The sequence below is a fragment of the Pinus tabuliformis genome, chromosome 8 (genome assembly GCF_031772625.1).
Source record: "Pinus tabuliformis cultivar Carrire ecotype Pingquan chromosome 8, CPIR1, whole genome shotgun sequence".
In the NCBI taxonomy this organism is placed as follows: domain Eukaryota; kingdom Viridiplantae; phylum Streptophyta; class Pinopsida; order Pinales; family Pinaceae; genus Pinus; species Pinus tabuliformis.
The window spans coordinates 472,576,131-472,720,309 of NC_142294.1; the positions used below are offsets into that span (position 1 = coordinate 472,576,131).

At 40.2% G+C, this 144,179-nt stretch overlaps 1 protein-coding gene across 1 annotated transcript in view; it reads left to right on the top strand.

Moving 5' to 3' along the window:
- LOC149236110 (uncharacterized) overlaps window positions 1–270 on the top strand; it is a 2,705-nt gene extending 2,435 nt beyond the window's left edge. Inside the window, exon 2 of the mRNA XM_089461508.1 lies at window positions 1–270. This exon is cut by the window's left edge and continues 399 nt beyond it. The gene's annotated coding sequence lies outside the window, so the exon portion shown is untranslated.
- The last annotated feature ends 143,909 nt before the right edge of the window (window positions 271–144,179 follow it).

Genomic DNA, 144,179 nt, shown 5'->3' on the forward strand with positions numbered 1-144,179 from the left:
ACTGCCATTTCCACCACCACAGGCACCAGCTTCTACATCTAGAGGGAAAGAGAAAGTTGTGCCATTTTCTCGCAAGAGGGGCAGAGGAAATCAATAGGATTAGACTTTCATTTTATTGTATATGACATTATGACATGATGAGATACATTATCATATTTTTTGTTGATATTTTGAGGCTGAGTTGGACTTGGGACTCAGGACTTACTATTCAGGACATGATTCAATGTTATGTGTGATTTTAGCGCTAGAAATGATATTGAACATCTTATATATTAGTTTTTTTATCATATTTATGTGTCAATGTATTTATTTTATGTTGTAGATGGTTTAGATATTAAAAAAATTGAAAAAAATTGAAAAAAAATGAATATTTTTGTGCTAAACGATTTTTTCCCGCTTTTTTCCGATTTTTTCCCGATTTTAACGATTTTTTCCGCTTTTTTCCCGGCGCCGATTAAATCCCGATCGCGATGTGTGCAACATTGGTATTTCCACATCTTTCTTTCCTTTTTCTCCATCCCGGGTTATCTCCTTTTATTGTGTAATAGATTCCTTGGAAACAAGAGAATATGATACCTGTGATAGATATTCCAATCCTTTGAAGGGTTTCCCTCCATTTGATTATTTTCTCATCATTTTGATCATGGTTTTCATTTTCCTATTTTTCATTCTAAGCAATTTATTTTATCGAATGAGTGATGCATATATAGGTAAAGAGTGAAAATGTATTAAGTCTTTAGACTTCCTAGGAGCAACAAAAATTGTTTCTATAGTGTTAGTAGCACTGGTCTCCATAGGGGTGGAAACCCATGTGTCCACATGAGTGGCATCCTCATTTTCAGAATATACCTTAAATAGGGTAACAAGTCATTCTATAAGAGTGCTCCTTACTGGTTCATATGGAGGAGAAGGGTCATCCATTCCCAAATTTTTAAATCCCAGGTCACCTTCCCCCATTGGTCCTTGTGTATTAGCAGTGGTGGCATCTTCCTTTTGCTTTGTAATTTTTCTACCCCTGTTGGTTCTTGTGGAGCAGGAGGGGCTTGAGTTGTGGAAAGATTGTACCAAGTTCTTTTCTTTGGAACATGGGGTGGTCTTTTTGAAAACCATCTTACTCTTTTGGTAGCTAGCTTACTGCTGATTATTTCTACATTAGGGCCACTTTTTTTATGGAGTTGTAGTGCTCGACCCTTCTCCTTTGTCAGGTACTAGTGGTTATTTTGTGGCCAAGGGAGTCACTACAATGTAACCTTCCCTACAGTTGTACTATCATCACTAATAAGTGTAATTGCAGCAACTACGAGTTCATGTGGCACAATTACAATCACTAGAATTGTAATGATTTCTACCCACATTCTTCCTTCCTTTTCCAAGTCTCGTTCCAAAATTAATCTAATAATGCCATGATATGAAATGACATCTTGCAGTCTATTCAACTTATGTGCATGGACTGCAAGATTTTGAGCAAGAAATACAATAGATCAATAGTGTGACCATGCCTTAGTTGGTCAAGAAGGTGAATATGTTGGAAGTGCAAGTTTCCATAGTGCCATTCACATTTAATATAAATTTGTATGAGTGAGACTACATCTTGCCAAGGATGCGACAAGGATTGTCAATCAAACCCTGTTCCTTCTTTCACTAAATCCCCTCTAGGTTCTAGGAATTGTAGGAGGATTTCAGGGTTTGACATTTTATTGCAATACCATTGCTCCCCTTCCTACGGAAGTCTTGTTACTTCTGCCAAAAATTTACTTTGTCACCTCCACAACTATCCCAACAACCTAGACCTATTGGCCTTGAAATTCAGGGAAAATTCCAGTGCTACTTCATCATTGTCGCCCTTCAACCTCTACACACATTCCATCCGTCGTGCTTCCTGAAAAATAGCTTGAAAATATTTGTAAGTCTCCAAAATTATGGTTTAATTGGCTTTTTGGTGGATAATTTAGCCTCCATGGTACTTGTAACTCTCCATCTTCAATTATTACAATTACAAAAGGAAAATGGCACCTTTGACAATTTCTAGGGGGTATTTTCCAAATTTGATATGAGGTGAGAATATCATGTAAGGAGTGTTAATTTTAACAGTTTCCAGTGGGTGGTTTCCATTTTTGGGAGTATGATACAATGGAATTGTGGTAGTAGGTAATAGTAAACAAGCATTCTTACCACTTAAGACCTATTTATTATGCAAAACATTACAAAACACACCTATCATATCTTACCTTAGTGGCTTTTACCATTGTACAAACATTTGGTACCACAGATCGTGCATTTTCATTGAAGTTGCAAAAACAAACCTAGAGTTGCAACAATAGGAGTCGCAACAACAAAAGTTGTGGAAAAATTAGTTGCAACAACAAAAGCAAGAATTGTGGTTGGAGGAGTTGTCACAATGGGAATTGTGGTAAGAGGAATTGCATCAATGGGAATTACAACAATGAGACTTTTGGCAAGAGGAGTTGGAATAATGGGAGTTGAAACAATAAGAATTGCAACATTTATTGATGAACATAAGTTCTTTTCCCTTCATATTTGACAATCATTTTTATTGGAGAAGGATACTGACATAACCATCGCAAAAATACGATGTTCCCTTCTCTTTCTTTTATTTTTATTTTTTGCATGTCATGTGCTAGTCGAAGTTTTTTTTTCTCATGACAACTTCCCATGTATTCCCCTTGGGGTTTTAATACATTGGTTTCTTTTATTTTTTATTATTAATAATTGTTGGAACAAAAATGAATTACCTAGAAGGAATCTTTTGTTTTTTAACTAGATCTAGATCACTATTGGGCTGCCCACTTATGATTTTCCATAGGAAGGCTTTCTTATATAAGGGTTGATGATATAAGTGGAGCTTGTGTCCATTGGCCATAAGGGGAGTAATGGTATCATTCGTAGTTCATAGTTTTATGGCGCCATTGTCATGGAAAATATCAATTTCATAAGGCTTGACCCATCTAGTTTGAAAATTTCCTCTAAAGTATCTAAACCTAGAGTCAAATAACAAAGCCTAGTCTCTAGCCTTGGACTCCTTCTTAATGAATTTTTCATGCCACTGTGCCCTTTTATTTTTTTAATTTTTTATTTTGGTGCAAGGAAGCTTGCCGAAGTTCATCCAACTCATTAATATGGAGGGGTCTCTTCTTCTGAGATTTTTCTAGGTCCATTCCAAGTTGGATAGTTGTTCTAAGTGTTTAGATATCTATCTCAATTGGAATTAGTACTCTCTTTTCATACACTATCTCACAAGGAGTGCAACCATTAGTATTTATCTCTGCTGTTTGATAGGCCCAAAAATCCTCAAGAAGTGTGTTAGCCTAATCCTTGAGATGTAATTGAATTGTTTTGGTGATGATGGTCTCAAGAATCTTATTTGTTCCTTCCACTTGTCTATTTGCCTGTGGATGATATGGTGCGGTAACCCTGTGCTTGATCTTATATTTCTCCATTAAGTCTTCGATGAGCCTTGATGTAAATTGGGTTTATCCATCCATAAGTATCTCCCATAATATCCCAAATTTGGTGAAGATTCCTTCATGACAAAAAATTTCTACTGCTCATTTAGTTGCGCCTAGAAGTGCCTTAGCTTCCATCAACTTTGCGACATAATCTATGTATACTAGGATATAGGAGTTACAGTGAGGAGGATTGATTGAATCAATGAAGGCGATGGCCCATCTGTCAAAAGGCTCCAATACTAGCTATGGATGTAACAACATCTCATTATATTTCATAGGTATACCCATGCACTGACAAATGTCATTCCTTTTTACACACTCCTTGATGTCTTTGAAGCTAGTGGGCCAATAGTACCCCTGAAGGAGTACCATGCACCCTATTATTTTATCAAAAAAGTGGCCCCCACATGAACCATCATGGCCAACTTTTGAGGATCTCATATATTTAATATTCTCTTACACATCTCCGAATAATGAGATTAGGGCCTGTGTAAAAGAGACACTCATCAATCCATGAGAACCGTCCACATTGTCTCACAATCTTTTGATTTTCCTTTGGTGAGAGATTGTGTGGAAGCCTACCTGCAACAAACTAGTTAGAGATATGTGAAAACCATGGGGAGTTAGTAGAAACTGCAAACATGTGCCGCATTAGGAAAATAACTTATATAGGAGGATAATTTTCATTAGATGTAATTCTAGAGAGGAACTCAACTATAGCATTATAGTTTCTTGGTTTGTCTAGAATGGTAATATCATATTTAGCAATAACCATTTAGTAACTTTTCCATAGGTAATTGGTTTATTCATTACATAATCAATAACAACATGGTCAATATGTAATACTTATGGATAACCTGTAATGTAATTTTAGAATTTATTGAATGCTTATATGACTGCAAGGAACTCTTTTTTAGTCACTATATAGTTTAGTTCTACTAGTGAGAGATTCTTACTAACATAGTAGATTGCATATGAGTTTCTTTCTTGAAGCTATCATAATACGACACCTATGGAAATATTTGAGGAATACATTGTGTTGGTGTATTTGTTGCTATGGGGTACCAAAAGACACCTTCTTAGTAGTTGGTTGTTCCTTGCAAAGAAATCGTGATTGTTGTTAGTGGAAAAACGTGAGCAAACATAGCACTGTAAATGGTTAAGACGATGCATACACAACAAAAACTAGAAACTAAAAAAAAACACATAAATAATGATTGATGAAGCAAACAAGTCAACAAAGTAATGGAAAAGGCCTCCCTTTATTGACTGCTAAAATTAGAAGATGAATACAATAGATGAATGCTAAACACTTGGAGAGAATTATTTGAGAAATGGTGCTCAAAATCCTCAACAAGGAGGTTCCTTTCCTCACTCTCTTTGCAAGCTTCTCCTCTCTCTCAAAGAAGTATCAAGGATCTCTCAATGGTGAAATCCTCTCCACACTAGAATGCTAGATTGTTGAGAAACAATTTGGCTAGCATAACAATGCTCTACTTCTTCTTCAACATTGGAATGTAGGATTTCTTGGGAGCAATTTTTATATCATAACATTGACTTGTTTTTGGTCTTCTAATGGCCTGTTTATATAGAATTTGGCATCCCTCTTCTTTCTCTTGGTCTATTAATCAGAAAACGATTTTTGAGTAGGACAAGAGGATCCCTTGGGGGCTGTATATCTCTAGGGCGACTCAAAATCATCTGTCCTTTACTGGAACATGTCAGGGAATCCCATCTTCCAAGTGTGTGGAGTGGTCCCAGATTGCTGAGTCAGAATTTCTCTTAACCATGCAACCATCGAAGAAAAATCCTTGTGATCATTAATTCCAGCCTTTGGATAGGTTGCGTAGGCAAAATTTATACTTGAGACCTTTTGAAAACCTTGATTTTATTTTTTTATGATGTCTTCAGCTGGAAAGTATTCACTTGTACACTCTGCTGGATGAATATGGGTGCCATATGGATTGTACAAATGTGTGTACGATTTTTCCATATTAAAATCCATAGAAATGATGAATGAGAAGGAAAAATTAGGTCCTCTTGAGACATGAGCCTCAAAAAATTTGGACTTTAGCTCCTCAAAAGCATGTTTGCATTTTTCTGTCCATACAAGCTCATAATTTTTATTTAGTAAAGTAAATAATGGATAAGCAATTTGTGAATTTTTTTCAATGAAACGTCGGTAATAACCAACATGTATAAGGAAAATATGTACCTATTTTTGTAAATGAGGAGTGGGACAGTTTATTATTAGCTTAATCTTTTTCAGATCCACTTGAATACCTTTTGTAGAGATATGATGGCCTAACACAATGCCGTGAATTAACATCATTTTACATTTTAAATGACTAATGGTCACATTGGATTCCTTACACCTTATCATAATGTTTTCTCTAAATTAGATTGTTCCTCATCAAAATCATCAACATAAGTTATGAAATCCTCCATACATATCTCTCTAGGAACTCATGTATTAGATTGGATAATATACCAATTACAACTATTTGAAAGGTCGAAGGGGCATTACACAATTTTAATGGTAAGACTCGATAGGGAAATGTCCCCCATGGAAAAGTAAACATTGTCTTGTCTTTGCCTTTAGGAAAGATTTGGATCTAGTTATGATCTAAAATTAAACAAGAATGAAAAAATTATAGATATAACCATAAATACAGAGATGCAACAAAAATAACACTTCATTTCATTAATATCCAAATACTGAAATATGCTTACAAACAAAATGGAAATAAACTAGCTCGGGGGATGGTAGCTTATCTCTGACAAGAGATGTGGCAGCTACATTCCTCTAAATTGTGTTACAATGAGGCTCAAGGGCCTATTTATTATTTAACAACAAGATAAAACCCTAAACAACCAAAACCCTAACCCTAGGAGATGTAACACCAAAATTTTGTGGGCCCCGTTGGGGTTAGTTAAGCGGCCAACTTCCCGGGGTCATAACTTGGTCATATTATATCCGTTTGGCGTGTATGATACCTTGTTGGAAATGTCTCTCCAAGTACTACAAGATTTTTAGGAGGTCACTTCCTATGGCTAAGGGCCTACAACGGACCTAAAAAAATGTTGTTTAGGGGGTCAAAATTGCTCCGAAAGTTCAGGCCCCGAAAAACTGCTAAAGATAGTAAATGCTGAAATAAACAAGGAAACAAATGAACCGACTAGAGGTCTAGGTGGAATAGGTGGGTGTCTACCAATATCCAATTGTATCATTCCTCCCCCCTTAGTTAGCAATGGTCCCCATTGCGTGCACAACCTCCATGAGGTAAGGAAATTTTTGTTGAACCTAGTCCCTGGTGAACCACTTGGCTTGCTTTGACAACTCGATATGCTGGATCCTCTATTGGTGAGTGTTATCGATCTGTGTGTCCATGATTTGATTATTTGTAGCTTGTTCCATGCAGTCCCGGTTGAGCTCTGTTGGTGTGAGTTGTTCGCCAATGTTAGATGTGTCCAATAATGGTGGAAAGTATGGTCGAAAGTAGTCTACATTGAACACTAGGTGTAGACCAAGAAATGGTGGGATGCTAAGCTCGAAGGAATTGTTACTGAAAACCTTGGTGATGATGTATGGCCCATATCAAAGCGGGAAAAGATTGCGGTGGGGTCCAACGAAGTGCTCCTTCTTCAAATGTAACCAAACTTTGTCGCCCACCTGTAACTTGTGCAACACTCGATGTTGATCATGGCGCTGCTTGTAATTAGCATTAGATCTATCCAATATATCATGGACCTACTGGCGAATGTGTTGAATGTGATCAATGAAGTTGTTAGCCCTGTCAGCTTCAGATTGGACATGAGTCGAATCTTCCTGAGTGGCTGAAAATGGTATGGCCACATCAATAGGACATAATGGATGGAATCCTAGCCCTACCTGAAAGGGGTCATGGCCTGTTGAGCCGTGGAGAGCTCTGTTGTAGTTGTGTTGGACATAGGGGATACTTTCATCCCATGTGTGTGAATTCTTCGAGTTTTACATGTGCAGAATGTGTACGATCATCCAGTTGTTGGGAACGGGCTCCCCTAAGATCCATTTTTTGGCTAAAAGCCTATGTTTTGGGGCAAAAAGCCCAAATTTTGTATAAAGAATGTAAATTCTCCGCATTTAGTGGTTGCGGAGTGTGAATATGTAATGAGTCACTAAGGGTTTTTCGCCCTTCTTTTTTAAAAGTCATGTCGGCTGTAGAGGATCTACCCATGGTCCGCAGACCATGGGATTGTATAAAAAGAAGTGTTAGAAGAATCTTTAAGGAGGAAGGAGTAAGTTAGAGTCATTGAGGAATCTGTGACAAGCTAAGAGCAAGAGTCTTAGCATAGGAAGAGGCTCTGCAGCTGAGTGCACAGAGGCCTAGGGTAGAAGTCCGCAACTGAGTGCGCGGACCCCTGCAGTTGTGTGCGCAGGGCAGATAGAGTCTGTATTGGAAACCTGAATCATCAATAAAGAGGAGTATTATGAAATTACTGTGTATTTTACCTCTGGTTATTGCATGCAATTATATTATGTTAAGTTCTGGGTTTACATTATAATGCTAATTTGATGTGTGAATATATCTGTTTCTATCTATTATTTGAACACAAGTAAGAATATATGTTTACGTGAAGACAATTTTAATTGTATGATAAAGTTGGTGAACACTTAAGATAATTCGGGAACTTATATAGTAACATATTTACGTAAGTGCCTGAATTATTGTTTAGGGTTGCGTGAAGGAAAGTCAGGTATCTTCGCGAAGGCACTGAAAGATGGGAGAGAAATTACAGCGATAAGCCCTAATGGATTATTGATCTATGTGAAGTAAGGGAATAAGGTATAAAGTCAACATCACTACCATATCAGGGTGTGGAAAATTGGTTCCTGCATCCCTTGATACTGCTTCGGGTGAGAATTCAGTCTGCACTTTGCGGACTGATTTCGAAAGGGCCCGTAGTGTAGGGATTTTCTTGGCTGACTAACGCTGAATTTGGGTTAGGGCCCATCTAGCCAACAATTGGTTTCGTTGTTGAGTTATGCTATGGTATATGTGCTCTAGAAGTTCAAGAACTATTTGTTGGGCAGACACTTTAAGATGTATACAAATCATTTCACATTGAAGTACTTGGTCAACAAGCTTGTGTTGGGGGGAAAATATGTAGATGGTTGCTGTTGTTCTAGGAGGACGACTTCAAAGTTATTGTGAAGCCATACACTAGTGATCTAGCTAGGTGACTATATGAGGGAAGCACAGTCTTAGAGTTCGCAACTAAAAGGAGCCGTGGGACTATAAACTACATTGCCCAACTTGGGGATTTGTGCAAGGGGAGAATTGCACATAACAAAGGAATGTCACAGGGTCCACCATAGTGGGCAAAGAACTATGATACCAAGGGAGAAACTACACAGGGAAGCGAAAAAGTGATCATTAAAGTCACCATTCATAATTTGACGATGAAAAAACATCCAAATGGAGTGGGGGGTGGCATTTAAGTTGGAAGTTATGGGAAATATCTTTGACAATATGCCGCCATATTGCATTAATGAACTGATTTTGAGGGGAACTGTCAGATTTGAATTCAAAAGTGCCTATAAATTACAGGTGGCTGCCCAGCGAAAAACACTTGGCATTTTGAGAATTGAATTGTTGATCTCTCAGGCATGTATGGACCATGAGAACTTTGAGGATTTGAGAGCAAGTTCAACATTTGAGAGATTGCCGAAGGAGATGCAAGACTTTCTGACAAGCATCATGTCGATGCTCACAGAAGCTATGAGCGCTGAAGCAGTGACAACCGAGGGAGCTGTTCCAAAGGTAGCTATGGTAGCAAAGGGAGCTTCCCCAAAAGTTGTGAATGTGGAAGTACCGACAGAAGTGCCTAAATCCCCTAGGACACCTAGGCCAAGGCCTATGCCAACATAGGAGGGTCCAAAATCGAAGAAGGACAAGAAAAAAATGTAGCCGCCAGTGCGTGCATCACCTAGGAAGCACCTATAGCCGGGAAAACCCACCACACAAGGAAAGGCCAAAATGGTTGACCTAGAGCCGAAAGAAGAGGACAAAGAAATCCCCATGGATGATGAAGATACTGCGGTGGAAACAGATGATTTTAAAATTGAGGGGTCGAACCCCATATCTAAGCTACCTAAATACATTCCTTTGCATAAGGGAAAGATGAAGGTGCCCAAATATATTGATGAGAGTAAGGTCACCCTGCACACACCCCTCCTGCTGGACCAAATTGTCTTTGAGGGACTGCACTTGGGGCATGTCCCCATTTTGAAGTTGGAGGACTGGGACTTAGCTGACACGAAGCACTTCCCTCATTTAGCGATAAACCAACTTATGCACCGTGTCTTCCACAAAAATACTAGAGTGACCACTTTGGATTTGAGGAAGTGGCTGAAAGGCATGGACAAGGCAGGCCTACTAAACCTACTATGGGTGCCGCATTACAACCATGCACCTATCACGATGGTAGTGATCAAGCAGCTGATGTGCTTGGTGCACGATGGGTGTCTGTGGCTGGAGGAGCCGATACCCATCACTGACATGCTGATCCATAGGATCATGCGGCTGCCATACACAGGAGAAAATCTAGCCATGGTGTTTGGTAGAAAGGCCGGTGAGCATGTGCTTGCTGAGGTGATGAAGGAAAAATTCAAGCTCGTAAAGAAGCCACGTGGCTACACCATTTCGAGTATCTCTGACCTTGTGGTCAAAGTGGTGATGCAAATATTGGTAGGGAAGGTCATGCGAAGTGTCGCGCAAATGAAGTGCCGGCACCAGTGATAGCTTTTGTAGCCCAGTGCACAAAGGAAGTTTAGTTTAACTGGGCGTGCTACCTCTATGGTGAGTTCCTTGCGAACTGCCACGAGGCACAGGATCACAATAAGACTTTCCACTATGCATGGCTATTGCTGTCCATAGTGCTGGTTGCATGGGAGCTACCTAAAGATAAACAGTTTCCTTCTGTCGTGCCGAATCTACCAGAGGCAGCAAATTTCACTTCGCTGTGGGTGACGAAGGATCCTCAACAGATAAAGGAAAACAAGATCTTCTGGATCTTGACGGAGATGAGCATCGATATGGCCATCAACTGCAAACTGTGGCTGACACTTACAAATTTTTAGAAGTTGCAGAAGTATGTGATATTGAAGGTTGACTTCCACCATGTCTCAATATGGGCGTGGAAGCACCCTGAGCAGAAGTGGCATGATCTGCCATACTTGGCCACAAACGATGCAATTGCAGCAGTCCTCGACCACTGGCCGACAGATTGGTGCAATGCCATAGACTTGACAACGAGATATAACAAGTCCACCGTGCAATGGAAGAAGGAAGAAGCCAAGTTGAAGATGGAACAACTGGTTGCAAAGAGGAGAAAAGAGGCTGACGACAAGGCCAAAGTAGAGTGTGCTACCATGCAACAGTCGGGTGGAGAGGCAGGAAAAGAGGAGTATGGATCTGACCAGAGTCAGAAGTCACCTTTCCCGAAGACTGAGGAAGAATATGATCAGAGAGAGCAGAGAGGAGCGGACCCGAAGATGACTCCATTACGCATCAAGTGCATCAGAGACCCAAAGAAAGTAGGGCCATGGAAGAAGTCCAAGGCTAGCAAGACATCTCTGGACCTGATCACCCTAACAGAGGGGGACTTAAATGACATAGGTGATACAGTGTGGGATGCCACCGTGGAACTTCTGCAGCAGTTCAAGCAGCAATAGAAACAGGCTTTGGGTGCTATACATATGGGTTTGCACAAGATGCAGATCCACACATCACAAATATAGACTAGCGCGACGTTAACCATTTTGACACCTGGCACCTCAGAAGCTGCAAGGATGTTACGAGCAATAGTTCTGCTGGATGGAGCACTGACAATAGGGACTGAAGTTGACAGACCCCCTGTCAGCGCCCTCAAGAGAGTTGGACTCAACATGGCCATTCTTCCTAATGAGGCGCTTCACCTTTTGTAGGATGGTGCGATCGTGAAACTTTGGGCCCGTGAATAGTACACGTTGTAGGTGATCAGTGAACAGAAGGTCAACAACGCCTAGATAACTATCTAGAGAGACTCCGCCCTTGACCTTGTAAAAGACATTACAGACAAGAATCAATGCAATGCCACAGTCATAGTTGAGGTGTGCTGGACTTTCCCAGAGCTGGGCATTCCCGAGGCTGAGACGGTAGATGTGAGGGTTCAGAAGCTCACTGCTGGAGTGCGCGACACACAAACTGAATTGGCAAAGGTTCAGCTGGAGCTGAACCTCAAAATTGCAGAGTTGTAGTTGAAGGCCCAGCCTTCGACTCTGCTAGAGATTAGAGAGTAGCATGAGACCACTGTGAAAGACGTGGTAGCAGCAGTAGAGAGCGCAGTGAAGGACTATACCATGCTCTTCGAGCAGTCACTTGAGGTAGTCACTTACCTACAAGAATATCCTACTGTACAACGGCTAGAAACAAAAGCACGGGAGCTACATCAGCACTACGACAAAGTCAAAGCAACAACGCGCATTGTTGCCATCACGCAGAGGTTAGCTAAGTTGTAGGAGGCCAAGGCATTGAAAGAGCAGGTAGATGCAGCTTAGCACAAGGAAGCCGTGCTGAAGGCTCGCTTGAAGCCTTGGTTGGACGAGGCCTACTTGATCATGGCCACTATTGAAGGCAAGCTGGCTAGTCTGCAGGAGACTCAGCAGAAGATTCAGTCAGATAGCACAAGGCCAATGACAGAGCAGTTGGTCGAGGAGATGAAGTAGGCAGAAACACAATGCACCGTCGAGGTAGTAGTTGTCCAAGTCGAGCTGGGAGGTCTTCGCGACAAGATATCCATGCCAACAGAATGACTTGAGGGCAAGTCACCATGTTTGTGTTGGGGGCCTGTTGGGAACGAGTTCCCCTAAGAGCCATTTTTGGGCTAAAAGCCTAAGTTTTGGGGCAAAAAGCCCAAATTTTGTATAAAGAATGTAAAGTCTCTACATTTTGTGGTCGCAGAGTGTGAAGATGTAAAGAGTCACTAAGGGTTTTTTTCCCTTCTTTTGTAAAAGTCATGTCGGCTGTAGAGGATCTACCCATGGTTTGCGGACCATGGGATTGTATAAAAATAAGTGTTAGAAGAGTCTTTTAGGAGTAAGAAGTAAGTTGGAGTCATTGAGGAATCTGTGACAAGCTAAGAGCGAGAGTCTTAGCATAGGAAGAGGCTCTGTAGCTGAGTGCACAGAGGCCTAGGGTAGAAGTCCGCAGTTGAGTGCGCAGACCCCTGCAGCTGCAGGGCGAATAGAGTCTGTATTGGAAACTTGAATCATCAATAAAGAGGAGTATTCTGAAATTAATGTGTATTTTACCTCTGGTTATTGCATGCAATTATATTATGTTAAGTTCTGGGTTTACATTATAATGCTAATTTGATGCGCGAATATATCTGTTTCTATCTGTTATTTGAACGCAAGTAAGAATATATGTTTACGTGAAGACAATCTTAATTGTATGATAAAGTTGGTGAAAACTTAAGATAATTTGAGAACTTATACAGTAACATATTTACAAAGGTGCATAAGTGCCTAAATCATCATTTAGGGTTGCACGAAGGATAGTCGGGTATCTTCGTGAAGGCCCTGAAAGACGGGAGAGAAATTACATCGATAAGCCCTAACGACTTATCGATCTGCGTGAAGTAAGGGAATAAGGTATAAAGTCGACATCACAACCATCTCAAGGTGCAAAAACTTGGTTCCTGCATCCCCCCATACTGCTTCGGGTGAGACTTCGGTCCATGCTTCATGGACTGATTCCGAAAGGGCCAGTAGTGTAGGGATTTTCTTGGTTGACTAACGTTGAACCTAGGTCAGGGCCCATCAAACCAACTCTTGTTGACAACCTCTATTTGACCATCAGTTTTGGGATGGAAAGCTGTGGAATTAGTAAGTTTTGTATCCAACATTGACTAGAGACTTGACCAAAATGCACTAAGGAATCTGTTATCCTGATATGAGACAATTGGTTGTGAGATACCAAAGTGTACCTACACTCTCTCAAAGAAGAGCTTGGTAGTGGACTTTGCTGTGGTACTCTTCTTGCAGGCCACCATGATGGCCATCTTACAGGATCTATCGATGACCACGAAAATGCAGTCATTTCCATGCTTAGTAGAAGGGAGGCCTGACATGTAATCCATGGAGATATATTACGAAGGTCGAATAGGAGTAGATAGAGGAGTATATAGGCCTTGCTTCTTGATGGTTGATTTGGCAATGGCGTAGACAGTGCAAGATATAATGTACTTCTAAACATACTGACGAAGTTTTGGTCAATAAAAATACTTCTGCAATACCGCCATTGTTTTCTCTACTCTGAAATGTCTAGCAACCTGACTATAGTGCACCTCCCAAATCATCTTGGCACACTCGCTTGAAGGAACACATATGTGTCCCAGGTGGCATAACAGTGCATCCTGAAGGTGAAAATTTGGAACTTTCTTCCCTTCCACGAGTTTCTGGTATGTGTTGTCGAATTATGGATCGCTCTGGTAAAGGTGCGGCCACCTCAAATTTTTTTGCCAATAGGAGTCAAGCACAATGATCAATGCCATGATTGGTGGCCAGTTGAGGTAGTCTACAACATTATTGGTGTTACCCTTCTTGTACTTACTGTTAAAATGGAATTGTTGCAGGTAGGTGGACCATTTATGATGGCAATGATTCTGCAACTTCCCTTGTGTTTGTATGAACTACAGGGGTTGATGGTTTGTGTGGATGACTATTTCCTTCCCTAGAATGTAGTGCTTCCATTAAAAGCAAGCTTGCACAATGGAAACCATTTCTTTGTCATAAGTGGGATACTTCCAGAATGTGTCTGAAAGTGTCTCACTATGGTAAGCCACTGGATGCCCCTCCTGAGTAAGAACTGCACCAATAACATAGTCGACGTAACAATCCTGGTGAAAATTCTATGTAATAATGTAAATAAAGGAAAAAAATAAGACCATGGGTAACGGACATGTATTCCAAGCTGAACGTTGGGAAAATATATCCTAGTGGGAATTACTGGATGCATGTTTTGGCTAAGGAGTTGGAAAAGGCTTTGGCAAAGGAATTAAAAGGAAAAAATGCATTTTTGGCACATTTATTTATGAAAATAAAGGAAATTAGGAGAAAAGGAAGGTAAAAGGTCACAGATTGCATGTGAGGAGGAAAATGAAGGAAAATAATGGAAAATGAAGAAATTAGAGGCCTCATTGATAAAAAGGATTATGAGGATCAGTTGCTAGGTTGCTCAGTGTTTGTCTTGATAGTGTAAGCTTGGTCAGTGCAAGTTTGAAGCTCTCTCATTATTCTCTCTTTCTATCACTCTTGGTCACTTAAAGTTTTCTTGGAGAACTCTATTTGGGAGAAAAGTAAAGGGAAATGAAGGAAAAGGAAGGAAAGGAAATGAAAGGAAAAGAAAGCAAGGACCAAAGAAGAAGAGTAGGATCAAGCAACTTCAATAGGAATACTTGTAGGTAACCTTTTGCATGTGTGATTTCCTAGTTGGTTTGGACATGCATGGATTTGCATGTTGGTGTATGGTTCTCTTGCTGTTGGTGGCATGGTTTTACTAGGTTATTACAGTGGATTTCAACCTAACCTAGACTTTTTCTGGATGCCATGGTATGTTGGGATGTTATTTCAGTTTTTGAGCTTTGGAATTACTGGATGCATTTCAGAATTCAGGGGGGAGGTGATCTCAAGGTTCATTCCCAAAGGCCTAGGAATCCCTTGACCATTTTGGAGGGATACATGGTAAAGCTTGAGGGAGCAGTCTCAGTTTACGGCCTAGTGATCAAGGTTTGGATTGAGGTAAATATTGAGAGACAAGGAGACGAAATTTTTGTCAAGGATAGTGATGGATTCCGGATGGCATTCTAAGTTCAGTTCAGTTTTGATTGGAGCACCAGTTTTTTGTGATCACGGTTTGATGAAGGTGGAGGTGGTTTAACCTCTGGATTCCCTTGGTTGTTCTTGAATTGGTTTTTCTATGAGATCCCACATTCATGCTTGGAATATGGCATGGGGGTGACTGGCTAAAAGAGAGATTTGGTTCAACCATGTCTATGGTCGAGTGGTATGTGGAAGTCCTGAAAGTAGTTGGATTTGCCTATGATTAATAAAATCTAAGTTCTCTTACTTTTGCACTGATTGATATGTGGATTTCATGGCTATCATATCTATGATATTTATATGGTTTTATGCTGGTTATAAGAATGGTTGAATGATTGGTTTATGTTATGGTTATTTCATATATTTACTTGTAACTGTTAAATGGATGGATGCAAGACCTAATTGATGATGTAGTAGTTTAATGGAGAAGGAGGTGATCCTTATGGTTATGTTTCATAAGTTGTTTCAGTTGTTTATGCTCTGTCTTGTATCCTAGACCTGTAGGTTGCATTGATTCCAAGTCTTTGACAAAATGTTAATCTCGGTTGGGGATGCTTAGGCCTAGTCCTAAGGGTGATTTTTGATTGATTAACATTGTTATCATGTTTGGAAGTTACAATAAGTTTTGGGCATAGGACAAGATTCTGGGCTAGAAACGTGGCTTAAATCTCAGGGTCACTGGCACATAAATAGAAATTTTCGTCCACAGTCGCTGGCAGGCAGGAATGTGAGGGCGGATTTAGGTTTCTGGTCACTCCCTTGCCCATAGCATGAGAGAAACTATGGCCTAAGAGCTGCAGAATAGCAGTGTGACCCAGGAATAGGCTATCTGAGTGGCTGACTTGTCTCTTGAGGGTTTTTTTAATGATGTTGGATGATTGTATGTGATGTTCCATCAATTCCACTTCCTTAAGGTGACATAGGAGGTCGAATTTGATTATAGTAGCATCTCTCCTCATGTTTACCCTAGTTGGCATGGTTACTTTGGGTAGACCTTGGAGGGTGTGTTACAGATTGGTATGTGAGCATAGTGCTATAGATATGGGTGAATGTGTTGTTCATTCATGCATGTCAGTTGCGTGTGTGGCTCCTGCACTTGTGTTCCATGTGCTTGTTGCACTACATCATATTGTTCATGGCAATAGTAAGGTTATCATGAGGAAGTTGATGTCGGTTTTATGGAATGCATCGTTAGGAGTATATGACTGGTTATATGTAGCTTGATTACATCCTTGTATGGTGGGTTTCATTTTTGGTTATTTGATTACATGCATCGGTCTTGTAGGTTGATTACAAGAAGTAATTGCTTATGCTTGACTGCATGCGGTTATGCGTATGTGTAGTTGATTAAGCATTGCTTATGCAGGTTGATAGTTGCACGAGGCAATGTGGGCAATGGAGTAATGGTTGTGGTCATGCATGTATGGTATTGGTTATATTTATGCATGAATAGTAGGTCAAACATGCCTTCTGAAGTCATGGTATGAAATTTAGATCATTAGGGTGATATTGGTATGTGATGATGCTAATGTGCTGGCTTAGATAGAGTAGGAGATGCAGAGCATCATAATGAGGTTACAGCATTGGACTTTGGGGTAAGAACATATCATCATGTATTGTATGTTTGGCATGTAGATATGTAAGTCAATGATTGTTATATGTATTAGGTTTATATACATTAGGGTTATGTACATGTCTTTTGATGTTATGGTTACATTCATGATAGATGTTAGTTGATTAGTGTAGTTATGCACATGTGTCGTATAGTCAAGAATGATAATAACCTATATTTGTATGCATTTCTATTGTTCTTTTATATTAGATAACTTGATGATTATGTTATATGTTGCTGATGAGTATGTTATAGGTTAACTTGTTGTTGTTATATGACAGTTAGCATAACGATTAGGTTATATGCTGTTGATGAAAATGATAGTTAGCTTGATGATTAGCGTTATAGAATTTATACCTTGATGTTATATGGATCACGCTAAATTGGATTGGACTATGCAAATGGTTATGGTTATGATATTCAGGTATGAGCCGACATATTTGTGATATGGTGTTGTACTAATATATATTGAATTTGCATATGTGTGAATGATAATTGTGTATGAGTTATGATGTAAATATGTTAGATAATGAATATTCTAGATATCATGATCTTATTTATGTTTGAGTTGATATGTTGTGAAGTTATATCGTGCTAACTAGATTGATTGTGCAAACAAGATAGCCTCCCTTGAGATACAGTAAGGTACGAGTTTTCTTATGTTGTATATTTGGTGCTTGACTGTTTGATTATGTCGTCTAGTTGATTTATTTAACATGGTATGTTGCACGTTGGTTGAATGTTTGATGAATTGCATAATATGAGTATGTGTCCAAATGATCTTGTTTTAAGAAGATTGTGCTAATACATATGAGTTGAGATATCTGACATGTACTTGAGTATGATAGGTGATAGCTGTAGCATTATGTATTATGACTGATGACTATGATTTGACTATGGATTATGACATGATTGTTAGTCTTGGTAAAGGTTGGTTTCAAATTGTTAGATATGATTGTTTTGATCTTTAGAATGTGAGACTGACATGTGTGAGCAAGTTGTAGGAAAACTTCTTGGTATTAGCATGACAAGGTAATAGTTGATGTGTTTATATAACTAACAGTTGGGTGATGCGATAACGCATAGTAAGCCTCAATTGCAACAAGGAAAAAGGTAAAATAAAGGAATTGGGAAAGAATTTATTTGGCTAGGTTTGGAAACCCTAATTCCAAACAAATGAGTGCTTTGCATACAGGGAGTCTTCTTAACCTTGATTTTGTTGACATTATGTGGATATGTGCTAGATTCATGAACATGTACTTGACATGTATATTAGCTAGTCTCTAGTTACAGGTGGATCTGTCAAGATAATTGGAGTCCCTTGAGAGATGGTGTGGATGTGTTCAGTTGCAAGGAAACAAGCTTGGCATGACAAGATAAGGTAACTAATGTATTGTTATGTTTATTTATGCATTGACATTATGTGTTTATGGCAGTATAATGTAGGGAGTTGCATGGCAAGAGAGATTGCCATGAATCTTGAAGAAGGCTCAGGTTGAGCTTTCCTTTGGAAGCACTGGGAACCATGGGGATTGAGTGATGGTGTCTGTTGTTAGTCTTGTGCTTTTGGTATTTTGTGATTTTTGTGCTTGATTTGTGATTTTGCGTGTGTCTGGTGCATAGCTATGCCACTTTGCTGCGGTGCCGTATTGTTGTTATGGGTTTTCATGATCTTCTTCTTGTTTGTTTCTTGGGTTTCCTTTTATGTTTTGAGTCTTGGGAATTGGTTGGGAAAGAGGAAATTTAGTGGAGCTCGGGGAGATTTGTGTGGTACCCAATAGGAAAGGTAAGAATTAGATGAAGCTCTGTGCATGAGTAAGCACAATGGAAGGTAAGACTATGATAGTCGATTGGACTGGTTGGTCCATAGTGGTAAATGGATGGTGGTAGTACAAACATGTGAAAGGTAACTAGAAAAGGTAAATTAAATGGATCTGAGGTGTCAGATGCCTTGGCTATGTTGGGAATGATTGTTCTCAATGTTGTACATGTTGTACACGGATAAAGGAAGTTATCTTAACCTAGACCTTATGTTATCTGGTAATTATGTCATGATCATGATTATGCTGATGTTTATATATGTATGCATGTATGTATGTATGTCGTTGTCTAATAGGATGATGATTGTTTTATGCTAATGATTATATATGTATGTATGTATGTTGTCACTGTTTGACAGGGTTGTCAGGGATCGTTCTTGTGGAGGAATGATTTCTTATGCAGGTGAATGGCATGAAGAGATTCTTGGTTCATGAGGAATCAAGTGGGAAGAGTAGTCATGACAAATATACGAGGTCAATATCATGTGGATATGAATTGATATTGTATACTTGTATTATGCCTATGTTTATGACAGGTAATGTGGAAGGATACATCAGTGAAATGAAAGCAGTGTGGTTTGCGACATGTTGGGACAAGCATATATAAGACAATGGGAGCAAGGTTTCTTGGTAGAGACAATGTGCTTTTGGATGTGAGGTACTATTGTTGTGCATATGTTGTATATGTTGTACATGTTGCATCTATGATGTTGTGCGCATGCAGTGTTGTGTATACATAGCGTGTGTACATGTTGTTTATGAAATGTTATGTACAAGATGGTACAAATAGTGTTGTAAGAATATTTCATATGCAATGTTGGGTATAGATGGTGCTATGTACATGATGGATATGCAGTGTTGTGTGTATATGGTGCTGTGCACATGTTGGATATGTAGTGTTGTGTATAAATGATGGTATGCACATGTTGGATATGAAGTTTTGTGTACGGATGATGCTATGTACATGTTGGATATGCAGTTCTATGTACATATGGTGTTCTATGCATGTTGTACATATGGTGTTGTGTGCATGATTGTACAAGTGGTGCTGTGAGCATGTGGTGCCGTGTATATGTTGTACATGTGGTGTTGTGTGCATGTGGTGCTATGTACATGTTGTGCATGTGATGCTATGTACATTTGGTATTGTGTACACGTTGTACAATGGTGCAGTGTACATGTGGCATTGTGTACATGTTGTCCAAGTGGCGCCAATGTGTACATGTGATGGTATGCACACATTGTGCAGGTGGTTGCAGTGTACAAGTGGTACTGTGTACATGTGGTACATATGGAACTAGTGTAGATGCATGTACTGCATGGTGTTGTATGACATGTGTAGTTGTATGTGTGTGATGCACACTACGTGTATGTGCACATGGGTAAGGAGAATGCACTGGGTGTTTGTCTGGTGTGGCAACCGATCTAGATTGCGTACATAATAAAGACAAAGGCGGAAGATAAGGATTGATTACGCATGTGATTTATGATTATGGTATATGATGATTACATGTGATCTATGATTGTGTTTATGATGGTTACATGTGATTTATGATTTGGATGGTTATGTTTTGAGCTAACCAGATGTGATATTTTTATATGTGTTGATTTGGTCAAATATGCTAGTTTCACTTGTTGTGATAGGAAGAAAAAAGGATTGCAAATGTACCTTATTTACGAACTACCAATGAGGAATGATTTGTGGCTATTTCAATTTATTTGAATCTAATGGAAATTATGTTCTTGGAATAGGAGTGCATGAACATGCCTGGTTGGGTGGTTGAAATCGACTGCAAGAATCGGAAACAACAATGAAAGAAATTGGAACATTCAACAGTATGCTGGCATAGTACTTTAGGAGCAGGGCCATTGTGGGACACTGGTACCCAATAGTGTCCATTGATTTCAATGAGCATGCTATGACCAGTATGATGGTTTTGAGGCATGTATATGTCTTGGGTGTTTGATCTTCCGATGCGAGGAATCCTTGCCAAGGGATGGATCGTCCGTGATAGGGGATTCCAGGGAACTTGGAAGGTGAGTGACTGCACAGATGGGGGTGACCGAATTTCCTGAGGGATTGTGTAGTAGAGAAGGGAAGGTCGCAGATATATTTGTTTTGGCCATTGATAGATGAACCCGATGCACATTGGGAGTGCACCCTAGAACAATGAGTCAGTAACTATTCACTGAGGGGACAAGTCACGTAGGATTTTAGCATTGGACATTGGATGAAACTTTGACTATGATAGTGGATTCTAGACTTCCTGGGAAGGTGGTGAATCCTGGTATTACTTTGAGGGTGGAGGTGTGATCCTATGGATTCCTTTTTTGATTGATACAAGCATTATATCCTTTTATTTAATGGATTAGTAAATGTGCATATGTGGTTATTGTAAATACCGTAATGAGATGTGTTATAAAGCTCCAGTATGCAGTATAGTTGTTATCTGGTCATGTTGTGATGATTTTTTACTTTTGAGCGGGTCATTCATTGTAAATACCGCAACAAACTAAGTTAAAAGGCTCCATATGCAGTATGTTCATTTTTTAGCAGTTTTACTAAGGTCATGGTGTGGTTTAACACTAAGGACAGTGTTCCCCAAGGGGGAGGTTTTTGTAACAACCCTGGTGAAAATTTTATGTAATAATGTAAATAAAGGCAAAAATAAGACCATGGGTAAGGGACACGTAATCCAAGCTGATCATTGGGCAAAGATATCCTAGTGGGCATCACTAGATGTGTGTTTTGGCTAAGGAAATTGGCAAAGGCTAAGGAAAAGGTATTAAAAGGCAAAAAGGCACTTTTGACACATTTATTTATGAAAATAAAGGGAATTAGGAGAAAAGGAAGGTAAAAGGTCACAAGTTGCATGTGAGGAGGAAAATGAAGGAAAATAATGGAAAATGAAGAAATTAGAGGCCTCATTGATAAACAGGCTTCTAAGGATCAGTTGGCGAGTTGCTCAATGTTAGTCTTAACAATGTAAGCTTGGTCAGTGCAAGTTTAAAGCTCTCTCATTACTCTCTCTCTCTCTCAATCTTGGGCACTTAAAGTTTTCTTGGAGCACTCTAGTTGGGAGCAAAGGAAAGGGAAAGGAAGGAAAAGAAAGGAAAGGAAAAGAAAGGAAAGGAAAGGAAAGAAAGTGTCAAGGAAGAAGAGCAGGATCAAGCAAATTCAATAGGAATACTTGCAGGTAACCTTTGCATGTGTGATTTCCTAGATGGTTTCGACATGCATGGCTTTGCATGTTGGTGTATGGTTCTCTTGCTATCGGTGGCATGGTTTTGCTGGGTTATGACAGTGGATTTCAGCCTAGCCTAGCCTTTTTCTAGATGCCATGGTATGTTGGGATGTTATTTCAGTTTTTGAGCTTTGGATTTGCCGAATGGATTTCAGAATCCAGGGCAGAGGTGGTCTCAAGGTTCATTTCCAAAGGCCTAGGAATCCCTTGACCGATTTTGGTGGGATACACTATAAATATTGAAGGAGAAACCTTGGCTTAGGGCCTAGTGATCTGAGTTTGGATTGTGATAAAGCTTGAGAGACAAGGAGATAGAAAATTCCTCAAGGATAGTGATGGATTCCAGATGGAATTCTAGATGGAATTCCAAGTTTGGTTCAGTTGTGATTAGAGCATCGGTTTTCGTGTGATCACAATTTGACAAGGTTGGAGGTGGTTTAACCTCTAGATTCCATTGGTTGTTCTATGAGATCCCACATTCATGCTTGGAATATGGCATGGGGGTGACTAGCTAAAAGTGAGATTTGGTTTAGCCATGTCTATGGTCGGGTGGTACGTGGAAGTCCCGAACCTGGTCATATTTGCCTATGATTAATAAAAGCTAAGTTCTCTTACTTTTGCACTGATTTATATGTGGATTTAATGGCTGTCATATCTATGATATTTATATGGTTTTATGCTGGTTATAAGAATGGTTGAATGACTGGTTTATGTCATGGTTATTTCATATATTTACTTGTAACTATTAAATGGATGGATGCAAGACATAATTGATGTTTTACTAGTTTAATGGAGAAGGAGGTGATCCTTCTGGTTATGTTTCATAAGTTGTTTCAATCGTTTATGACCTGTCTTGTATCCTAGATTTGTAGGTTGCATTGATGACAAGTGTTTGAAAGAATGTTAGTCCCGGATGGGGATGCTCATGCCTAGTCCTAATGGTGATTTTTGATTGATCAACATTGTTATCATGTATTTGATGAATTTTGGAAGTTACAACAAGTTCTGGACAAAGGCCATGATTATGGGATAGAAAAATGTCTTAAATATTGGGGTCATTGGCATAGAACTAGCAATTTTGGTCCACAGTCACTGGTAGGCAAGCCTGTGAGAGCGACTATGAGTTTCTGGTCACTCGCTTACCCATATCATGAGAGTGACTATGGCCTAAGAGCTACAAAATAGTAGTGGGACCCAGGGACATGCTGTCTGAGTGGATGACTTGTTTCCTGAGGGTTTTGTTGATGATGTTGGATGACTGTAAGTGATGTTCCATTGATTCCACTTCCTTAAGGTGACATAGGAGGTCAAATTTAATCATAGTAGAATCTCTCCTCATGTTTACCCCAGTTGGCATGGTTACTTTAGGTATACTTGGGAGGGGGTGTTACAGTCGGAGGCATTTGTCTCAATCTCAAATGGTTGTTGCAGGTCTGGCAATGTGAGCACTAGTGCAGAGTGGAGGTGATGCTTCAACTCAGAAAACACCTTCTATTGGGTTTCAGACCAAAAAACCTTTTCTTTCACTCTGCCCTTGGTGACTTGACTTAAAGGCCAAGTGATATGAGAGAACCCCAACACGAACCTGCGGTAGAAATTGGTAAGACCCAAAAAGATGTGGAACACTGTTATGTTAGAGTGGTTGGGGCTGGAAAATACAGAATGGCTTGTATCTTGGCTGGGTCCACATGCACACCCTTCTCATCAATGATGTACCCCAGATATTGAACCTGGGTCATGCCAAAAGTGAATTTATCCAAATTGGCACACAACTTGTGTTGTCACGGGGATTGAAGGACCTATCAAATATGGTGGAGATGCTCTTCCCAACTTGGGATGAAGATTAAGATGTCATCTAAATACACCACTATGAATTCATTAGTGAAGGGTCGCAATATGTCGTCCATCAATCCCATAAAGGTTGCGGGAGAATTCGTCAACCCATAAGGCATGACCAACCATTCGAAAGGGCCCTCCTTTGATTTCAAGGCAGTCTTCCAAACATCAGATGGTTCGATAGGCACCTGGTGATAACTTGACTTCAAGTCAATCTTGTTGAAATATTTTCCCCCTTGAACTGGTCTAGAAGGTCAACAATCTGTGGGATTGGTTACCTATTCTAGACGGTGATCTTGTTTAGCACTCAATAGTCAATATAGAGTCTCCAGGTCCCATCCTTCTTTTGAACCAATACAATCGAGCTCCCCCAGGGTGATGTGATTGGCATGATGTGCCCTTTCTGCAACAACTCCTGAATCTGCCTCTTGATATCATCATTCTCCAGAACAAAGTTTCTATAGATCAGTCCATTGGGTAGTGGTGTGCCCAGGGTCAGATCAATGGAGTGCTTGACCTGATAGTGCAGAGGTACCCCTGCAGGTGAGGCGAAAATGTCCTTGTACTCCTCAAGACCTTGTCCATCTGTTGCTGCTGTGTAGAGGAGCCCTATCTAGAATCCGTGGCCATAACCTTCTTCTTTCCTTGAGGGTGAATCATAAGGAAAACAAATTTCCTAGTATGGGAAATGATCTTACTGCATTTCTTTGCAGTGATCAAAGAGATTGTGATAGGCAGGGCTACCTTTGGTATCCTATACAACTTATTACCCAAAGTAATAATCATAGAGCGAGGTCTAGACTCATATAAAACATGTCACTTCCAAAAGTATGGTTTTCCTAATAATACATCACAAACTTGAAGAGGAGAAACATCACACAGTACCTCATCCATGAAGGGCTTGATGCTGTAGGGAAGGTGACACTGCTAGCTGACACGAAGATCTTGTCCTTGGTGAAGCCACCCGATGGTGTACGACTATGGATTTGCTATCATCGGTAGGCCTAATAGCTTCATGACATCTTCTGAAATGAGATTCTTTTGGCTCCCACTGTCAATAATGAACTGCAGTGGAGAACCCTTCACCCACATCTATGAGTGGAAGAGGTGTTCCCCCTCCTCTGGATCTTCAGGCTCATTCTTCTAGTTCTTGGTGGTGGCCACGGTTGCAACGGGCTCCACATTAATGATATTCTTCTCTTTTTCATTCTTCTTGTTAGGTTCTGACTCAAAGTCAGAACATGCATCTGAATCAGAATCCTTCAGCTCGACCACCAGTAACTACTTGGCCTGACACTCACTTGAGTTGTGAGTGGAGCTCTTATGGAACTCACACCATTTTCCTGCGTGCCTCTTTGTCTTCATGGTGTTTCTATTTTCTTGCGGCTTCGGTGGGTTGTCCTAGGTTGCCCCACCTTGGATTTGAACTTTTCCCTGTCGTTTAGGGGAGCCTTTTCCTTGCTTCAGATTTTCAGATCCAAAGTATTGCTTCTTTTTATTTAAAATTCTTCTCAATATGAATAGCATATTGGTATGCCTTGCTGAGCGAGGAGATGTCCAGGAAATCCATCTTGTCCTCGATGTACTTGTGTAGAAAACCACAGTACTTGAGTACCAAATTCTTCTCATAATCCTTGATACTCATCTTTGTGTAGAGGGTATGGAAAACATTTGTGAACTCTAAAACATCTTGGTCCCTTCCCTGTTGTAGCACAGTCCACTTTATGTATTTACCTTCATAGCTCATTAAAGGGTAATAATGTTCCTTGATGGAATCTAAAAAAGAATCTCAAGTGAGTGTGGCTGAAAATAATGAGGATTCCCTCTCATCCTTTTGTTCATAGTAGGTTTCCTACCAGTCCTTGACATGTGGGGTGGATTTGAGAAGTGAAAAAGTAATCTTTTCCTGATTGGAAAAGTCATGAACTGAAAAATATCCTTCCAAAAGATTAAACCATTTATCTAGGATGTCTGCATCTACCTGGACCTCAAATATGTGAATATCAAAGTTAACTTGTACCTTAAAAGGAGTGGCACCTCCAAATTGGGTGCTGAATGAATATGTGTCGCCTGTGGGTAGCCGTTGGAGGATCTGGGAAAAGTTATCCATCATCACGTTCCTTTTTCGCTCAAGAGATTCCTCAATAAATATTTTGAAAGGATATCCTACCCCGTCATCTTTATTTTCTTCTGCCATTGGAGGCCGTCGGGGTTTGTGAAGCTGGTCTTGCAAAGGTTCAACCAGTTTGAGCCCTAACTCCTTATACCCCGACCTCATTGGGGACATGCAAAGAAAAACAGAGAAAGAGCAGATTGCTCTGATACCATTGATTTGAAATTAATCATGAATGCAAAAAATAAAAGATATATCCATAAATACAAAGATGCAACATAAATAACACTTCATTTCAAAAATATCCAAATACTGAAATATGCTTACAAACAGAATGGAAATAAATTAGCTTGAGCGATGGTAGCTTATATCTAAGAAGTTATGTGATAGATACATGCCTCTGAACTGCTTTACAATGAGCCTAAAAGGCCTATTTATTATTTAACAATAAAATAAAACCCTAAACAACCAAAACCCTAACCCCAAGACATGTAACACCAAGAGTTTCTGGGCCCCATTGGGGTTAGTTGGGTAGCCAACTTCCCAGGGTCGTAACTTGGTCATATTATATCCGTTTGGTGTGTAAGATACCTTGTTAGAAATATCTCTTCGAGTACTACATGATTTGTGTTAGGCTTGTGCCATAGGCATGGCATGGGCCTATAGTTTACCTAAACAAACTCCGTTTAGGGGGGTCAAAACTGCTCTGTAAGTTTAGGACCCGAAAAACAGCTAAAAATAGTAAATGCTAAAATAAACAACGAAATAGATGAAACCAAGTGGAGGTATAGGTGGAACAGGAAAGTAGCCACCAATATCCACTTGGATTAAGTTATAATCACTGAACCCATCAAGGAAATAAAAAATTTCTTTCCTGCTAAGGTGTCCAGGACCTAGTCGATGAAAGGAAATGGGAAATGGTCTTTGTGGGTTTCTTTATTAAGTTCTTGATAATATACAAAAATCATCCATTTCCCATTTTTCTTGGGTACAATGATAAGGGGAGAGACATATTGGATAACATAAATTGGGTAGATAAAATTGGGTGCGAGAATTTTTTATAGTTCCTCCTTTAATATGTCTCTCAATGTTGGATTCATCTAGTGCTGGGGTTGGTGAATGGGCCCAGATCCTTCCTTAATATATATATATGATGTGTGCACAAGTTGGGATGGATCCCCTTCATGTATGATAAATCCCAAGTGAAGGGATCATTGTGCTTATGTAGCACCTTGATTATTTGCTTCTTTTGTTGTTCATTCAATACCATATTGATATTCAATATTCAACCATGACAAACTTCTATGGTTTCCATAATGGAATCCTGATTTTCTTTAGCTAAAGTTTCATACTCTATAGGTGAAGTGCTTGTTGAGGTAAGATAAGCTTGTGTCTTGGGTTGCAAAATATGATCAAGAGTGTGTGCATGAATAGAGGAAGAAGAGGAAGCTATGAATCATTGATTTCATCATCCTTATTTTCTCACGAATAGATAAGTATTGGTCTATAAAGAGGACTTGAAAAGATTCTCCCTCTTCATCACTATCCTCCTCTTTAGTCAGACTTGGTGAGGGGATAGAGGGTCAACTGCTTTGTAGAGATCCCATGTGAGATGGTCATGTTTCCTGACCTACAACCAATGTAAGCATCAATAATGTCCAACCAAGGTATAACCATAATCAAAAGGTGTCGATCTAAAGAGGTTTTGGATTGAAAAATCATGAAATCTGTAGTTTATTCCAATTAATTTACTGAAACTACTATGTCCTCTAATATCCCTTCTGGTTTAATGGTGGATTTGTCAACGAATTGCAACACACTAGAGGTCTGCCTAAGAATAGAGATTCCTAAGGCTCCCATAGTTTCATGTGTCATGACATAATGTCGACATCCAAATTGATCAGTGAGTTATGAATAATATTGTTGTTAATATACACATTAACCATTGGGTTGCCAAGGTCAGAATACTTGGTTTCCATGACCCTTCCCACCATTACTCCTGGCAATTTTCCCATAACATATACATTTTTAGGGTCTCTTTTCTTTCTCCAAGGTTTCCTCAAATAGAGTTCCCTAATCAATTTAGAATAAATGGGTCACCATATTTGATGGCTTGAAGTAGCGGTATTTTTAAACACATGTTAATGAGTTCCCCCAAGAGATCAAGTTTGGGTTGAGTAATAGGATTTTGCTGGCTTAATTTTTTAGGGTAAGGTAGACTATGGGTTTTAGGATGTGGAGGTTTAGGGGTTGATTCATGTCCTAATTCTTTATTCTAAACCTCTTTATTTATGTCTTCAATATATACTTGAGGTCAATTTTTGGTTAAGGTCCTCCCGAATTGCATATAAATATCATTGCAATCTATGGAGGAGATAAAGTAGGTAGAATAGGTGGCTGTAGCCTGTGAAAAGTGAGATATATTCCCATTGATTGGGTTAGGGATCAAATAGTGCAGGAAATTTAGGTCTAGGAGGGTTAGGTGTGGGTACCTGCAATTGTGGGGAGCAAGGAGTTGCGTGGGTGGTTGTCTGAAAAATTGTTGAGGTGCCCCATAAGTGGGATTCCTCCACCCTGGTTTCTAAAGATGGTTTAGGGGAGGAGGATCCCATGATTATGTTGGAAAATTTTGTGGTTTTGAAGTGTACTTTATAATAGAGTTAGTCCAATAATAATTATTATAAAATTGATATTGATCTTAGACTATCTATTTAGGATTGGGTTGCCATGGTTTCTTTAGAGAAATGTAAAACTAATCTTGTTCTTCTTATTTTTCACATACAACCTTTATATTGAGCAGAGATGAGAAACTATCAATGTTATGGTCCTTCCCACACATGATACTAGTATCCACTTGATTCACATGACATTCATTGAGTGAATATATTTTTCTACATTTTGAACAAAAATATATAGAGTTGCTTCTATTTCCTCCTTTTTATCCTTCAATAAATCCAATAGAGAACCTAAGGAACTAAGCAAGTTAATTTTTATGTTTTCCAATAAGTTCCCGAGCTCCGCTCTCGTGACCTCATTTAAAATAATATTATTATTTCTTTCCTTCATTTCCTCAAATTATTTTCCTACTTTAAACTCGAGTATATCTATGGTAGAGCTCTAATATGTCATCATATTCTAGCTGAGAAACATCTCCTCCACCCATAATATTGAGGAGATCCTATTGACGGTGGTGAAAATATGTCAACCAAGGGGTTCTCCCTGATGTGAAGTCCCAATTAGACCTCACACCATTTGGATAGGAGCCCCATCCAGAGTATCAAACTAGTTGCCATATATTCTTATAGATTTACCTTGGATTTAGTTGTCAGCAAGAGAGAATCACATATGTGCCTTTGAGAAGCAAGTGAGTGTGTTTAGTGAGTGTTTGACTGTAGGCATGTCAAGGTTCTTATACTGCGAAGGGAAAAAGAGGTGAGCCCCTAAGAGTGAGGTAATAGTACCACCCTAGTAGATACACACATGAACAAGAAATATCCATCTAACATCCAGTGGAATAATCCACAAAGATGCGACAGTCATGCAACCAATATAAGAAGAAAGATTCATCTAGCATCTAATGGAATAGTCCACAAAGATGCGACAATCATAATAACTAGTACAACACACCCTCAATACGATCAACACTAAAATAATTGAAATAGTTCAACTGCTTTAGTATAGGTGAAAAAAAAAACATGAATCATAAACATTCATAGAAAAATATTATAAACATTCATATTTCATGCATGAAGAACATGCTGGCCATCAAGCTTCATATATTAAGTAAAATTTCTAGGACACATGTATAGAACAAACGCCACTAGCTCCAATAGTGGAGCATTAGAGCCACGACTTACTCCCCAAAAGTGCTAACTCTATCTCTCTAATGCCTTATGGGAGAAGCCAAGGTGAAAATTCCTTTTCTCATACAATGAGTGTTGGGATGGGGTCCCTAGGGGCACAATGGAGTTAATTAGTCATTTTTTGTAACCAATTTTGTAAAAGATGTAAAGTCTCCGCAATTTGTGGATGCGGAGCGCGTAGATGAATAAGAGTCAAAGGGGCTTAGCCCCTTGTTTTAAGTAAAGTTTTGAGTCAGTTTTGAGATTCACCCATGGTCCGCGGACCATGGCATTGTATGAAAAAGTCTATAAATAGTTGAATCTTAGAAAAAGGAAGAGGTAAGTAGATGGAACTAAGATAGAGATTGGGTTCATAGAAGAGACTTGAGTAGGATCTAAGGCAGGAAGGCTCTGCTTCTTGCGCTTAGGTAGAGCAAGGAAGGATCTGCAACTGAGTGCGCGGAGGCCTAGGTAGAGTCCACAGATGAATGCGCAGAGGCCTAGGTAGAGTCCACAGATGAGTGCGCAGAGGCCTAGGTAGAGTCCACATATGAGTGCGCGGAGGCATAGGTAGAGTCCATAGATGAGTGCGTGGACCCTTGCAGTTGTGTGTACAGGGTAGTTTGAGTATGTAATCCGTGAATTGAAGATCAATAAAGATAGTTTTCCGAAGAATTACTGAGTATTTCTATTTATATCTGTTAATGTTATATGTTGCTGATGAATGACATGTTTTATGAAATACTGATTGAATGCTACATGATTATCTTGAATCTATCTTAATAATGTACGCAATGAATGTTTAAACACTTCCACAGAGTTTCTGGTAATTTCTCTTATGTTTTCTGACGACTTAAGTAGATCTGTGTAAATGCCAATTTAGGATCGCTTTCTTATGCATGTAAGTAGGTAAATTGACTGTTAAAGGTCCACAAGGACTGATCGTGGATTGCGAAGGTCTAAAGGCCATTTAAATGGAGTTACAGTAATGAGCCCCATAAGTCTATCAATCTGCGTGGAGGGAGGTCTAAGGCACTGGAAGACATCACACTAGTCTTTGGATGCAAAAACTTGGTTCTTGCATCCCCCCATACTGCTTTGGGTGAGACTGTAGCTTGCGCTATGCGGGTTTTTGCCGAAAGGGCCAGTAGTGTAGGGTTTTGTTGGTTGGTGCAACTAACTCTGAACCTGGGTTAGGACCCCCTAAGCCAACAAATGGTTCTATTGCCGGGACCAGGATCTACTTGAAAGAGATGTGTGATGTCGCATCATTGGAATCCGACTAAGAAATAAATTGAAAAGTGGTTAGATCGGAAGATTCACGAGTTCGTAACACAAGAAAAAAGGAATCCGTGCCTATCAAAGGAAGAGTGGTTAAATAGGTATCTATATACAAAGATACACGAGATCTTCTTCTACACCTTCACAATTGAACTATACAAGTGGTTAACTAAATTGACAGACAATCAAGGAAGGTGGAAGCTCGATAGTCCTATAGTGTGGACTCCATAATTAGTGCGACGACTAGAAAAATATGAAGACACGATAGCGTGGGTTGCCGATCATTGGCTCGATCGAATTTTAGGAGGATTTGTTAGAGATTTTGCAGTTGATACCTCAGTCAACTATAGCGAAGCAGAGAGAAGATTTTTTAAAGGATGTGAGGTAAGTATTTAAGATCATTGAAAACTTGGATTAAAATACTGTTATGTGAAAAATGAGTTATTACATTACCTTGATGTTCAAAGCTACACGAAGTGGATGATTCTTTAGAAATAGTGAAGGACGAGGACCAGAGTATAATCCATTGATTGGACCTCCTTCAAGCGACAATGAAGGGGTGGGGTAGACTATGCTGCAAAGCACTGTTTAGCTAATCACTCAGGTGATTCCTAGAAAAAATCATCCATCCAACCCACCTCCACCTCCATCTCCACCGCAAACGCCTTAACCCACAGCGTCACTTCCACCACCACCATTCAAATGGAAAATGAAATAAATATGCAGATTTTCAAGGGCATAGGAAGTGAAAATCCAAAGCAGTTATGGTTTGTTGTGAATGCTGTATGGACAACGCAACAGATCACTGATGATAATATAAAGAAAGAACACTTGGTTACCACTTTGCAGGATCGTGTGCTAACCTGGTACATTAAGAATTGCACTAATAATCCTCTTGCAACGCTAGTAGAAACTAATACGGATTTGAACAAAGAGTTTAGTAAGCCTAAATCTAACTCACAGTCAGTAATTGGATTTAAAGAGATCATGATGAAGGTCGAGGAGATGCCTTGGGAATTTGATCAGAGGTTGAAGTGTCAGATCAAACAGGTTAACATGCAGATCACAAATAGCCAACATCATGAAGCCTTGGATATCGTGATAAGGATGAACGAATCACCTATCTAGGACACGAACCTAGGGGTACAACAAATCCACTCACAAATAGCAAACCTACACCTAGAATTACATAGTTTGAAGAACGATAAGAAAAATTAAGCTTGAAATGCACACAGAAGCTTGGTGTTTGAAGTGTAAGGGCCATGGGCATGATAAGGATCATTGTCCCATGTTAGAGAATTATATTATAGGGGGAGGGGAAATTCCCCTAAAGCTAGAAGCCCAAGCAGGGCCAAGCTTGAGGGCCATGCTATGGTGTGCCATTTGTCAAGTTACTAGGCAACATGCGACAGATAATTTCTATTTACTTCAAAAGTTCGTTCAAACACCCCAACAATTGTTTTGTAACTTCTGCAAATTTGTAGGCCATGATGAGCGCCACTGTTGAATCTATGAGATGATGATGGAAAGAACTCCTACGTACTGTATGCAATAAGAAACTCAGCCCCAAAATAAAGGCACCAGAGGAGGGTGCAGAGGTTATCAGGGTCGAGGACGGGGCCGAGGAGGAGGATGTTGGGTCCCTATAATACTAGTGATTACCCCATTACTATTGTAGTTGTATCCCTTATTAATATTGTTGTGCCCCTATTTCCCCCATATTTTTATTACTGTGCCCCATAGAATCCCTCTATTGTTATTTTTGTGGCTTTATATTATTATTGTTAGGTTGGCTGGGTTATATTGTGACTCCTTAGACTCCTATATATAGAAAGGAGGTTTTGTCATTTGAATCATCCAAGAATTGCTCATTTATGTAATTTAAAGGAGGTTGCCCCCTCGAAGAGGCTGAATTCCAAGGTGTGGATTTCTCTTTTCTATCTTTTTGTGAGCTAGTTTCATAACATTTGGTATCAGAGCTTTGGATTCTAGGGTTTTGCTGCTCCAAACAGGTCATTGTGGAATTTTCAATATAACTTTTTTTCTGCGACGTTTCAAAAGCTAAAAAAAAACCCATTTGAGAAGAAATCATGTTGAATCTCGAGTCCAAATTTCCTAGCTTTTCGCGCTATATTTGCGGAGATATGATCTAAGGAAGTTGGTCTTTTTGAAGACTCCTGAATTACATTCCAAACAGGTGACCTGGGGAAAATCGTCATAACTTTCTCTCTGAGCATTGAATTGAAATTTCGTAAGAAGGTAAAGAAAGAGGACGGACTATAGTTTCTTTTATATATTTTTCAGATCCAAAGGTCGAAACAGTGACTCGTGGCACGTCGTACAAGTTCACTCTACTGAACTAGTCTATAATCAGGTCATCTTGGGAGATTGTGCATAACTCTTCCTTGGAGAATCCAACTTGGATCAGACTGGTGGCATTGGAAAGAGGACACAGAGGGCTACTACAGGTTGTAATTTTAGAACTAGATGATCTGAAATTGCAGAGATACATCAGATTCAATATCAAGCTTCTACAAAGTGAAAAAAGGTGTGTAGTTTTTTTTAAATTTTTGCATAAGCTTGGTTTGAAAAATTAGTTTGAATCGGTAATTAATGCCTCGAGGAAAGAAAATGAAAACACCTAGTAAGCAACCTGAAAGCTCTAGCATGACTTATGAATAAGAGGAAGAAATGCAACATGATATATCAAAATTACGAGACCAAGTGCAACAAGTGTCACTTGCACAAAAGGCAACAAAATCTAAGATGGATGGTTTAAGGAAAGATGTAGAAGCTAAGATGGATGGTTTAAAGAAAGGTGTAGAAGCTAAGATGGATTGTTTAAAGAAAGGTGTAGAAGCTAAGATGGATGGCATGGAAGCTAAGATGAATCGCATGGACGCTAAAATTGATGGCATGGATGATAAGATGGAAGAATTGAAGATAAATATGAATAAGTTGCTACAAGAAATGGTCACTAATGGTGAAAGGGTAATAAAGGAAACTCATGATGAGAACAAAAGAAATGTTAATCATGATTCCATAGACTCTAATGTTGGATCGAAGACCCACCATATTCCAAAAATCGATATGAGGAAGTTGATGGCAAGGATCCCGCAACATGGATATTACGGATGGAGCAATTTTTCAATCTCAATAATGTGCAAAACACACAAAAGGTACGTATTGCAACTTTATATTTGGAACCAAATCAATTTGTATGGTATCAATGGCTTTTCTCTCGTAAACAAATTATCACTTGGGCAATTTTTACGGAAGAATTGACAACACATTATGAGGATACAAAAAGCAACACTTTTTTTAGCCAATTGATAAGTCTCAAACAAAAGGGTTCAATAATGGAGCACATTGAGGAGTTCCAAAAATTGAACATAAGGGTAAAAAATATTCCAGAGGAGCATAGGATTGATGTGTTCATAAGGACTTTAAAGGATAATATCCAACATGATGTTCGCCTTTGGAAACCTGATTCATTAGAGAAGGCATTCAAGTTAGCAAGAAATATGGAAAGCAAAATTATGGCAACCAGGAAGCATACCACTCACAACTATAAAGATGGAAGTGTTGTTGCCCCTAGTCTTCCACAACCTATAAGGTTGACACCACAACAATTGGAAGAAAAAAGAGAAAAAGGGTTTTGTTACAGTTGTGATAGCAAATACACTAAAGGTCATAAGTGTGCTGAGAAGAAATTATTCTACATAGATTGTGAAGAGGAAGAAGAAAAGGAGCAAGAAAGGTCGAAAGAAGAGGATATACTCCAGGAAAAAAGCCTAGATAAAGAAGAAATGAATCCAACCATATCTTGTAATGCATTGGTAGGAATTACCACTCCTCAAACCATCAAGATAGAAGGACAAATCAAGAAGAAAAAGGTAATAGTGTTGATTGATTCAGGAAGTACCCACAATTTTATTCATTGTAAGGTAGCAAAAGAATTGAATTGCTTCTTATATCCAGCACTAGAGTGTCAAGTGATGGTTGCAAATGGAGGAACAATAAATTGCTCTAGAAAGTGCCATAATATCAAGCTATCCATGGGAGAATATGTATTGACTAGCCCAATGCTTTCCATTCCAATGGGAGGTGTTGATGTTGTACTAGGAGTCCAATGGCTACAATCCTTGGGTACAATAGCTTTTAATTTTCAAGAACTTTTCATGAAATTTTCTGTGGAAGTAAAGGAAGTTGAATTAAGGGGTATTACAGGGAAACCAGAAAATATAATTAGCTCTAACAGTATGACAAAGCTTCTAAAAAAGGAACAAAGAGGTGTAATTGCACAATTATGTTTGCTAGATGTTTCCACATTGGAATCATCTATTTTTCCAGATCTCCAAAAAGTCTTGAACAATCATTCCAAGGTATTTGAGACTCCCAAAGGTCTCCCACCTATTCATGATCATGATCATGCTATTCATCTGATTCCAGGAACTGTTCCTCCAAACATCAGGTCGTACAGATATCCCTATGCCCAAAAGAGTGAAATTGAATGTATGGTTGCAGAAATGCTAGAGGCTGGTATAATTCAACCGAGTCAAAGTTCTTTATCTGCTCTAGTAGTATTGGTGCATAAGAAGGAAGGATCATGGTGCATGTGTTCGGATTATAGGGAGCTCAACAAGCTCACTATTAAAGATAAGTTTCCCATTCCAGTCATTGATGAATTACTGGATGAATTGCATGGATCAATTTACTTCACCAAGTTGGATCTTTGTTCAGGATATCATCAAATCAGAATGAAGACTGAAGACATTCCGAAAACAACATTTAGAACTCATGAGGGTCATTATGAATTTTTGGTCATGCCTTTTGGCCTTACCAATGCACCTTCAACATTTCAAGGTTTGATGAATTCCATTTTCAAACCATTCCTTAGAAAATTTGTGTTAGTATTTTTTGATGATATACTAATCTATAGCAAGTCTTGGAAGGATCATGTTGAACATGTTGACAGGGTGCTACAATTATTGGAGGAGAAACAATTATATGCAAAAAGTTCCAAATGTTTCTTTGGAGTACAAGAGGTGGAATATTTGGGTCATATTGTATCTCATGAAGGAGTTAAGGTAGACCCTAGCAAAATTAAAGCCATTAAGGAATGGAAAATCCCCACATCCATAAAGCATCTGTGAGGATTTCTCGGGTTGACAGGGTATTATCGCAAGTTTGTTAAGAATTATGGGAGAATAACAACGCCTCTAACAACATTATTGAAGAAAGATGCATTTTCATGGACTCTAGAAGCAACAAAGGCCTTCGAGCATCTTAAAGAGGCAATGTGCCAAGCACCGGTCTTAGCTACACCAGACTTCACAAAAACGTTATTGTGGAATGTGATGCTTCAAGAAATAGAATTGGTGCTGTTTTAATGCAAGATGAAAGACCCATTACTTTCGAAAGTCGTCCAATCAAGGGAAAGTTTTTACACAAAGCTATTTATGAGAAGGAAATGTTGGAAATACTCCATGCACTTAAGAAATGGTGACCCTACCTAATGGGAAGACACTTCAAGGAAAAAACAGATCATGATAGCCTTAAATACTTTTTAGAACAAAGATTATCCTCTGAAGAGCAACAAAAGTGGGTCACAAAGATGTTGGGTTATGACTTTGAAATCATCTACAAAAAAGGGAAGCAAAATGTGGTGGCAGATGCACTCTCAATAAAGGATGAGGATGTGGAAGCATTGTTGTGCGCCATTTCTATTATCCAACCAGATTGGATAAACGAAGCAAGGGAGGAATGGAAGAATGACGAAGAAGTGTGGGCACTTATTCAAAAGTTACAACAAGACTCCAATATGTCTGATACATTTAGCTGGAAAAATGATTCGTTATGGTACAAAGATCGCTTATACCTCTGTAAGAATTCCCAGCTAAAAAAAAAGATTCTTATGGAATTGCACACTTCTCCCTTAGGAGGGCACTCAGGATTTTTAAAAACTTACCACAGGTTTAAGAAGGAATTTTTTTGGGAGGGCCTTAAATTAGATATTCAAAAGTTTGTGGTGGAATTTTTGGTTTTCCAACAAAATAAAGTTGAAACAATTAAGACACCGGGTCTATTACAACCTTTATCCATTCCAAGCCAACGTTGGGAGGAGGTTTTAATGGATTTTATCACAGGTTTACCCAAGTCTGAGGGAAAGAGTGTCATCGTGGTGGTAGTTGAAAGACTTACCAAGTATGCACACTTTTGTGCATTATCACATCCATTTAAAGCCAGTACAGTTTCTACTGCATTTATGGAAACAATTCAAAAGCTACATGGAAACCCAAAGATTATTGTAAGTGACAGAGATCCCATTTTCACTGGAAATTTTTGGACATAATTATTTTCTTGTCTTGGTACTTAGTTAGCTCATAGCTCATCTTATCATCCTCAATCTGATGGGAAAACTGAGATAGTAAACAAATGTTTGGAAGGATATCTTCGTTGCTTTGTATCTGATAGATAGACACAATGGGTCAAATGGTTGCTTCTGGCTGAATGGTGGTATAACACTTCCTTCCATACAGCAAAAAAAATGACCCCATTTATGGCACTTTAAGGATATCAACCACCATCCATCACATCATATTTAAGAGAAAATTCTAAGGTTCAAGCAGTGGAACATCACATCGAACATCAACAACATGTCCTCCAACTCTTAAAGGATAACCTTGTGTTGGCACAAAATAGAATGAAACAACAGGTAGATCAACATCGTAGCGAAAGAAGTTTTGATGTAGGTGATTAGGTATTCCTACGGCTACAACCATATAAGCAAATGTCCCTCAAGCAAGCTAAGAAGGATAATAAATTATCACCAAAGTATTATGGTCCGTACAAGGTGTTGCAAAAGATTGGTACTATGGCATACAAATTGGAGCTTCCTGCAGCTTCTCGATTGCACCCAGTTTTCCATGTTTCATGTTTAAAGAAGGTTATAGGTGACAAGCTCCCAGTTCAAACAATATTGCTAGAACTTGACGAGGAAGGAAAAATTATATTGGAACCAGAAGCAGTCATAGAAAGAAGAACTCGACAGTTACGAAATCGATCAATTTCAAAGTATCTTATCAAGTGGAAGAACTTATCCGCTAAAGATTCCACATGGAAGGATGAGAATTTTATACAGAAGCATCCAAAACTACTAAAGCGTTGAGGACAACACTTTTTTGAAGGAGAGGGGCATGTTGGGTCCCTATAATACTAGTGATTACCCCATTACTATTGTAGTTGTATCCCTTATTAATATTGTTGTGCCCCTATTGCCCCCATATTGTTATTACTATGCCCCATAGAATCCCTCTATTGTTATTTTTGTGGCTTTATATTATTATTGTTAGGTCGGCTGGGTTATATTGTGACTCCTTAGACTCCTATATATAGAAAGGAGGTTTTGTCATTTCAATCATCCAAGAATTGCTCATTTATGTAATGTAAAGGAGGTTTCCCCCTCAAAGAGGCTGAATTCTAAGGCGTGGATTTCTCTTTTCTATCTTTTTGTGAGCTGGTTTCATAACATTTAACTTCTGCAAATCTGTGGGCCACGATGAGCGCCACTGTTGAAGCTATGAGAGGATGATGGAAAGAACCCCTACATACTGTATGCAATAAGAAACTCAGCCCCAAAATCAAGGCACTAGAGGAGGGTGCAGAGGTTATCAGGGTCGAGGATGGGGCCGAGGAGGAGGAGGACCTGGTAGAGGTCACAGTCATATTATCTGCTACAACTATGGATAGTCGAGGAACTATGCGCGAGAGTTTAAGAACCCTACACACCCATTATGTCAATTTAGAAGTTTGTTCAAACACCCCAACGATTTTTCTATAACTTCTGCAAATCTGTGGGCCACGATGAGCGCCACTGTTGAAGCTATGAGATGATGATGGAAAGAACCCCTACGTACTGTATGCAATAAGAAACTCAGCCCCAAAATCAAGGCACCAAAGGAGGGCGCAGAGGTTATCAGGGTCGAGGATGGGGCCGAGGAGGAGGAGGAGGAGCTAGTAGAGGTCACAGTCATATTATCTGCTACAACTGTGGACAGTTGGGTAACTATGCGCGAGAGTTTCAGAACCGTACACACCCGTTATGTCAATACTACCGATAGTTCGATCATATTATAGAAGGATTCCCAGTGTTAATAGCCAAGATGCAAAATAATAAAACACAACCTCAGTAACTTATGCAAAATTTACAAATGATGAGGGCTGAGCCCCGTGAAGAAGATCAAAGCGTTAATATTGTGTTGAGAAGTGGAATGACGATTGGCACTGATAAAGGTAAACAACCTGAAGAAGATGGATGGGTCTACAAAGCTCCAGAGAAAGAAGCTGGATTTGATCTGAATCGCGCTAAGGAAACATTTATGGAAGCCAAGAAGAGCTTCGCTGAGGTCTCCACCTTAGGAGATCAGGACAAGATGCGAGAAATCATTGCGCCTACAGAGGTTGATCCTTCTGTACTCACTACTTTTTTGGAGACCTGCATGAAGTTGCTACATGATAGCAAGGCTGTGGAAGGCCTGCAAGAATTAATAAATAATTGCACCAACAAAGAAAAGGCCCCTTGTGAATGCCACACAGTTAGAAATATTGGCAAGCATAAGGCATGAACAGGGTGAGAGATGAGGCTAACAATGCAAATAGGTGATTATGAGATGGACCAAGTCATCTTGGATCTGGGGTCTGATGTGAATGTTTTACCAAAATAGACATGGGAAAGGATGGGGAGACCTGTGCTGCAATGGTCTCCGATTCATCTCAGGATGGCGAACCAACAGAAAATCATCCCCATGGGACGATTATATGGAGTAACAGTGGATATTGAAGGTGCGAGTGCAGTAGTAGACTTTGAAGTTATAGAAATTGTCGATGACAGTAATCCCTACCCTGCACTCCTGGGAATCGACTGGGCTATTGATATGAATGGGGTCATTAATTTGAAGAAAAGAACGATGTTGTTTGAAAGAAATTTGCTTCGAGTTATAGTGCCACTGGATGCTGCAGAAGGGGCGTGCTATACTGAAATAGTCCGCGATTATGAAGAAAGTGATGATGACCTGGATCAAATTTACATGATAACATCGCGAGATCAGGACTGGATCAATCCAACAACATATGGATGGATTGCATGGGGCTGGAGAGTCCCTGCACCTCTGATTAAGACAAGGAATTAGAGCTTTGGCAGAACCACTTACATGAAGTTTCTACATTGCGGTACAATATGATGACAAAGTCGCTACGCTGTGTTTTGTTGAAGGTAATAAAGTTACCTTATTATGATGGTTTAACTGATGTAGATGTGTTTTTAGATGAATTTAAGAGTGAAGTCCTTGAAGACCGCCGCTTCCAAGCATTAGAATTGGCGATGCATGCTACGCCTGCATGATGGTGGGGTACACATAAGGATGGTTTTGCTGGATGGTGAGATTACAAAAGAATTATGAAGCTACGGTTTGGGAATGCTAATACTAGAATGATTGAGAAGTATATTGGGAAGGATGATCCATGCAATCACCTAGCAAAATGGACTAAGGCATGGGGGACAAAACCGTAGCCAGAATGGGTACACATATTTTGTCATACCTTGGATACAATTCCCATGAACTGGTATCTGGAAATGGAGCTCTACCATGGCACTATAGAGTGGGATGTATTGAAGGAAGGGTTCTTGTTGAATTTCAGTTTTGAAGATGGATTTGCAAGCATAGATGAAGCGCTGCAAGAGATTAAGGTGGTTATCTTCAGAACACCAAAGGAACCTATGGAATGGACCTAACTAGACTAGAGCACCCAGTTGTGCCACGCATTGGAATGCTATAATGTGACCACTGAAGAGGAAGAAGAAGACATGAGGAAAAACAATATTCCAGAGGCAGAAGGGCATCACAAATCGAGGGCCCACAAATAGAAAACCCGGACATCTCTGCACCTTTTAAAACAAAGAAAGTAAACATTAGCACCAAAGAAGAACCAAAGTTTGCGAAAATTAGAGATCATTGGGATGAGCCCACAATAGATAAATTTGTTGAACTACTTTGCGAATAAAAGGATCTCTTCCCCACTAAGTTTGCGTATTTAAAGGGCATAATCGAAGATTTGGGCGTTATGAAGATCACATTGAAGCCGAACGCGAAGCTTGTTAAATAGAGGCCTTATCACCTTAATCGTAAGTATAAGGAAAAGGTTTGCCAAGAGATGGATAAGATGATGGAGGCAGGAATCATGGAACCCATTGAAGAATCTGATTGGGTGAGCCCAATGGTGGTCCAAGAGAAGAAACAAAAAGGCAAAATAAGGATTTTCATAGATCTGCGGAAGCTTGATGATGCATGTATTCACAATCCATTTCCAACACAATTTACAGATGAATTGTTAGAAAATGTGGGAGGGAAGGAGGCATATTCCTTTACTGACGGGTTTTCAGGGTATCATCAAATCAAGATCGCGCTAGAGGATAGAAGCAAAATGACCTTCGCGATGGAGTGGGGTTGTTTTCAGTACACTATGATGCCATTTGGACTAAAGAATGCGCCTGTGATATTTTCCCGCGTAGTCATAGTGGCATTCAAGGAGTTCATTCATAAGTTTATGGAAGTATACTTTGATGATTGGACAATGTTTGGATTAGTGAAGTGCCATCTAGCAAGTCTACGCCTAATGTTGGATACATGTCACAGATACCAGATCACGCTGAATTTTAAAAAATGCATATTTTGTGTTCCTTTTGGAATCTTGCTGGGTCATGTTGTGTACAAGCAAGGATTGATGGTGGACCCTACAAAGATTGTGGTAATTGTGAACTTGGAGGCTCCTAGGAACATCAAATAACTGCACGTGACGCTAGGAGATACATGATACTATAGAAAATTTATCAAATCTTATGCTCAAATTACCACGCCCATGGAGAAATTCCTAAAGAAGGATTCGACATTCTGTTTGGATGAAAAATATCAGCACAACTTAGATGTGTTGAAAGTGAAGATGGTCACTACGCCAATCTTGGTATTCCTCGATTGGAAAAATGAATTTCATGTACATGTGGATGCTTCTTGCATTGCACTGGGTGCAGTTTTAACACAGGTCAGTGATGGAGAAATGGACCATCATATAGCCTTAGCAAGTAGGAAGTTATCGAAGGCCAAGAAAAATTATTTATACACTAAGCGCAAAGGGCTGACCATGGTCTACACATTGCAAAAATTCAGACATTATCTGTTAGGAGGGAATTTCAAGATGTATACAGATCATTCTGCCTTAAAGTACCTGGTCAACAAACTTGTTGGAGGGGAAGATCTACAAATGGTTGCTATTATTTCAGGAGTATGACTTTGAAGTCATTGTGAAGTTGGGGAGGTTAAATGCTGGACCTGACCATTTGTTACAAATCGAAACAAGAGAAGCACCTAATAATTTGGAGGAAGGGTTGCTAGATGCATATGTCTTTGCGGTGCACGTAGAGGATGACCATTTTGTAGACATCATTCACTTCTTAACCATAGGGATGGCACCAAAAGGATATACAAGTCAGCAGAAGAAGGAATTAGTAGTGCACGTAGTCGACTTTTCAGTCATTGCGGGACATTTGTATAAAATGGGTGCAGATGAAATATTGCGAAGATATGTGTCAGACTTTGAGCATGATAGCATTCTCACCGAAGCTCATGGGGGAGCTACGGGAGGCCATTATGCAGGCAAAGAAACTAGACAGAAGATTTTGCGCGTAGGTCTATGGTGCACAACATTATACAAGGATTCTAAGGCATATTGTAAGGCATGCGATGCATGTCAAAGAATTGGCCAACTGTTGCGAAGGGATAAGTTACCACTACATCCTCAGGTGTCTTGTGGGCATTTGAGAAGTGGGTGATTGATTTTATTGGGCTAATTCAGCCCCCAGGAAAGAAAACAGGCATGCTATATTATCACTGTGACGAAATATCTAACTAGATGGGTGGAAGCACAATCGGTTAAGGATTGTACAGGGGCTGCGACAGAAAAATTCTTGTTTGAGTATGTCTTAACCAGATTTGGATGCTCGAAAGTTCTGATGAGTGATAGGTGTACACACTTTTTGAACGAAACGTTCAATGTGTTGACTGAGGAATTCCAGGACTACCATCAGAAGAGTACACCTTATCACCCACATGCAAATGGAACTGTTGAAGCCTTTATCAAGATTTTGGAGAACACATTGATGAAGATATGCAATGCACAATGGAATATCTGGGATGTATGCATACCTTTAGTGCTATGAGCTTATAAGAATACTTGTAAGAATCTGACACGACAAACACCATTCAGATTGTTCTATGGGGTCGAAGCCGTAATGCCGATGGAATACATTGTGCCTAGTCTACTCATAGCAGCTTTGACGGACATGGCAGATTGCAAGGCCTTAGAAGAACAACTCACGTAGATGATGGAGCTCGAAGAAGATCAATTTTTGGTAGGATTCCATCAACAAGTACAAAAGGAACATGAAAAAGCATGGCATGATCACCATATCAAGCTTCACACATTCAAGGTAAACGATCTTGTCCTATTATATGATAGTAAATTCACTAAATTTTCGGGTAAATTCCAGATGCATTGGTTGGGACCATATATTGTCAAATAATTATAGATCGTGGCATAGTTCACCTCGTGAAGCTGAATGGGGAACCCTTCCTAGGAAGAGTTAATGGGAGCAAGTTGAAATTGCATACAGGGTATCCTACACAATGACTATATGGCAGCAGGATATTCTTAGTGCTCCAGGAAGTTGCAAGGGAGCGCAGGACTATAAACTACACTGCCTGGCTTGGCGGACGAGGCATCGAGAAGGCTGCATGGAGAGTGATGAAAATGTGCCAAATAAATCTGCGCTCAAGAAGCTGTGCCATGGGGAAAGGTACAACGCATTCCAATAGGAAAATGATCGTTGGAGTTACTATTCATGGCATGACAACTAGAAAATGGTTAAGAGGAGCAGGGTGGTGGAAATTAAGGAAAAAATATTTGAAGATTTGCTGCCAAAACAACATTTATTATTAGAATTTGGGGGGAAATGGTCGGATTTGAATTCAAAAACCCTATAAATTACACGTGCCAGTCCAACATAGAACACTTTGAGCTCTAAGACTTGTTGGTGTATTTTGCTATCTGTCGCATATGAGCCGAGCATTCTAGGAGGAATTTTTGTTGTGCCCACCATTTGTGAGCTATTATGCAGAAGATCGAGAGTTATTCATTGAGAAAATGACTTTCACTAACCCTGCTGAAGACCTTAGTTTAGAAGCAGTCATCTCTAATGCGCCAAGACCAAAAATATCAATTATGGAGGTTACTCCTGTTGTGCCTACAACGCCTAGGTCACCTAGGTTGGAACAGTTTGCGGCGAAAGAAAAACAACCTGTAATGAAAGAAAAACCAACCATAAAAGAAAAGTCGAAAAATTCAGTGTTGGTGCACGCTTCCCCGCGGAAGCATATCGATACACAGGCGAAGCAGAAAAAGGATAAGGAGCCAGAAAAATAGTGGACCTAGAGGAGGAAGATTTCCAAGGAATTAAGGATATTGATACTGAAGGAGGGGAGCCTATGACGAGACTACCTGAGTATATCCCTCTACAGAAGGGAAAAGCTAAGGTCACAAAGGACCTTGATACGGGGAAATTTATAGTGTCAACACCTTTGCTGCTTGAGCAAGTGGTGTTCGAGGGTCCTAGGCTGGCGCACATTCCATTACTTAAAATGGAATATTGGGACCTCATGGACCACACAAAGTTTTCACACTTGGAAACTCACAAATACATGCAGAAAACCTACTTTGATGACACGGGGGTCACAATTTTGGAGCCCATGAAGTGGGTGCGCAATGTTGAGCAATCAGGGTTGCTCAATCTGCTGTTGGTGCTGCATTATCACTGCACCCCCATTAATATGGTATGTGTGCGCCAACTCCTCGTGCTGGTGCATGATGGGTGCCTATGGCTAGGAAATCCTATCCCTATCACCGACATGTTGATCCACAAGATCAATAGGTTACCTTACAAAGGTGCGAACCCTGCCAAAGAGTTTGGGGGAAAACAAGAGAGAAAAAGTTGGTGGATAAAATGAATAAGGAGTTTGGTCTGATTAAAAATTCATGAGGGTATTCTATCACATCCATATCAAACCCGACTATACATTTGGCTGCCCAGATCCTAGCAGGAAAAGTCATGAGGAAATGCCGTGTGGATGAAGCTTCGATGCCAGTTATATCACTTGCATCTCAGTGTGCGAAGGGGGTTCAGTACAACTGGGCTAAGTATCTGTGTTAAGAGATCAAGACATTTCATTATGGCTGACTATTATTATCAATTGTTTTGGTTGTTTGGAGGTTGCTAGAGGATAGCCAATTTCCTTCGCACAAAGAGGAATTGCCTGAGGCAGCGCGGTTTGCCTCGTTATGGGCCTCAAAAGATCCAGAACGGGTTAAGGAGACAAATATCTTTTGGGTGTTCATGGAGATGGACATGCACATGGTGATTAGCCAATGACCAAGGTTGTCCCCCACCTTATACATGCAGCTATCAGCTTATGCAGAATTCAAAGCCAATTTTCACAGGGTCTCGATCAAAGCGTGAAAAGACACTGAGCATAAATGGCATGCGTTGCCTTATATGGTGACATATACATATATTCAGGAAGTCATGGGGCTTTGGCCATGGGAATAGTGCATGCCTACGGAGTTAGATGCAAGAAAAAGCACAGGCGTAGAGGGCTCAGTTTTGCAGAAGCAGAAGGACACCGCTTAGCAAGATGTGCGCACCTTAGCTGTGCAATAGAAGAAGGAGGCTGCTATGACAGCTACAAAGAAGGACTGTCTGGAAAAGGAGCACATTGCCAAGGACGAGTAGAAGGATGTAGAGGAAAAAGAACAATCTACTTCCCACCACACTAATGAGAAAGAACTGTCTGAGTAAGGAGGAGGTGGCGGTGAAGAGCAAACAACTCCTTTAATCCTTAAGAAGCACATATAGGAGCAACAGAGTGGGAAGCAAAAGAAATAGAAGTCTAACAAGCAGACACATGTGGATCCCATGGTGCTGATAGAGGGCGATCTTGATGAGATCGGGGACAAAATTCGGGACACCACAATAGAGGTGATGTAGAAATTCGAGCAACAATATATGTAGATGCTTGGGGTCGTCCAGAAGGATCTACGTGAGCTACAGATCCATGAAAACATAATTTAGGTAGATGTACGGAAGGCGAGTGGTGCACAAGCCAGCCTAACACAGGAAGGAGTGCAATATCAGAGATTGAATAGCCTCATGATGTCAAAGTCTTTCCTTTTACTGAAGGGTCAGTCTACATGGAGACAGAGGAGCAGCATGTGGTGCTTCATATAGTCAAAGACATGGGGCTGAACCTTGTCGTGCTACCGCTTGAGTCTCTACATGTGCTACATCAAGGGGTTGTGGAAGAGCTCAAGAACAAAGAACAACGTGCACTCACTGTCGTCAGTGAGTTCAAAGTCAACAATCAACAACTGTTCATAGAAAAGACTCAGGCCCTGAAGGAGCAAGAGGAGTTGTGCAAACAATGTCAGAATCTGGTCACATCAATTGAACAACCTGCATATCTGTGCCTAAGTTGGGTATACCTGATGACGCAGAGGCCTCAGCCAAGGTAAGGAAATTGGATGCTACAGTGCACGCTTCGAAGGAGAAGATCGATAAGGTGACTTTTGACCTCAACATGCAGATAACTGAGAGACAATTGAAGTTGTTGCCGACCACACCGCCAGAGGTGCAAGAACAAAGGAACACGATGATTAAAGAATCCATGGATCAACTAGATGTCACCATCCAAGGGTGCGATAAGATCTTCAATGAGGCATTGGGCCTCTGGGAGACATTGCAGGAGGAACCTACACTACAACAATTAAGAACAAAACTTAGGGAAGCACAACAATAGTATGATGAAATTAGCACGGAAAAGTGAACGTTGGTACCAGTCCAATGTCTTGCACACCTATAAGAAGGTAAAGAAAAATTGTTGTAGATACAAGAATTGCAAAAGAAGAATTTTGTGCTCAATGCACAACTTGAGCCTTGGATAGAGGAAGCTAGCTAGTTCTCACAAACCATTCTTGAGAAGCTGAAGGCTATGCAACATATGCAAAGGACTGTGCAGCTGGCAGTAGAGGGGCCAACCACAGAGAAATTGGTCTAGCAGGTGCAACAAGAAGTAGAACAGGGTACGATGGAGGTGTAAGAATTGGCAAAGGAATTCAATGAACTCTTCCAGAAAGTCGAACAACTAGCTGAGTGACTCAAGGGCGAGTCACGATCTTTGTGTTGGGGGCTTGTTGGGATGGGGTCCCCAAGGGCAAAATGGAATTAATTAGTCATTTTTTGTAACCAATTTTGTAAAAGATGTAAAGTCTCTATGATTTGTGGATGCAGAGCATGTAGATGAATAAGAGTCAAAGGGGCTTAGCCCCTTGTTTTAAGTAAAGTTTTGAGTTGGTTTTGAGATTCACCCATGGTCCGTGGACCATGGAATTGTATGAAAAAGTCTATAAATAGTTGAGTCTTAGCGAAAGGAAGAGGTAACTAGATGGAACTAAGATAGAGAATTGGGTTCATAGAAGAGTCTTGAGCAGGAGCTAAGGTAGGAAGGCTTTGCTTCCTGCGCTTAGGTAGAGGAAGGAAGGCTCCGCAGCTGAGTGCGCAGAGGCCTAGGTAGATTCCGCAGCTGAGTGTGCAGACTCCTGCAACTGTGTGCGCAGGGTAGTTTGAGTCTATAATCCATGAATTGAAGATCAATAAAGACAACTTTCTGAGGAATTACTAAGTATTTCTTTTTATATCTGTTAATGTTATATGTTGTTGATAAATGACATTCTTTATGAAATACTAATTGAATTCTATGCTATTATCTTGAATGTATCTGAATAATGTACACAATGAATGTTTAAACACTTCTGCGGAGTCTCGTAATTTCTCTTATGTTTTCTGTCGACTTAAGTAGATTTGCATAAACTCGAATTCAAGATCACTTTCTGATGCGCATAAGTAGGTAAATTGACTGTTAAAGGTCTGCAAGGACTGAACGTGGACCTTTGCGAAGGTCTGAAGGCCATTTTAACAGAGTTAGAGTAACGAGCCCTAGAAGTCTATCAATCTGCGCAGAGGGAGGTCTAAAGCACTGGAAGACATCACACTAGTCTTTGGATGCAAAAACTTGGTTCTTGCATCCCCCCATACTAATTCGGGTGAGAGTGCAACCTGCACTACACGGGTTGTTTCTGAAAGGGCCAGTAGTGTAGGGTTTTGTTGGTTGACTCAACTAATTTTGAACCTGGGTCAGGACCCCCTAAGCCAACAATTATCATGGTATGGTGTGTCTACATTGGTTAAAGAAGCTCAATGTAGTGGAGATACCAATCTTACACAAATCAAAATTGATTTAACATATGGTTTAAAAGATTATCAGGCAAGCATATGCACCCATACTACTTTTTGGTTTTTATAATTATATTGAAGCATATGGCGTGTTTTTTCTTAATTTGAAAATTTTGCAAGAATAAATATGCTTATCAATTGAAAATGCATTTTTATGTGTTTGACATTATTATTGCAGTCAAAACACCACAACAAAATGTGGTGCGATGGCTACAAATTGCACATCAAAAGGTTGGAAGAAAAGATGAAAACTTATGATAGTGGGATAGCTATAATATTTCAAGTTATCAATGTTGCCTCTGGAGGTGACAAACATCAAGAAGTATCTGACAATCGATATTATGGGTATCTACATGATATGCTTGAATGTGATTTTAAATCCTTCAAAATAGTTGTATTCGCTGTCAAATGTTTTAGGCTATGAATCCATGAACGAGACCCTGATAGAAAAATTATTGAGCATGATAATGAATTTACCATGGTTGATACAAGGAATCTTGAGCCAGGATCATAGTCATATATTCTTCCAAGCCAACGTGAACAACTATTTTATGTAGACATTCCAGGGAACGCAGGTTGGTCATATGTTGTTAGATGTTATCCTGGAGGAAGGCCCATAAAGTATAATGTAGAGGAAGAAGATGAAATTGAAGAAGAAGATGATGTAGAGGAGAAGGGGGTTCATGCAATGTCAGACGAAGACATCAAAGAAGTTCAAGGAATATATGTTAATCAGATAATGTTAATTTGGATGAACTAGATGATATTGAGGTTGTGTCAGACAAAGAAATTGAAGAAGTTGAACCAAATGTAGAAGAGCATGTTCTAGATGATGATATAGACAATGATGATGATGTTGATATGGTGAATCCTTTGAACATGAATTATGAAATGGATGATACAAATGATGAGTTGGATGAGGAATAATATTAATGATATAAAATTGTTGAAAAGTGTGAGGTATGTATTTATATGTTTTCAGTTGGTTTGTTCTTGTTAAGTCCCTATACTACTAGTGTAAACCCTTATTGTTATTAGTGCAGCTCCATTATTGTATTATTGTGCCCATATAGTCCCCATTGTTATTATTGTGTCCCATAGAAGCCCACTATTGTTATTGTCATGCCCCTACAATATTATTATTTTGTAGGCTCTATTGTATTGGGACCCCTTAGACTCTTATATATAAAAAGGACATCTTGTCATTTGTATCATCCAAGAATTGTTCATTCATAATGTAAAAGAGGCTTCCCCCCTTGAAAAGGCTGATTTTTAAGTCGTTGATCTATATTTTATATCTTTTTGTGAGCTGGTTTCATAACATTTGGTATTAGAGCTTTGGATTCTAGGGTTTCGCTGCTTCAAATAGGCCATCGTGGAATTTTCACTCTAACTTTTTCTCTACAAAGTTTCAAAAGCTAAAACAAACAACCCATTTAAGCTGAAATCGTTCTGAACGTCGGGTCCGAATTTTAGATCTTGTATCACTATATTTTCGGAGATATGATCTGAGGAAGTTAGGGTTTTTGCAAGCTCTATAATTCCATCTCAAACAGGTCATCGTGGAAGTTTCGCTATAATTTTTTCCTATGAAGGTTTAGACTCTAAAGTTAGAACCCATTTGAGCTGAAATCATGGTAAAGCTCGGGCCCGAATTTTAGATCCTGTTTCACTATATTTTCAGTGATACGATCCAAGAAATTTAGGGTTTCTGCCGGCTCTCAAATTACATCCCAAACAGGTGACCTTGGAAAAGTCTTCATAACTTTCTCTCTGTGCATCAGATTTAAATTTCGTAAGAAGTTACAAAAAGAGGACAAAATGTAACTTTTTTGGATTGTTTTCAGGTCCGAAGGCCGAAACAGTGACACATGGCACTTTGTACAAGTTCACTCTATTGAAAAAGAATATAATTAGGTCATCCTGGGAGATTGGACATAACTCTTTCTTGGAGAATCCAATTTAGATCATACTGGTGGAATTGGAAAGAGGACAAAAAGGGCTACTACAAATCACAATTTCAGACCTTGGAGATCTGAAATTTCAAAGATACAACAAATTCAATATTGAGCTTCTAAAGGTAAGAAAACAAATGACTCGAATCAAGAAAATAGAAACACCTAGTAGGAAAAATTGGATGGATGATTTGAAGAATGTGATTGAAGCTAAGATACATAGTTTTATATGTGCCATGGAAGCTAATATCGATGGTAGGGAAGCAGATTGGAAGAAAGGCATGGAATATTTGAAGAAAGCCATGGAAGGTTTGAAGGAAGGTAGGACAAAGCTGCTACAAGAAAGGCCTCCTAATGACGAAAAGGTATTAGAGGAAACTCATGATGAGAAAAAATTAAATGTTAAACATGATTTCATAGAATCTAACATTAGATTGAAGACCCACCATATTCCAAAGATTGATATGAGGAAGTTTGATGGTAAGGATCCCATAACATGGATACTACAGATGGATAAATATTTGGATCTACATGATGTGCAACTATTACAAAAGGTACGTATTGCATATTTTTATTTAGAACCGAATCAATTTTTATGGTATAAAGGGATTTGTTCTCATAAACCACTTTTCACCTGCTCAATTTTCACAGAGGAAATGATAGCACATTATGAGGATACAAAGAGCAACACCTTCTTTAGCCAATTGATAAATCTCAAACAAAAGGGTTCAATGGCAAAGCACATTGAGGACTTCAAAAATTGAATATAAGGGTAAATGATATTTCGGAGAAGCAGAGGGTTGATGTCTTCATAGGGAATTTAAAGCATAAAATTCAACATGAGGTTCGTCTTTGGGAACCTAATTCATTGGAGAAGGAATTGAGGTTGGAAAGAAAACTGGAAAGAAAAATTATGGCAACAAGGAAGCCTACCACTCACAACCATAAAGATGGAAGTGTTGTTGCCCCTAGCCTTCCACAACCTAGAAGTTTGACACCAAAAAAAATGGAAGAAAAAGGAGAAAATGACCTTTGTTATAGTTGTGATAGAAAATACACTAAAGGTCATAGGTGTGCTAAGAAGAAATTATTTTACATTGATTGTGAAGAGAAGGAAGAAAAAGATCAAGAAACGTCAAAATAAGAGGATATACACCAGGAGCCAACCCTAGAGAAAGAATAAATGAATCCGACCATATCTTGTAATGCATTGTCAAGAATTACCACTCCTCGAACTCTCAAGATAGAAGGACATATCAAGAAGAAAAAGCATAACCTCACTTTCGCACAGAATCAAATGAAACAAAGCGCAAATCAACATCGCAGTGAAATAAGTTTTGATAGAGGTGATGTTGGGCACCAAATCAGGCTATCTTTCTGTTGCATTTCCATCCCTCTTTTTGTCCTTTTTGCACTTATTCATCTGTATTTACTATGCTAAATCCACAAGGTAATTACCCCTTTTCTGTCTATTGGAATATTTTATTAATGAAGTAAAGTCACGGGGTTTTTCCTATTCACAGCACTAAAACACATGTTTGACCGCAACTTCTGGAGAACATGTACCGATCTTTTAGCGTCCCGTAGTAGATCTGCAATTCACAGCAACGACCAGCCATAAGGAAGCCATGTAGCTGGAGTCGCAGATGTCCCTGAACCATTCTTGGACCATTCTCTAATCTTGTTCATCCGGTGTTGGTGCCGTTCTGAACTGATGTATATTTCTGGGTATACGGTTACCAGGTTTTGGGGAAGGATGTTGTTCTCCTTCGCTTTGTATAAAAGACAGGTTATTCCTGTAAAAGGGGGACTCCCCATCGATATTGTAATAGTTCTCTTCCAGTTAATAATATACCACTTCTTTTGTTGCTCCACTCTTCGCTGTGATTAACGCAGCCCTGATCAGAGAGCTGGGCCCGCTCTTCTGATCAGGTGCTGTGTAGTTCCTGTTGTGTGTCATTTATCATTTCATGGTTGCTGTTGCAGATTGTTATTTCTTGTAATTGCTTTTCTTGAGTACTGCAGTTAGTTTCAGTTTTACAACAATGCTTTGAGTATTAATCACGAACCCTTGGTCGGTGACAGATGGTAACCTTGCCCCTGCATATACTTTGCGTGTTGCCTTGAAAAGGATACACACCCGGATTGATAAATTAATGTAGGAAAAAGGGTGAATAGATTGTTCATACCTAGACACCAACATTTTGGCGCCATTGTCGGGGAGGCTAACAAGGTGCAAGACATGATCCAGACCAACCAGAGGGTCAATCTCTCGTCCTAGGGAGAGAACGAGTTTTCTCACTCTGCTCTAGGTCCTGAGCATAGGTGTTTCTTTTTGCTTGTTTTTATTTGCTTTCCTGTTTTCATAGGGCCGACCTCTTGTCCTGGGGAGGGAGGAGTCTTTTGACGCCCTGCTCTAGGCCTTGAGTTAGATTTATTTTTCAAACCCTTTTGTGTTTTGATTTCGGGGAAACCCTAGCTTTTACCCTGGGGAGGGAGGAGTCTTTTGACGCCCTACTTTAGATCTGGAAGTATTAGGTCTTCTCGGAGGTGTGTTTTTGTTTCCGTTTCTTGTCTTGGGGAGGGAGGAGTCCTTTGATGCCCTGCTCCAGGCCCTGAACCTTAGATTCCTATTCTTTTCTGTTAGTTGTCTCTCTTTTCGTAAGCTCTTTTGTCTTGGGGAAGGAAGGGTCTTTTGACACCTTGCTTCAAGACTAGAGCATTGTAAGTCGACACCAAGACCTTCTGTCATATCATTATTTGTATGAACAAAGAATCAAATAAGAGGGGTAGAGGAAGAGCCCCAAAGAGGGGACGACCAAACTTGGGAAGAAAGATTTAAATCCAGCGAATTATAGCAAAATCTGAATCAGAAGCATCCTCTCACGCAGCCGTGAGACTGGGTGCATGGAGAGTAAAGTCCGAGGGACAATCGGTAGATCAACCAGTGTTGTCTACAACATTCTTGGGCGATTCGACTCAGTAACCCCTTCCAGCAGTTGAGGAGACATCCAACAGTATACCTGACTAGGGGAACCCTACGCTAGTAATAGAAGGGGAAGAGGTTGCAAGCAGAACATCGATAGGGTCAGGCCACTCCAACAAAGGAAAGGAGGACACATGAGAAGGAAACGTAGGGGCACTTGCATCACCAAGGGACCGAGGAAGTGTTGTCAAAGCAACTCAAACCTGAGTGGTAAGGAACCCTCGGCCATCTTCCATAGAGCCTGTTGAAATACCCAGTGGTTATTGGAGGATATTTATGGCTCCTACAACCTCCACTATCGATTTTCCGATTGGGATCTGGGAGCTGGCACGCCCACGAAGCCTATTCCATTAGCAACCTTACCAAGCTTTCATGGGCTTATTTTAGAAGACCCCGACACATTTTTATTTGAGTTTGACATAGTGTGCCGGGGGTATGACTACATGACGGACGCCCAAAAGTTAAAAATTTTCCCTGCCACACTAAAAGGGACAACTCTGCGATGGTTTATGGGCCTTGGAGGAAGTTTTATTTCCACATGGGATGATATGCAGACAACTTTTCTGGAAAAATACTAGGATTACTGCAAATCCTAGAACATCAAAGAGGAACTTTTTAAGTTCACACAAAAAGAAGACGAGAGCTTGGAAGACTGTGTGGAATGATTTAAGTACACATTACAGAGGTCAGGTCACTCCGACCTAGATAAGGATATTTTGAAAATTATCCTCCTCCGGGCTTTTCATGAGGACTCTTTGGAATTGTTGAACATCGTAGGAAAGGGAGATATATCGAAGGAAAGCTTCGAGGTTATCTATGAACTATGCATCCAATGCTTGAGGGGACTCGCAAGAAACAAACAAGGGATTTGCTCAACAAGGGTATCTGGCGGGGGTGTTATGAAGGCAGAAATCGGAAACCTGCTGGACAACTTGAGAATGGATATCCTGAGTACTCTGTCGGCACAGATGGATACGTTACAAGTGAAACAGAAGCAGCTGGAATTGGACAAGACCATGGCTATATTTTGCCCAAAGTGTAGAAAGAAGCATCCAGAGAGGGAATGTCCATTGAACTCCATAGAGGAATGCAAAATCTGTGAACTAAATCATGCAACAAGCTCATAACCCTCCTTGCCAAGCCTGAAAGCAGCGTTTCAAGGGACAGAAGAAGACATGGAGTAGTTGTACCTCATCGGGTCTAAAAAGCCATGGAAGCTTCGACCACCAATGGGAAATCAAGGTATGTACTCGGACCCATCTCAATATTTCAGTAATTTCAATATGAATCCTCAGTCCATGCCCTATCCACCCATGTGGCCATAATACCAGTTTCCACCTTGGCAGCCGTGGAGCCCTCAAGCCGGTTCGAGCTCCCCATGGGCTCCAACTTGGCGAGGATCTTCTCCTGGGAAGTTTCCTCAGTTGATGCCACAACGGCAACTCCAACTACCATCTAATGTACCTCCCAGTAGTCAACCTGTTCGTCCCTAGTTTCCCATCCAACCTAACCTGAATCCTAATAATAAAGGAGTTCATTAAACTGACACTCTCAACCTACCTTCGTATAGCATTTCCACCACAAATTTTATGAAATGAATTGAACAACTTGATAGTGAGGGTAAAGAATTATAATTAATAAAGAACCAAAAAAAATTGGTAGAAATCAAGCGCCTCCTGCAAAACAACATCAAACTGAACCATCCTATCTAGAAAGACTAACTTTGAGTAAACCAAATCCTCAGGCTAAATTCGACTTATTAGGTGAATTACAGAACTTATTTGTCAAAATTCCCCTGTTACAAGCTATGAAGGATGTATTGATATATGCAAAGACTCTTAGGGAATATTGTTTTAAGAAGCCTACAAATAAATCCAAAGACCCCCTTACTATTCACGTCATGGGAAAATTATTAGATTTTATGATGGGAAAGTCAATGCCTGTAAAATATGGAGATCCAGGGAAACCAATTCTGACAGTGCAAATTAATGGGATAGAAATTCTGAATGTGCTAGTAGATCTAGGTGCTTCCATCAACATTATCACCACTGAAACCATGCATACATTAGGTCTTTGTAACTTGAAGCACACACCTACAGTGTTAGAACTGGAAGATCAATCTACAGTAAAACCAGTAGGGAAGTTAGAATATGTAACAATTTCGGTGGATTCATGGCACTTTCCCATAGATTTCCTTGTATTACACACAGTCTTTGGTTGGCGGCCATCCACTGATTTTAGGTAGGCCATGGTTGGCTACTGCAGATGCTTACATTCGGTGTTGTTTAGGGCACATGGTTATTTCAAATTGGCACAACACTAAGAATTTAGTGTTATACCCACCTGCAAAACCAAACCCATCCACAAAACCAGCAGGTAGCAAGAAAATTCTATCTAAGAAGGAACCTGAATCGGAAAATGAGAAATTAAGACCAGTCCTTACTATTGGACAAGTCCTCCAGTTAAAAATGGAATCGAAGGATGATGTAATCACCTCCTTTATGGATGATCCTTGCTCCATTTCAGAACCAAATCAACAAATCCTAGAATCCATCTTAAGTTGTGAAACACAGGAAACTATTGAAACAACAGAGGGATCTAAGGAGCTACCCATAGTTGCACCCCATGGAAGTATCCCTGTGGAATTAGAACTAGGAAAGACCCTGAACATTAACCTTGATCTGTCAGAATCACAGAAGAAACAACTTTTAGATGTCCTTCAGAAACATAAATAAGCCTTTTCCTGGGATTACTCAAACATGAAGGGGATTCCTACTAATTTATGTACCCACCATATATATATATATATATATATATATATATATATATATATATATATATATATATATATATATATATATTAAGGAAGATTGCTGTCCTGTGAGACAGCCTCAGAGAAGGATGAACCCTGCATTGAAAAATGTTGTGAAAGAAGAACTTCAGAAATTACTGGATGTAGGTTTTATTTACCCCATTTTAGATAGCCAATGGGTTTATCCATTAGTAATGGTCCCTAATAAAAATGGTAAATGGCAGATATGCATGGATTATAGAGAATTAAATAAGGTAATGCAGAAAGATCATTTTCCTTTACCATTTATTGACCAAGTTCTAGACACATTGGCTGGCAAAAAGTTCTTCTCCTTCCTAGACGGATTCAGTGGGTATAATCAGATCTAGATAACTCCTAAAGATCAGGACAAAACTACTTTCAGATGCCCCTGGGGAACATTCGCATACCGGGTCCTTCCTTTTGGCCTATGTAATGCACCTGCAACATTCCAGAGGGCAATTTTGGGATCTTCTCTGATTTGGTGGATGATAGTGTTGAAATTTACATGGACTACTTTACTTCATACGAGGATTCATTTGTAGAAGGGTTGAGAAATTTAGAGAAAGTTCTTGAAAGGTGCATACAGGCACGTGTCTCATTAAGTATGGTAAAATTCCATATGATGATGGAGGAAGGAATTGTTTTGGGACATTTGCTCTCGGTTGAAGGAATCCAGATGGACCCAGCTAAAATAAAGGTAATTCTGCACTTTCTTATACCCAAAACACCCACGCAAGTACGCAACTTTATTAGTTGTGCTAGTTATTACAGACGCTTTATAGAAAAATTTTCAAAAGTAGCACATCCACTTTTTCAATTGTTGACAAAAGATGCAGATTTTGTGTGGACAGATGATTGTGATGTAGTCTTCATGAAAATCAAGGAATTAGTCTGTAGCGCTCTGATTCTAAGAGGGCTAGAATGGGAATTACCTTTCCATATTCACACGAATGCTTCTCAAATAGCAGTTGGTGCAGTATTGGGACAACAAGAGGACATGGTACCATATGCAGTTTACTATGTTAGTAAGAATTTGGCCCTTGCTGAATTAAATTACACAATGACTGAAAAAGAGTTCCTTGCTATCATCTACGCCATCAACAAATTCTGTCATTGCATTACTGGGTATCCGACCTTTGTACATACTGATCATGCAGCTGTCAGGTATTTAATGAATAAACTTGTTACCCCTGGTTTCATTACAAGATGGATTTTGCTACTACAAGAATTTGACATTACTATAGTAGATAAATCAGGGAAGGACAATGTGGTTTCAGATTTCCTGTCTAGGATAGAAAATTATGGTAAGAATACACCAATTGTAGATAATTTTCTAGATGAACATCTTTTTGCAGTTTCTGCTAACACTCCACGGTATGCAGATATTGCTAACTATCTTGCTATAGGTAAAGTGCCTCATCATTTGTCATATAAGGATCAGAGGAAGATTATTCATCATAGTACCCGATATTCATGGATGGCAGGGTATCTCTTTCATACAGGGGTTGATCAATAGATTCGGCGTTGTGTGGCAGAGGATGACATCTATGAGATATTAAAGGCCGCCCATGATGGACCATGTGGAGGAAATTTTGCAGATAAGAGAACAGGCCACAAAGTACTGCAGATGGGATACCACTGGCCTTCCATCTTTCAAGCTGCTCAGGATTATGTCTGTAGATGTGATAGTTGCCAACGGATGAGACAACCAGGGAAAGTAGATGAAATGCCTCTACAACCCCAGATAGTCCTCGAACCTTTCGAGAAATGGGCCATCGATTTCGTTGGACCTTTTAATCCACCTTCTCATTAGAAAGCTCACATCTTGGTCTGCACTGATTATGTGACTAAATGGGTGGAAGCCAGAGCGGTCGCAAGAGCAACAAAGCAAGTAGTGGCAAACTTTCTTTTTGAAGAAATCTTTGCTCGATATGGTACTCCAAGGGAAATTGTGTCAGATGGAGGAGCGCAGTTCACATCTCACATGATAGGGAAGCTGATGCAGAAATACAGGGTTAAACACAGAGTGACAACCCCTTATCATCCCCAGGTGAATGGACAGGTAGAAAGCACAAACAAGATATTGGAAAATATCTTGACAAAAACAGTAGCAAGTCATCACCGAGACTGGGCACAGAAACTTCCAAAAGCTTTATGGGCGTATAGAACAACATGGCAGAACACAACTGGGTTTTCTCCATTTGAGTTAGTCTATGGGAAATCCCCCTTGTTTCCGGTAGAATTTGAGATCAACACGCTCAGAACAGCTTTAGAAGTAGGCCTAGACTTATCAGAAGCATAGAAACACCGACTGGAATAGCTCAATGAGTTGGACGAGATTCGATCAGTAGTTGTCCAGAAAACTACTGTTGTTCAATAGCAGAGAATGAAATGGCATGATAAATTTATCAAGAGCAAGGTGTTTCACGAAGGGGATTGGGCATTACTTTACGACTCCTAGTTTAAAGATTTCAAAGGCAAGCTTCGCACTTGTTGGATGGGACCGTATGAAGTGGACACAGTATTTGACAATGGAACAGTTAGACTAATTACAATAGATGGGAATCATACTTCGTTCTTAGTAAATGGACACCGTCTAAAGCTATACCACCGTCCAGCCTCTAGAGATGCCTTCATCAAACATCTTTCTGATTCATCTGGTTTAATGGTTGTTGGTATAAAGGACACTCTCACTCTGCTCTAAAATATATATATATATATATATATATATATATATATATATATATATATAGATATATATATATATATATATATATATAGATATAGATATATATATATATATATATATATATATATATATATATATATATATAAAACATTGTTATTACTTAATTGTTTGTATTTTGCAGGAATAACAAAGGAATATCACCAGGAGAAATGTAACACTTGGTGCTACTACTCAACTGCTGTTGTTACTCCACCGATGCTGTTACTCAGCTGTTGCTATTACTTCGCCATTGGTATTACTCCGCCGCTGCTGTTACTCAGTCGTTGCTGTTACTCAGCTATTGTTGTTACTCCGCCATTGCTGTTACTCCACCGCTGTTGTTACTCCGCCGTTGCTGTTACTCCACTGTTGCTGTTACTCCGCTGCTATTGTTACTCCGCCGCTGCTATTACTCCGCTGTTGTTGTTACTCCGCCACAGCTGTTACTCTGCCAGTGCTGTTACTCTGTCGGTGCTGTTACTCTGCCATTACTGTTACTCCGCTAATGCCATTACTCCGCCGCTGCTGTCACTCCGCCAATTATTTTGTTGTTACTCCACCACAAGGTAGGTCCCCAGGTACGTCTCCGCTGACTTTTATGGATTTAATTAAAATATTCCAAAAGACGTCAATACGTGCCATGGACGACCATAATTAAGTTGGGGGGGTCCCGTCATAATAAACGACGGTGTACCAACAAAAATGCATTTATATCACACGATTCACACCAAACTAAATCTAATGATTATGGTGATTTCGTAATCATGACCCTGATGCATTGGAATGTGTATTCGTACGCAAAAAGTCATAACCGGTCACTTCCCCAACACACTGGTTATTGAATCCAACCGTACTACCATAACTCACCATCATTCTCTGAGATTTCTTCAGACATACCAGTACTTGATCAGGAGCTCAGGACCAAGTGTCGTAAAATGGTCAAAAATGAAAGTGCTCAGAACTGGTTTGAACCTGAATGACCAGATAGAGCTTGTATTCTTGATTCCGGCGCCGCAAATGGTTCGAAAAATGGTCTCCGTATGCAGAAGTTATGCCAAAAACAAAATCGCCCAATGACTCTTAAATTTTGAATTTTTTCAAAAAATTAAAAAAAAAAAAAAAGAATATTCCACAGAATATTCCTTGGAATATTCCAGGGAATATTCCTTTTTGGCATTGAATCAAAAAACATGCTCCGAGACCACCACGTGGCTCATGGTGACGTCAGCAGATGGGTGGATGTCATACATTAAAATTTTGGTGGCAATGAGGTTCGATCCCATGACCTCCCGTTTAACACCCAAACGCTTAACCGTTGAGCCACAACCACAGGTTTTATTATGTGAGTGGAAAAATATTTATTTGAAGTTTACAATGCTTTTTGGCGGGACCCGAAGGGGGCAAGCCCCCATGTAAGACGACCACCACCCGGATCCAAGGGCCTAACCCTTAACCGTCGGCACAAAATCCAAGATAAACTGTTGTTCAATTAAATCTCGTTCACATGCACAGTTATGAAAAATAGATAAATTGGCGGTCAGTTAGCAGCGGAATTGGCAGAGCGCCAAAATTGGCGGGCCCGCCATATTTGGCGGGCCTATCTGGACTCTAACTAAAGTTAGCTGGAGTCTTTTTAGGACCAATTGGCAGTTGGGAGTAAATGGCCATAACTTTGGCTAGGAAAGTCCATTTTGGACGAATTTATTTATTTATTTTGGGTCTCTTCGACCTTCTGAAGCCATTGGCATAGGTTCCACAGCCATTTTAGGTTGGTTGCAGGTGTTTTAGCTTCGTGGAAGTTCCAGGAGCCACCAGGGCCAAATCCGTTTGGGAGCTGCATTGGGAATTGTGCAGCCAGTGAATGTGGAACGAAGGTCGTTCCTGAAGGTTTTCAGCATTATAAATCCATTTCTACAGCTCGTTTTTCCTCTTGTGGCATTCTTCTCACTATTTAGCTTCAGGGAATCTTTCAGGGCCACCAGGGCCATTTCAGTGCTTGAGCTGTTTGGGGGCTATGTTCATCCATTTTTGGTGATTCAAAAGCCTATGTCTGCTATTTTCGACCTTCTGAGTCTAATGGCAAAGGTTTTAGAACCAATTGAGGTCATCTTCACCTCAAAATTCTCCATGCAAGTCTAAAGGGCCACTAGGGCCAATTGGGGAAAGTACTGTATAAGGTACAATTTCACTGTTTAGTGCTTGGGAAAGAGCATGTTTAGCTAATTCCTATCTTCTGATTCTGTATTTACAGTCAAATCTGTCTTTCGAGACACTCATATTCTTGTATTAGCCTTTGTAGCATTTTTAATACAAGAGGACAAGCCTAGTTTGAGAGGCTTGGTCCAGCAGATGTAGCTCAGAAGGGGTGAACTGCTTTATCATTTTGATGTCTTTATTTGCTAAAGATGATATGCTAAACAAAGCTGATATAAAGTATTAAATAGCAAATATACATAACTTGCATATACACAGAATCACCTATTCAGCTGCAGAAAGTTATTTGTCTTATTCCACAAGACATCAAACTTCAAGTATGTGTATGTCAAAGACTTCTAAGTGTTGACTTCGTTATTTCTTTAGGCAGAGCTTGTAGAGGGCTAGGTAGCCTCTGGAACTCATCCTCTCTTTAGAGGTGACATGTCCGGTGAATTCCCCTACAGTCTATCTCTTTATAAGAAATAAGAAGTTTTCACATTTTCAGAGGTCACTTGGAGTGTATAGCTCACATTTGCAATTATGGGAAATGGATACCTTGCACCCTTAAACAAATACATTCCATTTTCAGATCAGATGGTATCAGAGCACTAGGTTTGCTTGACTGACATCACTAGCCTTATTGTGTAGCTTGAAAGGTGTCTTAAGCAGTGTTGAAGATTGACTGCTTTATTATTCTGCAAACTACTTGTTGTTTGAGTTTATTGAAGCTCTTTTGTTCATTTTTATAATGACAACTTCCATAAGTGAGTTCTCGAAATCGTCCTCCTTCACAAGATTTTTTGATGAAGGCTTGAAGCAAGAATTTTTCATCATGATGAATATGGTGAGAGAAATGTATGAGGATGAAAGGCAGAGCTCTAGACTTCAAGAGCAATTTAATTCCATGAGGGAAGAGAAGTAGTTGCTTTCTGACCAATTGCAGGAAATGGAAGACCAACTTCATATTGAAAACATGAATCTGGAGAGGATGCATGAGTTGGAGACACAACTCCTTGTTGCCAAAGAAGCCTTAGCCAAGTATCAGCTTGAGGAAGAGGTAAACAATTCTAGTTTGTCTTCAAATTCTTATAAGAATGTTTATGTTGGTTCTTTTGAGAAACATACCAGAGGCATAGGGTCCAAGTTGATGTCCAAAATGGGATATGAAGGAAAAGGATTGGGCAAACATGCACAGGGTATAGTTGAGCCAATAATGGTTGAGGTAAGGCCTAATAATTTGGGTCTTGGCTATGGACAATCTTATGGAGAAAGTTCCAAAGCAGCCATGAAGGCAATTGAAACAGTTCCTAGAAGGAGTTTTATTTCAGGTTCTCTATCTCAAGGTTGTAAAGGTTATATCCTTGAGGAATGCAATAGTTTAAAACATGATTTGCAGGAAGAAGGTGTGCATAAGCATGCACTTGAACAAGAGAATTGTGAAAGCTCTAAAACCATTGAAGGGATTGATGGTGTTCCAAAAGGAGCTTCTTCTTCATTTGATTCACCTCCTCATGAAGGTAATGAAGGTGAAAGAGAAAGGTATAAATCTGATTTCAATCATATTTCCTTTGATCATGTAAAGCATGGAAAATTTCCACATAAGCATTGGAAAAGAATTGCATGTTCTTTTTGTGGTTTGGTTAACCATAGTGTTTCTAGATGTTGGAAAAGAATGTCAACATACAGGAAACTTTTGAAGGAAAGGAGGCAAGAAGCCAAAGTTCCAATGAACAATGCAAATCATGTTGTCAAGAAGATGAACATGTGTTGCACTTATTGCCATAAGCAAGGACATACTGCTGAAAGGTGTTGGACTCTGAATCCAACAATGCTTCCACGAAAGTTGAAGAAATTGGAGAAAGAGTATGGCAAGAATGGGAAGGAAGTTTCCATCATTGATATGTGTCAGGATGATACACATGTTGATATCGATGTGCAGTTAAAGGAAGCGCCTTTGAAATGGATTGGTAAGAAATGGTTAGAATTCTTATCCAATTAAAGTTGCATGTCTTTTGATTGAATGCATTTCTTTGTTAAGGGAATGCAAGTTGTAGCATGGAAAAGCTGAGTATGAGACTCACTTTATCGCAGTGAAAGTTATATTCATTTCAGCTTTGAAAGTACATGTACATGTGATCGAGGATATTTTACTTATGATTGTACTTAAAATAAAGTTGAAGGATAAACTGCATGCATGAGAATGATATGCATGAGCACAGGGATCAGGATGATTTCCTTGTATTTTAAACATGTATGTGTGATTAACTTGAAGGGTTGATTACTTTGTTTTTAACCATGCATGTAATGTAATATTGACTTGGAAAAAGTAAATTTGATCTCCAAGATTGTAAAGACAAGAAATGATGAAGTGTTTCATCTTTGTAAAAGCCTTCTCATTTGGGAGGCAACTCTTCTTCTGGAGCGGAGATGCCATGGATGGGCATTGTGACAGTTGGCAAGCCCACATGTTCAGAGGAATATTTCAGCTCATATATCAGCAAGTTTCATTGTTGGTTCCTACAATTTCAAATTTTTCTGGCGAAAGAACTTGGTCGGGATTCGACAAGTACTTGGCTTATGCAACGAAAAGTTGCCATGACGACAGTTGGCAAGGCAGGACATTTTGGTCATCAGTATGCTCTTTTGGCTGATTAGAAGAGGATATTTTTGTTCCTCAAGTGTTGTACAGTTCAGTTCAGAGATTCAGTAAGCTTTTGGGGACCAAAAGCCTTCTCATTTGGGAGGTGTGATCAGGAGCTCAGGACCAAGTGTCGTAAAATGGTCAAAAATGAAAGTGCTCAAAACTGTTACAAACCTAAATGACTAGATAGAGATCGTCTTCCTGATTTCGACGCCGCAAACGGTTTGAAAAATGGTCTCCGTATGCAGAAGTTATGCCAAAAACAAAATCGCCCAATGACTCTTAAATTTTGAATTTTTTCAGAAAATTAAAAAAAAGAATATTCCACAGAATATTCCTTGGAATATTCCAGGGAATATTCCTTTTTGGCAGCGAATCAAAAACTGCCACGTGGCATGCTCCGAGACCACCACGTGGCTCATGGTGACGTCAGCAGATGGGTGGATGTCATACGTTAAAATTTTGGTGGCAGTGAGGTTCAATCCCATGACCTCCCGTTTAACACCCAAACGCTTAACCGTTGAGCCACAACCACAAGTTTTATTATGCGAGCGAAAAAATATTTATTTGAAGTTTACAATGCTTTTTGGCAGGACCCGAAGGGGGCCAGCCCTTAAGGGCCAGCCCCCATGTAATACGACCACCACCCAGATCCAAGGGCCTAACCCTTAACCGTCGGCACAAAATCCGAGATAAACTGTTGTTCAATTAAATCCCGTTCACATGCACAGTTATGAAAAATGGATAACCGGCGGTCAGTTAGTGGTGGAATTGGTGGAGCGCCAAAATTGGTGGGCCCGCCATATTTGGCGGGCCTATCTGGACTCTAACTAAAGTTAGCTGGAGTCTTTTTAGGACCAATTGGTAGTTGGGAGTAAATGGCCATAACTTTGGCTAGGAAAGTCCGTTTTGGACGAATTTTTTTTTGATTTTGGGTCTCTTCAACCTTCTAAAGCCATTGGCATAGGTTTCACAGCCATCTGAGGTCGGTTTTAGGTGTTTTAGCTTCGTGGAAGTTCCAAGAGCCACTAGGGCCAATTCAGTTTGGGAGCTGCATTGGGAATTGTGCAGCGAGTGAATGTGGAACGAAGGTCATTCCTAAAGGTTTTCAGCATTCTAAATCCATTTCTACAACTCATTTTTCCTGTTGAGGCATTCTTCTCACTATTTAGCTTCAGGGAAGCTTTCAGGGCCACCAGGGCCATTTCAGTGCTTGAGCTATTTGGGGGCTATGTTCATCCATTTTTGGTGATTCAAAAGCTTATGTCTGCTATTTTTGACCTTTTGAGTCTAATGGCAGAGGTTTCAGAACCAATTGAGGTCATCTTCACCTCAAAATTCTCCATGCAAGTCTAAAGGGCCACTAGGGCCAATTGGGGAAAGTACTGTATAAGGTACAATTTCATTGTTTAGTGCTTGGGAAAGAGCATGTTTAGCTAATTCCTATCTTATGATTCTGTATTTACAGTCAGATCTATCTTTCGAGACACTCATATTCTTGTATTAGCCTTTGTAGCATTTTTAATACAAGAGGACAAGCCTAGTTTGAGAGGCTTGTTCCAACAGATGTAGCCCAGAAGGGGTGAACTACTTTATTATTTTGATTTCTTTATTTGCTGAAGATGATATGCTAAAAGAAACTGATATAAAGTATTAAATAGCAAATATACATAACTTGCATACACACATAATCACCTATTCAGCTGCATAAAGTTATTTGTCTTATTCTGCAAGACATCAAACTTCGAGTATGTGTATGTCAAAGACTTCTAAGTGTTGACTTCGTTATTTCTTTAGGCAGAGCCTGTAGAGGGCCAGGTAGCCTCTGGAACTCATCCTCTCTTTAGAGGTGACATGTCCGGTGAATGCCCCTATAGTCTATCTCTTTATAAGAAATAAGAAGTTTTCACATTTTCAGAGGTCAGTTGGAGTGTATAGCTCACATTTGCAATTATGGGAAATGGATACCTTGCACCCTTAAACAAGTACATTCCCTTTTCAGATCAGTACTGTTACCATCCTTTTTCCTGAGGTGACCATGAACTTATTACTGTTGGCAACGGTTTGGGTCCTTGTCATTTTCCCCTACCAGCTAATTGTATTCGTCATGCTGATCCTGCCTCTACAGCGATGGGTGGACTGTCTGTGCGACATGAGCCAGAAGACACAACAAGAGTTTGAAACAGTCGAGAAGTATGGCAGGTCTTTGAAAATGCAGGTTGGGATGTCTACTTTGACAGGTTGAGGGGGTCCAACGAGGCAATTGCGGTGGATTTCGCACTCAATCTGGAGGAAGAGAGTTCCTTGGCCCGCAGGATAGAAGTCTTTGTTATGGAGGAAGCCATTATAGAAGTTAGCGAGCTCCCTTAAAATGGACAGAGATGGTTTTCAAGGAGGACTTCCCTCCTGGAGTTTCTTGAAGCCTTTTTGTAGGTAGGAGAAAGCATTGCTTAGAAGGGTCGAGGATACGACCAAAACTCGTTACCACATCCATGGGGAGAGGTAGCAGAGTTTGTAATAAAATATATAACTTGTGAGGGGAGATACTCCACTGTGTTTAAATATCATCTCCAGATATTAGCTCACCTTTGATTCCCCCAAGCAGAGGCCTTCTCATTAAATGTGCCCTATTTCCTACTAAGGAGTCTTCAGCTGATGGCACATTCTACTCAATGGTCGCGACAGGTGATGGCAGTCATTACCCACCATAGGCTGGTCCAGCTACTGGTGATGAATGAAATTAGATGGATTCCAATTCCGTGGGAGCTATTTTGGGATTCCACAGAGGAAGAGATAGCAGCTGCTGTGGCTGCCAAGGAAGATGAACTAGAAGCAATGGAGGAAGAATATGGAGAAGGAGATTACTACATTGACCAAGAGGAGCCAGAGGAGATGGAAATGGAAGTCGAAGAACTTGAAGAAGAGGCTACTCCTCAAGAGCAAGCTGTAAATGCGTAACCAATGGGAGATGGAGGAGTTGACATAGAAAAAGACCCACTAGTACCATGGCCGAGGCTGTTCCACAAGAACCAACCTCGACTGTGGAGCTAACAGAGCAAGTCAACAACATGACAACAACAAAAGAGGTACCACAGTAGGTAAGGATGGGAGAATTGGTTGATATTGTGGCCGAAGCTACCCCACAAGAACCTTCCTCCACCGTGGAAGTTATGGAGGAAGACAACCCGCATGAAGAAGAGGTCGTGGTCACTCTGACCATAGAACCAATGGAGGAGGACGAACCAGGAATAGAAGATCTCGGAGTTGGGAGAACCATGGAAACTATGGAGGAAGTTCTGGGAGAACTAGGGCATGAGGTTGGCGCTGCTCCATAAGAACCAGCGTCAACCTCGGGACCAAACATTATACAAGCAAGGAACGCGACCTAGGACAGAATTGTCGAAGGCTAGAATGAAGATCCTTGCCAATTTTCATTTTTCTCTTCTATCCCTAGAGGAGCGAGGGTATCTCGTTCCCTCGAGCGCACAGAAGAAGATATCGCCATTCCTCCTGCCTTGAAATTATCACAAAGACCACAACTGGGTGGGATAGATGCTGCCCAGGCGACAAGCATCTTGGAGCCTAAAAGGGAAGAAGAGGTAGATATCCCTGAGGCAGGGGAACCTGGAGGGATTCCAGTAGAAATATTAACGGGTGATCACCTCACAAGGGCACCACCGGTTGTGGTGATCACACAACAAAAGGAAGCAGCTGTTGGCGAAGAGGAGGGACCAAGCGAAGTGGTCTTGACGAATGAGCCAGTGGTAAGGCTGGGCAAGAAGGCCATAAAACAAGAAATAATTGAGGAAGAATGGGCAATGGAAGGAAACTCGGCAGTCAGCGTAGCAGAAGCTGTCCCGGGGGATTTACCTCCAGCTAAACCAGTTGCAAAAGTTGAAGAGGTCTTGGTTAAGCAAGAATGGGTGGAGTTGTGTGAACAACAAAGATTACCTATCAAACAAAAATACTAGATGCAATTTAGAGAAACAATGCGGCTCAAGATAGAGGTTAGGAAGTTGAGAAAACAGGTACATAAATTGCAGAAGCAGGTGAAGAAATACAAGCAGCAGGCCAAAAAGTCCAAAGCCACAGTAGTGGAAGTAGGGACTCAGGTGGATCAGATAGCCACAACTTCTGCTACCACTCAAACAGACCTGGTTGAGCAACTATTTGAAGACCGTGAATATGCCCTAACAGCCGAAGTGCAGACTTGGAAATCCACTGCAGCTTGGTATCAAAGCGAGGTCAAAAGAACTCAGGAACGAGCCTCCACAACCATTTTTGAATATGTGGAGCGTATAGATGTCATGAGGTTGAGGCATGCGAAGCAACAACTCAAGATGGAGCAGCTAGAAAGGCAAGTGGCAGAATTGAAAACTGATAAGGAGCAGATGTTTAACTTAGCACAAGAGGTGATGGCATGTCGTTCCCCTGCTTCTTGTTATTCTTTATTCTTGCATGAACGTTTTCTTTTCTTCTACATGGAGAGAATCAAGAACGAGATCAGTTATGAAATAGAGGACGGTGTACAATTCCTCCACATATTGAGGAGCCATGACTTGCCAACTCAGCATTTGATGTGTGAGTTTTACATGCATGGGTATCTACTGCGCATGGACAGAGGATTCAACCTGGTCCCATATGTGGGAGACATTCATTTAAGGGCTCTCACCTCTTACACTTTTAATCAGATCAGTTGGTAGAAGGCTTTTAATACATTTGAGTCCAATCAGGTTACAAAGCCATTTATAGTAAGAGGAGAACATGAAAGGTCAATAACCATGTTCACTAAACACAACACCTTTTTGGGAATTGAGGGAAACAAGGAAAGAATGCTAAGGACACAAAAATGGTGCCTTGATCTTTGTGTCAAACAATTAGTCACATTTCAAGATGAAGCCCTTGATTGCTGTCAGAAAATATGGACGGTGTCACCTACAACTGTTCGAAATTGGGAACCATTTGGAGCACCGAATTTTCACAAGCGCTTGTTATACAACAAAATGACCTCCTCATCAACTCAAAGGTGAAAGACATCATGACTGAAGTAAAAACCATAATTGCAGGCATTGACTCTATAGTAACGTTGGTTACACGCTGTAAACCTGCTTTATAAAGCTTGTTACCAAGCCTAAGGGTGTGTTAGTGACCCTGCTAACTCAAGTTGTTAGACCAGGGGCAACATTATTGAAACTAAGGGAAGTTCAATTGGTCAAACCAATGAATTTGCTCACAAATATCTAGATATTTATCCCTAAATTTACTCAAGAAAAGCAAGGAAATTCCCAAAAATCAAATTATTTGGGGAAATTCCAATCTAAAAAAGAAGGCAAATGGGAAAGAGCTAGAAAACAAGGCAGGTTCATTGCTTTTTCCCTAATGAACTCTATGAAGAGCTTGGCAACGCTAACTTGATTGCTATATAAGCAGTGAGAGGGCCATCCTGAAAGAGGTTAGAGCATTTGAAAGGATAGCCTACTAAGTAGTTTTGAACTGTCATATACTTGAATAAGTGAATTGAAAGAGAGAGAGAGAGAAAAGAAGAAGGGGTAAGGGAAGACTGATACAATGGATGGTTGTAATCACTCTTCCGTTATTAATACAGAACTGCAGTTGTGTTCCCTACTCCATAGTGTCGGTAACATTGTTCATTTCGATAATTGTTAAGATGAGTAGTTAAGCTATATACAAATATATGTTCATTGTGCATTCTCATATTATTTTTCAAGATTGTATGGTTTTATTATGTTTTCCTTTCCTTTGTGCAGGAATTGTCTTGGATCCAGCTTTGAAGGAGTTCTTCTTGGCTGCATTGAGATCTCCAAACAAATCTAGAAGGAGACTTGAGGTGATCCTCTTTCCATACCTTGTCAATTGATGTTTGGTAGATGAACATATGTATAACCTGGTAGCTTCTGCAGATAATATTACAGTCTGTCAAAGGTCCCAGGAAGGCCTTTGAGGGTAGTTTTCATTCTCCATACACCATGCATTTTACCCCATAAAAGAATTGGTGACTCGGCTGGGGACTATACATCTAGTTCCCAGTTCACCCAGACTCTTATCTGTTCTCTCTTCCTTCCAAGAGCTCCCTATTCTTCAACAATCCTTTTTATGATCCACCAAATATCTTGCTGCATCCTACTAGTATACATTCGCCTCATAAACTAATCTTGGAAACCCTTTCCGTGAAATGTTTTCCACACTAATGCAGGTTACCAGGCTACACAGAGCTTTATAAAGCATTGTGCCTGTGTACAGGGAGCGTTAGTGACCCTACTAACTCTCTGTAACCATTGTTACAGAGCATTAGTCTCCCTTTGTCTTGATTTCCAGTAGTATCTATGGACCAAAAGGGATGGAAAATCTTCTCATGGGCTGAAATAAGATCTGTAACTGTATTATGTCAGCAAAATTGGTGTCCTAGAATTTTTTTTTTAGGAAAAAGTTTTGGTTTTTCTCTCTTAAAAAACATCTTTTCTAAAAGAAAGACTGATCATTTGTGTTCATCCTTCTGTTTAAATAGTTGTGAGTTGATTCATTTTGGTTTTCAGTAGTTTTTAGGAAATATTGGAAAAGAATCTTTTGGTTATGCATGTGTTGAAAGACTATAGATGCACAGACGAATCTGAGAATATGCGAAAAAGATGAATATGTAGAATAAAGCTTGTTTGCATCAAATTGAAAAAAAAATTCAAAGCATTGTTTTGCGTGATTTATTGAGTCAAGAGTCTCACCATATTTCACACGTTAACACCCCTACTGAAGACAATAATCAAGTACACATAAAATTTACATTAAAATAAATCAGTTAATCTTTTGAGCAAACCAACATTAGCTAAGCTAGGATCTTGGGATAAGCATGTGAGTGAACTGCCCAAGGTTGAAAACCAAAACTAGTGTTGTTAACGAGCAAAAAATTCCTACTGCACTCATAATACCGGGACCACTCCACTAAAAATGGAGTGAAATACGAGACAACATCGGACTATAATTGAAGTTAGCCCGCCTTCTCTTACAAATCCTTTGGGCATTCTGTGTATTGGGGGTCCCTTCGGGGATTTCGGAATTGAGTCGGGGACTCAGGTATCCTGCTCACACAGCTCATACAGCATGTTGTCTACGACTATGCCCCCCCTGGTGATGTCTGTGATTTGAGGTATCTTTAGTGGCCAAACTTCTAGGTACTTACACAAGGTGATTGGGACAGGTTGTTCTAGTACCTAACATGGACAGATCTACTCTGTCTTCAGTTTTTGGGAGGGTGCTTGTCTTCACGAGAGTACTTGGCCCCTCAATCTGAGGTTCGGGTGAAGCTCTAGAGTAACCATAGCCATACATTTGGTCATCCTTCTCTGTTATTCATTGAGAGACTGGGTTTCATCTCCAGTGATCGGTGCTTATCAGACGAGGTAATTTCCCTCTGTTTGCTGATTGATATATTTAGTGTATTTTTTATATTTTTAGGTACCTGAGTGCTATCATTTGAGACTTTAAAGAATATCATGATAAAAATTTATTGATAAAATTAACAGTCACTGTGGCTACATCTGGCCCTCGTCGTCACTCTAGACGATTGTTAGGACTTCCTCCACTCATTGTGGAAGATCCACCGAGTTCCACTGAACTAGATTCCTCATCTTCGAGGGATCAATCTCCTAGATCTCACACGGGATCTGTTTGGACAACCGACGATTCAAGTTTGCCGGAGGATTTCTTCACCGAGGGATTTCTTCCCCCCTTTAACCCTCTACTCACGGATCCATTGGAACCTGTCTTGGCTCCTATGGTACCTGTACTTCCTGCTTCAGTAGGTGGAACATTCCCATCTATCCAGTTGATGCCTCATGGGTTATGGAACTTTAGGGACACTTTTGGTCCTTTACCACTCCCCCATTCGACAGTCATCACAACACCGGTAATGTGAAATCCTGCTACTTCGTTTGTCCTAGGTACAAACACTCACACGACACCCTCTATGAGTGGAGCCCAACAGATGCCAGGTTCCACCCCTATTGTGCCAAATTGCATACCTTTGACAAGTGCAACATGTAATGCTCCTTATAACACTCAATGCGGCACTATGGGCACGATTCCCGTTTACCAACAACATGGTCGACCGCCAATGTAGAGTTCAAACCCCCAGATTCATATACCTAGGGGGTTCCCAATATGCACATGCCAGTAGGGAACGTAACAGTTCCCCCTCCATTCTCAAGCATGCATGGTCAGTTGCTAATTGACATGAGTGTTCCCTCTGTCAATCAAGGCCAAATGGTCAGTTCTGTGTTAGGCAGGAATCCACAAGGGGTTCCCAACCAGTCCATGGGGGCACCCTACTCACATAATCAAATGAGTCAAGGAGGCACCGCTTATACTGGGGGCAGTTCCATACCCCAATATCAAAATCCTCATGGAAATCCACTCTACAACACCATACCTCAAAGCAACTGCTACACCATGCAACCCATGTAAACTATGGGGAACCAAACGATGGGAGGAGCGCAAAGCTCCTCAAGTCATCCGTCATCACCATGGTCCAAGTCGGAGGAACCTAAATCTCTGTTGTTATTGGAAACATTGGATATCCCTGACTTATACAAGTTGAAAAACAACCCCATCTATTACAAATTACAATGGTCGCCAATCCCGCATAAAATACCAACAAACATCCCAAAGTTCGATGGAAAACAAGGGGAGGATCCACGCACCCATATCACCACCTACCATCTTTAGTGTGTTTCAAACTCTATGGTGGATGATAGTGTTCGGTTACGTCTTTTTCTCCGCACCCTCACTAGCAATGCAATGAAATGATATATTGAGTTACCACGCGCGTCAGTAAACACCTTTTTTGCTTTAGTGATGGAATTCCTAAAGCACTTCCAACTACCCATCCCCTATGATACTAGGATAGAGCTCCTCACTTCATTTCATCAAGATACCATCACCCACATCTCTGATCATATTCATGAATGGATACGTAGGCAAAGGTTAGTCAAAGCTCCCCTCACAGACTTTCTCTTAACAGACTGGTTCTGCAGGTCCTTACTTTCGCAAATCGCTAGAGATGTCGCTCTAAGTGGTGCGGTCATAGAAGACCAATCCATACGTCGTGCCTAGCACTTAGATTTGATATATTCACAGTCTGGCACTCTTTACAGCATCATCCCTAATTCTCCTGGTAACCCCAATGCTTCCACCACTCAGTACCCCAGAGTGCACGCCGACGAGAATTTCGACGCAACCTCTGGGGCCGCTGTAAAACAACTCAGTGGTTCCATTGCCAAGTTGGTAGTGGACCCATCTACCAATATGACTACTCTTCCTGCCACTGCGATAAACTTTGTGCAGTATACACAAAAATCTAGTGGCAAGAACAAGAAGAATAAGAAAAAGACTGCTCCTTTTGAAGAGCAGTCACCAAAGTAGCCCAACCCAAAACAGAAGGTCGTTGCACCTACTGACGAGGAAAAGGATAAAACCACCAGATATCCATGCAAACTCTGTGTTGAAGACCACACGACTTGGTGATGTCCACAGCTTCAGGAACTCACAGAATACCTTGCAAAGATGGATTCTGGTAAGGGCCCCGCTGTCCTTCGAAATCCTTTTCCCAATCAACAACAGCAAAATCTTATTGCGAACCACCCACAACCCTCACAAGAGGGAAACGATAGTTTGCAACATCCTTTGGCTAGTGAACGATTTGCATGTCGAAAGGCCAGTTGAGGACCTTTTAATTTGACCCCCAACAGGGGCACTTCGACGCACAACGCACAATACATCTGCACATGCCACCCAACACTACAACATCGTAGAGGATTTGGCGCAAGCACCGTCAGCTATGTAGGTGCTCAAAGTATTACAAACATGCCCAAAGAAACGGAAAGCTTTGATTTCGGCTATTAGAGGTATTGACCCAATGGATTCCATGCTTGCTATTTTCAACATGGATAAGTGTAAACCTCCCCTTTCCCACCAGCTTGCATTCCAGGTGCATATCATTTCGAAAGGTAAAGGTATATTGATCTGGATCTTGGGGGGAGGCCCCCAAGATCTAAGAGATTGAAATGGATCTTGGGGAGGAGAGACCCCCAAGATCTAAAAACTTGAAATGCCAGAAGAAAAAGAGGAGAATGCCCAAAAGAAACACCACAAAGAAACTTTTTATTAAAACCAACTGATCTGGATTTAAACAGGAACGCCACAAAATACCGAGATAACCATATACAAAAAGATGTAGCAGAAATAATGCTTCATTTCATTAATGGAAAATACTGAAATATGCTTACAACTAGAAATGGAAATAAACCAGCTAGGGCGATGGTAGCTTATCTCTGAGAAGAGATGTGTGGCTACATGCCTCTGAACTGTAAAGGCTACATTGTGGCGGACAATCTGTCCTTTTACAAAATGTGATTTTTTACTTATAGTATTTTTCTATTACAATACCACGGGTCAATTCCATGGGTGAAAGAATACCATGGGTGGATTTCACAATACCACGGGCCAATTCCATGGGTGAATGAATACCATGGGTGGATGTCACAATACCATGGGCACTTACCATGGGTGAATGAATACCATGGGTGGATATCACTTACAATACCATGGGTGGATATCACTTACAATACCATGGGTGGATGCCATTTACAATACCATGGGTCGATGAATAATATGGGTGGATGAGTACCATGGGTTGATGCCATTTTCCATTCAGATCATTCCTCCCTCCTTAAGAAGCAATGGTCCCCATTGTGTAATGTTCCCTCCTGCAAAGCCTTTGTTGAATATGAAGAGCCACTGAAGATAAGGGTTTTATGTGGTTAACCCAAACCCCTGATAAATGAAGATTCGAGGATAGAGATACCCTGTAATGCTTGTGACCAATTGTGATTCTGACAGTGTGCGGCCTAGCAAATGGACTTCGATGACAAGGATTTTATGTAGTTGACCCATAACCATGATGTTGGTTGTTGATGAAGTAGCAGGTGCCTACATAGCCTGGGGTGGGAGGGCACATCTCCAAATAACCCAAGCCGAATGCTGCTCCAGAATTAAAATGGACATAACTCGGCCAATATAACTTAGAATATTTATTATAACCTGTTTTTGGAAGCAGAAAGATCATTTTGCATCTTCCCATGAGTTGGAAATCCTTATCTGGGCACTCTAAGATCTCAGATTCCCGCTGCAACAGTTCCGCCGTCACAAAAATTCTGATAAAATAGCTGATTTTAAATCAGCGATATCTCCCACATCCGAACTCTGATTCGACCCTTTTTTTTTTTAATTGGGTGATTTTTCGAGAGGAATCTAGATCTGGTATTTGTTTTTGTAAATTTTGTACCAAATTTTTCAGATCTTATCTGCAAAGTCGCCACCCAAAAAATTTCTGCAAAAAAAATTGAGACTGAAATATGCATGAAACCCTCATTCCCATGGAATCGTAACATGCTCTAATACCACTCATCCAGATCTTGGGAGGAGGCCCCCAAGATCTAAAATATTGAAATGGATCTTGGGAGGAGAGACCCCCAAGATCTGAAAACTTGCATGGTTAGAAGAAAAATAGGAGAATGCCCCATAAACAAAACCACAAAGAAACTTTTTATTAAAAACTGATAATAACTATAAAGCTTACAAACAGTAATGGAAATAAACTAACTAGGGCGATGGTAGCTTATCTCTGAGAAGAGATGTGTGGCTACATGCCTCTGAACTGTAAAGGCTACATTGTGGCGGACAACCTGTCCTTTTACAAAATGTGATTTGTTACTTATAGTAGTTTTCAGTTACAATACGACGGGTCAATTCCATGGGTGAAAGAATACCATGGGTGGATTTCACAATACCACGGGCCAATTCCATGGGTGAATGAATACCATGGGTGGATGTCACAATACCATGGGCACTTACCATGGGTGAATGAATACCATGGGTGGATATCACTTACAATACCATGGGTGGATTCCATTTACAATACCATGGGTCGATGAATAATATGGGTGGATGAGTACCATGGGTTGATGCCATTTTCCATTCGGATCAGGTATTGACCCAATGGATTCCATGCTTGCTATTTTCAACATGGATAAGTGTAAACCTCCCCTTTCCCACCAGCTTGCATTCCAGGTGCATATCATTTCGAAAGGTAAAGGTATACACAGAACTGTCATCAATGAAGGTGCTTCTACCTGTGTCATGTCAGCTTCATGTTGGCTCACCCTGGGTTCTCCAACACTATCCCCACTGTCAAACTCTCTAAAAGCTTTCAACAGCCACACCTTTATCCCAAAAGGATACTTAGCCAGTTTCCCCATCGCTTTGTATGGGAAAACCGTAACGGTGGACATAGAAGTTGTGGACAAGAAACTCGACTATAATCTCTTGCTAGGTCGCAGTTGGACATATGCCATGATGGCCATAGTATCTACTATCTTTCGCATCATCCAATTCCCATTGGATTGAAAGGTAGTTACAGTAGATCAATTGTCTTTCTACACCCCAGATTATTCACCATTACCAAGCATCTCCGTACCCCTAGTAGGTGGTGTGCCTAACACTTATGTCAGTATCGGTACTGGTTTATTGAAGGCTTCTTTCCTCATGGGTTGTTTCCCTCTTCAGCCGCCAATGGCTTCACATATGGTCAATATGCTTTCATCTATTCCTCATGAACTGATTGTTCCATGGATCTTGCTGACTCCTTCCGACGTTGACATAGTCGGAGACCAGATGTCGTTGTCACCAGCTGAATTGGCCTACCAAGCCATTCAATCCGCATCCACATCTCTGGTCATGTTGGTTACTACCGACGGTACCTTTGGCCATCCCATAATCGCTACTCCTTTAGATCCATTCAATCAACTCCTCCCTACAGACGAAGTTGTTCAGGAAATCATGAGTTTTGGAGAGCAACATTGGGAGGATTGGCACCATCATGTTTCGATATCTGATTCAGACATGATGCCTCTTCAAATCTTGTCCCCTAACATACCAAAAATCGTTTCCTCTCCATATGTGAACATTCACACTTTGGATGCAGAAGGAAACATGGGTGACACTTCCAGGTCATTGCCCAACTATATTTTTGTCAATACAGGCATCGTTGAAAACACCCAGATGAGAGCGGATTGCAATCCCAAGGAAATTGCGAGCTCCCCCTGCCTATTTCAGGAATTTCGTGATGTATTCAATGGGTCTCACGAGGAAATGCCCGACATTAATACGTCTACTGTCACGCATGAGATCCAGTTTTACGACGATGACAAACCCATTGAGTGTTAGATCCCTTCCCTGGAAATAGTCATTGAACCCATGGCCGACACTACCATCGAAGAAGAACGCTTACTATACCTTAAACAGATGGATAAAACCCGTCAAGATGCTAACTTGGCACTCGAGGCTCATAAGCGCCAGGTACAATCCCGATTTGCAAAAGAGCTTAAGTTTCCTCCTTACCAAGAGGGCGACCTTGTGTTGCTCTATCATCCAAAAGATGACCTCTTGGAGGCATGCACACTTCAACCCAAAAGGCTAGGTCCCTATGTCGTAACGAAAGTCCTCCCCATGGGGGCATATGAATTGCAGGACCGGGAAGGAGTCCCACTCAAGGAGCCCACATACGGGCTCTATCTGAAAAAGTATTATGCCTAGTATTGCACTAGGCATATGCTGTGTAATTTTATGCAATTCTAATTAGAGCACTTTTTGAGATATTTTATTGCTCTTTAAAAAATATAAACACGAGTTTTCATCATTAAGCTTGTTAAAATCTTTGCAACGATGGTGAGAGAACTTTTTGTGATATTTTATCACTCTTTAAAAAATAAGAAACATCTCCGAGTTTTGATCGTTGCGCTCATTAATTCCATACAACGATGCTCTGAGCAACTCTTTTTTGATCTTTTTCCAACTCATTAAACTGAAAAAGGCTAAGGGAGCATTCTTTTTAGGCACTATTTTCTCGCTCTTTAAAAAGAAAAAAATAAATAAATAAATCCAGAGCTTTGGCTTTAGGCTCATTACAATTGATAAAAATGACCAGAGCATTATTTTAGGTACTTTTCTCGCTCGTTAAACTGAAAATTCCCGAGTTTTTATTACTGGGCTCGTTAAAAATATACGACAGCAGCAAGAGATTTTCTTTTTTGGGACCATTTCTTGCTCTTAAATCGAAAAATCCCCGAGTTTTTCCCCTCCTTCGAGCTCATAAAACTATGAAGAAGGGATAAGCCGTTCTTTTCCCTCTTTTTCTCGCTCACTAAACTGAAAAAGATACCCTGAGTTTTCTTCATCTAACTCATTAAAAATTTTGATGAAGGTATTGAGTTTGTCGTCGCGTGACTCATTAAAAATTCACGACGAAAAATGAGTTTAGTCTGTCGCCTCGTACTCATAACAAAATGAGGTCGACATCTATTGAAAGTAGGTTTCTCTTTATCCGGGTTCAATAGATTAACTAATGAAAAACTATCCTATCCGGGTATACTATTAACCTTTTGTTGCACCCGATTAACAACTATGACAAAGGGACCACCATGGAGTCTCTCTTTACGATCTTTTAAGACTCTCTAAATATGAAAAGACCACTAAGTTGTCTAGTCTGGACTCTTTAAATTACACAGATAAGATATAGAGTCGTTCTTTTTACGGTACTTTTCAAACTCTTAAAACATGAAAAAGTCGACGAGTTTGCCTATCTGGACTCATTAAACTAATCAGATAGGGCAAAGAGTTGCTTTGTTTGCTGTCCTTTTCAAACTCTTTAAACATGAAAAGGCCAATGAGTTTACCTGTTTTGACTCATAAAATTAATCAAAAGGGGAAACTTGACAATACAATTGTATTCCGTATTTGAAAGCATGGTTTGGCAGCAGTCGTTCCCTTGAACATGGCACTCCCTCAGAAAAACCTTCCTTTTGATGGCCTTTCAATATGAACCCTACCATTCTATGAGTTTTAGCCTATATAATCTGATGTAATTGCGTCTCTGTATCCTAACACTCTGTAGTGTTCATGAGTCAAGTGCTATTTGGTTAAAACCGTTGTCGTGCCTTCTATTGTTCAAGGGTTACCCATTTGTTTCCTCCATCAACCGATCAAACATATCATTTCATCATGCCCTCCGTTGTTTAGACCCAAATTCTCAAAATATTCCTCAAAGAACAAAAACATTCTTGTCCCGTTTCGTGTTGACTGATGTAGGACACATTATTGCCTACCTTTTGACAGGTTTCTTCCTATCGACTCCAACACTCTATCTAGGAAGATAACCTAGAAAAACATTCAGTGCCTTGGTACTTGCAGACATTAGTGGCAGGTTATCGTGTGTTTGATTAGGGGTTCTCATTATTGGCTCCTGGTTAAGTGATTCTACGGGTGTTCGACGACAAAGAAATCTTTCACACTTGCTAGTTTGTACTATGCATCTTGGAGACCATCACCATTATTGGTGGCCTTCCTCACATCTGTTAATGGTCTCCATTATTGACTGGTAATCAGATGATTTCGTGCATGTTCGACATTAACACATATTTTTCACATGTATCGATCTATGCTGTTCGGTGAAGCAAAAATCAAGACCTTGGGTAGAGGCTTGCATCATTCAGCCTTGTTTCCTCTCCCAAGCTGCGGATATTGTTTTTTGGAGACAACTGTTTCAAGATGACTCTATTATGACACTGGATCCGCTTTGTGCTTATCGACGGCTAGCCTTGTTATATCTCTTCGGAGAAATATTACTCTGACATAGCTACTGAGAGTGGGAATGCCCGACTCAGGACATGATTTTAGCAGTTTTATATATATGTGTTGTATCAGGTTTTCCTTGCTGCTCAAAATTTCTCTCTCTCTACAACTTTTGACATAAAATTACAGTTTTAGTAAATTATTTTGGCCATCGTCTCTGCCTCTTATCTCATACTTTAGGGGGCATCTGTTATACAACAAAATGACCTCCTCATCAACTCAGAGGTGAAAGACAGCATTACTGAAGCAAGGAACACAATTGCAGGCCTCGACTCTACACTAACGCTAGTTACACACTGTAAACCTGCTTTATAAAGTTTTTTACCAAGCCTAAGGGTGCGTTAGTGACCCTGCTAACTCAAGTTGTTAGACCAGGGATAGCGTTAGTGAAACTAAGGGAAGTTCAATGGGTCAAACCAATGAATCTTCTCACAAATATCTAGATATTTATTCCTAAATTTGCTCAAGCAAGGAAATTCCCAAAAATAAAACTATTTTGGGAAATTCCAATCTAAAAAAGAAGGCAAATGGGAAAGAGCTAGAAAAATGCGCAGGTTCATTACTTTTGCCCTAATGAACTCTATGAAGAGCTTGGAAACCCTAACTTGATTGCTGTATAAGCAAATAGGGGGCCATTGTGAAAGAGGTCAGAGCATTTGAAAGGATAGCCTACTAAGTAGTTGTGAACTGTCATATACTTGAAGAAGTGAGCTGAAAGAGAGAGAGAGAGAGAAGAAGAAGGGGCAAGGGAAGACTGATACAACGGATGGTTGTAATCACTCTTCCATTATTAATATAGAACTACAATTGTGTTCCCTACTCCATAGTGTCGGTAACATTGTTCATTGAGTTGTTCATTTCGATACTTATTGAGATGAGTAGTTAGGCTATATACAAATATATGTTCATTGTGCATTCTCATATTAGTTTTCAAGATTGTATGCTGTGATTGTGTTTGCATTTCCTTTATGCAGTAATTGTCTTAGAGCCAGATTTGAAGGAGTTCTTCTTGGCTGCATTGAGATCTCCAAACAAATCTAGAAGGAGACTTGAGGTGATCCTCTTTCCATACCTTGTCAATTGATGTTTGATAGATGAACATGTGTATAACTTGGTAGCTTTTGTAGATAATCTTACAGTCTGTCGAAGGTCCTGGAAAGGCCTTTGAGGGTAGTTTTCATTCTCCATACACTGTGCATTTTACCCCATAACAACGCTCAACAGAGTGCCTAGGTATGTGGCATGCGTTTGAACATGCGGGGTTTAGTGGATGGGGAACCGGTTCCAGTTCCCCACCATCTGGTTTCCAATGGAAAATTACACCCCAACATATAATGTTCCGAGTGATGGGTGGAAGGAAATCCTCCTCTCAGAAGGCTTTAAAGTTCCAGGGACAGAGATGGCTGAAGAGTATGATCTTTCTTATCTTGAGGAAGCCAACAGTCTGCATAACCCAGACTTGCAGAGGCAGTGAACTGCATGAGGACATGCAGAAGGCTAGTTGGGGGGAGATGTTGGGCACCAAATCAAGCTATCTTTCTGTTGCATTTCCATCCCTCTTTTTGTCCTTTTTGCACTTATTCATCTGTATTTACTATGCTAAATCCACAAGGTAATTACCCCTTTTCTGTCTATTGGAATATTTTATTAATGAAGTAAAGTCGCGGGGTTTTGCCTATTCACAACACTAAAACGCATGTTTGACCACAGCTTCCAGAGAATAGGTACCGATCTTTCAGCGTCCCACAACAGATACACAATTCATAGCAACGACTAGCCATAAGGAAGCCATGTAGCTGGAGACGCAGATGTCCCTGAACCATTCTTGGACCGTTCTCTGATCTTGCTCATCTGGTGTTGGTGTTGTTCCTGAACTGATGTATATTTCTGGGTATATGGTTACTAGGTTTTTGGGAAGGATGTTGTTGTTAAATAATGAATCCATACAGGTGAGGATAGTTTTAGATAGAGGAGGAAAGACGTGTTATAGGGTTTTGTGAACCCAACGTCTTGGATACATCATTAAGATCTGGAGAATATCTATTGACGCATCCCCTGATGATTGACTCACTTGGTAGTTCGAAATGTTGGGTTCACAAAACTCTATAACAGGCCATTCCTCCTCTATCTAAAAGGATGTTTTTCTCCTTCGCTTTGTATAAAAGATAGGTTATTCCTGTAAAAGGGGGACTCTGCATCGATATTGTAATAGTTATCTTCCAGTTAATAATATATCACTTCTCTTGTTGCTCCACTCTTCGTTGTGATTAATGCAGCCCTGATCAGAGAGCTGGGCCCGCTCTTCTAATCAGGTGCTGCGTAGTTCTTGTTGTGTGTCATTTATCATTTCATGGTTGCTGTTGCATATTGTTATTTCTTGTAATTTCTTTTCTTGAGTACTGCAGTTAGTTTCAATTTTACAACAATGCTTTGAGTATTAATCACGAACCCTTGGTCGGTGATGGATGGTAACCTTGCCCCTACATATACTTTGCGTGTTGCCTTGAAAAGGATATGCACCCGGATTGATAAATTAATGTAGGAAAAAGGGTGAATAGATTGTTCATACCTGGACACCAACAGGTGACTGGGTATTTTTACGACTACAATCATACAAACAAATGTCCCTCAAGCAAGCTAAGAAGGATAATAAATTATCCCCAAAGTACTACGGTCCTTATAAAGTGCTAGAAAAGATTGGTACTATGGCATACAAATTGGAGCTTCCTGCATCTTCTTGAGTGTCCCCAGTTTTCCATGTTTCATGCTTAAAGAAGGTTATAGGTGACAAGGTCCCAGTTCAAACAATATTGTCGGAACTTGACGAGGAAGGAAAAATCATATTTGAACTTGAAGCAACCACGGAAACAAGAACCCAACAGCTATGGAATCAATCATCAAGTGGAAGAGCTTACCACCTGAAGATTCCACATGGGAGGATGATAAATTTATACTGAAGTATCCAAAACTACTCAAGCATTGAGGACAACACTTTTTGAAGGAGAGGGGAATGTTAAGTCCCTATACTACTGGTGCAAACCCTTATTATTATTAGTGCAACCCCTTTATTGTATTATTGTTCCCATATAGTCCCCATGTTTTTATTATTGTGCCCCATAGAAGCCCACTATTGTTATTGTTGTGCCCCTACAATATTATTTTTATGTAGGATCTGATTGTATTGGGACCCCTTAGGCTCCTATATATAGAAAGGAGTTCTTGTCATTTTTATTATCCAAGAATTGTTCATTTGTGTAATGTAAAAGAGTTTTACCCCTCGAAGAGGTTGATTTTTAAGTCATTGATCTATCTTTTCTATCTTTTTGTGAGCTGGTTTCATAACAGTTCTCTTTTTTTACCTTAAATTTTTATTTTCCTAGTTTTTATATTTGAATGCTACTATTTTTATTTCAAATATATTATAGTATATAGATTGGGTATTGAGGAATTGAGAGTGATGTGAGAGGGGAGCGGGGGGTGAAGGGAAATATGAGTTTCCACCTTTACATGGTTGGCCTTGTTTAGTAGAGAATATATTATTCTTGAAATGAAGAGAAGTTCATTTACGCTTATACCATCATTTCCAATTTTAACTTTGGTTTATTAAGAAGACATACCATGCGAGTTTGGCGATGAGTGAACCAAGAGACATGGAGGTTGGGAAGACATGTGAAATAAGAAAGGACAATGCGTGTAGCAATCGATTGAATGATGACATATAAGCGAAGTAAGCGACATGCAAAGTCATAGTGTGACATGCAGGATAGGGAGAATGCTCAAACATTGGGCGCGCTCACATGAAGGAACGATGCCCAGATGCTCATGGGGGCATGCGCAATGGGCACGCCAGGGCACCCGTGCGATGATTTAGTGGTTCTACTTGAATTGGAAATGGGTATCCGTACAAAATAAGGTCAGCCCATGACAACCCATGAATAAAGTTCCCACTAGGGGGTCTCATAATGATTTTTAGAAAATTGACTAAATTAATGTTTAGGTGTTAAAAGCTAATTTATAATTGATTGATTATGTAATATGGTACTAAAAAATTATAATATTTTGTTGTCATTGATGAGCTAATTGTTTGTGTTGACTAATTTGCATGACAGGGTGAAGGCTCACACCGTAGGCATGCCCGCACAAAAGCGGGGTGTAGAGGCACCAATGGGAGCATTGCATGCTGGGCATGCCAGAGTGCCTGCGCAACAGGGGCACCCATGCGACGAGTTGGTGGGTCAACCCAACTTGGAAATGGGAGCTCACAGAAAAGAAGTAAGGTCGGCCCATGACCTCCCATGAACAAAGTTCCCACAAGGGGGTCTCATAATGATTTTTATAAAATTTACTAAATTAATGTTTAGGTGTTAAAAGATGGTTTATAATTGATTGATTATGAAACATGGTACTAACAAATGATAATTTTTTTTGTATTTGATGAGATAATGATTTGTGTTTTATTACTTGCATGGAAGGGCGAACGTCCACACCCTGGGTGCACCCACAAGAAGGCGGGGCACCCAGGTGCCCATGGGGGCGTTGTGTGCGGGGCACGCCAAGGCACCCATCTGGCAAGGGCACTTATACGACAAGTTGGTGGGTTGGGCTGACTTGGAAGGGGCACCTATAGAAAATAAGGTTGGCCCATGACTACCCATGAACAAAATTCCTACAAGGGGTTCTCATAATGATTTTTAGAAAATTGACTAAATTAATATTTAGGTTCTAAAAGTCCATTTATAATTGATTTATTATGCAACATGGTATTGAAAAATGATAATATATTGTTGTTGTTGATTAGCTAATGATTTTTGTTTTCTGGTTTGCACGACATGGAAAATGCCTACTTCTTGGACATGCCCAAATGAAGGCGGGGGCGCTCGGGCACCCATGGGGGAGTCACATGCTGGGCACGCCAAGGTGCCAACCTGACAGGGGTGCTCATTCAATGAGTTGGTGGGTCGGCTTGACTTGGAAAGGGGCACCCGCAGAAAACAAGTAAGCACAACCCATGACCACCCATGAATAAATTTCCCACAAGGGGATCTCATAATGATTTTTAGAAAATTTTCTAAATTAATGTTTAGGTGTTAAAAGCCAATTTATAGTTGATTGATTATGCAACATGGTACTAAAAAATGATAATATTTTGTTGTCATTGATGAGATAATGATTTGTATTGACTGATTTGCACGACTTTCGAACACCCGAATCTTGTGCGCCTATACAAAGGTGGGGCAACCGGGTGCCCATGGGAGCATCACTTGTTGGGCACGTAGAACGCCCATGTGATGAGTTGGTGGGTCGGTCTGACTCGGAAAGGGGTGCCCACAAAAAATTAGTAAGGCCGGCCCATGTATTCCCATTAACGGAGTTCCCACAAGGGGGTCTCATAATGATTTTTAGAAAATTGACTAAATTAATGTTTAGGTGTTAAAAGTCAGTTTATAATTGATTGATTATGCAACATGGTACTAACAAATGATAATATATCTATATATATATTTATATTATCTTTTGTTAGTACCATGTTGCATAATCAATCAATTATAAACTGACTTTTAACACCTAAACATTATATATATATATATAGATATTTTATCTTTAATGGGATAATGATTTATGTAGTTTGATTTACATATCAGGGTGAATGCCCATGCCCTAGGTATGCCTGCAAGAAGGCAGGGCGCTCAGGGCCCATGGGGGCGTTGCGCGCTGGGCATGCTCAGCCGTCCACCCGGCAGGGGCACCTGTGCGACGAGTTGGTGGGTTGGCCCGGCTTCGAAAAGGGCACTCGTAGAAAAGAAGTAAGTTTGGCCCATGTCTTCCCATGGACAGAGTTCCCACAAGGGGGTCTCGTAATGATTTTTAGAAAATTGACTAAATTAATGTTTAGGTGTTAAAAGCCAATTTATAATTGATTGATTATGCAACATGGTACTTAAAAATTATAACATTTTGTTGTAATTGATGAGTTAATGATTTGTGTTGACTCATTTCCATGACAAGTCGAATGCCCACGCCTTGGGCATGCCCTCACGAAGGTGGGATACCCGAGAAACCATGGGGCATCGCGTGCTCAACACGTCTGGGCACCTACCTGACAGGGGCACCCGTATGATGAGTTGGTGGGTCGACCGGAATTGGAAAAGGGAGCCAACAGAAAATAAGTAAGGTTGACCCAAATTAACTGCCCATGACCATATTTGCCATAAGGGGGTCTCATAATGATTTTTAGAAAATTGACTAAATTAATGTTTAAGTGTTAAAATGTATTTTATAATTGATTGAATATGTAACATGGTACTACCAAATGATAATATTTTGTTGTCTTTGATGAGATAATGATTTGCGTTATCTAATTTTCATGGCAAGGCAAATGCCCATGCCCTGGGCATGCCCAAATGAAGGCGAGGTGCCCGGGCACCCATGGGGCATTCTGTGTTGGGCAAGTGTTGGGATGGGGTCCCCTTGGTCAATTTTGGAGAAAAATCCCAAGTTTTGGGGCAAAAGCCCAAGTTTTGATGTAAAGTCTCCACAAGTTGGGGATGCAGAGCACGTAGTTAGTTAAAGAGTCAAAAAGGGTTTTACCCTCTTTTATGTAAGTTAAGTCGGATTTTTGAAGATCTAACCATGGTCTACGAACCATGGGATTGTATAAATAGGTGTGTCTTAGAGAGTCTAAGGCATAGAAGTAACTAAGTTTTCTATGATACGACGAAAAGAGTCTATAGAGTTAGCACAAAAGAGTAAGGAGGAAGGCTCTTCAGCTGTGTGCACATAGGCCTAGAGTAGTGTCTACATCTGAGTGTGCGAACCCCTGCAGCTGAGTGCACAGGGAAGTCTTGAGTTTGTAAGCTTAACTGAATATAAATAAAGAAGATTGTTGCAGAATTTCCTGTTTTTATCTCTTTACTTCTGTTATGTATGAATGCGCTTTATACTGTGATGGATAATGGTTTTATGTAATAATGATGTATTGATGCATGACTTTACTTGAGTTATATTTTTATCTAAATGCAATTGATGTTAAGTATTTACGTGAAGATTATATCGTTGTTTGTTAAAATTATCAAACACTTAAGTAGATCTGAGAAAATATTGGTTTAAGAGTAATCTATGGTGTGCGTAAGTAGTTAATTTGCTTGCTCAGGGTCTGCAAAATCCAGTTGTAGACCTTCGCGGAGGTCTAGAGGATGATTAAAGGAAGTTACATCGATAAGCCATAAAGGATTATCGATCTATGCGAAGGCAGATCTATGGCACAAAAATACATCATGCTGATAACTGGGTGTGAAAACCTGGTTCCAACATCCCCCCATACTGCTTTGGGTGAGACTTCAGTCTGCGCTCCGCAGATTGATACCAAAAGGGCCAGTAGTGTAGGGATTTGTTTGGCACAACTAACTCCGAACTTGTGTCAGGACCCACTAATCCAACAAATGGTTTTGTTGCCGGGACCGGGATCTGCATAAATAGATGTGTGATGTCGAATCACTGGAATTCGACAAAGAATGAAATTGAGAAGTGGTTTGATAGAAAGATCCACGAATTCACAGTGCAAGAAAACAAAAATTTGCGCCTAACAAAAGAACAGTGGTTGGACAGATATCTATACATAGAGATACATAGAATTTTCTTCTGCACCTTCCCAATAGAATTGTATGAGTGGATTGCTAAATTGGCAGATGACCAAGGAAGGTGGAGGCTTGACGGTCCAATAGTATGGACCCCGAAGCTAGTGCGGAGGTTGGAAGCTTTTGAAGATAAGATCGTGCACACGTTGATCACTGGCTTAATCAAGTCATAGGAGGATTTGTGATAGAATTTGTGGTCGGTACATCAATCAACTACAGTGAAGGAGAGCAACGATTCTTCAAGGGACCACGAGGTAAGTATTTGGTATCTTTGAATACTTGGATTAATATGATCTTGTGTGAAAAATAGGTCATGCCATTGCCTTGATGTTTGGAGCTATGCGAAGTGGGAAGCTCTTCAGAGATAAGGGAAGAACAAGCCTCACCGTGAAGCGTTGTCTAGTTGAAAAGGCAGGGTTTTCCGCGAATACATCATCCGCACACACCACCTCCACCTTCACCTCCACAACATACACCTTCGCCCACACCACCACTTGCACCTCTGTTTAACATGTTGAATACAATGAATTTGCTTGTTTTCAAGGGCTTGGGAAGTGAGGACCTAGATCAATTTTGGTTCATTGAGAAAGATGTGTGGACAACACAACATATTATAGATGATCATATAAAGAAGGTGCAGTTGGTTACTACTCTATAAGATCGCGCATTGACATGGTACATTAAATACTATTTTGATAATCCCTTAGCGTCATTACCAGACACCCAGACCGCTCTGAACAAAGAATTCAGAAGCCTAAGTCTGAGTCGCGAGCAGTAGTTGGGTTCGAGGAAATTGCAATGAGGGTCGGCGAAATTCCTTGGGAATTAGATCAAAGATTGAAGTTCTAGATCTGCGAAGCTAGTATGAATCTCACAGATAGTCAGCACCACGATTGGTTTATAGCCGCACTCCTGCCCCACTTAAAGATTTCTTTGTCGCAACAAAATATAGGAACTCATGTGGAATATCTGGAAATCGCAATGACATTTCATGAGAAACCTATCTAGGATGCTTATTTGGGAGTTCAAGAGATTCATGCAGAGCTGCAGAACCTTTTCTTAGAGTTGTAGAGTTTGAAAAAGGAAAAAGCGGCTCAACCGGATGTGTGCGAAGAAGTTTGGTGCCTAAAACGTAAAAGCCAGGGGCATGATAAACATCACTTCCCTATCTTCACGAATTATATTACAGGGGAAGGGCTAATGCCGGTGAGGCAGGAAGCTCCAGCAGGACCAAGTACAGGGTCTGTGCTATGGTGCGCTATTTGTCAAGTGGTTGGAAAACATGTAATGGATAATTGTCACTTGCTGCAAAAGTTTGTGCATACACCACAACAATTATTCTGCAATTTTTGTAAGTCGGTGGGCCACGATGAGTGACATTTTGTAGCTACGAATTAATGATGGATAGAATGCCCACATATTGAATGCAAGTAGAAACTCAGCCTCTAGATAGGGTGCTGGGGGAGCGCGTGGAGAATATCAGGGGCACGAATGAGGTTTAGGACCTGGTAGGGGTCGAGGACAAGTTATTTGCTATAATTGCAGAATGTCAGGACACTACGAATCATAGTGTATGATCTAGACACGCCTGTCATGTTGATATTGCAATCAATTTGACCACGCAATAGAAGAATGCCCTATATTGATAGCTAAGATGCAGGAGAAGAAGGCACAGCCTCAACAACCAACCCAAAAACTACAAATGATGAGGGTCGAGCCTCGTAAAGAGGATCCAAATGTGAATATTGTGCTGCGAAGTGGAATGATGATTGGTGATGATAAAGGGAAACAACTTGAAGAAAGTGGGTGGGTCCGCAAGGCTACAAAAAAGAAGGTTGGATTTGATCTGAAGCGCGCAAAGGAAACATTCATGGAAGCAAAGAAAAGCTTCGCTAGGGCTTCTACCTTAGGAATTCAGGACAAACTGTCTGCAGAGGTTGACCCCTCTATGCTTACCACCTTATTGGAGACTTGTATGAAATTACTACGTGATAAAAAGGTTGTAAAAGGGCTACAAGAACTGATAAATAAGTGTGTTGGTAAGTAAAATGCTCCTGAAGGACACTGCGTAGTTAGAAAAATAGGCAAACATAAGACAAGAATAGGGTGAAAAATGAGGCTCACCACACAAATAGGAGATTATGAGATGAATCAGGTTATCTTGGATCTGGGATCTGATGCAAATTTTTTTCCTAAACAGACGTGGGAAATAATGGGGAGACCTATGCTGTAGTGGTCTCTGATTCAATTGAGGATGGCAAACCAGCATAAGATTATCCCTATGGGGCGATTGCATGGAGTGACCATAGATATAGAAGGTGTGAGCGCACTAGCCGACTTTGAAGTAATAGAAATTGTTGATGACAACAATCCATACCCCATGCTTGTTATAGACATTTTTGTGCCTGGCATCACTGAGCATGAAATGTCAATAATCAAGGGATCCAAAGTCCCTAAACATATTGTTCCTACCCCTAGAGGAACAAGGCCAAGTAACCACAGCAATTCACAAAAGTTCTCCACCTGAAAACACTCAAAACAAGGCAATTCTGGATCATGTCAACTGCTCCACTGAGCATCTGCGCTGAATTTCAACTGCTCCACTGTCTACCTGCGTTGAATGTCAACTGCAAAGAAGGCTACCTGCGCTGAGCGAGTTTGGATAAGTGGCAGAGTCATTCCTCAAGGTGTCAATGCCTAGGAAGCTTCCAAAATGACACTTGGATCAGGGAATTCGACTGGTGATGAGTAAGAGGTTCCAAATCTCCAAGTGGAAGTAAGAACCTCCAAGTGGACTCAAGAACTGAAGTGGGAGAGGACACTAGTCAGTCTCAGACCAGTCTCAAGCTGACTCATCCTCTCTCCAATATCCCTATATATAGATCTCTCTCCATGAGGTCAAGGGAGGCTGGAATTTGGTATTTGCAAAGAATTGTTGTTGGTTTGTGGCTAGAAACATTGGGCGTGTTATGCTTTGAAAGGAGCTGAAGAAGGAATTCCATTCTGCTGGGAAGGAGATGCTGGGTTGGAGCCCTATGGGTTGTATCTCTTCCTGAATCCTGTTACTTTCAATAAAGCTATCTTGATTCTTTCCTATATGCCGGTGTATTTTGTATGATTGCATTAGTATATTTGATTTGCTTCTAATCCTGAATCATTTATGAATATGTATATTTGCCTTTGTATTGTGTTCTTCTCTTGTCGCAAGTAGCTGTTCTCTTGTCACAGGTAGCTGTTCTCTTGTGATCTCGTGGGATTCAAGTAGCTGTTCTCTTGATCAAGCGAGGAGGCAAGTAGCTGTGGACACACAAAGAGAAGAGGATCTAGTTCGAGGGACAACCGCAAGACAACGGTAAGTCTGCCGATCTCTCCTCTTTCACATTTCATAAAGGAAGAAATCATAGTAGCTGTATTCGTTTGTTGCTAAGGCGCTGTCACACCTTAGGTGGATAGGATCATCCTAAATAGGCATTTTTCCCCACAACAAATTGGCGACTCCGCTGGGGAAGAACTTGTTTATTCATTTCATTTGTGTTTCCGTCATTTGTTTACTTCATAGACTTGACAACTACTATTGAACTGCATCTTTCCTGGATGCAAAGTAAAAGTTGCTGCTTTGATCCAGTGTGTTGGACTTGTCTATGATCTAAACTAGATCCACAAATGATTTGATTGATCCTTGTGATAGTCTTTAGTACCCTATCAAAGCATCCCTCTGTTTATACCGAGCTTGTGTTTCTGATTTGGCCTGAAACAATTGATTTTTGAGCATTTTGTGACCCAGAAACCAAGAGAAACGAGAGTTTCTCTCTTCAGCGCAGGCACTGTGAAGGCAGTCTGCATTTCAACGCAGGTCCCGAAGGGGCTACCTACGCTGAATGTCAAACTGACAGTGTTGGACCTATGCTGAACCAGTGTGGCCTTGTGCAGCTGGGGTTCTTTGTCCTCTTTTTCCCTGTTTTGATCTCTGTTTTTGCAGCCTTTAACCAAGTATAGGTGCTGGTCTGATAACCCTTTTCTTTGCCTGAATTCTGCCCCAATTTTTGTACAAAAAGATTGTGAATGTTTTTATGTGTTTGTGGCATCATTTACAGTCTTCCTTTGCATGAGTAAAGTAGTCTTTCTGTAGCCTTTGATTCAGATCTGATTGAGAGTGATCTTAGAAGAGAGTCCATTGGCTGTTTGTTCAGATTGATTATAGTTTTACTTTTGCTTATTGGTTTGAATTTGTCTCTTTCAAAGTATCAAAACAAGTCTTTATTTCGAAAATCGCAAAGTGATTGTAATCTCTTCTACCCTTGTTGATTTCGAAGAAAGTGAACTTGTTTATTTTGATCATTGTAAAAGCAAATTCAAAGTTGTGCAAAAAGCTTTCTTTGTAGGCATTTATACTAAGAAAGTGAAAACAAACACCTGCATTGTGCATTTTGCATTTGATTAGTTTGCATGTTGGATTTAGGGAAAGTGCATTAGAGTGTGCCGATTGCTCTTTGAGAAAAGATAGTCACTCTCTTTTCCCTTAGTAGCTAGGATTTTCAAAGTTGAAAGATAATAAAGCTTGCTTATCATCTTAGACTGCATTTAGGAATTTGTATCATACATCTCGTGGTGAACCTTGAAAGGCAAACTTTAAAAATATCAACCTAAAATAAACTGAATGAACCTAACACCGCTTTGTAACATAACGCACAACATAGAGGTCTAGGCTAGAGACATGTTCCGGCGTCGTTAAACATAGTGACTGTCGATCTCGAAGAAGGTGGGTGATTCCTCCTGAGAGTCGGTGGCGCTAATACGGATTGTGCTCCCACGTACCGTCGCGTATATATTGGGAGACCTCTATAGGCATATATCTTTTATCCTTAGGAAGCCGTGTCGGCCACCCTACTGATCGCAATGCAGTGAACACAGCATTCACGAAGATCGACCACCCGTACTGTAAAAAGTATTCTATGGTTTTGCGAAAAGTTTGGCACACCCTCTGCCTAGATCTCCAGAGCAGTTTCTTTTGGCCTTTTTCAGACTCTATAACAGAAAAAGTCCATCTGAGCATTTGTCACTTCGGGCTCGTTAAAACATCGAAGGAGACTAGAGTCATCTTTAGCTTTTTCTCGACTCTTTAAAAGTGAAAAAGCAAGTTGTGTCTAAAAGCGTCTAATAAAATTCATTCAGTTCGGAAACACAATTTTCCCCTTTTAATATTTTGGTTGATCGAGTAATCTGCAATCGTGGAAGAAAGTCAATTGAAACCCCGTCATTCGCGGAGGCTTACGAGTCAACCGTCTTTGTCTCTGGAATCGAAAATAGTACGGACAAAGCGAACTCGTTTAACCGGTTCAAAATCTCCTATAAAAGTTAGAACTAGTGTTCCAACTACATCTGAGATTCCGGTTACTCCAAACATTTCTGGAAACCCTGCCTCTATAGAAGAAGTTAAACAACCACAGAGGGTCAGTAATACTGATCCTAGTCTGGTGGCAAATACTTGTATATCTGAACCAGTTCCATCTGTAACTGGTCCAGAGAGTTTTGTTCCTCAAACAACTGTCGCTGTCGAAACAACCCCTTCTTCGGCACCAGAAATATTTTACGGACCTGACGGTCTTCCTCTTCCACCAGGTTTGATTGCGATAGAGGAAATTGCAGAGGATCCGCAAGCAAGTACTCCAACTCATTTTGGAGTCGGGGTAACTCTATTTCCTTCATCATAAGTTAATCCACCACAAGTGGAGGTTCCTGTAGAATCGCTAGGCAATCTTTTGGATAGACTTAAAATGTCTAAACAACCGTCATCATCTAGGACTGTGTCAAACGACACAGCGACAACAGAAGCCCCTGTGGTCACTCCAACAATGTTTGCCGGCATACCATCTATCCCAACTAGCTCACAACCGCTAGAAGGAGTCCACCAAGGGACTATTTCGATAGTATGGTTTGTTCCAGTTTGTTCATCCGGAGTAATATCCGGCAACTCTTATGTTGAGACTCGCCAAATTGATCCATTTGGAGGTCAATTTGGGCAATCCAGTCCCCAAGGACAATCAATCCCCTTGAGTTCCGGATTGCTACCGTATGGGGGGCAGTATGCCCTTTCATTACCCCCTCCGGGAGGGTACCCATACGGGAGTTCACAACAATATTCAGGTTATACTGGAATTACATCAAGTGGTTGGGTACCTATGCTACCTCAACAACCAAGGGTTGTATATTCTATGCAACAGTGTGTACCTATGACGAACATCCCAACCACACCGGCTATTGTAATAGTGTCACAAGTTCAAGCGATGCCTGTTGCATGTCAACCTCAGATTTCTCAGGTTGTAATGCAACAGCCCCTTGACCATGGGTCACAACCACAATCGCCAACTGGTGGGGCGACACAGGTCCAAACGGGTACAATTACCCCACACCTTGGTCCAATGGTTAGCATAGCACAACAGAACATGGCTTCACAACCGTGGCTAGTGCAATACCAACAACCACAATTCCAGCAGGTGTACCAAGGTTTTGAGCAGCAGATCTTTGCGAACAGTGGACAACCGTATATCCAAAACGGTCAAAACCAACCGCTTTACAGTGGTCAAGTCCACCAACCGTATCAGTCATACCAACATCAATTACATTATGCTGTTATGCAAAGGCCCACTGCTCAAGCGATTCCATCGTACCCTGGTTATGCTTCGCCTAACCTGAATCAACAGTTACCATTCGTGGCGACTTTAGAGTTACCCGATTTACACCGGTTAACCAACGATCCGATTGCTTATGCCCCTTGGTGGCCAGCGATTCCTCATAAACTTCCATCTGACATTCCTAAATTCAATGGAAATCCAGGTGAAGACCCATCGAATCACGTGATGACTTTTCATCTGTGGTGTTCATCCAACACCCTGAACGACGATTCGATAAGGCTTCGCCTTTTCCAGAGGACATTGACAGGTCCAGCGGCTAAATGGTATATTGAATTACCTAGAGCCTCGTTCGACAATTTTAGCTCCCTAGCCACGACTTTCTTAACCCATTTTCAATTACCGATAAGGTATGAAACAGGAACGGAAATATTAACCAACTTTAAGCAGACAACTGCCACTCATATATATGATCATATACACGAGTGGCGTCGTCGTCGTAGGATGGTGAAAACATACGTTCCCGATCAGCTGTTAGCTGAATGGTTTATAAAATCGTTACTTCCTGCTATAACAGAAGATGTGGCGAAAGGAGGAGTCGTAACAGAGGAGCAAGTTATCGCTCGTGCATAGTATCTGGACTTAGTTTATACTCAGTCCGGCACACTCTATGACAAAATACCTAACGCTCCCAGACCGGAATTTTCAATTCCTCCTCCTCCAAAATCCAATAGTGACTCTCATGCCGGTGATGGCGTGATTGGCACGGCAAACGCGAAATCGATAAAGGCTTCATCTAATAAAGCCCGTAAGAATTTGGATCAAAATGCAAAAGAAGAAATTCTTGCTTCGGAAGTAAATGCCGTATCAGCAGATAAAGGCAAAGAAACCAATCAACCAGGAAGCAAGAAGAAGCAAAACAAAGGGAAGAAGAAGAAACAAGGTGAGTCATCTCCTGGAAAAACTTCTTCAAACCCTCCTGGGAAAGGGAAACTAAATTATCCATGTCAAATATGTGATGAAGAGGATCATTACACAAAGAATTGTCCATTCAAAGCTGAATTAAAGAGGTTCTTTAAAAGTTCCCAAACCTCAGCTGTGTTAACTGATCCATTTCCCAACCCAGGTCAAAATATGGTTGATAGTGGAAATGCTTCCCCGTCTCAAGTACTTATGTTGTCGGTTTCAAAACAGCAGAATGATGCTTTGATTTCGACAAGGAACAAAGATTACGGGAATCCTCAGCTGTCGAACGACAAAGGTAAAGATCAACCAAGTGGTTCGACAACAACTTCGACAGAAGTTGTACCGCCCATCATTCCTGAATTAACAATAAAACCGCCAAAGGGAGTAGTACACAAGTCAACGTTTAATCCTCGCGCCAGGGCGGCGCAGCATTATAACATAGTGGAAGATTTGGCCCAATCGCCATCCGCTATGTCGACTCTTGAGGTATTACAAAATTTCCCATCCCAAAGGCAGGCTTTGTTATCGGCTATTGGTGGGGTTGATCCTAAGGATTCTAATCTTGTATCCTTTGATCACAAAGGATACGATCCTCAGTTACCAGCTCAACTAGCTTTCCTTATTCAAGTGAAAGCCCTCAACAAAATTGTTCACAGAACAATTATTGATGAGGGAGCATCTACATGTATTATGTCGATGAGTTGCTGGAAAACTTTAGGATCTCCAACCTTGTCGCGATCTTCGACGACATTAAAATCTTTCGACGGAAGGACTTATACCCCGTACGGTATCCTTAACAACTTGAAAGTCGAACTAGGAGGAAAAACGGTAGAAATTGATGTTGAGGTCATCGATGGAAATCTTGACTACAACATCCTACTAGGTAGACCATGGATTTATGCCATGGCAGCTGTTGTGTCGACTTATTTTAGGAAGATCGCATTCCCGTTTGAAGGAGGGATTACGGTCGTCGACCAACAAAACTTCCTCCCTAATAGTTCACAAGTTACAGGAAGCATTCCCATGATCCATGAGAGCAACCATTCACTTCAAGATATCGGAGTAGGATTATTGAAAGACCCCACATTGATGGAAACTTTCACGCTACCACCTCCTATTTACATAGGAAATATACCGTTTGTAGCAACCTGCAACATGATATCTTCCACGAAGGTCGCAAAAGACAAGGTCGACATGGATCATGCAATTGTTTTGCCCCCAAGCCCTTTATAAATATTGTAGCAATCAATGTTTCAAGCATGGGAGGCGAACCCAAATCAACGCTCGTCAAGCGTTTGGGTAGATAGGTCTAGAGAATATGGTACCCCATTGGATCCTTGGTCGAAAGTACATGGGACTGACGAAGGAATCTTACAATCAATGTTGATTGAGGGGGCACCATGGAATGATCACCACCATCGTTCCCTTCTTCCTGAATATGAAGAAGATACTCAACGTGACCTTTATCACCCTTCAGTTTTTGAATTCCTAACAAATACTGTAAATACGGTGGATTCCGAGCGAAACTTATCCAATATTGAAGAGACTATAGCCATAAATATCTCGACTAAAACAAATGTTGTAGAGAATATTCATGTAGGCAAAGGTTGTTCCCCTTCAGAACTGGAAATATATAACGCTCTTTTTCGCGAATTTAGAGATGTCTTTGCTTGGTCATATGATGAAATGCCAGGCATTGACTCGAGTATCGTTGAACATGAAATTAAAATGTATCCTGATGTCAAACCAGTAAGACAACGGCTTCGGCAGGTGCACCCCAAGAAAGCCGCTGCCATTAAGGCAGAAGTTGAAAAACTTCTCCATGCTGGATTCATCTACCCGGTTCCTCTAACTGATTGGGTATCGAATATTGTCCCTGTTATGAAGAAACAAGGGACGATTAGAGTGTGTGTCGATTATAGGGATGTAAACCAAGCTTGTCCGAAGGACAACTACCATACACCCTTCATCGACCAGATAATTGATGAATGCGCCGGATGTGAAATCTTTTCATTTATGGATGGATTTTCCGGGTATAATCAAATAAATATCCGCCCACAGGACCAGTCAAAGACTGCATTTATTTGTCCGTGGGGCACATTCGCTTATCGAAAATTACCCTTTGGTTTGAAGAACACAGGGGCGACGTTTCAGAGGGCAATGAATTATGCCTTCCATGACATCAAGAACATTGTTCAACCTTATCTCGACGACCTTCCGGCTCATTCGCGAAAGCGGACTGATCATCCGCAGCATTTAAGAGCGATATTTCTACGCTGCCGACACTACAAGATAAGACTCAATCCACACAAATGTGTGTTTTGCGTCGGTTCTGGTCGTTTACTTGGCTTTGTAGTCTCTAAGGATGGGATTTGTCTCGACCCCTGCAAGGTTCAGGCAATCATTAATTTGCCTCCACCTTCAAATTTGCTTCAGATTCAGAAACTCCAAGGGAAAGAAAACTTTCTGAGGAGGTTCATTCCAAATTACGCAGAACTTGCTAAAGGTTATACTCGTCTTTTGAAAAAGGATGTACCTTTCGTCTGGGACCAGGTGGCGCAAGCTTCCTTTGATGCTCTGAAAGATTGCCTAGTAAAAGCATCATTAATGTACGCCCCAGACTATCAAAGAGATTTTAACCTGTATCTGGCTGCAGCAGATACGACCATTGCGATGGTTTTAGTTCAAGAAGTCGATGGAATTCAACATCTTATATATTATTTAAGTAAAAACTTAAATGATACAGAAAGTAAGTATTCTTATGTTGAAAAACTAGCGCTTGCAGCTGTTCAAGCGATTCAAAGGTTTCGACATTATGTCCTCTTTCGGAAAACTACCATTTTGTCAGATTGCAACCCCATGACTTATATACTGTCGCGACAGTTGCTGGGGGGCAAATATTCAAAATGGATAGCGATCCTTCAAGAGTTTGATCTGGAATTTGTAAAATCCAAATCAAAGAAAGCTCTAGTTTTCGCAGAATTATTGTGTGATCTCCCATCGTCGTCCAACGATGAAACATCAGAAGAGTCAATCGTGGACGAAAGTTTGTTTCTGATATCTACAAGCGATGAGTGGTATGGAGATATCATAGTTTATCTCCAAACCCAAAAGTTCAGGCCTAACACCTCTCACTCTGAACAGAAACGTATACGATACCAAGCAAAAGACTACATGATCATTGGTGATACACTTTACCGTCGTGGTATCGATACAGTCCTGAGGAGGTGCCTTACCCATGAGGAGGCCGAAAAATCCCTGAATGAGTGTCATTCAGGCGCGTGTGGGGGGCATCAATCTGGATATGCAACAGCACAAAAAATCTTACGAGCAGGATACTTCTGGCCAACCATGTTCAAAGATTGCATAATCGCAGTCAGAAGTTGCCATGCTTGTCAAATTTTTGATAGCAAAACCAGAAGACCACCCGCACCTTTATAACCGATAGTTGTTGTTGGGCCTTTCGCCAAATGGGGCATCGATTTCATGCAATGTAACCCCACCTCGACCGGGGGGCATGGGTATATTATAGTCGCTGTTGACTATTTTACCAAATGGGCCGAGGCGATGCCTACATTGGATAACACTGGTGAAACAGCTGCCCTTTTCTTTTTCAATCATGTAGTCGCCAGGTTCGGCGTACCACAGGCTATAGTGACAGATCATGGATCGCATTTTCGCAATCACATGATGGTTGAATTAGCTGCCAAGCTAGGGCTATCTCACGACAGCTCTACCCCGTATTATCCGCAAGCCAATGGGCAAGTTGAAGCAATCAACAAGGTCCTGAAGCGTATGTTACAAAGGATGATCGGGGTTCATAAAAGAAGGTGGCACCTAATCCTGTACTCAGCCTTATGGGCTTACCGAACATCGGTAAAGAGCACGACCGGGTTCACACCTTTCCAACTGGTGTATGGCCTGGAAGCAGTCTTGCCAATCCAGTGCGAAATTTCGTCGCTTAAACTCGCAATTGATCTCCTCCCCGGAACTTCGGAAGAAGAGGCTCGTTTCTTGGAATTAATCCAATTGGATGAAACCCGTCGTGATGCCGCTTTGGCTAACGAAGCCCATAAGAAATGAGTCAAGGCGCAGTTCGACAAAAATGTCAAACCCCGTGTCTTCTCAGAAGGTGATTTGGTCTTGCTTTATGACCAAGAATCCGATAAATTGGGAGCAGGTAAATTTAATTCCTTATGGATGGGCCCCTATATTGTTAAAAGGGTGTTAGCAAAAGGAGCCTACGAGTTAATGGATTACGACGGAATTCCACTGGCGCAGCCCCGCAACGGGTTGTACCTCAAGCGTTACTATGCTTAAATAGTAACTTGTGTGCTTTTGTTGTATTTTGTTTTCGCTAAAGTATTTGTCCTGGTCAAGTGATCCACCTTTTTCATTTTTTGCAGATTTCAAACCTTCTGGAGACATGTGTTGGATATGCCGACGGAGCGAGTCGTAGTACGCGGAACCTATCAGCCTGGGCCATTTTTGATCCAAGCGGCGAGTTAGTAAGTTTCAGAGGTGTATGTATTGGGCAATCAACGAATAATATCGCTGAGTATAGTGCGTTGATAGAACTACTCTCTGATGCCATCACACATGGCATACGCCGACTAATTGTCAGGCTAGACTCACAGCTCGTAATACTACAGCTCAACGGTATATATTCCGTTCGCAATCTAGCTATTTATCGCATGTTCCTAAGGGTTAAGATTTTGGAAAGACAATTTGATTCAATTCAATACCAGCATATTTCCAGAAACTTAAACACATTAACCGACTCATTAGAAAATTATGTGTTAGATAGACATTTGCGACATTTGTAAAAAGGGATACATCATCAATGATTGTACATATGGATCATATAACTCAACCAGAATAAAACTCGAAAATCAAAATATATATAAGCTGTTTATCGTTCATACATAATGTTCTGTAACCAAGACAAAATCGGTCATATGACCCAAAAACTCAAAAGTGCTAGGGGGCACCCTAGCCTAGTGGTGCTCATGATAGCACGTCACAGCCTGTGCAATCATGCGCAAGAGACGAGTCCATCGTCTAGGCACACCAGTAGTATGCCGCTGCAACTGTAAAGGTAACTCATCGATCCGTACATCCGGAATACCGAGAGTAAGGCTCTCAACCTGCTCCTGCACAGTTGAAAGGGTCTCAGCATCGTCAAGGTCGCAAAGAATAACTCTCCCAGCAGGCTCCACTGCCGGGGCAGCGACTGGCGGTCTCGGACGATCTGCTGGACGAACAGGACCAACATCTGCATACACCCAAGAATATGATTAAAAGTATTGATAGAATAAAGCACAGCAACATTATGAATAAAAGCAGTAAACAGTGATATGGTCAAAGAGTTTACCAATAGCGCCCCACTGTTCGCCATCCGGTAGCACCAAATCCGGATCACCTCGGAAATCCATACCCACATATGGATACTCGGAAAAGACCATCTCCTGGCGCTCGAACCACCTGAAGAAGGCATCAGTGAAAGTAATCTGAGGTTGACCAGCATGCCTAGACATGTGATCGACCCACCTCTGCATGCGTGGCTCGGTCGGAGAAGGCAAGTCGAGTACAATACACTGAGGCTGCATCAGTGGTATTTTCTCCAAGGCAAAGGCAGTCAGAATAGAACCATACCCAAATTTCTTCAGCTTCCCGTCCTTTACCCCTGTCAATTGACTTTTCATCTGAGCAAGTACTGCATCACACCAGTTGAATACTTTTGGATGGAGACACTCCAAGGCGTGCTGCACATAAGATTTGTTGGCAACATGTAGAGATGCGCTACCGGCCATCCTACCAATGGTATACAGAATGGACCTGAGAGACCTGTCAGTGATCTCACGGATAACCACCTTGCCGTCTTTGCTCGGCTGGGAACCTTCCCTGCAATACTGGTGGACATAATCTCTAACGGAGTCATTCCCCCGGGCTGAATCTGACAAAGAAATGGGGGCACCCCGCCTTGATAATCCAGTTAAGAAGTAAATGTCCTCTATGGTCAAGGGGATGGATTTTCCCCTAATATGGAATACTTGGTTAATGGGATCCCAAGCATCAAGCATATACTGCAGTAGAGAGATCTGTGCTCTCATGCTAGAGATACGGAAAAACTTCAGCAGGCCACAGTTCCGCAGCGCGTTCACCGTGACAGGGTCATGGAGGGCAATCATGTCCTCCTCTTCATGTTCTCGTTCTCACCATGTAAGGGACATTTTGTTCAAAGATCCCTGCAAAACAAACAAGAGAAGGAGAAAGTTCCTGAGTTTGATGAGAAACTGGCAAAATTCATCAAAAAATGTGCTAAAAACTCAGTTTTCTGAGCCCAACGCAGGCAGAGAGTGTCCTACCTACGTTGAAGGTCAGGCTGCCTTAAGGCAGCTTGACATTCAACACAGGTTTCGAATGGGCAACCTGCGCTGATGGTAGGGCGCCCTGGCAAAACCCCTGAGGCTCAGAAAGACTGAAAAATAGGCACAAAACTGAAAAAGGAAACCATGAAAAGAAAGAGCTAGGGTTTAGCTCCTACCTGGTCCAGACGGCGCTGAAAATCGTCCGCAGAATCTCCCGGAATCAGCTGGTGAAAATCAAGGGGGAAGAGGCACCTCCAGAGCTCCAACAAACCAAATTCAAATGAAATGGTAAAATGAGAGGTAAAAACACCTTTTAATGGCTTTTTACGTAGTTCAAAGCGAAATATTAGGGTTATAATCTCATTTTCATGCAAATATTATTCATTTCTAACAAAGTTTGTTGCAGCAATTGAGAATGCAGTACTATCCTTGAAAAGAGAAAAGCTATTTATGGTAAAAATCAAAATTTTGACTATATGATCGAGCAGTTTTAGCATAAAGTTCATGCTCGTTAAAAAATAAACGCAAGATCCGAGCAGTTTTAACGCGGTCTTCATGCTCGTTAAAAAATAAATATAAGCAGTGAGCAATGTTTCCTCCAGAGTTTAAGCTCTTTTTTATCTAAAAAATGAACCTATACCGGTAAATAACCGCTGTGATCGTAAATTTATCAGCCATAAAAAGCCTTGGTCGTGTTTACACCTGCCACCTCCACTTTCATTTGGCCGATCGTTCACCTCCATATGATTGTTTACCCATTTTGAGGAACAGCTGCGAAGAGTGATTTCAACTAGCCATCCTTGTGACACTGCCATGATTGGAAAATTCCAACCTGTACCTGGAATCAGTTGCCATCCCTGTTTATCACTCGTTCCTCAAAAGACGAGTCTTCTTTAAGCTCTTTTCAACTGACTCGTAAAATATGAAAAGATTGCCGAGTTTTGGCCTTCCAGCTCGTTAAAGGACTGGAAGAGCTATCCCTCCTCTAGATTTTAATCTTTTTGGACCTGAGGGATTATTGCACAAAAAGGTCGAGCGCTTGTTTTATTCGGCTCGTTAAAGTTATCGAAAACTCATCCCTTCTGTATTGTTTTATACTTTTTCGGACTTAAGAGATTAGATGACGAAAAAGGAATTTTGGAGTTAACTTTATGTACATTTTCAGACTCTCTAAAAATGAAAAGGACCGACTTATCCTTGTCGTTAGACTCGTTAAAATTATTAAATAGCGACAAACTTGTCTTTAGACGAGAACGAGTTTCACTATCGCTAAGCTCGTTAAAACCTAGCGATGGGCTTGCCCAAAGGGTAGGTTATAGAACAAGCATATGTTATCCTCCTCAAGCTTGACAAAAATAAAGAGGTACTGGTCAGCAATGACTGGGGAAAAATTGGGAAAGATCAAGAAAACTTTGATGGTAGCAGGTCACTCTTGAACATGACACTTTTCCTCCGTACCACAATCGGGTTGGGTTGTTTCATTCACCGGTCACATCACCATGGTCTTGCCATACCATCCATATTTGGGGTAATGCTACCAATCCATCGAATCAGTGTCGCCATATGTTCAAGAGAAGTCATTCAGAAAGAGTCAACCGGGTCCCATCCACTGCCATACATTATCCTTCATCCATTCATGACCGCCACCCTGAATCATATGTCACAGATTGTTTTCACCTCCATTAAAATCATTAGCTCCGTTCCGTGTCACTGATGTGGGATTCATTAAGGCCCTCCTTTGACGGATCGCTCCTTGTCGACATCAGCTCATTATCCAAGGAGTTGATCTAGGAACAACCCCTCCAGTACTTTGAAGCTTGCATGCCTCAATGGCAAGTTTCTCACTTCCGGCGACAGGTATACATCAATGACCTTCGACCAAAAGATTTTGCGTGGTGTTCGATGCCAAGTCCTTTATTCACACCACGTGAATTGTACTGCAGTACCTTGAGGGTCATTATCATTATCGGTGATTCCTCTCGCGCTTGTTAACGGTTTACATCATTGACCGGTAATCAAGCGATGTCTTTCCGTGTTCGACTTCAGCACAATTCTCACATGGATCGACTTGTACTTAGAGTGAAGATCGAACGAGTTTGAAGACCCCGGATCTAGTTTCATCCATCCGGGCTGCGATATATATTCAGGAAAAAGAAAGACATTTGACATGTACATCATTGCAGCAGATGATCATCCTACTCAAAGGATGATAATTTTCACCAAAATTATCAGTCTACCATCAGACGATCGTCTATTCTATGTAGAAAAATGAATTTATAAAGCTGAGCATGGGAATGCCCGCCTCAGCTAGATCATGAAAGCAGAATGAATCATAATGTATTGTATTGTATTTTATTATAGGTCTCCTCCCAGCAGATGGATGAACTTCGGACCCTCCTGGATAAAGCATTTCACCCGATAAACGGCCTCATACTTTAGGGGGAAACTGTTATAGACATTTTTGTGCCTGGCATCACTGAGAATGAAATGTCAATAATCAAGGGATCCAAAGTCCCTAAACATATTATTCCTACCCCTAGAGGAACAAGGCCAAGTAACCACAGCAATTCACAAAAGTTCTCCACCTGAAAACACTCAAAACAAGGCAATTCTGGATCATGTCAACTGCTCCACTGAGCATCTGCGCTGAATGTCAACTGCTCCACTGTCTACCTGCGTTGAATGTCAACTGCAAAGAAGGCTACCTGCGCTGAGCGAGTTTGGACAAGTGGCAGAGTCATTCCTCAAGGTGTCAATGCCCAGGAAGCTTCCAAAATGACACTTGGATCAGGGAATTCGACTGGTGATGAGTAAGAGGTTCCAAATCTCCAAGTGGAAGCAAGAACCTCCAAGTGGACTCAAGAACTGAAGTGGGAGAGGACACTAGTCAGTCTCAGACCAGTCTCAAGCTGACTCATCCTCTCTCCAATATCCCTATATATAGATCTCTCTCCATGAGGTCAAGGGAGGCTGGAATTTGGTATTTGCAAAGAATTGCTGTTGGTTTGTGGCTAGAAACATTGGGTGTGTTATGCTTTGAAAGGAGCTGAAGAAGGAATTCCATTCTGCTGGGAAGGAGATGCTGGGTTGGAGCCCTATGGGTTGTATCTCTTCCTGAATCCTGTTACTTTCAATAAAGCTATCTTGATTCTTTCCTATATGCTGGTGTATTTGTATGATTGCATTAGTATATTTGATTTGCTTCTAATCCTGAATCATTTATGAATATGTATATTTGCCTTTGTATTGTGTTCTTCTCTTGTTGCAAGTAGTTGTTCTCTTGTCACAGGTAGCTGTTCTCTTGTGATCTCGTGGGATTCAAGTAGTTGTTCTCTTGATCAAGCGAGGAGGCAAGTAGCTGTGGACACACAAAGAGAAGAGGATCTAGTTCGAGGGACAACCGCAAGACAACGGTAAGTCTGCCGATCTCTCCTCTTTCACATTTCATAAAGGAACAAATCATAGTAGCTATATTCGTTTGTTGCTAAGGCGCTGTCACACCTTAGGTGGATAGGATCGTCCTAAATAGGCATTTTTCCCCACAACAATGCTCCTGGGAATTGATTGGGCTATCGACATGAATGGGAAAAGCAATTTGAAGAAGTAGACAATGTCATTTGAAAGGAAATAACTCTGTGTTGTAGTACCATTGGACCTTGTAGAAGGGCCATGCTATACTGAACTGGTTCGCGACTATGAGGAAAGTGATGATGGTTTGGACCATATCTATAAAATAACAGCACGAGACTAAGACTGGGCTAATTCGATAGCTGATGGATGAATTTCATGGGACTGCAAAAGCTCTTGTACCTCAGACTCAGATGAAGAATTTGAGCATTGGTAGAATAGGTTGCACGAAGTATCTATGCTGTGCTATAATATGATGACTAAATCGCTACGTTGTGTATCATCGGAGGTAAGAAATTTACCTTATTATGATGGTTTAACTGATGTAGATATTTTTTTGGATGCCTTTGAAAGAGAAGTACTTGAGAAACATCGCTTCCAAGCACTTGATTTGGCGTTGCGTGCTACGCCCGCACGATGGTGGGGTACACATAAATACATCTTTGATGAATGGCACGAGTACAGAAGAATGATGAGATTACGATTTGGTCGCCCAAACTTTCAGCTAACTGAGAAATATGATGGAAGAAATGATCCGTGCGATCATTTAGCAAAGTGGACTAAGGTCTATGGAATGGAGATGCAACTAGAGTGGGTGCATTTATTCTGTCACACTCTGGATATAATCCCTATGAATTGGTACCTGGAAACATAGCTCTACCACAACACTGTGACGTGAGATATATTAAGGGAAGGATTTTTAATGACCTTTAGCTTTGAGGGTGGGTTCGAAAGCATTGATGAGGCACTGCAGGAGGTTAAGGTAGCAATCTTCCGAATTCCATAGGATCCTTTGGAATTGCTTCAATGAGATTGGAGCACCCAGCTGCACCATGCGTTGGAATGATATAATGTGACTGTCGAAGGAGAGGATGAGGATCCAAGGAATATTAACATCCCAGAAGTATAAGGCCACCGCGAGGTTGAGGAACCATAGATAGAGAATCCATACATCACTGCACCATTGAAAACTAGGCATGTTAACATTGGCACTGAAGCGGAGTCAAAATTTGTGAAGATTGGGGACTACTGGGATGATGCCACAGTAGATAAAGTCACTGAGTTGCTCCACGAATATCAAGATTTGTTCCCTACAAAATTTTCAAACCTGAAGGGTACGATAGGAGACTTGGGCATGATGAAAATTACCTTGAAGCCGGATGCGAAGCTAATTAAGCAGAGGCCATATCACCTTAATCCAAAACATAAAGAAAAAGTCCGCTTAGAGTTGGATAAGATGCTTGAGGTAGGAATTATTGAGTTTGTGGAGGAATTTGATTGGGTGAGACCAATGGTATTCAAAGAGAAGAAGCAGAAAGGAGAAATACAAATTTGCGTAGATCTTAGGAAGCTTAACGATGCCTGCGTTCATGATCCCTTTCTGACACCGTTCACAGATGAAGTACTGGATAATGTTGGAGGGCAGGAGGCCTACTCATTCACTAATGGGTTCTCTGGGTACCATCAGATTAAGATGCACCAAAAGACAAGAGTAAGACCACCTTCATGATAGAGTGGGGTTATTTCTAGTATACAGTGATTCTGTTTGGACTTAAGAATGCGCCAACTATATTCTCGCGCATAGTCATCGCGGCGTTCAAAGAGTTTATTCACAAATTCTTGGAGGTATATTTTGATGACTCGACAGTATTTGGGCTAGTAAAGCGCCATGTAGCCAGTTTGCGCTTGACATTGGATACGTGCCAAAGGTATCAGATTGTGCTAAACCTGAAGAAATTATTGTTCTGTGTCCCTTTCAGAATTTTGTTGGGTCATGTGGTGTGCAAGCAAGGATTAATGGTGGACCCTGCTAAGATCATGGTCATAGTTAATTTGGAGGCCCCAAGAAGTGTCAAACAAATGCGCGCAACACTAGGCCATGCTGGGTACTATCGAAAGTTCATCAAGAGTTATGCTTAGATTATAGTGCCCATGGAGAAGCTACTTAAGAAGGACGCTACATTCTGTGAGGATGAAGAATGTCACAGCAGTATGGATGTATTGAAGGAAAAAATGGTCACCGCGCCAATCGTAGTATTCCTGGATTGGAAGAAGGAATTCCATGTGCATGTTGATGCATCATGTATTTTGCTAGGAGAAGTGTTGACACATGCTAGTGAAGGGGAGATGGATCATCCTATAGCATTTGCAAGCAGGAAGTTGTCAAAGGCTGAAAATAATTATTCGATGATAGAGTGCGAAGGATTGGCTATGGTGTACGCGCTCCAAAAATTCAGACATTACCTGTTGGGTGGACATTTCAAGATGTACACAAACCATTCTGCATTGAAGTATCTAGTCAATAAGCCTGTGTTGGGGGGGAAAATATGCAGATGGTTGTTGTTGTTTCAAGAATATGATTTTGAGGTAATTGTGAAGCCAGGAAGGTTGAACACAGGACCTAACCATCTGTCGCGCATTGAGACAAGAGAGGAGCCTACTAATTTGGAGGAAGGGTTGCATGACGTGCAGCTCTTCGCGATGCACATCGTGGATAACCACTTCACGGATATTATCCACTTCTTGACTACAAGGATGGATCCAGAAGGATACACGAATCAAAAAAAGAAACAGTTGGTGGTACGCACGACGGATTTCTCAGTCATTGTAGGACATTTGTATAAGATGGGAACGGATGAGATACTTCAATGTTATGTGCCCGATTTTGAATGAAATAGTATCCTCGCTAAAGCTCATGGAGAAGTTGCGGGAGGGCATTATGCAAGGAAAGCAACAACGCAGAAGGTCTTGCGCACTGGGTTATGGTGGTCGATGCTGCATAAAGATTTTATAACATACTGTAGGGCATACAATGCATGTCAGAGAACAGGTAGACCATTGCTAAGGGATGAGCTACCTCTGAATCTGCAGGTGTCATTGCATCCATTTGAGAAATGGGTACTTGATTTTGTAGGGTCGATTCAACCACCAGGAAAGAAGACAGCTGCATGTTATATCATCACCACGACGAAATATTTGACCAGATGGGTGAAGGCACAACCTATGAAGGACTGTACAAGGGAAACGACAGCGAAGCTTTTGTTTGAATATGTGTTGACCAGGTTCAGTTTCCCGAAGGTATTGATGAGTGATCGCAGTACACATTTTTCAATGAAACGATTAGCACGTCAACAGAAGAGTTCCAGGTTTACCATCAGAAAAGTACACCATATCATCCTCATGGCAATGGAATAGTTGAGGCTTTCAATAATATATTGGAGAATGCGATGAAAAATATTTTCAATGTGCAACAAAATGATTGGGACATGCACATACCAACAGTGTTATGGGCGTACAGGACTACTTGCAAAAAGCTCATAGGTCAGACACCTTTTTTATTTTTTTATGGCATAGAAGCTATAATGCCTATGGAGTATATCATGCCTAGTCTACGCATAACAACTTTCATAGGAATTTCAAACTGCAGAGCCTTAGAAGAATGGCTCGTATAGCTCATGGAGCTCGTAGAAGATAGGTTTTTCGCTAGATTCCATCAATAGGTTCAGAAGGAACGTGAAAAATCTTGGCATGATCGGTACATCAAACTACGCACCTTCATGGTAAATGACTTGGTTTTGTTATATGAAAATAAGTTCGCTAATTTTCCTGGAAAGCTTCAGATGCACTGGCTGGGGCCATATGTCATCAAAGAAATTACATATGGTGGTGCAGTTCAGCTCACAAAGTTGAATGGAGAACCATTTCCAAGAAGGGTAAATGGAAGCCGATTGAAGCCATACATAGGGGATCCGCCCCAATGACTATATGACGACAACCTAGTCTCAGTGCTCCAGGCAGCTGCAAGTGAGCGCAAGACTATAAACTACACTACCTGGATTGTAGAGCTATGTGGCAGGGGGCCTGCACGAAAACGGGTGATGTAACAGTACCAAAAGAGGCATGAAGGGAGCTGCGATATAGAGGGATATACTATGCAGGACAACCTGAAAATGACTGTTATAGTCATTGTTCATCAATTGAAAGCCAGGAGACGGTTAAGAGGAGCGGGGGGGGCAACATTTAAGGCTAAATTTAATACTAGAATCTATGGAGATCTGCCACCAAATCAACATTTATGGACGTTATTTGGAGGGGAAGGTCGAATTTGAATTCAAATTCCCCTATAGATTACGTGTGGCTGTCCAGCAGAGAACACTTTGCATCCTTCGATTTTGTGAATTGTGTTGTCCATTGACTATGAATGCTCAATTTCTCGCAGATTTAGTCGCCAGCTCTGTGTTTGATAAATTACCCAAGGATACCCAATAGTTTATTCGCAGCACGATGTTGGGACTAGGTGAAACTGCAAGCACCGGAGGGATTGTTGCCTATGAAGGAGCGGCTCCAGAAGTTGTGAGTGTGGATGCTTCGGCTCCTATGCCTATGGTGCCGAGGTCACCTAAGCTAAAGCCTACATTAGTGCGTGAAGGCCCCCAAGCCCAAGAGAGACAAGCAGAAGAGGCCAATATCGGTCTGCAACTTGCCACGAAAGCACTTTGCTACCTAGGCCCAGAAGAAAGATAAACAACCAGCAAAGTATAACGAGAAAGTGGTATATTTGGAGGCCGAAGAGGACATGGAGGATATAGATGCCGAGGGTGTGGAACCAATCTCCAAATTGCCAGATTATATCCCTCCGCATAAGGGAAAATTGTAGATCATTAAGGATCCAGATGCAGAAAAATTCCTTATCCATACGCCCTTGCTACCTGAGAGCATCACCTTCGAAGGACTGCGCCTGGTGTGGGTTCCCCATTTAAAGCTGGAAGACTAGGATTTCACGAACCATGAAAGGTTCCCCCACCTCGTGACGGAGAACTACATGAAGAGGGTATATTATAAATAATCTGGTGTCACCGTGTTGGAGCCAGTGGAGTGGATTCGTGGAGTGAATCACTCGGGGTTACTTAACCTACTGTGGGTGCCCCACTACCACCGCTCCAACATCAATCTCATTTGTTTCAAGAAATTGTTGACCTTGTTGCATGATGGAAGTTTGTGGATGAGCGTATTGATCCCAATCACAGATATGCTAATCCATTGGATCACACTCCTACCACATTCAGGCTTGAATCCGACCAAGGAGTTTGGCAGAAAGACCAGTGAGCGCGCGACTTCACAAAAAAGATGAAGAAAAAGTTTGATCTAGTTAAGAAGCCACACTGGTACTCCATCATGTCTATCACTGACCCCGCGGTGAAAATTTCTACACAGATCTTAGTTAGAAAGGTCATGAGGAAATGTCGCGCGAACAAGGTTCTGGCGCCAATAATTTGGTTAGCTGCACAGAGGGCATGCAGTTTAATTAGTCGTGCTACCTCTGTAGCGAGTTCCCTGTGAATTGTCACGAGGATTAGGATAAGAGAAAAACCTTCCACTACGTGTGGTTGTTTCTCTCCATCGTGCTAGTAGCTTGGGAGCTACTAGAGGACAGTCAGTTTCCTCCCTTGGAAAAAGGATTGCCAGAGGCCACACAATTTGCCTCCCTTTGGGCCAAAAAGGATGCTGTGCAGGTCATGGAGACCAAATTTTTCTGGGTTTTGATGGAGGTGAGCCTTTGCATGGCCATCAACCAAAAGCCAAGGCTGTCCCTGATGGTCTACAAGCAGTTGTTAGAGTACATGGAGTTTAAAGCAAACTTCCACCACGTATATATCAGGGCTCGAAAAGGTCTACAATAGATATGGTTTGATATGCCTTACCTTACCACAGATGATGCCATTCAGGAGGCTATCAAGCATTGGTCGACATATTGGCATTATCCATCTAATATTTCCATAGGTACTAGCAAAGGCAAGGGGAGTTCCATGGAGAAGAAGAAGAACGAGGCAGCAAAGCAGGCGGTCCAGAAGTTGACCACACAACAGAGGAAAGAGGTCAAGGAGAAGGCCTGGCTAGAAAAGGAGTGCGCTACGAAGAAGTAGGATGAGCAAGAACAATGTGACTCCGAGTAGAGTAGTAAATCCTCTTCACCCCAGACAGAGGAAGAGGAGAAGTCAGAGCAGGGCAGTGACGGTGAGGAAGGAAAAGCACTCCATTCTGGGTGAAATGGTACTGGGAACAACAGAAGGAGGGACCCCAAAAGAAATCAAAAGCAAGAAAGCCACCACTGGATCCAATTACACTAACAGAAGGTGATATCTATGAGATTGGAGATAAGGTACGCGATACCACAGCGGAACTGCTATAGCAGTTCAAAAAACACACCTGCAGTCGTTGGGCACTATTTAGAAGGATCTGCATGAGCTGCAAATTTAGACCAGCAGGATCTAGGTGGGCGTAGGGTAGGTAAGCGCTGCACAGACGAGCTTGGCACCCTGGACCAATCAGGAAGCAGAGATGGTTCGGTCAGCTGATCTTCGGGCAATCATGCTACCAGAAGGATCATTGAGCGCGGAGTCGACCAATGACAAGTTCATCATAAGTACTCTCAAGAAAATCGGCCTCAACCTTGCAGTGCTCCCTAACGAGTATCTTCACACACTACAGATAGGCGTGACAATAGAATTAAGAGCACAGGAGCAACGCTTTCTCACTTAATCAACAGATACAAGGTGAAAAAAGAGCAGATGTTTGCTAAGAAGACAGAGGCCTTGAAAGAAAAGGAGACGATCCAGGCACAGAGTGCCCAGCTCACGACCATGGTGGCAGAAGAATGCAGGACAGTGCCAGAGTTGCACATCCCTGAGGAGGCGCCGCTAGAGGCCAAGATCAAGAAACTTGCATCGGGAGTGCGCGAAGCCGCTGTTAAGGATGTAGTAGCTACTGTGGATGCTGCGATGGTCAACTGCACAACGTTGTTTGAGCAGGCCATGGAAGTAGTAATGACCCTGCAGGAAGATCCCAAATTGTAAAGATTAAAAATAGAGATCCATGAGCTTCAGTAGTAGTATGATGAAGTGTGAGTGACGACGTGCTCAGTGGCTATAACGCAAATCCTCGCCAAGTTGCAGGAGGGGAAGTAACTCCTTCAAAAAGTAGAAGCAATGTAAAAAAAGGAAGCAGTCCTTAAGGCATGGTTGGATCCTTGGTTGGAAGAAGTCTACCAAGTCTCCACCAATAGATAGGAGAAGTTGGCAAACGTGCAGGTTACACAACAGAAGATCAAGCAGGACAGTGCAAGACCAACCACAAAATAGCTGGTCAAACAGGTGACGCAGGCAGCCACAAAGAGCGCGGTTGAAGTAGCAGTGGTGTAGGTGGATCTGGGGGATCTTCGCGCCAACCGAGTGACTTGAGGGCAAGTCACAATATTTTTGTTGGGGTCCTATTGGGATGGGGTCCCCTGGGTCAATTTTGGGGCAAAACCCCAAGTTTTGATGTAAAGTCTCCACAAGTTGTGGTCGCGGAATGTGTAGTTAGTTAAAGAGTCAAAAAGGGTTTTACCCTCTTTTATGTAAGTTAAGTCGGCTTTTTGAAGATCTAACCATGGTCCGCGGACCATGGGATTGTATAAATAGGTGTGTCTTAGAGAGTCTAAGGCATAGAAGTAATTAAGTTGTCTATGGTATGATGGAAAGAGTCTAGAAAGTTAGCACAGAAGAGTAAGGACAAAGGCTCTGCAACTGTGTGCGTAGAGGCCTAGAATAGTGTCCATAGCTAAGTGTGCGTACCCCTGTAGCTGAGTGCGCAGGGAAGTCTTGAGTCTGTAAGCTTAACTGAATATCAATAAAGAAGATTGTTGCAGAAATTCCTGTGTTTATCTCTTTACTTCTGTTATGTATGAATGCACTTTATGTTGTGATGAATAATGGTTTTATGAAATAATGATGTATTGATGTGCGAATTTACTTGATTTATATTGTTATCTAAACACAATTGATGTTAAGTATTTATGCGAAGATTATATCATCGTCTGTTAAAGTTATCAAACACTTAAGTAGATCTGAGCAAATACTAGTTTAAGAGTAATCTATGGTGCACGTAAGTAGCTAATTTTCTTGCTCATTGTCCGCACAAGCCAGTCGTAGACCTTCACGGAGGTCTAGAGGCTGATTAAAGGAAGTTACATCTATAAGCCATAAAGGCTTATCGATCCATGCAACGGTAAATCTAGGGGACAAAAAGACATCACACTGATCTCTGGGTGCAGAAACTTGGTTCCAACATCCCCCCATACTGCTTCGGGTGAGACTTGAGTCCACGCTCCATGAATTGATGTTGAAAGGGTCAGTAGTGTAGGGATTTGTTTGGCACAACTAACTACGAACTTGGGTTAGGACCCACTAAGCCAACAACGTGCCAGAGCACTCGTGTGACAAGTTGGTGGGTCATTCAGTATTGGCAAGGGGCGCCGGCAGAAAATAAGTAAGGTCAACTCATGACTTCCCATGAATAGAGTTCCCACAAGGGGGTCTCATAATGATTTTTAGAAAATTGACTAAATTAATGTTTAGGTATTAAAATCTAGTGTATAATTGATTGGTTATGTAGCATGGTACTAAAAAATCATAATATTTTGTTTTCATTGATGAGATAATGATTTGTGTTGATTGATTTGCATGATAGGCCAAATTCCCATGCCGTCAGCGTGCTCGCACGAAGGCGAGGTGCCCAGGCATGCATGGGAGCATCACGTGTTGGGCATGCCAGGGCATGTAGGTTTTAATTCTATACATAAATTACCTGCAAATGAATTCTTAAAACAAAAATATACAATGACGAGAACATAAAAAATATACACAAAGGTTTTCCCGTAGATCCCAAAACTAGGACTATCAGATTGATTTTTATTTATATTCTTTTCAATGTTACAATACATATATATACATGCCGAAGCATTCATAAACCCCAATCCATTAACCCTGGATTAGAACTTAGTCATATTTCCCTTGACTAGATCTACAAAATACCATGGGAAGAAAACCATCATACCCAAAACCATGTGCAAGACCCATGCACAAAACCATAGGTAGGTCCACCCACCTATACTAGTCATGGAACGAATATAACACACACCCAACAGGGCGCTTGCCTAGCAGGGGCGCCCCTGCGATGAGTTGGTGGGTCGACCCAACATGGCAAGGGGTGCACACAACAAAATAAGTAAGGTTGACCCATATTGACTACCCATGAACAAAGTTCCCACAAGGGGGTCTCATAATGGTTTTTAAAAAATTGACTAAATTAATATTCAAGTGTTAAAATCCAGTTTATAATTGATTAATTATGCAACATGGTACTAATAAATGATAATGTTTTGTTGTCATTGATGAGTTAATGATTTGTGTTGACTTATATATTTGTTGCTCTACTACCAAGAGGCATCACCATTATTCTCATTTCCATCATCATCATCTAAAAGTGTTATTAGTTGATTGTATAGTTTATTGTTTTGCACTATTTATTATTTGTAAGTTCTAGTGAATCTATTTCTAGAGTTATGTAGAAGTCTCTTGAGAGTCGTGATGTGACTTGAGAATGGGGCCAATGTTGACAATTTTTCAGATTGTGCTCGTATGCACTGAAATTTGACATGGGTATGGTAGATGCATGCATTGATGATATGGGAGGGTTTTGAGACTCAAATACGACTCACAGAAATAATTTGACAATCAAACGAAAATTAAATTTTTGAATTGTATATAATTACTCAAGCAATTAATTATAAACCCATTGCAAAATGTATAAAATAACTTTTGGAAAATTGTATAAGTCATTAATGAATTATGGAAAGTCATTAAGGTAGAAACATTCTTTTCAACAATTTTGGAATGCTATGAACATAAGAATAATCAAAATGGTACTTAGAATCAACAAACTAAAACAATATAGTTGTTAATAGGATTTACCTGGGTGGTTGGGAGGCATGATTGTTATCATCCCCATTTATGTTCAATTCTTGCAAGTGACATTTTGAGCTTTTAATGAGTATATCATTGTAATTGCTTCATACTATCCTTGAAATGAATAGCTTGTGATGTGTTGCATCAAACTATTTCTAAAAGAAAGATTTGTGATATTTTCTTAATATTGTTTTTTGAAATGTGTAAAATTCTTAATTATATCATGCCATGACTTGTGATATTGCATGTCTATAACTCACGCGAATATAAATGCTTTATTTTCTCAACTCCATAAAATGACAAATGTTTTGAAGTACAACTTGTATCAATCTATTGTATCTTAGTACAATCTAAAATAATAATAAAAAAGTATACCTTAGGTTAAATCTCCCCCATAATTTATTCCAATAAATAATCCTACATTTATGACACTATGACAATGTGTATACAAATTTTCATGAAGAAATAATGAGTAATTTAAGAAAAGGATACTCTCCCATTTTATAATTTGTAAAGGTGACTTCTCTTGTAAAGGATTTCTACATTCACAAGAAGTTTGATAGATTGTCCACTAACCAACATTTTTCTCTAGAGATTACATCAGGATTGACTTGTGGCTTGAGAAACCATGACCCAACGGCATCTAAGCTATTAAAATCACCCAGGGATTGCACCTGCCTTGGGCATGACTAGATTTTTTACCACGAAGTTTCATACCAGTAACCTTCACATCACTGAGTGACTTAAAAGTATACCCCATCACTATCTAGTTTATGCCCCATGGGCAACCAACCTCGTGATTGAATGGGAAGTGCGAATCGAGGGGAATTCCAAGGAGTTTTAGGATGATTGACAAATTCATTGTAGGGCTCAACTGCAAGATATGTTGAGGGCTACCATGCTAATCTTTGCAAGCCAATGTAGAGGTTAATAGACCAAATTACAAGACAATACATGAATATTATCATATTATCAATCATGAATGGTTAAACTAACACCTTCTATTGGGAATTGAATGCCATGAATTGACATTATTTTTTTTCAAGATGCTCTTCTACTAACCAAAAGATGGATTGAATGTGTATTGATGATAGTGATTTAAGACATCCTATAGCAATTGGTAAAATTATCAAATAAAATCTACCTCTACTAATTCAAATTACATGATTTTTTTTTAAATGTAACAATTTGTGTAAATTGATTATTAATTAATAAAATTAATCACTATTTTCTATCACATAGTTGTTGAATTTTTTTTTGAAATTAACAATTACATTATAAATTATATTATTAAATCAAAACCATATTATATTATTAAATCAAAACCATATTATTTTAATTATTGTATTATTAAATTATTATTATTAATTCCTAGTTCGTCTCAATACATGGTTTTGGCATGTCATTGCATAGATTAGAGATATATAGACCATGAGTGTTTCTTGGTGGCTCCATTCCCTACATTTGATCCTTGTAGCAGACCTGAGGGTTTCTAAATGGCTCCACTCCCTACATTCGATTCTTGTAGACTTCAGGGTTTCTTGGTGGCTCCACTCCCTACATTTGTTTCTTAAAGAACTAATGGTTTCTCAGTGGATCCTCACTACATTCGACTTGGAATTCCATTGAATGTTTCTCTATGGATCCTCCCTACATTCAACTCAACATTCCCTTACATGTTTCTTGTTGTCTCCTCCCTACATTCGATTCAATGTTCTCTTGAATGTTTCTCGGTGGCTCCTCCCTACATTCGATTCTTGAAGACATACCTGGGTGATTCTTGATGGCTCCTCCTTACATTAAATTCAACATTCCCTTCCCCATGAAAACTCCTTCAAGAATCCATATTAGCTAGCAGATTCGGGCATCACGGTTAAGCAATGGTAAGTCTACATTCCTTCTTGAACACCTGTAAATATAGGGTTTTCAAAAAATTGTAGAACTAGCACCTAACACAATTTGATTACACCAAATGAAAAGAATATTAGGCTTGAAAATGTCATGAATTGAAATTATTGACCATTTATTCCACTCGCTTCCTTGTACTACTTCTGTACTGCCTTTTTAAATTCTTCTTGATTGTTCCATATTGCTGCCGCATGGCTATTAAGAGGAGATTCATTATTTGGTTCTCCCAAAAGACACTGAATAAATAACAAAATAGTTTGAACCTCATATGCAGAGGACCATTTATCCTTACGCTAGAATTGAAAAAGTCAGTGGTTGGTAATGCATCGTGGTAAATTCGCATTCAAGAACCTCGCCTGTTGGCATTCTTACTATTTGGAAGTTTGTCAGCGCAACAGGGTAGGAAAAACACAAAAACAAAGGTAATTTGGGTACCATGCAGCCAAGAATATGAAAAATGTCATGGAAACAACATTAGTAGAGGCACACTCCATACCCAAAATCTCCCGCCAAGTTCCAAGAACCACTCTCCATGCTTTTGGAATATTTCCTACAACTTCCAATGCTTCCAACACTTATAAGACAACAGGAATGGATTTCCCAACTCCCAAGAGAAGTACCTAGGCAACTAAGACCTTAGATAATAAGAATCTGGATGAATATTTTATCCACATACAACTCTAGTAATCAAATAGTATAGCTTTCCAATTAGTAATTGAGTCCCAAACAGATATATTTAGAGTATGATACTAATCTAGGATATCTTTTAGTTTTCTAGTCTCACTTACTTTTCTAATGTCTTTGGTGTGGAATATTACTACACAACAACCTTAAACTTGTTGTACATTACTACATTATAGCAGTCAAAGAATGGTAATGAATGTATTGAGTAAATACTTTAGCCATTGCATTGCATTTCTATGTCTACAAAATCATTTCACAAGCATCCTCCATGACCAACATCCATATGTGCATAGCGACAAGAGATCTGCAAAGCATTCCAATCCATTGTTTTCTCAAAGATACACTGCCCAAGGTTCAAAACTAACCCATAAACATATATTCAAAAGAAGTCTCAGAGAAAGAATCCACATGTCATGTTACAAACAAATGCGCAATACAAGACAACAACTCAGTAATGCAACACAAGAAGTCAGACTTAGCCTAACATTTTGCAGGCAAGAGAAAATGAAGCATAGAGTATAATTTGATTTCATTTTTTAATTTGATATTTTAACCATATAATTAGATTAAGATAGTCATTTTTTTGTAACCAACTAAGCTCAATGATCAAACATAACTCCATGCTTACTAGGCACCCATGTTCTCATCATGGTTTGGAAAGTCATTTACATCTTTAAACTTGTCATCTTTTGAAAGTTTTAATGTTATCTCCATTATTTCCTGATCAAAGTCATCTTGAAATTTTCAAGCAATTCTAATTCATAATAATTGGCCTATGTAATAAATATCATATTATTTTTGCTACCAAACTTCTATGTGTAAGCAATATTGCATTGATGCCTAAATCTATCATATCAATTACTTCACAATGATTGGATTTTTCTTCCTCTATTCAAATGGACCTATTCATATGTTTATCGAGTCATTAACATGAAAAATCATGGTATTGATTTCAAATTTTTTTATTTAATATAGAAGTATGGATCTGAATTACTCATTTTCAAATTTTTGGACCTAAGGCATTGATCAAGTTTCTTATACCATGTTTGGGGTCTTACTTTAATCCATATAATGTTTTCACTAACTTGCAAACCTACGTTTTTTTAACCTTTGGTAATAAAACACTATGGTTGATCCATATAAACTCTATCCATGTCTTAAAAAAGACATCCATTTAGTGGACTTACCACCTAAATATTTTCTTTGAAAACTTAAAAAAAATGGCAATAAATTAAGTTGTGGATGCAAAAGTATCTTCATAGTTTATACCTTATTGTTTTTCCTTCTCCATGTTGTATCCCATTGTTAGAAATCAACACTCACAACAAAGAGATAGAAGGAGACCTGATTATGCATTTTTATTATGGAGGACCATACATATGAATACATTGGATTTGTTATTATGGAGGACCATAACTATCTCTAGAAAATACTCAATCATTATGAGAACACAAGTTGAAAATTAGATATGCAAGAAGACAAAGTGATATCAAGGAAATATTCATATATACATAGGATACAGTTACAAGTAAATACCAACAACATAATACAATCCAATATAACTCGTGCTCTTCAAACCCTAGCTAGGTCATCCACCATATACAACAAACCCTAGTCACCAAACTGATCTCTTAGCTAGGGTTTAGGGGTTTTGAAGGTTGTTTTTTACGTATTAAAAAAATTATTAATGCCAAGGAAGAGGTTCTTTATCCAAGCACGGGTCCCTCTTTAGATGATGCGTATGTCTAGATAATAGGATACTTGGATGAACCTCTTTCCAAGTTTCATATTTTCTTATAGCTAGTTATCATAAGTATGTCGTTGCAAATCTCAATAACTCTAACAATGATACAGGGTTATATCATGGTGACATGATAGAGATGAGTAAGTATTCACTCACAATTCCTAACATTTACACTCATGGATTTGGAAGTCTACATCCACCATCATTTGAGATTAATAATATTCCTGAGACCTCTGATGTGGCACGTAATGTGAATGTTTTTGTGGGTATGGGTGTGGGTCGAACTATACATTTGGAACTCTTCATCCTTGTTGAAAATAGAAACAAGAAATGCTAAATATAAAAGTGCTAAAAATAGCATTGCTATAAATAGCATTTCGAGATACATTCCAATTTTAGTTAGTCCCTGAACTAAAATTGAGAATTAAAATTCGAATTTGATCTTAGCAACTGTTTGAAAAATAATTAATTAATTCATCTTGAGTTAATTAGTTGGAGAAAATCAAACATGAAGTCTATGTGAAGACATGCAACAGTTATCCCTTTGATTGAGGAAGTTATCCCTTGATTAAGGAGATCAGGATGAGTTGTACTTAGCTCAGTTAACTGAGTTAAGTCCAGTTAGATTAGTTCCAATGGTTTGTGGAACTGATTGTGAGTTCAGTTAGTTAATGCATGCATGCATGTAACTAGTGTACTTCAGATAACTGAATATTCTCTCATAAATAACTCATGCATGTCAGTTCAGTTAGAGACCCAGTTGAGATCAGAGGATGGGACAGTGTACTATCAGTTGTAGGAATATTCCCTTGAGGATATCTCTTGCATCCAGAAGGAATTCATTCCTTAAGGATTGCACAGTTATTTCTAAGTTTGGTGAGTTGTGTGAGAGGTGAATTCACATAGGTGGCAGCCATAGGACCCAGAAGAAACTGCGCAAGGAAATAGGAGGCTTGGAGGATTGAAGGAAGGCATATGTTGTGTATAATTAGTCTATGAGAAGCATTGAGGCATTGCACTGAGAGATGGATAGCTTGTGAGCTAAAGCTTTGTGTAATTTGGAGATATTTCCACTTGTATGATAATATAGATAGCGAGGTTTTGAGCTGTGTCCTTCCCCAGAGTATTCTTCTGTGTTCATGTGTGATTGCTTTCTCATTCTCTTTTATATGTGTTCTATTTGAACTTGCTCAAAATCGATTAAGCTTCCGCAAGTTTGTTTGTAGAAGTAGATTAAGTATTTTGCTTTAATATATTGCATTATCAGGTGATCTACAGTGAGAATTTCTACATGGTATCGGAGCAAAGGTGATCAAAGTGGAGAACAGTATACAAACAAGGGAGAAGTTCGAAGTTTGAATTTCTTGATTATAGAAATCTAATTCTTATCACATCTCAATTTCACCAATGGTGTTCAACGGTTTGAGACTCTATTATTCCCTAGATGGCAGCTTGAATTATATAGCCTGGAAGGATCACATGGAAGAGATATTAGAGGACAATGGTTTGAAGGACTTCATTGATCAAGAAGTCCCCAAGCCAGCAGCAGCTAATGCCCAAGAATTGGTGGAATGGAAGAAATGTGTGGCTAGAGCAAGGAGGATCCTTCTGGAGGGAGTTTGAGACCACATTGTCTCAAGTCTCCATGGGAAGGAGACACTGTTTTCAATGTGGAAAACATTGAAGAATCTATATTAGAACAACAACGATCAGAGGAAGCTGGCGCTGAAAGACAAGCTTCGAAAAATCAAGTGCGAAAAGGGCAACACAATCTCTACATATCTAAACAAGCTCACCACCTGCAGGGATGATCTTGGAAGTGTAGGAATCATGATAGTTGATGATGACATGGTGAGTATTTCTCTCCTTGGTCTTCCTAAGAGTTGGCATAGCTACCAAGACTCGGTAAATGGAAGAGAGAAACTGCTAGATTGGGAATGATTATAGTCGAATCTGATGCAAGAGGAGATAAGGAGAAGCACCAGAGATGGATCTTCATCAAAGCATGATGATGAAGAAAATCTAGCCTTAGCGAGTAAGGCGAGGAAAGGGAAAGGGAAGGTGTCCCATTCCAAATTGATTTCTTCCCATGATGGGAAGAAGATTGACAAATCGAAAGTGCGATGCTTTCATTGTCATGAGAAGGGCCATTATGCAACAAATTGCCCACAGAATAAATCCTCGAAGGGATCAGATGGTGAGGCACTTGCCTCACAGTTCGAATTGGATTTCACCCTCATCGCATGCATGATTTCATCGATGGTGGGTTGTGTTTGGTACCTGGACAATGGAGCCTCATTCCACATGACCGGTGATAAGAGTTTATTCAGTACCTTGGAGGAGAAGGACCTCCAGATGTCCATACAGATGATCGATGATGGAAAGTACCATGTTTTAGGTGAAGGTATGGTTATGTTTAAGAGGGAGTATGGATCTCCTCTCACCCTGACTTATGTAAAGTATGTGCCTGGTCTGAAGAAGAACCTGGTGTCTGTCTCTATGTTGGAAGACAAAGGCAATGATGTATTCTTTAGTAAAGGAAAGGCATTCCTGAGGCACATCAGCACTAGACAGGCCAAGAGGATTGGGGTTCGAGTAAAGAATATCTACAAGCTGGAGGTAGATGACTGTGCTGCACTGAGTTCCAAAGCAGATTTGGTGCAAAGCCAAGATATTGGCGAGCTATGGCATAGAAGATTGGGCCACTTGCACCATGGGACCTTGAAGATCATGCAACATATTTCTACTGGACTTCCCAAGGGCAAACTGGAGCAAGTGGATACATGCAAAGGTTATACCTTGGGTAAGTATGCAAAATCTTCCTTTCAGGATCGAGACAGTCAAGCTTGAGCAATCCTAGAGTGAGTTCATATAGATGTGTGTGGACCATTCTCGACAACCTCCACCGCTAAAAAAAGGTACTATGTTATTTTCATTGATGATTTTTCTCGTAGATGTTGGATCTACTTCATGCAGAAGAAGGATCAAACCTTCTCAAGGTTTTGTGAGTTCAAAGCCTTGGTTGAGAAAGAATCTAGAAAGAAAATAAGGGCCTTGCGAAGTGACAATGGTGGAGAGTATGTCTCCCAACAGTTTAAGGACTTCTGTGTAGCAGAAGGAATTAAATGGGAGTTGACGGCACCCCATAACCCACAACAGAATGGGGTGGCCGAAAGGAAGAACAGATCGATTGTGGGAGCAGCTCGGGCGATGCTGCATGACCAAAGCCTACCACTTCATTTGTGGGATGAGGCATGCAATACAGCAATATACTTGTAGAATAGAAGCCCGCATCGTATACTGGGGATGAAGACACCAGTGGAGGCCTTTTCCAGGAAGAGGCTAGATATGAGTCACTTTAGGATCTTTGGATCATCGGTTTATTGCCATGTGACCAAAGATGCCCGGAAGAAGCTAGAGCCAATAACTGAGTTGGGGATACTTGTGGGGTACACTGATACACCCCACAACTATCGAGTGTTCTTGCCTACCAGTCAGAGGACAGTGGTATGCAGAGATCTGAAGTTCGATGAGCAGAAGGCCATGCGAGTTTCCCTTGAGAGGGAGCTCAAGTTGCATGCAGAGGAGGAACTTTTGGTTCCTAAGGAGGAGGAGCCTCAGACTGATGTAGAGCAGCCACATGCAGAGGATCCGAGAGTGGAGACATACACTCATGCAAAGTCTTCCAAAGATGGGAAAAAACGCTCAAGGGAAGCTAACAGATTGATGCTAGATGTGAGAGAGAATGTGGGACAACCATCTTCTCAGCGCAAATAGAGGAGGTCACCCGAGCGGTACATTGGTTACATCGCCCTAGTTGGGGAATGCATATAGACTGAACCATATTCCTTCGAGGAATCAGTGCAACAACCAGTCTGGGTTGATGCTATGGTGGAGGAGTATGACTCCATAGTTTGGAACAGTGTTTGGGATGTTGTCCCAAGATCAGAGGACAAGTCAGTGTTGAGTTCCTGATGGCTTTACAAGGTAAAGCAAGCAGTTGATGGGAGTGTGGAGAAACATAAGGCAAGGTTTGTTGCCCGTGGTTTCTCATAGATCGAGGGGATCGACTATGATGAGACTTTTTCTCCTGTAGTTAGGTACTCATCTATCAGATTGACGTTGGCACTATCAGCTCAGATGGGTTGGAATATCCATCAGATGGATGTGAAGACTGTGTTCCTCAATGGCAAGATTGAGGAAGAGGTGTACATAGAATAGCCAGAAGGATTTGAGACCTTCGATTGTAAGTCGCATGTGTTCTTACCTAAGAGAGTTTTGTACGGGCTGAAGCAAGCACCTCGTGCTTGGTACACTAGGATAAACAACTATTTCACCGGGTTGGATTTCACAAAGAGTGAAGCGGATGTGAACCTTTACCACATCATGGTAGAAGGTAAGCCATTGATCATTGTTCTTTATGTTGATGATTTGATATTGACAGGTGATGATCAGTTGATCAAGTCTTGCAAGGAGGACCTTGCAAGAGAGTTCGAGATGAAAGACATGGGTCTCATGCACTACTTTCTAGGCATGGAAGTGTGGCAGAAGGATGGGGAAGTGTTTGTGTCTCAAGGAAAGTATGCCAATGAGATACTCAGGAGATTCCACATGGAGAAGTGCAAGCCCATGTAGACTCCTCTAGCAGGTAACTGGAGGAAGGAGGATGCTACTTCAGGTGAGGTAGTAGCTGCTACTATTTATCGGCAGCTTGTGGGTTCATTGATGTATTTAGTGAACACACGACCAGATTTGTGCTTTGCGGTGAACCAACTGAGTCAAGCTATGGTTCAGCCTACCAAGCTATTTTGGAAGGTAGCGAAGCATGTGCTAAGATACCTCAGAGGCACATCTCAGTATGGATTATGGTACAGATGGACAGAGGGAGTGAAGCTTCAGGGCTTCACAGATGCAGATTGGGCAGGGAGTCCATCAGATCAGAAGAGCACTTCAGGAGGAATTTTCAACCTTGGTTCAGCTGCAGTTTCTTGGTACAGCAGGAAACAGAGGTCAGTTGCACTTAGCTCAGTAGAGGCTGAATACATGGCTTCCAGTCAGGCAGCATGTGAGGCCATTTGGATGTAGAAAATTCTAGTTGGATTGTTTGGTCAAAGGATGGATCCAACTGTGATTTATTGCAATAAACAGAGTTGTATCAAACTCTCTGAGAATCCAGTATTTCATGGTCCAAGCACATCGATATTTGGTATCATCATCTTCGAGACTGTGTGGTGAAGAGGATCATATTGTTGTTGTATGTTTCGACCGAGGAGAAAGATGCAGATATTTTGACTAAGGCATTGTCAAAATGAAAATTCGAGTTCCACAGAGGCAGGATTGGGGTGAAAGATAATCCCTTTCTTGTTGAGAGGGAGTTTTTAAAATAGCAACAAGAAATTCTAAATATAGAAGTTCTAAAAATAACATTTCTATAAATAGAATTTCAAGATACATTCCGATTTTAGTTATTCCCTGAACTAAAATTGAGAATTAAAATTCGAATTTGATCTTAGCAGTTGTTTGAAAAATAATTAATTAATTCATCTTGATTTAATTAGTTGGAGAAAATCAAACATGAAGTCTATGTGAAGACATGCAACAATTATCCCTTTGATTGAGGAAGTTATCCCTTAATTAAGGAGATTAGGATGAGTTGTACTTTGATTTGTAATTAGTTAGCTCAGTTAACTGAGTTAAGTCCAGTTAGATTAGTTCCAACAGTTTGTGGAACTGATTGTGAGTTATATTGTTAATGCATGCATGCATGTAACTAGTGTACTTCAGATAACTTAGTATTCTCTCATAAATAACTCATGCATGTCAATTCAGTCAGAGACCCAGTTGAGATCAGAGGATGGGACAATGTACTATCAGTTGCAGGAATATTCCCTTGAGTATATCTCTTGCATGCAGAAGGAATTCATTCCTTGAGGATTGCCTAGTTATTTCTGAGTTTGGTGAGTTGTGTGAGAGGTGAATTCACACAGGTGGCAGCCAAAGGACCCAGAAGAAACTGTGCAAGGAAATAGGAGGCTTGGATGACTGAAGGAAGACATATGTTGTGTCTAATCAGTCTATGAGCAGCATTGAAGGATTGCACTGAGAGTTGGATAGCTTGTGAGCTAAAGCTTTTTGTAATCCGAAGATATTTGCACTTGTATGATAATACAGATAGCTGGGTTTTGAGTTGTGGCTTTCCCTAGAGTATTCTTCTCTGTTCATGTGTGATTGATTTCTCATTCTCTGTTATATGTGTTCTATTTTATCTTGCTCGAAATCAATTAAGCTTGCGCAAGTTTTTTGTAGAAGTAGATCAAGTATTTTTCTTTAGTATATTGCATTATCAGGTGATCTACTGTGAGAATTTCTACAATCCTTTCCCTCCATTGGAGTGGGATTAGGGATTGAGGAACATAGAGGTTCATTACCTATTCCAAAACCAAGCCACAATATTCATTAGTATAGGACAAGGCCCATCAAATTCCATGGGAATAGTATTGCTCTTGTGGTAGGAAAGGATATTTCTCTTTATCAAGTTGAGGAATTTCTCAACAAAAAATTAGTCAGTAATTTCTTCAATTGATGTGTTAACATAGATCATTTTCCTTTGTGTGTGCAATAATTTGGGTTTCCTTTTCTCATGTATAGCGCCATTAGTAATTTCATGTTGAGAGAATGACATGGTTTTATCCTTTGGTATGAGGAGGGAGCATGGAATGTATTGGCCCAAACGTGGTTAATGAATCATTGTTTTCTTGGGCTTATACTATGGCACCTTTTTTTTTATGTGTGGATACGTATAAATCATATAATGTTTTGATTTGAGTAAAATTTCCCAATATCCCACTTGAAATTTGGAATAATGTAGGTATAAGCCGTATGATATGAAATTAGATCCTATATTATAGGTGATGATGGGTATGTAGAGAATAAATTGTGATTAATGGCCCAGATTCTAGTTGATATCAATACTAGGTAGGGTTTATATGAATCAATCCAAATTGTTAGTGGTGATATTTCCTATACTCATATTCTTAACTATATGGATGTGTCATTTTTTGTTCTAGATGACATGCAGTGATCCACTTAATGGTGGATTGTTCTTGATTTTTCGATTACTTGACATCATGGGGTGGGTATGTGTAATAGAGAATTTCATCCCAAGGACTTGAATGAGGATAATTCACACAGATTAGTTCCATTTGTGGATAGTGGACATCTTGTTATCGATCTAGTCAAGGATATGGCTCCTATGACTCATCCTATGAAAATTTTTACTGTGATACATCTAGAGGGAGGGGTTCCAGGGGGTTAAATGTAGAGAACTTTCTTCTAACTCACTTGTACTATTATAATGTTCTTTTGGTTTCGTAAAGGCATTTCTCAACATCCCTTATGACACTCACTAACAATTTCTCTCATTTGGTGGAGTGTTATAGGACTTTTAACCAAATAGGTATTTGTCAGATCTATCTTTGTCAAGAAACGGAAGTGCAGATAAGATAGAAGAAATTAAATAAACATCTGCTACGTTTTCTGGCAGACAAAGATCAACTAGAGTTGAAAATATTAGAAGAAAATTCCATAGACAGATGGATTTTTTTCTTTCTAAAGGGGGGTCATGTTCTTATTACGATGAGAGAATAGATGACATCGAGGTTCCCTTGAGGTACAAAACTCTAGTGAAACAATGGGCACCCAAGGAACTTCTTGAAATAAATACTGATTTTTTTGTCAATGAAAGGGTATATCACATTGCCCCATCATCATTACATGGTTTGGGGCTATTTTCAGATTAACTAAATTGACGGAGTACGTTAGACCCTATTACAACTAAAATGATTGGGTACGACTAGTCCAATATACCAAAAGTCTGCGAAGATATGGAGTAGCTGCATTATATAACTGAAAGACAATGATCAAAATAATGGTGAAACTATGTATATTAATGGAAGGGAAAAAGCAACATGGAATATTGCAAGGTTTATAAATAGTACACAACCCATGACCACAAATAAGAAACCCAATTTCATATTCGAGGGACATGAAGGAAATCATGTATTCATATGTGCCATGAAATCAGTAGTTGTAGGGGAAGAGTTGCTAATTGATTACAATTTAAATCAAATAGATACAAATATTGCTAGTATGGGTGGTATGTATTCAAAATTACCCAACTTGTAAGGAATTCTTATTATATCTTATGATTGTCATTTACTACAATATATTTTCACACATCTTGTAAGTTGAGGAAACATTTTAATATGCCATGGTTATAATATTGTGGCAAGTTGATTAAGGTCAAAGGGCAGCAACCTCACAGCATGTAAACATCAATGTAATTGTACGTAAAATAATATAACAACGATATTTATTCTAGAGTAGAATTTTATACATTATAGAGCAAGTCAAATTCATATTTTTAGGCACCATATAACTAAAATGAAAGATTCACTACGCATATGGCCAACTTGAGAAAATGCATTCCTTCATTCTTCTCAAAGTATTGCTTCTATACAATATGGAATATATATTGATCTTGTCATAATGCCTCTTCCAAGACCTTTCCAGGATGATGATGTTTTTATAAATTTAGAACCTTTTATATTGGCCATGATATAATGTGAAGTTTCTATATAACTTTAGACATATGTCAGCAATGGTTTTATTATTAATATAATGATGATTAATTGTGGGTGAATTGAAAATTACACTTATTTGATAAACAAGGTGATAAGGGAAAGTCACCATATTTAGAGTAGTCCACAGATGCTCTTGAGAAAGAGCTTACTGAAGAAGAAATTTCTATGCCCGTCAATCTGATCCAAACAATAAAGAAGATTTGAATGAAAGAAAAACAGAAATTATGTTCTTTAGTTCTGCTTGAGCCTCAGATAGAAGAGACAAGAGGCCAGATCAAAACCTTGACGCGCAAAATTTTCCAGTATGGGGTGAGAAACTCATTTAATTATCTTGTTTATTTGTTTATGATTTAATTATCTTATCCTTTATAAAAAAAACTCTTTATTTTACAAGAGTTTTTGGCAAAGTATGATCCTCATGCTATGACTATGGGGGACGACATTAGTTGCAACACCAATGCTCCACCTATGAGTGACACACATGTCATTGAGACTGATACACCCACTCAACCACACACGATAGGATCTGCACCTCCTAAACAACATATGTCCGGATTTACAGATGATGTTGTGGATGAAAAGAATGATATCATTACACAGTTTGAAGTGATATTTCCTTGATCTTCCTGTGTTACTAGTGCGAGACCACTACCAATTGAAATTTTGCTAGTTGATGACAATGTTCCCATGAAAATAGAGAAACTTCTAGTTATTTAACAAGTGTTTTAAATATTAAGCAGAATGTAATTGAAATTAACATATAGTCTGTGATAATTTTAAAATGAAATGACAGTATATTATGTGATAGTATGTAATGATAATATCATTTTGAATGAAATGATGTATTCTATAGGATTTTGTATGACCGAACCTTGGGAATATTTGGGCCTACCATTCACACAAAATTGAAATCCCAAAATTCTAAGTTGAAAGATGAACTTATGAACAGGATGGTTCGCCTGTTCGGTGAGGATGCTTTCAACAAAACTGGAATTACCTCCAAGGTAGGTCACATTTAAAATATATGTGGTACTAGTATAGGTCTCATTTGGAAAGGACAAGGTTGCATGAGTGCCCTCCTACAATTCCAGAGATGGAGTGGAAAATTCTCACGACAGATGCAAACAAAAAGGCACTTTGAAAAGCATGGAAGACACCACCCGGACCAAGAAGGTATGAGGCAATTTTAATAATGTAATTATGACGCGTTATCATCATTACGAAATTTAACTACGTTTTTCAATATTTTAAATATAGGCTCCCAAATACATCCAAATCTATGATGGCTAGAATTGCTAAACATGGGTAGCATCATCTTGACCCGGGTGGTTACTTAAAAATGGTCGCAAAAATTTAAGTCTAAAAAAGAAACTTTGTATCCAAATTATAAATTCTTATCAATTTTAATTTAATATCACAGAAGAAGAAAAAATCATGTTCTCATGAAAAATTGCAGGGGTCACAATTCAAAGAGGCTCCCATAGAGGAAGACCTAAATCTTTCTTTCAAGCACGACTATCAAGCCATGGTTGAATGTAGGACAAGATTGGTGTCTTCACAGTCTTCCAACACCCAACCTAACACTCAAGAAAATAAAAGCAACAAATAACATTTATAAATGATTACTTGTATAATCTATTGGTTATTATTTTTGGCCATAAAGTAATGTGCTTGATTGTAAAAATCATACAAGAAATGTAGATACAACACATGATCCTACTGACAGTGGAGTGCCTCTTGAAACTGATGTTCAGCTCGATACTGGAGGTATTTCATGTGTTATAAAAAAATTATAGCATGGAATACAATTAAAAATATTTAATTGCAAATGGTGTATTAATTATAACCTTTCTTTTTTCTACACCAAAGCATGCCCATGATGGAGAACAAATCCCACTTCTAATGAATGACTACAAATTGAAGTTTTATAGGAATCCCCTCTCAAGGGATGAATTTACAAATTCAATAAGAAAAGAACTAATTGTATTTGAGAGCATCAATGCTCCCAATACATTCATCCCCTGATCAAGGAAGAAATAGAGGAAAAAAACAAAAAACAAAAAAGAGAAAAAAACCAAGGTGAAACCTCTTTGGAGGCACATGAGGTAGGATCATAAGCTGAAAACCTCCTTGATGCAGCCAATGGGACTAAATTTAAAAAAAAAAAAAATGATCCCCAAGTGAAAACCTCCCTTGAGGCACCTAGGGTAGACCTACTTAGGATAAAAATCTTAATGAGATAGGGTATGGGCCTTAGAATAAAAATACGAAAAATAAAAGAAGAAAGGAAAAAGAAAAATGAAGACACAAAAGTTACATCTGTTTTATCTATTCTTACAATGATGCAAGTATAATAAAATTATAGCAATAGTCAAGAAGATCACCCTACCGTCCAAGCAACCACCGTCAAGACCTTCAACAAGCTTTTCTACAATCATCTCACTCATTCCGACACTTTTTCTATGCCTCCTCCTTCATTTCCTAGTCCCTTCTATTTTTTTATCCACTATCCTGAATTGCTACAGGAAACTACCAAGCATAGAAAAAAGGTTCAGAATTGAAGTTTTCCATCTGTGGGTAAGGGAGAAGATCGCTTGAAGCCCCTAACACCTACACATTCCATCAACTTTCAATTTTCTCATCATTGTTTCACTCACCAACCACAACAATCCAACTTTCCAGCTCTTTTTCATCAATCACTAGTAGACAATGCCTCTCCATCACCACACGCAACCTCCTCTTGAATTATAATCATTTTTTAAATTCATGTCTATAGGAAGTTATGAGAATGAGGAGCTTATGTGGATGTTATAAGAAAGAAAATAGTCATGTAGCAATTTGCAAAGGCCTTAAAGGCCCAAATTTGTAGCATCAATCCAAGGAGCTTTGAAGATGACCATATTATAGGTACACAAAAAAAACAAATCCTAAGTAACTGCATGATTTCTTGTAGGTTTCTATAGGATCCTTAATCATGAACAATTAGTAGCATCAAGTCGTCCATATCAACAATACTCTGACCATATGAACCAGATAAATAACATCAACAATAAAAAAAACTTCAAAAGACCTCCAAAAGAAATAAGAGAAGTGTTGAAGCCTCCATAAATCATCACAAGAAGGTTTAGAACCATCAAAGGTAGCTTCAACTATCACATCAACAACCTCACTATCACCTAAAAAAACACATCAAGGGTAAGGCCCAGGTATCCAATCCTTAAAACCTCCTTTACTAACTTATTTTAGCTTGAAAAAAAATTGCAAGTGTATTAAGGAAAACGTTTTATAGGCCAAACTTAGTAGATCAATCTCAACCATTTTTGGAAGCGTAGTCCTCTCAAATTCCACCCACACATGTGAAAAGAGAAAAGAGAAAAGGGGAAGATAACTCGAGGAGGTGGGTCAACATGCCTACTCATTATAAAATTTGGTGTTCAATGTGGTAGGTGGGGGCTATATCACTTAGCGTGTTGATCCCATAACCTCAAAAACTAACCACATAAGTTGGGCCCCTAAATCTAATATTGCATGAAAATTTTGTTTTAAGCACCAAGGAGGCACGCCAATACTAGAGGAGGTCGACACAGCCTAAACATTTCATACACAAGTCGCTTTAGGAAGCTACAGGGTTCTATAGACTAGTGATATAGGAAGATCACAAAGTTCTACACGAAGGTCACAAAATGCTACAAGAGGCTCATTTCTTACCAAAATTGACAAGGATGAAGGAAAGTCAGCAAGAAGCATGTAAATAAAAATTCGCCTCATCGACATTTGGTATAGGAACTTAGGAAACCATTTCAATTCTTAGGAAAAGGACTCTGTAATTCACACAATTTTATATTTTAGTAGGAAAAATAGTGAATTGATTGACAGTTTGCTTCAAATACATGGTGCATTGAAATTATAAGATGTATTGAGAAAAGAAAAAGTGCATTTTGAATTTTTCCTCCCCTCATCTTATAGAACAAGCTATCCAATTTGCCTTTGTTTCAAAAACTTCCATTAGACATGAAGCCCTAGGATCTTGTAGCAGAAAATGGAAACTCCTTGTTGCACTCTGATAAAAGTTTGTAAAATCCATGGGAGGGGGATTCAATAGAAGGGAGGATGCAAGCCCCTCAAGGATCCATTAACACCCTGATGTTAGGAACTTTTTTGCAATTTTTCAATGGTTAGGGGTTTTTGAGAGGTTAAGAGAGTTTGATGATGAAATTTTCCAAGAAGTTTCCTTAAATATCAAATAGCCATAGGGGCATGATGTTATCACTATAGTTAAAGGCCTCATCAATTACCTAAATGAAGAAATTATCAGTAGGGTAACCACACTTCATAAGGGAGTAAAATGGAACAAAGAAGTGAGACTTGAGGCCACTACATAAAAGAATAATTTCTTCCTTTAAAATGAGAAACCAATAGAAGATAAAAATGGAGTAAGGAGGGAGAGGTTACGATACCCTTGGGATGAAGTAGCCTACCTTTTTCTAAAATACATCTCACATGAATGGAGGCTCACAATTATGTATGCATATACTTTTAGATTGCTCTATCAACTCAAATTCCAAGTAAACTTTCATGTCCAAGAGAGGCTAAGAATCTCTCATTCAGCCTATCAAAGAAATTAGCCTAAGGGTGAAAGGAGGAAAACACCATACCTAGCTCACCATGAGATGATAAAGTTGATAATCCTAGATGCTTTAGAGAGCTTGCAAAATCATATTTATTGGATTGATTTTAAGACATGGATAGAGAAGCCTTTCAAGAAACCTCAGTCTAACCTCAGTTGGAACTAGAAGGAGAAGAAATAATGGAGGAAATTGAAACAAAAGTAGAAGTGGAAGTCGAGAATGAATAAAATAATTCAAAGGGAAAATTAGAGGAAGAAATAGAAAAGGAAGCAAAAGAAATAAAATAGACACAAGCTAAAGAAAAACAAAGGCATATGTGACTAATGAAGAGCTCACTAAGCATAATTTCATAGAACTAGAAGCTCAAAAGCCCCAAAGAAAAGAAAATGGGGTATAAAGAGAGAAATTTAAAGGGAAATTTAGAAGAGGAAATTGTTGCTGCCCTAGCAGCTTTAAGTACCCCAATTAAACCCAAAGGGAGGAAGCCAAGGGAAACTCCCTGATACTTCAAAAGGAGAAAGAGTAACATAATAAGGTAAAGGAAACCTCAACCACCTTCTCCAAATCCAATCACTATTGAAGAAATAAGAGCCATTGGGAGGAAGAATCAAAGAAGGAAAAGAAACAAGAACTTGAAACTTAATTTCCAAATCAGTAAATGGGAAAAATCCATTGGTTCAACAAGAATGGCTAAGAACTAAAGAAACAATTTTCTTAGGACAACCCACCAAGCCACATGAAGAAACTGTGAAGCTACAAGAAGGGAATGTGAAGCTATAGTAACAAAATCCTGAACTACAGGAACAAAAACCTGACCTATAGGAACCAAACCCTCAACCAAATCTCAAATATTATTATGCTTCGATTGATGCAAGGAAGGTACTTCCTACTCACTTTGCAGTTCAACAATTCTTTGAATTAGAGAAAGAGAGAGGTGGGACTTATACATGGATGAAAATTCCCAAGTTAAAATGGGTTGAAAATGTTGGCATTATGGAGGAAATGATGAATAAAATGGGGGAGTAGATGGCTGACCTCAGGTTGAGGGAGGAAAACATAAGGGACCATATAAAAAAGGAGAATAAAGAGCTGAAATCCCAGTTGTAGAAAATTCAAAGGCTTCTGTTAGCCTCCTGTTGCAACAGGTGTTCATCTTTCATGATTGACAGTTGAAAGTGCCAAATATGTCATACTTTGCATGTTGTAATGCTCCATATTTCCAAAAGAGGCCAAAGAAGAGACCGTGAAAGTGTGCCAGTCTAAATGCCACTGTTGTATTCCAATTTTGATGAGTTATTCCTTTTTGAAGAATTTTCTGTTAAGGGAAGGCCAAACAGCTTAATCTTGGCTTCCCTAGGTTTCAATTTCTTGTTCTAGAATGTAGAGAATGAAAATCTGTCCAAACAGTTTAATCTTGGCAGATTTGTAGATAGGTAGAGAAACAAAGGAGCCCAACTGCTTAATCTGGGCCCTTGGAAGAAATAAGTGTAGATTTAGATAGGAGGACAACAAAAAGAAAAAGGATAATCAGGGTCTGCAAGTCCAAGTGCACCCATGCAAAAAGAAGAAAAAATGTTAGGTAAGTAGGCTGGGTAAGTAGTTTTGTGGTTGCAAAATCAAGATAGGTGATCCATTTCATGCTTTTTAATGCTATAACTATTCGGATCATAGGTATAAGGCAATTCCCCTTTGGAAGAGCTCAAGCAAGGCATGTCTAATTCCCCTTTCTTCTAAATCCCCAAATCACTCACTAACATCCCCTTGAGGACCTTGGGATCTGCCCAACCAGTCATGTCATCACTTCATTTTTGTAAAATACCAAGTCAAGCTTTGACTTTCTTTAGTGAAAAGAAGCCCCATTTCTTGTGTAAAAATCATGTCTCCACAGTCCATTCACTTCCTATGTCTAAGTTTCAGCTCACAAACTTAGCCTCTTCCCTACATTTCACCTCACAAATTCATAATAACTCCTAACTCTACTATCTAGCTCCCTAGATCATCTCCTTATCCCCTATTACACAAAAAACTATATAAAAACCCCAAAAATATTACATATCCCCCCTATAGCAATATAGCTATGTACATACAGTTCTGGGATATAATAGTCCACCTGGGACTATTATGAACCCATCCGTGTCATAACTCTAGGATTGGTCTAAACCTATGGTTAGGCCAATAACCTATATACACCCCTTTACCCATAAAACCCACATTTCCAAAGTTTTGGACCCCCCCTCCCCCGTTGCGCATTTTTGATTAAATAAAACGGGCGGGTCCCGTCCCTAACCTCCCACTACCTCACCTACCCCGCCAGCCATCCAATGGCCAGCGCCCGAGATCAACAGTGGGCAGGTGTTTTCATGTGCCGATCCGTCGGAGGTTAACGTCTGGGGGATGGGCGGTTTCCCCGTCGTACCCCTGCCACGTGTCAGCCTCCCGATGTGTTCGGAGGCCCCTTCCCCAATACCGCCTGTGTCGAAAGGTGGTGCGGGGGAAAACCGGATACCGCCTTCCGCCCTCCTACGTCAGCACCATGTCATCATGACGTCATCATCCTGCGTCGGCCTCCTGCCACCGTGTCCTTGCCACGTCATTGCCACGTCACCCGGCCGTACTGCTGACGTCACCCTACCACGTCACTGCCATACTGGGACCCACCGCTGACGTCATCATAAAAAAGGGCGCGAAGCGCAAAATCTGCAACAACGGATGCCTGGAATGAAAACCAAGGCAGTTTTTGATGCGCGATTAGCGCTTGGCGCTAATCGCGCATCGCTAAGGGAAATAGGCCAAAATGGAAGCCCTCTCATGGCACGGCTACCAGCAGGGCCCGAAATTCGCAAATTCATAGGAATTTCTTCACATAGGTTTGGAAAAGGGGCAAAGGCAGTTCTAAAGGCAAACAGAGGGCCGAGTAGCAGCCATAAAATGTCGATGGGACAGTTTAAAGCAGTCAGAAGACAACAAGGAGCCCAGGTTCAGTGAAAGTGTATCAGAGGAAGCGGTGAAGATTATCAGTTAGTATTTTTGGTGGAAATCTATATTTCCAAAGCAGGGAGACATTGAAGGCCCCCAAGCAAAGTCAAAGAAAGCGGTGAAGCTATTTCAAAACTCTCAAATCACAGTTAATGCACCTCAAAACCACTCAAGAGCAGGGGATCAAAACCCAAAGCACAGTTATGACTAAATGATCAACACAGAGCCATAAAGACAACACATTAACTCTTTTTGATATAGCTACCCCCAGCGCAGCTCGAAGATATTTTCTTGCATTTATTTCAGGCATATGTTAGGTTAAAGACACTTATTACATCATATCTGTCTCAGATCTGATTCTTGTAGATATTTTGCTTATAAAACCACCCTAATTTACTGTTTAGAGGGTTGGTTGGTTGATTTGCTCCACTAGAGACTCGCTCTGTATACTTGATGTTTTCATTAATCAAAGACTGCTGAAAAGCTTGGAGGATGGACTGTCTGCTGTGTTATTAATGTTTTGAAGAATGAATATGGAATTCTTGTGCTGCAACACGACTCAATAAGTGATTTATACCTCTGTTTTCCATTGATATATGCTCATATCATACATATGTCGCCATATAAATAGCAGATAAAAAGATTAGCTTAGAACTTGCTTGATTGCACTCTATGCTCAATTTCTGTTGTTTCTTTATGTTTTCCTCTGAATTGGTAATGAATATGAATTCCCTTTGGCTCATATTTCTCCTAATTCACCCATGTTTGACAGTTATCTAGGGATTCTTTACTGCTCCTAGATAGAGCTCATTCACCTTCCCTCTGTTAAGCTGAATAAGAGATTCTTAACCGCCTCTCATTCCCTAGCCTTCAATCCATCTCCATTTAGCTCGAAAGTTGTTTCATGTGTATCTATATTGCTCCATATTCCTCTTATGACCAAGAAAATGCACCAGCAGTCCTACTCTATGACTCCATGCCCAATGGTTTGAACTTATCATACTATGCATTACCTTTCTACTTGAAAGCTTCATCCTTCCCACCAAAACTCAAACAAAACCCCTTGAACTCAGTAACTAGCCTAAAATCATCATCAACAAAGCTAAATCATAAAGAGAGAGCCCTCTCTGATTGCAGGTAGGCTAGGACCTGTAGTCCAAAGATTGATTAGTGGTTACCTCGGTCGTATTCCCTTGGGAGTCAAAGGGAACAACCTGAGTGATAACATAATGGCGACTCCACTGGGGAACCAATGAATTTTCTAATTGTTGTATATTCCTTAAAACTACAGATGAAGCCTGAATGTCAACCAGGTAGCCTTTGAAACTGTTCTTTCTTTACATTTACAGGAGTAAATAAAAGCTGCTTCAGTCAATCTTCATGCTAGTTTTAAGTTATAGATAGCTATTCCAAAATTTGATCAGTCCCTTGCTAATTCTAAAAACATTCACAGAAAATACCAAAACAAGTTCAGAATCTGGCTCCCAAAAGGAACTCACGTTATACAAGGTCAAATCCAGACCCAAATCCCCCAGCTATTTTTGAAAATCCCAATTTAATCCCAAGGAACCTCAGGAAGCTAGAGCGAAGAGAAGATTTTGTTGATTCTAGTCCTGAAACAGTCCAGCCAAGCTGTGTTCCAACCCCTGTCAAAGTTTTATTTCGTTCAACCCCTACTTCCCCTTGTTCATCATCCACCTCTCAAAGCACTCCTTCCACACCTCCATTCACTGCACATACTCCCATTACCACTATTATTACCGCTGTTCCAGTCGTTCCATTAATCCCTGCTGTTCCACTTATCCCTGTGAATATGGCGAATAGATATGCTCCGTTACAGTTGCCTGCTAATCCAGGGGCTATAACTCAGGATTACCAAACTAAAATCACATATTTCTATGGTACTGGTTCTTGCACAGCCCTTCAGCATGCCAATAAAATGCAAGACTATTTTGAGAACTACGAGATTGATGATGATAGCGTGAGAATGAAGACTTTTGTCCAAAGTTTGACAGGTGATGTCAGGACTTGGTTTAGATCACTCACAGCCAATTCCATAGCAGACCCAAAAGCCTTATACCATTCATTTATTAACAAATGGGAGAAAAAGAAAGACCCCTTGCACATATTATCTGAATATGACACCATCAAAAGAGGCCCTCAAGAGTTTGTCTTGGACTATTGTGCAAGATTCAATAATGTTTATAATGCAATACCACAGAACTTAAGACGTCCACCTGATCTTGCTTTGTATAAATTCCCTGATGGTTTTAATACTGACATGGCTTATCAGTTAAGGGAAAGAGCCCCTCAAACCCTTGCAGACATGCAAAATGTTGCTGTTAGCGTAGAGGCAAATCTAATTGCCAAAAGAAATAGAACTAGAACTGAGAGAAGAACCACATTTAAGGAAGAACCCTCAGCCTTAGACCAAAAGCTGGATGCTATTATCAGTGGCATGCACAGGCTGGGAGACAGAGTAGAGAGTGTTGAGAGGAAATCATCATGGGAAGGACAACAACCTAATACCATAAGGAACCCAAATTTCTGGAAAACTCAAAACACAAATGATGGTAGGTCTAGCCCAGACCATGATGTAAGGCCTCCTTTTCATGAAAATTATGCTGAAGCATCTACATCTAGTGAGCCCACAGAGGACACTCACATGAACTTGGTGGATTTGAAGGCTGAGCAACAAATTTTCCTAACCCAAGCAGACCAAGATGAGCATGACTTTAATCAATTTCAAACTAAGTCTGGTGAGTCTTTTGATTTTAAGCAAGGTTATGATTCAGCTGTTTATGAGGTCCACAAACAGTATAAGCTGAGGACAAGAACCATAGATGTGCCCGAAAAGGTTAAACCAAGTGATACCAAACAGCCTAAGAAGATCAAAGAAAAGGTTTCCCTCATAGAAACTGCTGATAAAACAGTTCCAAATCCAAAGGATGTCACCATAGAGGATGTCACAGACATGCAGCCCTCTAATGATCACCCTCTGCCACCTTCTTCCTCAAAAGAAGATTTGAACAGCTATCCTAAAAAACTTTCCAAATCAGAAATAGTTCAAGAAATCAACGAAGAACAAGAAAAAACCGCTGAAAGTGCAATTGAAAAGGGAAAATCTGCCAGTCACAATACTAAATCACAGTCAAAAAAACCTTTTGATTTAGAGGCAGAAATAGGTAAATTGAAGATATCCATCCCTTTATCTGAACTTGCCAAACATGATATCTATAGGCAGTAAATCAAAAGCGCTGTAAATGCCAGAAAATAGGGATGACGTGAATGTATTAGATGATCAACCTGAGCTCCTTTTCGGTCCTGAAGTCAATGGCAAATCAGGACATGGAGCTGTGTTACCATTTTATGTTAGTTTGCACATTCATGATAAAGTATTGCATAATGCTATGTTTGACTCAGGTGCCTCACACAACCTTATGCCCAAAGCTGTAATGGAGAAGCTAAACCTTGATGTTACAATACCCTACAAAGACTTATTCTCCTTTGACTCAAGTCAGGTCAAGTGTTTAGGCTTAATCAAAGACTTATGTGTCTCCTTAGTCCAATATCCCAACAAGACAATCCTCATGGATGTGGTGGTTGTTGAAATTCCACCAAAGTATGGCATGCTATTGTCAAGATCTTGGGGAGCAAACCTCCAAGGATTTGTCCAACTAGACCTCTCTTATGCCACTATATCTGTCTTTGGGCAACCAAAGAGACTATATAGAGAAACACTGATGAAGTATGTGGTAACTAGTGAGGACAAACCCCAAAATTTTCCTATTTTTTCAATCCATTCTGATATGGATACTTTTATTTTATTCAATGATGAAACAGGTCCTCCCACTGATGATAAGTTGTTGGCTTTAGAACTAGACACACACATCAATGAAGAATCGGTTGCCCATACTAATAAAACTGTCAAAACAATCAAGGCGACCAACATACAAGAAAAACCTCCCCAAATAGAAAATTCAAATCTGCCCACTGCAAGAATGACTGAAACTCTTGATACTAACCACAAGAAAGAAATCACATGGTATTTAGAGTTTGATGGCTCTGTCAACAAGTTAGGAGCAGGGGCAGGTGTATGGATTCACAATACACACAACAATCATGCAGAAGGCCATGCCTACAGACTAAACTTCAAATGTACCAACAACATGGCAGAGTATGAGGCTCTCCTTTTAGGCCTTAAATTGCTCAAAGCTCTAGGAGCTACAAAAGTATCCATTCTAGGTGACTCAGATTTAGTCATACAGCAAATGAAAGGCAACTTTGTTACTAATGACAATAGAATGAGGGCCTATAGGACTGCTGCCACTAATATACTCAATGCATTCACTGAATCCAAGCTTGCCAAGATCTCAAGAGATCATAACATTCATGCACACAGCCTAGCCACTTTTGCTAGTACATGCAAGCTTCCCTTTGAGCCAAATCACCATTTCACTGCTGAGATAAAACATAGGCCTGCTATCCCAAATAATGTTAAAGATTGGCAAGTGTTTGAAAATGATGCCCAGATTAACAATTTCCTCACTCTTGAGCATGAGTTTTCAAATATTAACATTGACATGGATGCTATGATGGATGAACAACAGCAAACAAATGAAAATCAGCAGCCTGTAACAGCTGTAACAGCCAAACAATTGTTAAACCCAACTGTTTTTGATAATGCAAACATAGAAGAGCTGAAGCAGATGCATTTGGAGGAATAGCCGAAACAGAGGCCGAGATCATTGATCTAAAATATAATTTTCTCCCTGCTGGCCTCACTCCGTTAGAAGATATGTTTGATGCAAATGATGTTCCCAAAAAACCAAAAATTCAACCCTTAAACGCTGCTATAGAAGAACACAACATTGTGACAGCAGAGAAGCCCAAAATGGTCAAACTATCTCAATCTTTGCCACACGATCAAAAGCCCAAATATGTTGATTTGTTTAAAGAATTCCAAGATGTATTTGCTTGGAGTTATGAGGACTTGAAGTCCTATGACACCTCAGTGATCCAACACACCATTCCCTTAAAACCAAATCAAAATTCCTTCAAACAGAAACTAAGGAGAATCAATCATGTGCTTCTCCCTTTGATTGAAAAGGAAGTGAAAAGAATGTTTGAAGCAGGTATCATAGCACCCATCAGATTTTCTGAATGGGTATCCAATCTTGTTCCCACAAGAAAGAAAACAGGTGAGATTAGGCTATGTGTAGATCTAAGAAATTTAAACCAAGTCTCCCTAAAAGACCACTACCCATTGCCAAAAATGGATCACATTCTACAAAGAGTAGTGGGGTCATCAAGGATTTCACTGCTTGATGGTTTTTCAGGTTTCAACCAAATACTTGTTCACCCGGATGACCAAGACAAGACAGCCTTTACCACACCGTGGGGAACATTTAAATATGTGAAGATGCCTTTCGGACTTAAAAACGTTGGTGCTACCTTTCAAAGGGCCATGGACATTGCATTTGCCAAGGAAATCCATGATTTCTTGATTGTCTATCTTGATGCCCTTACCCCTTTCTCCAAATCTGACCAAGAGCACCTCAAACACCTAAGGCAAATATTCATGACATGTAGGAAATATGGCATTTCCTTGAACCCCAAGAAGTCTCTCTTTGGCCTTGAAGAAGGTAAATTACTAGGCCATATCATCTCAAAATATGGAATTAGAATTGATCCTGAAAGAATTCAAGCCATCCTTCAAATCCCATTTCCAAGAAACATAAAAGAGTTGCAAGCATTCCTTGGAAAGATCAATTTCCTAAGGAGATTTATCCCAAATCTAGCCGAGCTGATAAGACTGTTAAGCAACATGTTAAAAAAGGATGCCAAGATAAAATGGTCTCTTGAAACCAAGCAAGCCTTTGAGAGTATCAAATCTGCCTTAACCCAAGCTCTAGTCCTCACAAGTCCTCAATTTGATAGGGACTTCATCATATTCTCATTTGCATCTGAGCACACCATAGCTGTTGTCCTTTTGCAAAAGGATGATCAAGGAGCTGAAAAGCCAATTGCATTTTTCAGCCGAGCCTTAAGAGATGCCCCTTTGAAGTACCAAATCATGGAGAAGCAGGCCTATGCCCTTGTTAAAGCAATCAAAGATTTCCGAGTTTACATTTTATATTCACATGTGATTGCCTATGTCCCAAATGCTGTTGTAAAAGACATATTAACCCAAGAGGGGTTAGAAGGCAAAAGAGGCAAGTGGATTGCTAACATCCTTGAGTATGACATAGAAATAAAACCAACCAAGCTCATAAAGGGACAAGGTTTAGCCAAATTGATGTCCGAAACAAACTTTCAAGCCTTAGACATTAACCAACTGGACAATGAACGGGATCTGGCGACTCCACAGATCAGTGAAACATTTTTGCAATTCCCATGGTATGCTGATATATTCTTTGTATTTTCAAACCTGTTTGCTCCCCCAGGATTGTCTAGAACCAAGAAAAGATTTTTAAAGATGAAAGCTTCAAAGTTTTGTGTCATAGATGATGCTTTATTTTGGAAGAATCATGAAGGCATACTGCTTAATTGTTTAACCATGAATGAAACTAACAATGTCATGAAAGAATTCCATGCAAGGGACTGTGGAGGACATCTATATTGGAAGTCCACTACTGATAAAATTTTAAGGGCTGGTTTCTATTGGCCCTCTTTGTTTGCAGATGTAAAGAAGTTTGCTATCTCATGTCATAAATTCCAAATCTTTGAGGGCAAAAGAAAGCTGTTACCTTTGCCTCTTAAGCCCATCTCAACCGAGAAGCCCTTTCAACAATGGGGTCTTGACTTCATTGGAGAAATCCACCCCTCTTCCTCAGGCCAGCATAAGTGGATTCTAACAGCCACCGACTATTTCACTAAATGGATTGAAGCCATCCCATGTAGACAGGCCAATGACTCCATCATTATCCAATTCCTTGAGACCAACATCCTTTCTAGATTTGGCTGCCCTGAGAAGATCATTACTGACAACGCCGCTGCCTTCAAATCCAAAAAGATGATCAATTTTTGCCATAAATTTCACATTACCTTGGGCCACTCCACAGCCTATTACCCTCAAGGTAATGGCTTGGCCGAATCGTCCAACAAAAGCCTTATCAACATCATAAAGAAAGTGCTAGAAGAAAACAAGAAGAACTGGCATAAAAAGCTCACGAATGCCCTATGGGCAAACAAACTTTCAACAAAGAAATCCATTGGGATGAGCCCTTATGAGCTGGTGTATAGCATGGAGGCCATATTTCCATCTTCCTTGGGCATTCCTATCATCAAGCTGTTACAAGAGATCCAAGCTGAACCAAATGATGTTCAAAGAAGAATCAACCAGACCATTCATCTTCAGCAAACAAGAGAGCAGGTCTATAACAGAGCTCAAATTTTGCAAGAGAAGCTCAAAAGGATGTTTGATAAGAGAGCTAAGGCTGAAGATTTCTGTGTTGGCAACAAAGTTCTAAGGTGGGACTCACGAAGAGAAGACAAGGGCAAACATGCAAAATTTGATTTTTTATGGAAAGGTCCATTTGTTATCAGCGCTGTGCAGGGCAATAACACATATTTCCTCAAATTTGTAGAGGACGACATAACTGAAGAAGGCCCTGTCAATGGCCGAATGCTAAAGCATTATTATGATCCCTGTTGTTGAACACAATGCAGCTGTATTATATTTGTACATAAATACTTGTATTTTCAGCACTTCGTTTTTTTTAGCACACCGAATAATGGAACAGTGCAGCAAAGTTTTTTAAAGGCAGAACCAAAGAAAGTCCTCCATTCAGAGCTCTATCATTGCATTAATCATAGCAAAAGAGCAGGCAGTTTTTCAGTCAATATTATTGAAAGAAAGGAGGATTTTCAGTTTACATCAGCACCCTTTTTCAAGACAGAATCAAGGGAAGTGCTCTAGTTTTGTTCCCCTATGTTATGTTTATTTCAAAGGCAACTTCTCAGGCAGAGGTGCATGTAATAATGGAGCACGCAGAAGAAAGCAGGCAGTGTTTCTATTGTATAAGAATTCAGGTTATGAGAATGCTGTGTTCAGGTTTCAAATTTTCAAATCATTTGACAGCCAACACAAGGGAAGTTTCAGTCTACAGCAACAATAGAAGATCAAGGTAATCTGACCTGTTGTTCTTGGCTTTTCACAAGGAAAAGCCATCCCCAAGTGGAGCCACTGTTAGCCTCCTGTTGCAACAGGTGTTCATCTTTCATGATTGACAGTTGAAAGTGCCAAATATGTCATACTTTGCATGCTGCAATGCTCCATATTTCCAAAAGAGGCCAAAGAAGAGGCCATGAAAGTGTGCCAGTCTAAATGCCACTGTTGTATTCCAATTTTGATGAGTTATTCCTTTTTGAAGAATTTTCTGTTAAGGGAAGGCCAAACAGCTTAATCTTGGCTTCCCTAGGTTTCAATTTCTTGTTCTAGAATGTAGAGAATGAAAATCTGTCCAAACAGTTTAATCTTGGCAGATTTGTAGATAGGTAGAGAAACAAAGGAGCCCAACTGCTTAATCTAGGCCCTTGGAAGAAATAAGTGTAGATTTAGATAGGAGGATAGCAAAAAGAAAAAAGGATAATCAGGGTCTGCAAGTCCAAGTGCACCCATGCAAAAAGAAGAAAAAATGTTAGGTAAGTAGGTTGGGTAAGTAGTTTTGTGGTTGCAGAATCAAGCTAGGTGATCCATTTCATGCTTTTTAATGCTATAACTATTTGGATCACAAGTATAAGGCAATTCCCCTTTGGAAGAGCTCAAGCAAGGCATGTCTAATTCCCCTTTCTTCTAAATCCCCAAATCACTCACTAACATCCCCTTGAGGACCTTGGGATCTGCCCAACCAGTCCTGTCATCACTTCATTTTTGTAAAATACCAAGTCAAGCTTTGACTTTCCTTAGTGAAAA